The 134,106-nt window shown below is 41.8% G+C and overlaps 5 protein-coding genes and 2 long non-coding RNA genes across 7 annotated transcripts; 2 read left to right on the top strand and 5 right to left on the bottom strand.

The window, feature by feature from the left end:
- Window positions 1-8,789: 8,789 nt before the first annotated feature.
- LOC148159557 (uncharacterized) lies at window positions 8,790-15,404 on the bottom strand. Its single transcript, XM_088006690.1, has 4 exons — window positions 15,255-15,404; window positions 14,267-14,611; window positions 13,867-14,182; window positions 8,790-9,144 (listed from the first exon to the last, which is right to left on the bottom strand). The coding sequence occupies exons 1-4, from the start codon at window positions 15,402-15,404 to the stop codon at window positions 8,945-8,947; spliced, it is 1,011 nt and encodes a 336-aa protein (XP_087862816.1). The 3' UTR covers window positions 8,790-8,944.
- A 3,912-nt stretch (window positions 15,405-19,316) lies between these two features.
- Window positions 19,317-20,018, bottom strand: LOC148159558 (uncharacterized). The gene is made up of 3 exons (XR_015763127.1): window positions 19,860-20,018; window positions 19,532-19,741; window positions 19,317-19,415 (listed from the first exon to the last, which is right to left on the bottom strand). It is a non-coding gene; the product is annotated as an uncharacterized LOC148159558 (long non-coding RNA).
- A 5,309-nt stretch (window positions 20,019-25,327) lies between these two features.
- LOC148159559 (uncharacterized) lies at window positions 25,328-31,455 on the bottom strand. Its single transcript, XM_088006691.1, has 3 exons — window positions 30,877-31,455; window positions 30,479-30,792; window positions 25,328-25,717 (listed from the first exon to the last, which is right to left on the bottom strand). Exons 1-3 carry the CDS (start codon window positions 31,288-31,290, stop codon window positions 25,483-25,485), a joined length of 963 nt encoding a protein of 320 aa, XP_087862817.1. The 5' UTR covers window positions 31,291-31,455; the 3' UTR covers window positions 25,328-25,482.
- On the bottom strand, window positions 27,658-28,359 carry LOC148159560 (uncharacterized). The gene is made up of 3 exons (XR_015763128.1): window positions 28,201-28,359; window positions 27,873-28,082; window positions 27,658-27,756 (listed from the first exon to the last, which is right to left on the bottom strand). It is a non-coding gene; the product is annotated as an uncharacterized LOC148159560 (long non-coding RNA).
- An 11,574-nt stretch (window positions 31,456-43,029) lies between the features above and the next one.
- Window positions 43,030-45,606, top strand: iqub (IQ motif and ubiquitin domain containing). The gene is made up of 5 exons (XM_014978184.2): window positions 43,030-43,254; window positions 43,338-43,514; window positions 44,357-44,605; window positions 45,015-45,200; window positions 45,327-45,606. Exons 1-5 carry the CDS (start codon window positions 43,030-43,032, stop codon window positions 45,426-45,428), a joined length of 939 nt encoding a protein of 312 aa, XP_014833670.2. The 3' UTR covers window positions 45,429-45,606.
- A 15,537-nt stretch (window positions 45,607-61,143) lies between these two features.
- On the top strand, window positions 61,144-120,969 carry slc13a1 (solute carrier family 13 member 1). The gene is made up of 16 exons (XM_088006692.1): window positions 61,144-61,463; window positions 62,282-62,424; window positions 66,915-67,043; window positions 73,061-73,197; window positions 73,807-73,973; window positions 77,406-77,445; window positions 77,597-77,717; window positions 77,968-78,125; window positions 78,322-78,441; window positions 81,981-82,079; window positions 82,205-82,306; window positions 103,140-103,231; window positions 110,462-110,556; window positions 119,636-119,797; window positions 120,300-120,437; window positions 120,545-120,969. The coding sequence occupies exons 1-16, from the start codon at window positions 61,421-61,423 to the stop codon at window positions 120,686-120,688; spliced, it is 1,890 nt and encodes a 629-aa protein (XP_087862818.1). The 5' UTR covers window positions 61,144-61,420; the 3' UTR covers window positions 120,689-120,969.
- On the bottom strand, window positions 82,773-84,385 carry LOC148159561 (uncharacterized). Its single transcript, XM_088006693.1, has one exon. The coding sequence runs from the start codon at window positions 84,051-84,053 to the stop codon at window positions 83,418-83,420; it is 636 nt and encodes a 211-aa protein (XP_087862819.1). The 5' UTR covers window positions 84,054-84,385; the 3' UTR covers window positions 82,773-83,417.
- Window positions 120,970-134,106: the final 13,137 nt, after the last annotated feature.

Raw genomic sequence — 134,106 nt, forward strand, 5'->3', positions numbered from 1 at the left:
TTATGATTGTTTAATTTAATAATTGTCTGTGATTTCAACATTCATGTTGACAACCCCCAAGGCCGAGGGGCAAAAAAGCTGTTTAATATATTAGAGTTTTGGTTTAACACAACATGTCAAACAAGCAACACACACTCATGGACACACACTGGACCTGGTTATCAGTGAGGGTGTGAATATTTCCAATGTCTCTGTAACTGATGTCGCCTGTCGGATCACTTTGCTGTTATCTTTGACAGTTTTTTATCCGTTAACAAACTTGTACAAAAAGCTACTATCACAAAACGTACTTTCACAGAAAACACAGCAGAAACATTTAATCAAATCTACTCTTCTTCCTCGCCTATAAGCTATAATGATGTAGATAAGTTGGTAGATGATTTCCAGTGCAAACTTTCAGATATCATTGATCACATTGCCCCCATTAAAGTGAAGGTTGTGTCTGGTAGGAAGAAATCTCCATGGAGAAATGCACAAGCAGTTCAATCTGCAAGACAACTCTACCGTAGGGCCGAACGGAAATGGCGTAAAACTCAACTTCACGTTTATTATGACATCTACAAAGAAAGACTATGTAACTATCACACACTTTATGATATTGGAACACTAAAACATGCAAGAGAGGCTTTCTTTGCGGATGTCATAAACAAAACCATTAACAATGGTCGAGCTTTATTTTTACTGTTGACAGTCTCACAGACCCTCCTATGACGTTACCACCTGAATTTCAATCTAATGCCGCCTGCAACAAGTTCTCCAGTTTCTTCTCAGAGAAAATTCAAAAGATCAGAGGATTAATCTGCACATTCACTCCAAAGCCAGTACCAATGTTGTGCCCAAACAAAACAAATGCAGGAAAAATGACTCAATTTCAACTACTTAATTATAAAACCCTAGAAGAAATTATAAGTCAATTAAGCTCCAGTTCCTGCTGTCTGGATGTCCTACCCACACATTTCTTTAAGAAAGTCCTGCCTGTCGTTGCTAATGATCTGATCCAAATAGTAACTCATCGCTCTCTTCAGGTGTTTTCCCCCAGGCTTTGAAAACAGCAGTTATCAAACCACTGATAAAAAAGAAAACAATCTGGACAAATCACTACTGCAGAATTACAGGCCGATCTCCAACCTCCCATTCATCAGCAAAGTTATTGAAAAAGCAGTTATTAAACAATTAAATAGCTTCCTAACAATAATGAATCGCTTTGACTCTTTCCAGTCTGGTTTTCGTGCTCACCACAGCACGGAGACTGGCCTAGTCAAAGTGTTCAATGACATCCATATAAATACAGACTGTGGAAGAACCACAGTGCTGGTTCTGTTGGACCTCAGTGCAGCTTTCGACACTGTTGACCATGACATTTTACTGAATCGACTGGAGAGTTGGGTCGGACTCTCTGGTCCAGTGCTCAACTGGTTTGAATCTTACATAAAGAACAGGGATTTCATTGTTTCAATCGGAAACTTCTCATCAGAGAGGTCAAAGGTCACATGTGGGGTACCCCAAGGTTCAATCCTAGGACCCCTTCTTTTCAACATTTATATGCTCCCACTGGCTCAGGTTATAGCAGGAAATAAGATCAACTATCATAACTACGCGGATGATACACAGCTCTACATCACGATGTCACCAGGTGACTCTGAACCCATCCAATCACTGAATAGATGCTTAGAACAGATAAATGTGTGGATGTGCCAAAACTTTCTCCAGCTGAACAGAAATAAAACTGAAGTTATTATCTTTGGACCTAAAGAGGAGCGATCTAGAATCAATGCTCAGCTTCAGTTATTACAGCTGAAAACCAGCGATCAGCCCGAAACCTGGGAGTAGTGATAGACTCTGACCTGAACCTTCAGAGCCACATTAAGACAGTCACAAAGTCGGCCTTCTATCACCTGAAGAACATCTCCAGGATTAGAGGACTGATGTCTCAGCAGGATCTAGAGAAACTCATCCATGCGTTTATCTTTAGCCGCATTGATTACTGCAACAGCGTCTTCACAGGTCTGACTAATAAATCAAACAGCTGCAGCTGATCCAGATGCTGCTGCTCGCATTCTCACTAAAACCAGGAAGATAGAGCACATAACACCAGTTTTAAAGTCCTGTTGAGAAAATAAATTTGAAATAAGCTAGTTTTAAAACTTAACATGTCTTGATTCAAATGGCCTAATTGTGGTTTTGAAATTAGTAATGTATTCTGGCCTATTGACCTTTATTTTACCTGTAGTTCCAGCAGATGGTTTGCTAGGATCGTTTGAACTGCCTTTTGTCTGTGGGGAAACAATACAGTGGAAGTTGTAGCTTTTCACACTCATCTGTGAAAGGCCGTAAACACGGCAGGGGTTTCTAGCTTCAGATAGAGGGTCAGAGATAGCTCCTGGTTGGATGAGCAAAGATACGCCTTATTTGAATAAATTAAATACAAGAGGATAAAACTTTCTACACAGAAGTAACAAATCAGATTTGCCCTTGCAATTCTCCAAAGATGTCTTTGCACGTCTTTGCTTTTCTTTCTTTCCTTCTTTACATTTATGTCAGGTAAATGAATGTATGTCGCCGTTGTTCTGCAGTTTCTGGTGTAAGTTTGTGCATTGTCTTACTTCTAAGTTTATGCATTGTCTTATATTGGATTAAACTCTGTAATTCTGTGACGTCAACACGCATTGTTGTTTTCCTTGTGGCTACACGTGGCCCGCTGAGAGGACCTGGGATCCAGAGGAAGAGTTAGTTCCAAAGTTAACCAATTTAGAATTTTTCTTCCTTAACAGTCCCCACACTGGCTCCCTGTAGCTCAAAGAATAGACTTTAAAATACTGTTGTTAAGGTTATAAATCACAGAACGGTTTAGCACCACAATACATTAAAATCTGTTATTGCTGTACCAACCATCTAGACCCCTCAGATCTACTGTTTCTGGTCTGCTCTGCATCCCCAGAACCAGAACCAAACGAGGAGAAGCAGCATTCAGTTTCTATGCACCACAAATTTGGAATAAACTTCCAGAAAACTGTAAAACAGCTGAAACACTGGGTGCCTTTAAATCTCAACTTAAAACCCACCTGTTTAGAGTTGCGTATGGCTAAATTAGGATTAGAGTGTGGGTTTTGATGTCTTCAATGTTTTGATGTTTTTAATGTTTTTATCAGATGTTAAAGTTTTTATCTTTTCTTTTTATCTATTTATTAATTTCTTTTTATTTCTCTTTCTCACTGTTTCTGAAAGGTTAGAGTCCTTGTCAAACGGCGTTTTGACTAAAGTCCAAAAGGTTAGAGTCCTTGTCAAACGGCGTTTTGACTAAAGTCCGAGAGGTTAGAGTCCTTGTCAAACGGAGTTTTGACTAAAGTCCGAGAGGTTAGAGTCCTTGTCAAACGGCGTTTTGACTAAAGTCCGAGAGGTTAGAGTCCTTGTCAAACGGCGTTTTGACTAAAGTCCGAGAGGTTAGAGTCCTTCTCAAACGCCGTTTTGACTAAAGTTCAAAGGGTTGGAGTCCCAGTTGACGGCGTCTCAACTAAAGTTATACAGCTCTTTATTTCTCTTTCTCACTGTTTACGTTTTAATGATGTTTTTTTTAAAATTCCTTTCTCATATGCTATTTTTATTTTAATTATGTAAAGCACTTTGAAATGCCTTGCTGCTGAAATGTGCTATACAAATAAAATTTGATTTGATTTTGATTTTTGACCACCAGGTGGTATTCATGTTCTTTGGGCGCTGGCGGAAATTTTTACAAAAGGGGGGCGCTGGGATTCCTATGGGGGCGTTTGCTTGAAAGTAAAATTTACACCTTATATGCACAACAAACAGTACCAGTTTAGACTTTTAGCTACTTGCTAAAACTGTATTGTGTAACATTAAATCCTACTTGGCTACGACGGTATCGATGGCAGCTCTTCTTCTCTTCAGTGTTTCTGTTAGCTTCTTGGCTCCGCTCCGCTCCTGCTACTAGTAGCTTCACCGCATCAGTTCAGCGTTTCACCGGCTGATGACGTTGCTGTGATTCACTTTGTCTGGTGTCTCATTTTCAAATATTTTATGTTTTATTTAGGATATATATTTTGTCAGTTCTGTGATCATGTCAAAAAAGCAACTTATATTAAAAAGTGTTATTTCCATCTGGATGATGCCCGCTTCCATGGAAGGACAACGGAATATTGCTCTTACACAGTACATGTGATTACTAAAATCACGATACCCTCACTTTGTATCCCTCAGAAAAATGAACCCATTTAAATAACAAAAAATCCCTCCATGGGTGATACCACGATATACAGCGTTCTTTTATTGATGCTGTGATCCTGTATGAGACGGCAGCACCACAACACTTTTGAATTTCAATCATCAGAATACCGGGATTTTTTCTGTTGTTTAAAAAGCTTATGTCAGTCTGCTTTTCTCCATCGATACGCTTCCCGAGCGCTACGCACCGTAAGGGGAAAAAAAACAACAAAAAAAAACAAGCGTATTTCTCACAAGACCGGGACGTAAAACGGAGCGACAAATTAGATCAATGAGTGGCGAATGACGTGAAACACGTGATGATAGCGCAGCAGGTAAATAGCATGATGAGTGAAGATTACTGGTGGTGAGCGTCAATAAATCATGAAAGAAACTAAAGAGGACATAAACCAAGAAAGGATAATACTGATCAAAGAAAACTAAATGGAAATGAATGAAGAACAAAATGCACTTTCCCTACAATTTCTTTGGTGGGGGGCGGTAAGGCTGATGGCGTTGCTGCAACTTTAGTATAAGTTGCAGCAACGTCATCAGCCGGTGAAACGCTGAACTGATGCGGTGAAGCTACTAGTAGCAGGAGCGGAGCGGAGCCAAGAAGCTAACAGAAACACTGAAGAGAAGAAGAGCTGCCATCGATACCGTCGTAGCCAAGTATGTTGTAATGTTACACAGTACAGTTTTAGCAAGTAGCTAAAAGTCTTAACTGGTGCTGTTGTGCATATAAGGTGTAAATTTTACCTTCGACCAAACGCCCCTCAAAGGAATCCCAGCGCGCCCCTTTTGTAAAAATTTCCACCAGCGCCCCCTACCGTCCTCTGAACGCCCCCCGGGGGGCGGTACCGCCCCGTTAACATTGAACTTTTGATCTTGAATATGTTTTTGTCTCTGTCTTCCAGATGAAGGGGTGTTTAAGGAGGTGGTAGTGGAGATAGAGCGTTCCCACCAGAAGAAGCCCTTCCTTGGGGGCTACAGACACCGGCTGACGGGGGCGGAGTACCACAACGCCGCTGTCCAGACCCTTCCTAAAAAGAGGCCTGACAGAGGTGTGCTGGTCCACAGTCTGGGCACACAGGTAACATCCAGCTCTCCAAAATTTTTAAAAATGTCACACATTAGAAAATATTTTAATTAGCTTCTAGTCAATATGATGATAAAAATGTGGAACCACAAAAAGACCAGGAGGTTAGCTCCAGAGGTGTGTTCAACTGCAACTCCAGACTGTTTCTTTTTCAAAATGATACACTCTCTATCAAGCTTTATTTCAGCTTCATATAACTATATAGAATTTTATATATAAAAAAAAAAAATTCCCCTCTCACCCTCCGTGGGTGGTCTCTTTCATCCTCTGAGCCCCGAGGGCCCCGATGACCACAGGCACCACTGTGGTCTTCACCTTCCAGGCCTTCTCCAGTTCCTCTCTGAGGCCCTGGTATTTCTCCAGTTTCTCATGCTCCTTTTTCCTGATGTTGTGGTCACTTGGTATTGCTACATCCACCACAACGGCTTTCCTCTGTTCTTTATCCACCACCACAATGTCCGGTTGGTTCGCCATTACCATCTTGTCTGTCTGGATCTGGAAGTCCCACAGGATCTTAGCTCGGTCATTCTCCACCAGCTTTGGGGGTGTCCCCCATTTTGACCTCGGGGCTTCCAGTCCATATTCTGCACAGATGTTCCTGTACACTATGCCCGCCACTTGGTTATGTCGTTCCATGTACGCTTTCCCTGCCAGCATCTTGCACCCTGCTGTTATGTGCTGGACTGTCTCAGAGGCCTCCTTGCACAACCTACACCTTGGGTCTTGTCTGGTGTGGTAGATCTGAGCTTCTATTGCTCTGGTGTTTAGGGCCTGTTCCTGGGCAGCCAGGATGAGGGCCTCCGTGCTGTCCTTGAGTCCAGCTTTCTCCAGCCATTGGTAGGATTTCCTGATATCAGCCACTTCAGTTATTTGTCGGTGGTACATCCCATGCAGGGGCTTGTTTTCCCATGATGGTTCCTCCAGCACCTCGTCCTCTGTTCCCCATTGCCTGAGACATTCGCTGAGCACATCGTCCTTTGAGGCTTTGTCCTTGATGTATTTATGGATCTTGGATGTTTCATCCTGGACAGTGGCTCTCACACTCACTAGTCCTCTGCCTCCTTCCTTACGGCTCGTGTACAGTCTCAGGGTTCTGGATTTGGGATTTGGGGTGGAACCCTCCATGCATGGTTAGTAGCTTCCGAGTCTTAACATCCGTGGCCTTCATCTCTTCCATTGGCCAGCTAATTATTCCGGCAGGGTATCTGATTACTGGTAAGGCATAGCTGTTTATTGCACGGATCTTGTTCTTGCCATTGAGCTGGCTTCTCAGGACTTGCCTTATTCGTTGGAGGTATTTGGCTGTGTGGCCTCATCGAGGTTGCCATTTGCTTGTGGTATTCCCAGGTACTTGTAGCTGTGCTCTATGTCTGCTATCGTTCCCTCTGGGAGTGAGACCCCTTCTGTGCGGACGCCCTTCCCTCTCTTTGTAACCATCCGGCCACACTTCTCTAGTCCGAATGACATCCCAATGTCAGTGCTGTAGATCCTGGTGGTGTGGATCAGTGAGTCGATGTCTCGCTCGCTCTTGGCGTACAGCTTGATGTCATCCATGTAGAGGAGGTGACTGATTGTGGCCCCATTCAGGCCTATGCAGAACAGCAGTGGGGACAGAGCATCTCCTTGGTATATGCCACATTTGATGGACACTTGTGCTCTTAGAGTCCTATTGATGTTGTACATCTCTAAGCATTCAATGATCCAGGTGTGTGGCATTGAGTCATAGGCTTTCTTGTAATCAATCCAAGCGGTGCACAGGATTGTGCGCCCTTCAGTTAGAAGAGTGCTTCAGGTATGGGCATCTGGCTGTACTTCTTGGGTACTGATCTTTTCATTGCACCCCTTAGGAGCTCTGACAGCTGGCTCACTTCCCTCCTTGTTATCTTGATCTTAGCCTCTAACCGTCTTTTCCATGATGGATATTGGGTCTCATGGTTGCTCTTATAGCCGAGCATTTCAAGGATCACTGATGCTGAGTTGTATATCAGCTCATTGGTTTCTGTTATGGTGTTGGTAGGGATTGTTCTCAATGCTGCATTCACATCTTCAATGAGACTTTCTGATGGTACTTCACTCAGCCGTTGTAATTGGCGTCGGGGTTGCCTGGTGTTCATTCGGGCCACGATTCTCTCTCTCAGGTCAGTTGCTGTCTCGTTCAGCTTTGATAGTTCGTTCATTACTGGGGCTGCATACCCAGTCTCGGGGTGGGGAGTAGTTAACTCCCCCCTGACCTTACCTTTGGGCTCCTCCCTTATGCCGTAGCATTTGTGTTGTACCTCGTCAATCTCAAGTTGTGATAGCAGTTGCCGTTTGCGGATGTTGGAACACTGAGCTACTAGTTGTTTGGCAGTCATTGTAGACTGTGGGTGTCGAAGTAACCATTCCACCCTCAGTCTTTGCATGTAGCCCCTCTGACTAGGGTTACTTGAGTAGTAGCATTCCAACAGATCCATGTTTTCGTCTCTCGCCCATTTCCGTCTTGTTCCAGTAGCCCATTTTTCATCAAGGTGCTCTGGTTCCCCAGCACCTGACGCAGACCTTGTTTGGCCGGGCGACGTCTGAGCCGGCATGTCGTGCTTATCAATGTCTCTCATGGTATGAGGTAGGCTATATAGCTCTAAGGGTCTTGCCTAAGGACCCACACTGCATAGCTCAATTGCACTGTTGTAACTTGCACCAGCCTGGATTCGAACCCCGGTCTCCCGGGTGGTAGACTGGTGTCTTACCCACTGCGCCAAAGCTGGGGAACAATAGTCTGCTTGGGGGGGGAAGAAAGGAAGGAAGGGGGAAGAAAGGGGGGGGAGAAGAAAGGGGAAGAGTGAGGCCGATCCCAGAGTCGCGAGTTCGATCCTACCAGTCGCCATACTATGTTTTAGTGAAAAGATTTCCCACAATTAATGTTTAAGTGTTATGAAGTAACGGCTGTTTTTTTGTATCTTGAAAACATTTTAAATGCTTTTTTGTACAGATAGTGTAGTACTGTAAACTAAAACCCAACACTTGTCATAAAAGGCTTTCTTTTTAAAACTTTGAATTGCTTAATTAATTTTGCTTTTTTATTCTGATATATTCAAATTAATGTGTGAAATTATACTGTATACTATATACTTGATGTATATTTTAATGTCCTTAATCATACCCAGTGCTTATTTTCATTTTTCACAGCAAAACAGTGACTGAAACTAAAATTGCAAGTGTCTTTCCTAAAGTACTTTGAGTGAAGTGAATGATATCTTTTTTCTAGTGTATGCTTAAATTACCAATAATTCAGAATTTGAAGCAGCTAATATTTACTCACAAAAGACCATAGACCTTATCGGTTTAAAAGAACCAAATATTTATTCAACAATTAAGACAGTGAATTAAACATTTTTAGTTAGTCCCAAAACATTGTAGCATTTGGATGCAACACATTTCCATTGAAGTCTCCCATTTCTTTTTCTTAACCAAGAAATTTGTGGTTTGCTGAAGGACTTAAATCCTTTTACTGTATGGTTTGTTGAATTACTTTGTGTACACAATGACAATAAGAATAAATATCTGTATCATTAACCCAAAACAAAATAAACACACTATGAACTAAATAAAACTTATATACAGTGAAGTTATTTAAAATAAAGAAAATGTTTATTTTTTCTTTTTAATTTGTTCCAGCCACTGCTCTTTAGTGAGACTTTCATTAGAGGGACAGTAAATTTGCCCTCTATATTGGCTGTGTCCTGTTTCAGCTATTCTAAACTGCCCGCATTTTTTGCATGTGTTGTGCAAAACTTTGCGAGTCAATTTTCGAGGTTCTCTACCAGGTTGAGCAGGGGCTGCTCTGGGAGCCAGAGCAGGGGCCAGAGCAGGGGCCAGAGCAGGGGCCAGAGCAGGGGCCAGAGCAGGGGCCAGAGCAGGGGCCACAGGATAAGCATGTGGAGGAGGGGTGGAGAGGTTCCACAAACTCTGTTGCTGTTGGGTAGTGAGGATAACAGATCCCTGTGGTGCCATTGGAGTAATTGCCACTAGCTGAGGCCTTTTGGGTGGGGCAGGGAGAAGCTGCCGCTGTCCTGATGGATTTGTCCCATCAGTGAATTGTAGCTTTCTTTTTAATTTTGACTGCCCCACAGTGTTGGATGGTAGCCTATATGTATGCAGTGGCCCTGAATGTGGTACGCCGTAATGCGGGCGTATATTTGCAGGCAGAAGCGGGTCAGCAGCTACAGAAAACTGGCTGGGAAGGTTTAGCCCTTGAAGTACCACAGCGGTCTCTTGCCTTTTGACCCTTCTGTTATGCCACTGAACCAGGGTGGTGTAGCTAACATCCACTAGCTGCAAATGTGTCTGCCCCATCACAGCTCCATTCGCCAGAACGAGCTGCCTGATCTTTCTATAGTCTTGTAGGATCAAATCCCACCTGGAGACTGTGCCTGCTCCTCTTTTCTTTGGACTACGATGGATATTGCACAGTCGGACAAAGATGGTCTCCACCAAGCGGCAGCAGTCTGGCCATTGGGCAGATGGGGCTGGAGTGGTTAGAGCATGCCTCTTTACACTCTCAACCCCAGGAGTAAATTCTTGCCTCTTCTTGGGGGACCGAAACCTCCCAGTGTTCAATCTTTCTTGATGTCTTGCAGCAAATATCGTTCTCTGTTTATCAAACTCCAGCAGGTTCTGCCACAGAGCAACAATGCAGCTCACCTAAACAGGAAAATAAAACAATTTTACATTAGGACAACAATATGCAAGTGAGGTGAAAGGCGTGTGCATGTCTGCAGCAAGCAACAATGCATGTTACTGACCTCCTGGTTGGTCAGCACCAGTGAGGTTTTGCTCCTTAGCTCCACCAGATACTCAGCCAAGCTGTCAACTTTGTCCAGGCCTGGTACACCGGCCTCATCTAAACCCTGAGAAAACATAAATAATGTTGAAGTTATTTGAAGTTTTATTAAATTTTTCTTCAATTCTACAGCTTACTATGAATGCCCACCTCTGACATAGGCTCAGCAATGTTAGGCTGGGTGGAGGCAGCAGACAGGGTGGAGGCAGCACGCTGGGTGGAGGCAGCACGCTGGGTGGAGGCAGCACGCTGGGTGGAGGCAGCTGACTGAGTGGAGGCAGCAGGCTGGGTGGAGGCAGCAGGCTGGGTGGAGGCAGCAGACAGGGTGGAGGCAGCACGCTGGGTGGAGGCAGCACGCTGGGTGGAGGCAGCACGCTGGGTGGAGGCAGCACGCTGGGTGGAGGCAGCTGACTGAGTGGAGGCAGCAGGCTGGGTGGAGGCAGCAGGCTGGGTGGAGGCAGCAGGCTGGGTGGAGGCAGCAGACTGAGTGGAGGCAGCAGACTGGGTGGAGGCAGCAGGCTGGGTGGAGGCAGCAGACTGAGTGGAGGCAGCAGGCTGGGTGGAGGCAGCAGGCTGGGTGGAGGCAGCAGACTGAGTGGAGGCAGCAGGCTGGGTGGAGGCAGCAGACTGAGAGGAGGCAGCAGGCTGGGTGGAGGCAGCAGGCTGGGTGGAGGCAGCAGGCTGGGTGGAGGCAGCAGGCTGAGTGGAGGCAGCAGACTGGGTGGAGGCAGCAGGCTGAGTGGAGGCAGCAGGCTGGGTGGAGGCAGCAGGCTGGGTGGAGGGAGCAGGCTGGGTGGAGGATTCGAGCTGTGATGTAGCTGAGAAAAGGGTCTCATCGTCTAGCTCTGATACTAGAAAGTCCAAAGCTTCTTCGTCCACAAAGCCTTCATCTTCCTCTGCTACATTAGCCTCCACATCTTCCAGCAGAACATCTGTCTCTTCTGAGTCAGGCTGGGGTTTCAGTGGCTTTCCTGTTTGACTTAGAAGGTAGTCAACACCCAGTAGCTCACCTATGGAAAATCAAACATATTGATAGTAAAACATTCCAAAACATGTTACATATTATTGATTTTTTTATACTATAGTTTATCTTAAACTGTTTATCCTTCACATATTTCATTTGTACCTGTGTACTTTGAAGGGGGCATAAATTGTGGGACGTACTCTCGTCCCAGCACCTTCAAGCTGTTCTGATTTATGGACTGAGTCATGTCTCCAGCATATGTCAGAAGAGACGATGGTTTGTTGGTCACTGCTGCAGAACCCCGATCCTGATTCCATCTATTCAGGCCTTCCAGGAGGTAGAGCTGGAAATTCAGTAAGTTTGCACTGGTTCCTGTAAAAAAAGGAAAAAAACAACACATCATATTAATGTCTTTGAAACAATACTGGTTGATCCAGTTTTGCAAAAAATATACAGTAAAGTATTGTAGTCATGTTAGAAAGCGACTTACCTGGAATAAACCTGTTTAAATGACAATGAAATGACTCCAGGGATGTAGAGCCTCGTGAACAGCGATAACGTGTCAACTTGATTCCGCTCTTGTTGACACTGCCCACCTCAGTGTACAACTGAATCCCTGCAACATCCTGAATGCATTTCACATGCCGTTTTTGGACACCCCAGATGTGTTTTATCCTGACTTCATCCAGTAAGGGAACCCCCATCAAATCTCTCCCTTTTGGACCAGTCAGCTCCTCCAGCAGTCGTTCAATAAGGACAGTAGTGATGTCCTCTCCCCGTGTCCTCCTACGACAGAAATTACTCAACTCCTTCTTGGTTATCTGCCTGTCCACCATGGTGTTGGTTATACCTGGCCTCTGTTCCTGCTGGAGCTGCCTTTCTTTCGCTCGTCGAAGAAGGTCAAGGTCCCCTGCATCCCACTCAAAAATGCAGGAGGACAGTGCCCGCATGAAAGCAGGATACAGAGGGTGGGCATCCGTGGTACAACCAACAGCCAGCCTCCGCATAAAGTGCCAAATGTCCAGGCGAATGTAAATATCTGGCCACCCTCCAAACCTGGCCTGCAGCTTGCTGAGGCCTTCACTAACACAGCAGCCACAGTCCACATACAGCACCTTTGGAGGTGCAGCCCCAGCCTGGCGGTACCGCTCCATCAGTCCTGCAGCCATTTTGTCCAGTCCTGGACCCTCCTGGACAGTCAGGACACTATTCAATATTTGGCCCAGCTCATTGCTGACTGACGACACCCACAGAGCCGTTCCTTTGCTGTGGCCAGCCAGCTTTTTGGTGATCTACAATAGAAAGTGTGGAATTAAATCTTGCCGTTTCTCATGTCTACAGAAACCACTGTCGGCTGTGTATTTCATAACATTTTCAATGTACTTAGAACAATAAACTTTTCACAAGTTTAATTGTTTGTGAAACAGAAAAAAAGTTATCCCAAACATTTTTAAAATTATTAGCGTTTTAAATTTAGTAGTGTACAACTTTTTTTCCAAGTAGGATATAATAATCAATATTATTATTGTCAAGTTTTTTGCTCTCTTTAAACCACCTCAGCTTCTGCCCAAACTTGAAAAAGCTTGCTTCCCTCAAAGAAATGCAGGAACCACTCATTTCAGCGACATCTTTTATTCATCTTTTCTTTTTGTCTTTAGATTAGTTCAATTAACAGTGTAAGACCACCATGATTTTGCAGAAGTAGTCACAGAGAGTCACAGAGCAGGTTGAAAACCTACAAACAAATGAAACAAAATCAATTACAGATCACAATGAACTAATGAACTAGTTTTCCAGGTAATGTTAATCTACTTTTAAGTGAACAGTGAATGAACAAACAAACTACATTCCACACACATAAATCCCATTTCATCACCAAGGCTAATTTGGTCTTCTGAATGCAGATTAAATGATATAAACTGTGCATAATGTCCAGTTCCTACCAGTGGTGTCTTTGTGGAAGCTTGAAGCTGAGGCTCTTTGTCTGAAGAGATCATTGTGAGCACAGGTGTGCCAAGTTACCTTATAGACTTCAGATAGGCCTGATTGAAAGGGAGGGGTGCGCTTGATTCTCTGTGATGTGTGTGCCAGTTGGGTGGAGATAGTAAATGCACTCACAAATGTACCATTTGCTGTTTTAACTTGACGATTATCATTACATGGTTACTAACCTTTTTGGTGGAGTCCAGCTTCAGAACTGTCCCCAAGGTGGAGGTGATGCTGGCTTTTATGTGTTCTATGCGTGACAGAATATCTCTGCCATACACTGACAACAACCAGCGATCAGTGGGGATGTCAGCTGGTTCTGGGGGCTCCTGGCACACCACAGGGAAAAGGCTGGGTCTATTTACAAAGTTAGCGCACTCCTCCAGATAGTGCCCCAACCTGTTCAGCCACTCCTCCCCGTGGTTTTCTTTCAGCTGCTTCAGCAGCCGTGCTGAACTGTTGCCCTGTGTCCTGTCTCTCATCAGCCTGATCACTCGTATGTCACAAGCATACCTGGAAGGCAGATTAACAAAGTATTTATTTTGCAGTTACATTTGCATGTAATGTAATATCTTCATTCCTTCAGTTAGCATTTTACTAAATGTTTTACTCACTTTTGGGTGAGGATGAGCCGAAATAGTTTCTGGTGCGGCAAGTCCAGCTGGTCTCGGATGCTCTGGGATGTTGATAGATACGTGAGATTACACCCGCTGCACCTGAGTGTCTCCGTCACAAGGAGGTAATACCTATCAATATCCAGGACTTTCCGAGCCCTCTTGTGGATGCCAGCACCTGTAAGATGATTCCCACAAGTTTTGCAGAACACCCTGACCTTCCACTGATGGTAGGGCATCCATACGAGGAGCCGATGTGAAAAAAACCTCTCAGGTGTTGGCACCTGATGGTAAATGAGGGCCGGCGCAGGAGGCTCGTACCACAGCTTTAAATCTGGGCGCAGTTTGCCAGATTTAAAGAGGGTATTTGAGATCCATCTTTGATCCTGCACAGGGATGGTTTTCCTCATCTCACTCGGCAACCAGAAAGAAGCTGCATTATCACCTGCAGCTGGTTGTAACAGAGACGTTGAAGGCTGTTCCTAAAAACAACAGAACATAAATATGTTTGAAAACAGATATCTTAGAACTGCTTCACTTTAATGAATATACAATGCTGTACTCACAGATGCAACTGTCTTGCCGGAGTGTGTCTGGGAGGATGGAGCAACACTAGGGCTCCTCACAGAGGGTGGAGAAGGACTTGGGCTCCTCACGGAGGATGGAAAGGGACTTGGGCTCCTCACGGAGGATGGAGAGGGACTTGGGCTCCTCACAGAGAATGGAGAAGGACTTGGGCTCCTCACGGAGGATGGAAAGGGACTTGGGCTCCTCACGGAGGATGGAGAGGGACTTGGGCTCCTCACAGAGGATGGAGAGGGACTTGGGCTCCTCACAGAGGATGGAGAGGGACTTGGGCTCCTCACAGAGGATGGAGAGGGACTCGGTGTCTTCCGGGCCACCAAGTTTGGCTTCACTGAATCCGAAAGAGAACCCCCAAAATAGGACTTAGTGAACTGAAACGAGAAATGTACAATCATGTGAAGTATATACTTTATAAATCACTACATCAAAATAAGCACAAGAAAATGTTTTGTTCAAAAACTATTATAGTTTGTTGCCAAGACAGAATCAATAATATAAAGTATTGAGCAAACAAACAAGAACATTTACCCTTGACAAAGATGGAGGGGACCTCAGGAAACAGCGGGTGGCTGTTGCTGTATCTCCAGAATTAGATTGTGAACCCACAGACTGTGGGGTCAAAGAAGGAGGTGCAGAAGGAGGCTGCAGTGCAGGCTACCAAAACAAAGATATTTTAAGTATAAAAGTCACCATTCACCAGAATTGCAAGAGACAAGACATAGCTTCAAATTTGACTAAGAAGTGATTGTTATTAGATATTATTTTAAACCAGCTTACTTTAACAGTGTGAAAGCCACAGTCACAAGTGACAGACGCTCCAAAAAGGGTGGTCTGTCCCCGAACTTGCATGGGGCATTTTTCTATCTGAAACAGTGTAACATAATCTTATTAATGACAGCTACTCAAGTCTGTCCTTTTTTATAAACATATCTACACACACAAGTGAATGAAACAGTGACTTCACTTTACCTTCTGATAGATATCATGCCATTTCTTCTGCCTTGGGGCTGGTCTATTCCCTGCATTGGAAGGCCAAACCCCAGTGCTGGCAAATGCCTTAAGCCTTGCCATCCACTCCCCATCCCCCATACCTTTGTGGCTCTTTGGCTTGGTGCTCATCTGAAGATAACATTGGGAATTAGCAGAATCAAATTCCATAAACTAATGATGCACTTTGTGCACAACTAACAATGGGTATGACATAAAAGCATTTAAAAGTAAAATCAAAGCCATAGTTTTCTGTGCTAATTATGATGAGGTAAAAAAAAAAAAAACTATAAACCTCGATCGATCGATCGATCGATCGAGGTTGGTCTATATATAGGTTGATATCTATGTATGCATTTACATTTTAACTTAAAATGTTACTACTATATTATAAAATAAAATGTGTCCTTACTCTTGCACTCAGAACATGACATCATTATGTCGCCCTTTTATTTAACCCACAATATATTATTTTAGCTGATGTACAATTATAAATACGAAATCTGTTTGAACGACAACAGACAATAAACAATATTAATGGGTACTCACAGCAAGATCGTTTAGGTCGAGAGATCAATGATGTGATGACGAATCCTTCTTCAACGAAGCTAGGCTACTGACATCTGACTTTCAGAATCTTCCAACGGTTTTTATTTTTAAAAATAAAATTCGAAATTTGTTTTGTTTGTGGGGGGCGTGAGGGCGTCTGAGGGAGGGAGGGGCCACGGTGATTGGCAATGTTCCATTGTGAGCGCGGACATTGATAGGTTCGCATGTCGCCACGGTGATTGGCCGATTTCCATTGTGAGCGCGGACATTGATAGGTTCGCATGTCGCCACGGTGATTGGCCGATTTCCATTGTGAGCGCGGACATTGATAGGTTCGCATGTCGCCACGGTGATTGGCCGATTTCCATTGTGAGCGCGGACATTGATAGGCTCGGTCCATTATGAGGCGGTACGACATTGGCTAAACCGTTCAATGTGAGAATGGAGAGGGGCAAGCGCCATTGGAGGAGAAACACCGACTAATGTGAGCGAAGTAGAGCTAAAGCTGGGGAACAATAGTCTGCTTGGGGGGGGAAGAAAGGAAGGAAGGGGGAAGAAAGGGGGGGGAGAAGAAAGGGGAAGAGTGAGGCCGATCCCAGAGTCGCGAGTTCGATCCTACCAGTCGCCATACTATGTTTTAGTGAAAAGATTTCCCACAATTAATGTTTAAGTGTTATGAAGTAACGGCTGTTTTTTTGTATCTTGAAAACATTTTAAATGCTTTTTTGTACAGATAGTGTAGTACTGTAAACTAAAACCCAACACTTGTCATAAAAGGCTTTCTTTTTAAAACTTTGAATTGCTTAATTAATTTTGCTTTTTTATTCTGATATATTCAAATTAATGTGTGAAATTATACTGTATACTATATACTTGATGTATATTTTAATGTCCTTAATCATACCCAGTGCTTATTTTCATTTTTCACAGCAAAACAGTGACTGAAACTAAAATTGCAAGTGTCTTTCCTAAAGTACTTTGAGTGAAGTGAATGATATCTTTTTTCTAGTGTATGCTTAAATTACCAATAATTCAGAATTTGAAGCAGCTAATATTTACTCACAAAAGACCATAGACCTTATCGGTTTAAAAGAACCAAATATTTATTCAACAATTAAGACAGTGAATTAAACATTTTTAGTTAGTCCCAAAACATTGTAGCATTTGGATGCAACACATTTCCATTGAAGTCTCCCATTTCTTTTTCTTAACCAAGAAATTTGTGGTTTGCTGAAGGACTTAAATCCTTTTACTGTATGGTTTGTTGAATTACTTTGTGTACACAATGACAATAAGAATAAATATCTGTATCATTAACCCAAAACAAAATAAACACACTATGAACTAAATAAAACTTATATACAGTGAAGTTATTTAAAATAAAGAAAATGTTTATTTTTTCTTTTTAATTTGTTCCAGCCACTGCTCTTTAGTGAGACTTTCATTAGAGGGACAGTAAATTTGCCCTCTATATTGGCTGTGTCCTGTTTCAGCTATTCTAAACTGCCCGCATTTTTTGCATGTGTTGTGCAAAACTTTGCGAGTCAATTTTCGAGGTTCTCTACCAGGTTGAGCAGGGGCTGCTCTGGGAGCCAGAGCAGGGGCCAGAGCAGGGGCCAGAGCAGGGGCCAGAGCAGGGGCCAGAGCAGGGGCCAGAGCAGGGGCCACAGGATAAGCATGTGGAGGAGGGGTGGAGAGGTTCCACAAACTCTGTTGCTGTTGGGTAGTGAGGATAACAGATCCCTGTGGTGCCATTGGAGTAATTGCCACTAGCTGAGGCCTTTTGGGTGGGGCAGGGAGAAGCTGCCGCTGTCCTGATGGATTTGTCCCATCAGTGAATTGTAGCTTTCTTTTTAATTTTGACTGCCCCACAGTGTTGGATGGTAGCCTATATGTATGCAGTGGCCCTGAATGTGGTACGCCGTAATGCGGGCGTATATTTGCAGGCAGAAGCGGGTCAGCAGCTACAGAAAACTGGCTGGGAAGGTTTAGCCCTTGAAGTACCACAGCGGTCTCTTGCCTTTTGACCCTTCTGTTATGCCACTGAACCAGGGTGGTGTAGCTAACATCCACTAGCTGCAAATGTGTCTGCCCCATCACAGCTCCATTCGCCAGAACGAGCTGCCTGATCTTTCTATAGTCTTGTAGGATCAAATCCCACCTGGAGACTGTGCCTGCTCCTCTTTTCTTTGGACTACGATGGATATTGCACAGTCGGACAAAGATGGTCTCCACCAAGCGGCAGCAGTCTGGCCATTGGGCAGATGGGGCTGGAGTGGTTAGAGCATGCCTCTTTACACTCTCAACCCCAGGAGTAAATTCTTGCCTCTTCTTGGGGGACCGAAACCTCCCAGTGTTCAATCTTTCTTGATGTCTTGCAGCAAATATCGTTCTCTGTTTATCAAACTCCAGCAGGTTCTGCCACAGAGCAACAATGCAGCTCACCTAAACAGGAAAATAAAACAATTTTACATTAGGACAACAATATGCAAGTGAGGTGAAAGGCGTGTGCATGTCTGCAGCAAGCAACAATGCATGTTACTGACCTCCTGGTTGGTCAGCACCAGTGAGGTTTTGCTCCTTAGCTCCACCAGATACTCAGCCAAGCTGTCAACTTTGTCCAGGCCTGGTACACCGGCCTCATCTAAACCCTGAGAAAACATAAATAATGTTGAAGTTATTTGAAGTTTTATTAAATTTTTCTTCAATTCTACAGCTTACTATGAATGCCCACCTCTGACATAGGCTCAGCAATGTTAGGCTGGGTGGAGGCAGCAGACAGGGTGGAGGCAGCACGCTGGGTGGAGGCAGCACGCTGGGTGGAGGCAGCACGCTGGGTGGAGGCAGCTGACTGAGTGGAGGCAGCAGGCTGGGTGGAGGCAGCAGGCTGGGTGGAGGCAGCAGACAGGGTGGAGGCAGCACGCTGGGTGGAGGCAGCACGCTGGGTGGAGGCAGCACGCTGGGTGGAGGCAGCACGCTGGGTGGAGGCAGCTGACTGAGTGGAGGCAGCAGGCTGGGTGGAGGCAGCAGGCTGGGTGGAGGCAGCAGGCTGGGTGGAGGCAGCAGACTGAGTGGAGGCAGCAGACTGGGTGGAGGCAGCAGGCTGGGTGGAGGCAGCAGACTGAGTGGAGGCAGCAGGCTGGGTGGAGGCAGCAGGCTGGGTGGAGGCAGCAGACTGAGTGGAGGCAGCAGGCTGGGTGGAGGCAGCAGACTGAGAGGAGGCAGCAGGCTGGGTGGAGGCAGCAGGCTGGGTGGAGGCAGCAGGCTGGGTGGAGGCAGCAGGCTGAGTGGAGGCAGCAGACTGGGTGGAGGCAGCAGGCTGAGTGGAGGCAGCAGGCTGGGTGGAGGCAGCAGGCTGGGTGGAGGGAGCAGGCTGGGTGGAGGATTCGAGCTGTGATGTAGCTGAGAAAAGGGTCTCATCGTCTAGCTCTGATACTAGAAAGTCCAAAGCTTCTTCGTCCACAAAGCCTTCATCTTCCTCTGCTACATTAGCCTCCACATCTTCCAGCAGAACATCTGTCTCTTCTGAGTCAGGCTGGGGTTTCAGTGGCTTTCCTGTTTGACTTAGAAGGTAGTCAACACCCAGTAGCTCACCTATGGAAAATCAAACATATTGATAGTAAAACATTCCAAAACATGTTACATATTATTGATTTTTTTATACTATAGTTTATCTTAAACTGTTTATCCTTCACATATTTCATTTGTACCTGTGTACTTTGAAGGGGGCATAAATTGTGGGACGTACTCTCGTCCCAGCACCTTCAAGCTGTTCTGATTTATGGACTGAGTCATGTCTCCAGCATATGTCAGAAGAGACGATGGTTTGTTGGTCACTGCTGCAGAACCCCGATCCTGATTCCATCTATTCAGGCCTTCCAGGAGGTAGAGCTGGAAATTCAGTAAGTTTGCACTGGTTCCTGTAAAAAAAGGAAAAAAACAACACATCATATTAATGTCTTTGAAACAATACTGGTTGATCCAGTTTTGCAAAAAATATACAGTAAAGTATTGTAGTCATGTTAGAAAGCGACTTACCTGGAATAAACCTGTTTAAATGACAATGAAATGACTCCAGGGATGTAGAGCCTCGTGAACAGCGATAACGTGTCAACTTGATTCCGCTCTTGTTGACACTGCCCACCTCAGTGTACAACTGAATCCCTGCAACATCCTGAATGCATTTCACATGCCGTTTTTGGACACCCCAGATGTGTTTTATCCTGACTTCATCCAGTAAGGGAACCCCCATCAAATCTCTCCCTTTTGGACCAGTCAGCTCCTCCAGCAGTCGTTCAATAAGGACAGTAGTGATGTCCTCTCCCCGTGTCCTCCTACGACAGAAATTACTCAACTCCTTCTTGGTTATCTGCCTGTCCACCATGGTGTTGGTTATACCTGGCCTCTGTTCCTGCTGGAGCTGCCTTTCTTTCGCTCGTCGAAGAAGGTCAAGGTCCCCTGCATCCCACTCAAAAATGCAGGAGGACAGTGCCCGCATGAAAGCAGGATACAGAGGGTGGGCATCCGTGGTACAACCAACAGCCAGCCTCCGCATAAAGTGCCAAATGTCCAGGCGAATGTAAATATCTGGCCACCCTCCAAACCTGGCCTGCAGCTTGCTGAGGCCTTCACTAACACAGCAGCCACAGTCCACATACAGCACCTTTGGAGGTGCAGCCCCAGCCTGGCGGTACCGCTCCATCAGTCCTGCAGCCATTTTGTCCAGTCCTGGACCCTCCTGGACAGTCAGGACACTATTCAATATTTGGCCCAGCTCATTGCTGACTGACGACACCCACAGAGCCGTTCCTTTGCTGTGGCCAGCCAGCTTTTTGGTGATCTACAATAGAAAGTGTGGAATTAAATCTTGCCGTTTCTCATGTCTACAGAAACCACTGTCGGCTGTGTATTTCATAACATTTTCAATGTACTTAGAACAATAAACTTTTCACAAGTTTAATTGTTTGTGAAACAGAAAAAAAGTTATCCCAAACATTTTTAAAATTATTAGCGTTTTAAATTTAGTAGTGTACAACTTTTTTTCCAAGTAGGATATAATAATCAATATTATTATTGTCAAGTTTTTTGCTCTCTTTAAACCACCTCAGCTTCTGCCCAAACTTGAAAAAGCTTGCTTCCCTCAAAGAAATGCAGGAACCACTCATTTCAGCGACATCTTTTATTCATCTTTTCTTTTTGTCTTTAGATTAGTTCAATTAACAGTGTAAGACCACCATGATTTTGCAGAAGTAGTCACAGAGAGTCACAGAGCAGGTTGAAAACCTACAAACAAATGAAACAAAATCAATTACAGATCACAATGAACTAATGAACTAGTTTTCCAGGTAATGTTAATCTACTTTTAAGTGAACAGTGAATGAACAAACAAACTACATTCCACACACATAAATCCCATTTCATCACCAAGGCTAATTTGGTCTTCTGAATGCAGATTAAATGATATAAACTGTGCATAATGTCCAGTTCCTACCAGTGGTGTCTTTGTGGAAGCTTGAAGCTGAGGCTCTTTGTCTGAAGAGATCATTGTGAGCACAGGTGTGCCAAGTTACCTTATAGACTTCAGATAGGCCTGATTGAAAGGGAGGGGTGCGCTTGATTCTCTGTGATGTGTGTGCCAGTTGGGTGGAGATAGTAAATGCACTCACAAATGTACCATTTGCTGTTTTAACTTGACGATTATCATTACATGGTTACTAACCTTTTTGGTGGAGTCCAGCTTCAGAACTGTCCCCAAGGTGGAGGTGATGCTGGCTTTTATGTGTTCTATGCGTGACAGAATATCTCTGCCATACACTGACAACAACCAGCGATCAGTGGGGATGTCAGCTGGTTCTGGGGGCTCCTGGCACACCACAGGGAAAAGGCTGGGTCTATTTACAAAGTTAGCGCACTCCTCCAGATAGTGCCCCAACCTGTTCAGCCACTCCTCCCCGTGGTTTTCTTTCAGCTGCTTCAGCAGCCGTGCTGAACTGTTGCCCTGTGTCCTGTCTCTCATCAGCCTGATCACTCGTATGTCACAAGCATACCTGGAAGGCAGATTAACAAAGTATTTATTTTGCAGTTACATTTGCATGTAATGTAATATCTTCATTCCTTCAGTTAGCATTTTACTAAATGTTTTACTCACTTTTGGGTGAGGATGAGCCGAAATAGTTTCTGGTGCGGCAAGTCCAGCTGGTCTCGGATGCTCTGGGATGTTGATAGATACGTGAGATTACACCCGCTGCACCTGAGTGTCTCCGTCACAAGGAGGTAATACCTATCAATATCCAGGACTTTCCGAGCCCTCTTGTGGATGCCAGCACCTGTAAGATGATTCCCACAAGTTTTGCAGAACACCCTGACCTTCCACTGATGGTAGGGCATCCATACGAGGAGCCGATGTGAAAAAAACCTCTCAGGTGTTGGCACCTGATGGTAAATGAGGGCCGGCGCAGGAGGCTCGTACCACAGCTTTAAATCTGGGCGCAGTTTGCCAGATTTAAAGAGGGTATTTGAGATCCATCTTTGATCCTGCACAGGGATGGTTTTCCTCATCTCACTCGGCAACCAGAAAGAAGCTGCATTATCACCTGCAGCTGGTTGTAACAGAGACGTTGAAGGCTGTTCCTAAAAACAACAGAACATAAATATGTTTGAAAACAGATATCTTAGAACTGCTTCACTTTAATGAATATACAATGCTGTACTCACAGATGCAACTGTCTTGCCGGAGTGTGTCTGGGAGGATGGAGCAACACTAGGGCTCCTCACAGAGGGTGGAGAAGGACTTGGGCTCCTCACGGAGGATGGAAAGGGACTTGGGCTCCTCACGGAGGATGGAGAGGGACTTGGGCTCCTCACAGAGAATGGAGAAGGACTTGGGCTCCTCACGGAGGATGGAAAGGGACTTGGGCTCCTCACGGAGGATGGAGAGGGACTTGGGCTCCTCACAGAGGATGGAGAGGGACTTGGGCTCCTCACAGAGGATGGAGAGGGACTTGGGCTCCTCACAGAGGATGGAGAGGGACTCGGTGTCTTCCGGGCCACCAAGTTTGGCTTCACTGAATCCGAAAGAGAACCCCCAAAATAGGACTTAGTGAACTGAAACGAGAAATGTACAATCATGTGAAGTATATACTTTATAAATCACTACATCAAAATAAGCACAAGAAAATGTTTTGTTCAAAAACTATTATAGTTTGTTGCCAAGACAGAATCAATAATATAAAGTATTGAGCAAACAAACAAGAACATTTACCCTTGACAAAGATGGAGGGGACCTCAGGAAACAGCGGGTGGCTGTTGCTGTATCTCCAGAATTAGATTGTGAACCCACAGACTGTGGGGTCAAAGAAGGAGGTGCAGAAGGAGGCTGCAGTGCAGGCTACCAAAACAAAGATATTTTAAGTATAAAAGTCACCATTCACCAGAATTGCAAGAGACAAGACATAGCTTCAAATTTGACTAAGAAGTGATTGTTATTAGATATTATTTTAAACCAGCTTACTTTAACAGTGTGAAAGCCACAGTCACAAGTGACAGACGCTCCAAAAAGGGTGGTCTGTCCCCGAACTTGCATGGGGCATTTTTCTATCTGAAACAGTGTAACATAATCTTATTAATGACAGCTACTCAAGTCTGTCCTTTTTTATAAACATATCTACACACACAAGTGAATGAAACAGTGACTTCACTTTACCTTCTGATAGATATCATGCCATTTCTTCTGCCTTGGGGCTGGTCTATTCCCTGCATTGGAAGGCCAAACCCCAGTGCTGGCAAATGCCTTAAGCCTTGCCATCCACTCCCCATCCCCCATACCTTTGTGGCTCTTTGGCTTGGTGCTCATCTGAAGATAACATTGGGAATTAGCAGAATCAAATTCCATAAACTAATGATGCACTTTGTGCACAACTAACAATGGGTATGACATAAAAGCATTTAAAAGTAAAATCAAAGCCATAGTTTTCTGTGCTAATTATGATGAGGTAAAAAAAAAAAAAACTATAAACCTCGATCGATCGATCGATCGATCGAGGTTGGTCTATATATAGGTTGATATCTATGTATGCATTTACATTTTAACTTAAAATGTTACTACTATATTATAAAATAAAATGTGTCCTTACTCTTGCACTCAGAACATGACATCATTATGTCGCCCTTTTATTTAACCCACAATATATTATTTTAGCTGATGTACAATTATAAATACGAAATCTGTTTGAACGACAACAGACAATAAACAATATTAATGGGTACTCACAGCAAGATCGTTTAGGTCGAGAGATCAATGATGTGATGACGAATCCTTCTTCAACGAAGCTAGGCTACTGACATCTGACTTTCAGAATCTTCCAACGGTTTTTATTTTTAAAAATAAAATTCGAAATTTGTTTTGTTTGTGGGGGGCGTGAGGGCGTCTGAGGGAGGGAGGGGCCACGGTGATTGGCAATGTTCCATTGTGAGCGCGGACATTGATAGGTTCGCATGTCGCCACGGTGATTGGCCGATTTCCATTGTGAGCGCGGACATTGATAGGTTCGCATGTCGCCACGGTGATTGGCCGATTTCCATTGTGAGCGCGGACATTGATAGGTTCGCATGTCGCCACGGTGATTGGCCGATTTCCATTGTGAGCGCGGACATTGATAGGCTCGGTCCATTATGAGGCGGTACGACATTGGCTAAACCGTTCAATGTGAGAATGGAGAGGGGCAAGCGCCATTGGAGGAGAAACACCGACTAATGTGAGCGAAGTAGAGCTAAAGCTGGGGAACAATAGTCTGCTTGGGGGGGGAAGAAAGGAAGGAAGGGGGAAGAAAGGGGGGGGAGAAGAAAGGGGAAGAGTGAGGCCGATCCCAGAGTCGCGAGTTCGATCCTACCAGTCGCCATACTATGTTTTAGTGAAAAGATTTCCCACAATTAATGTTTAAGTGTTATGAAGTAACGGCTGTTTTTTTGTATCTTGAAAACATTTTAAATGCTTTTTTGTACAGATAGTGTAGTACTGTAAACTAAAACCCAACACTTGTCATAAAAGGCTTTCTTTTTAAAACTTTGAATTGCTTAATTAATTTTGCTTTTTTATTCTGATATATTCAAATTAATGTGTGAAATTATACTGTATACTATATACTTGATGTATATTTTAATGTCCTTAATCATACCCAGTGCTTATTTTCATTTTTCACAGCAAAACAGTGACTGAAACTAAAATTGCAAGTGTCTTTCCTAAAGTACTTTGAGTGAAGTGAATGATATCTTTTTTCTAGTGTATGCTTAAATTACCAATAATTCAGAATTTGAAGCAGCTAATATTTACTCACAAAAGACCATAGACCTTATCGGTTTAAAAGAACCAAATATTTATTCAACAATTAAGACAGTGAATTAAACATTTTTAGTTAGTCCCAAAACATTGTAGCATTTGGATGCAACACATTTCCATTGAAGTCTCCCATTTCTTTTTCTTAACCAAGAAATTTGTGGTTTGCTGAAGGACTTAAATCCTTTTACTGTATGGTTTGTTGAATTACTTTGTGTACACAATGACAATAAGAATAAATATCTGTATCATTAACCCAAAACAAAATAAACACACTATGAACTAAATAAAACTTATATACAGTGAAGTTATTTAAAATAAAGAAAATGTTTATTTTTTCTTTTTAATTTGTTCCAGCCACTGCTCTTTAGTGAGACTTTCATTAGAGGGACAGTAAATTTGCCCTCTATATTGGCTGTGTCCTGTTTCAGCTATTCTAAACTGCCCGCATTTTTTGCATGTGTTGTGCAAAACTTTGCGAGTCAATTTTCGAGGTTCTCTACCAGGTTGAGCAGGGGCTGCTCTGGGAGCCAGAGCAGGGGCCAGAGCAGGGGCCAGAGCAGGGGCCAGAGCAGGGGCCAGAGCAGGGGCCAGAGCAGGGGCCACAGGATAAGCATGTGGAGGAGGGGTGGAGAGGTTCCACAAACTCTGTTGCTGTTGGGTAGTGAGGATAACAGATCCCTGTGGTGCCATTGGAGTAATTGCCACTAGCTGAGGCCTTTTGGGTGGGGCAGGGAGAAGCTGCCGCTGTCCTGATGGATTTGTCCCATCAGTGAATTGTAGCTTTCTTTTTAATTTTGACTGCCCCACAGTGTTGGATGGTAGCCTATATGTATGCAGTGGCCCTGAATGTGGTACGCCGTAATGCGGGCGTATATTTGCAGGCAGAAGCGGGTCAGCAGCTACAGAAAACTGGCTGGGAAGGTTTAGCCCTTGAAGTACCACAGCGGTCTCTTGCCTTTTGACCCTTCTGTTATGCCACTGAACCAGGGTGGTGTAGCTAACATCCACTAGCTGCAAATGTGTCTGCCCCATCACAGCTCCATTCGCCAGAACGAGCTGCCTGATCTTTCTATAGTCTTGTAGGATCAAATCCCACCTGGAGACTGTGCCTGCTCCTCTTTTCTTTGGACTACGATGGATATTGCACAGTCGGACAAAGATGGTCTCCACCAAGCGGCAGCAGTCTGGCCATTGGGCAGATGGGGCTGGAGTGGTTAGAGCATGCCTCTTTACACTCTCAACCCCAGGAGTAAATTCTTGCCTCTTCTTGGGGGACCGAAACCTCCCAGTGTTCAATCTTTCTTGATGTCTTGCAGCAAATATCGTTCTCTGTTTATCAAACTCCAGCAGGTTCTGCCACAGAGCAACAATGCAGCTCACCTAAACAGGAAAATAAAACAATTTTACATTAGGACAACAATATGCAAGTGAGGTGAAAGGCGTGTGCATGTCTGCAGCAAGCAACAATGCATGTTACTGACCTCCTGGTTGGTCAGCACCAGTGAGGTTTTGCTCCTTAGCTCCACCAGATACTCAGCCAAGCTGTCAACTTTGTCCAGGCCTGGTACACCGGCCTCATCTAAACCCTGAGAAAACATAAATAATGTTGAAGTTATTTGAAGTTTTATTAAATTTTTCTTCAATTCTACAGCTTACTATGAATGCCCACCTCTGACATAGGCTCAGCAATGTTAGGCTGGGTGGAGGCAGCAGACAGGGTGGAGGCAGCACGCTGGGTGGAGGCAGCACGCTGGGTGGAGGCAGCACGCTGGGTGGAGGCAGCTGACTGAGTGGAGGCAGCAGGCTGGGTGGAGGCAGCAGGCTGGGTGGAGGCAGCAGACAGGGTGGAGGCAGCACGCTGGGTGGAGGCAGCACGCTGGGTGGAGGCAGCACGCTGGGTGGAGGCAGCACGCTGGGTGGAGGCAGCTGACTGAGTGGAGGCAGCAGGCTGGGTGGAGGCAGCAGGCTGGGTGGAGGCAGCAGGCTGGGTGGAGGCAGCAGACTGAGTGGAGGCAGCAGACTGGGTGGAGGCAGCAGGCTGGGTGGAGGCAGCAGACTGAGTGGAGGCAGCAGGCTGGGTGGAGGCAGCAGGCTGGGTGGAGGCAGCAGACTGAGTGGAGGCAGCAGGCTGGGTGGAGGCAGCAGGCTGGGTGGAGGCAGCAGACTGAGTGGAGGCAGCAGGCTGGGTGGAGGCAGCAGGCTGGGTGGAGGCAGCAGACTGAGAGGAGGCAGCAGGCTGGGTGGAGGCAGCAGGCTGGGTGGAGGCAGCAGGCTGGGTGGAGGCAGCAGGCTGAGTGGAGGCAGCAGACTGGGTGGAGGCAGCAGGCTGAGTGGAGGCAGCAGGCTGGGTGGAGGCAGCAGGCTGGGTGGAGGGAGCAGGCTGGGTGGAGGATTCGAGCTGTGATGTAGCTGAGAAAAGGGTCTCATCGTCTAGCTCTGATACTAGAAAGTCCAAAGCTTCTTCGTCCACAAAGCCTTCATCTTCCTCTGCTACATTAGCCTCCACATCTTCCAGCAGAACATCTGTCTCTTCTGAGTCAGGCTGGGGTTTCAGTGGCTTTCCTGTTTGACTTAGAAGGTAGTCAACACCCAGTAGCTCACCTATGGAAAATCAAACATATTGATAGTAAAACATTCCAAAACATGTTACATATTATTGATTTTTTTATACTATAGTTTATCTTAAACTGTTTATCCTTCACATATTTCATTTGTACCTGTGTACTTTGAAGGGGGCATAAATTGTGGGACGTACTCTCGTCCCAGCACCTTCAAGCTGTTCTGATTTATGGACTGAGTCATGTCTCCAGCATATGTCAGAAGAGACGATGGTTTGTTGGTCACTGCTGCAGAACCCCGATCCTGATTCCATCTATTCAGGCCTTCCAGGAGGTAGAGCTGGAAATTCAGTAAGTTTGCACTGGTTCCTGTAAAAAAAGGAAAAAAACAACACATCATATTAATGTCTTTGAAACAATACTGGTTGATCCAGTTTTGCAAAAAATATACAGTAAAGTATTGTAGTCATGTTAGAAAGCGACTTACCTGGAATAAACCTGTTTAAATGACAATGAAATGACTCCAGGGATGTAGAGCCTCGTGAACAGCGATAACGTGTCAACTTGATTCCGCTCTTGTTGACACTGCCCACCTCAGTGTACAACTGAATCCCTGCAACATCCTGAATGCATTTCACATGCCGTTTTTGGACACCCCAGATGTGTTTTATCCTGACTTCATCCAGTAAGGGAACCCCCATCAAATCTCTCCCTTTTGGACCAGTCAGCTCCTCCAGCAGTCGTTCAATAAGGACAGTAGTGATGTCCTCTCCCCGTGTCCTCCTACGACAGAAATTACTCAACTCCTTCTTGGTTATCTGCCTGTCCACCATGGTGTTGGTTATACCTGGCCTCTGTTCCTGCTGGAGCTGCCTTTCTTTCGCTCGTCGAAGAAGGTCAAGGTCCCCTGCATCCCACTCAAAAATGCAGGAGGACAGTGCCCGCATGAAAGCAGGATACAGAGGGTGGGCATCCGTGGTACAACCAACAGCCAGCCTCCGCATAAAGTGCCAAATGTCCAGGCGAATGTAAATATCTGGCCACCCTCCAAACCTGGCCTGCAGCTTGCTGAGGCCTTCACTAACACAGCAGCCACAGTCCACATACAGCACCTTTGGAGGTGCAGCCCCAGCCTGGCGGTACCGCTCCATCAGTCCTGCAGCCATTTTGTCCAGTCCTGGACCCTCCTGGACAGTCAGGACACTATTCAATATTTGGCCCAGCTCATTGCTGACTGACGACACCCACAGAGCCGTTCCTTTGCTGTGGCCAGCCAGCTTTTTGGTGATCTACAATAGAAAGTGTGGAATTAAATCTTGCCGTTTCTCATGTCTACAGAAACCACTGTCGGCTGTGTATTTCATAACATTTTCAATGTACTTAGAACAATAAACTTTTCACAAGTTTAATTGTTTGTGAAACAGAAAAAAAGTTATCCCAAACATTTTTAAAATTATTAGCGTTTTAAATTTAGTAGTGTACAACTTTTTTTCCAAGTAGGATATAATAATCAATATTATTATTGTCAAGTTTTTTGCTCTCTTTAAACCACCTCAGCTTCTGCCCAAACTTGAAAAAGCTTGCTTCCCTCAAAGAAATGCAGGAACCACTCATTTCAGCGACATCTTTTATTCATCTTTTCTTTTTGTCTTTAGATTAGTTCAATTAACAGTGTAAGACCACCATGATTTTGCAGAAGTAGTCACAGAGAGTCACAGAGCAGGTTGAAAACCTACAAACAAATGAAACAAAATCAATTACAGATCACAATGAACTAATGAACTAGTTTTCCAGGTAATGTTAATCTACTTTTAAGTGAACAGTGAATGAACAAACAAACTACATTCCACACACATAAATCCCATTTCATCACCAAGGCTAATTTGGTCTTCTGAATGCAGATTAAATGATATAAACTGTGCATAATGTCCAGTTCCTACCAGTGGTGTCTTTGTGGAAGCTTGAAGCTGAGGCTCTTTGTCTGAAGAGATCATTGTGAGCACAGGTGTGCCAAGTTACCTTATAGACTTCAGATAGGCCTGATTGAAAGGGAGGGGTGCGCTTGATTCTCTGTGATGTGTGTGCCAGTTGGGTGGAGATAGTAAATGCACTCACAAATGTACCATTTGCTGTTTTAACTTGACGATTATCATTACATGGTTACTAACCTTTTTGGTGGAGTCCAGCTTCAGAACTGTCCCCAAGGTGGAGGTGATGCTGGCTTTTATGTGTTCTATGCGTGACAGAATATCTCTGCCATACACTGACAACAACCAGCGATCAGTGGGGATGTCAGCTGGTTCTGGGGGCTCCTGGCACACCACAGGGAAAAGGCTGGGTCTATTTACAAAGTTAGCGCACTCCTCCAGATAGTGCCCCAACCTGTTCAGCCACTCCTCCCCGTGGTTTTCTTTCAGCTGCTTCAGCAGCCGTGCTGAACTGTTGCCCTGTGTCCTGTCTCTCATCAGCCTGATCACTCGTATGTCACAAGCATACCTGGAAGGCAGATTAACAAAGTATTTATTTTGCAGTTACATTTGCATGTAATGTAATATCTTCATTCCTTCAGTTAGCATTTTACTAAATGTTTTACTCACTTTTGGGTGAGGATGAGCCGAAATAGTTTCTGGTGCGGCAAGTCCAGCTGGTCTCGGATGCTCTGGGATGTTGATAGATACGTGAGATTACACCCGCTGCACCTGAGTGTCTCCGTCACAAGGAGGTAATACCTATCAATATCCAGGACTTTCCGAGCCCTCTTGTGGATGCCAGCACCTGTAAGATGATTCCCACAAGTTTTGCAGAACACCCTGACCTTCCACTGATGGTAGGGCATCCATACGAGGAGCCGATGTGAAAAAAACCTCTCAGGTGTTGGCACCTGATGGTAAATGAGGGCCGGCGCAGGAGGCTCGTACCACAGCTTTAAATCTGGGCGCAGTTTGCCAGATTTAAAGAGGGTATTTGAGATCCATCTTTGATCCTGCACAGGGATGGTTTTCCTCATCTCACTCGGCAACCAGAAAGAAGCTGCATTATCACCTGCAGCTGGTTGTAACAGAGACGTTGAAGGCTGTTCCTAAAAACAACAGAACATAAATATGTTTGAAAACAGATATCTTAGAACTGCTTCACTTTAATGAATATACAATGCTGTACTCACAGATGCAACTGTCTTGCCGGAGTGTGTCTGGGAGGATGGAGCAACACTAGGGCTCCTCACAGAGGGTGGAGAAGGACTTGGGCTCCTCACGGAGGATGGAAAGGGACTTGGGCTCCTCACGGAGGATGGAGAGGGACTTGGGCTCCTCACAGAGAATGGAGAAGGACTTGGGCTCCTCACGGAGGATGGAAAGGGACTTGGGCTCCTCACGGAGGATGGAGAGGGACTTGGGCTCCTCACAGAGGATGGAGAGGGACTTGGGCTCCTCACAGAGGATGGAGAGGGACTTGGGCTCCTCACAGAGGATGGAGAGGGACTCGGTGTCTTCCGGGCCACCAAGTTTGGCTTCACTGAATCCGAAAGAGAACCCCCAAAATAGGACTTAGTGAACTGAAACGAGAAATGTACAATCATGTGAAGTATATACTTTATAAATCACTACATCAAAATAAGCACAAGAAAATGTTTTGTTCAAAAACTATTATAGTTTGTTGCCAAGACAGAATCAATAATATAAAGTATTGAGCAAACAAACAAGAACATTTACCCTTGACAAAGATGGAGGGGACCTCAGGAAACAGCGGGTGGCTGTTGCTGTATCTCCAGAATTAGATTGTGAACCCACAGACTGTGGGGTCAAAGAAGGAGGTGCAGAAGGAGGCTGCAGTGCAGGCTACCAAAACAAAGATATTTTAAGTATAAAAGTCACCATTCACCAGAATTGCAAGAGACAAGACATAGCTTCAAATTTGACTAAGAAGTGATTGTTATTAGATATTATTTTAAACCAGCTTACTTTAACAGTGTGAAAGCCACAGTCACAAGTGACAGACGCTCCAAAAAGGGTGGTCTGTCCCCGAACTTGCATGGGGCATTTTTCTATCTGAAACAGTGTAACATAATCTTATTAATGACAGCTACTCAAGTCTGTCCTTTTTTATAAACATATCTACACACACAAGTGAATGAAACAGTGACTTCACTTTACCTTCTGATAGATATCATGCCATTTCTTCTGCCTTGGGGCTGGTCTATTCCCTGCATTGGAAGGCCAAACCCCAGTGCTGGCAAATGCCTTAAGCCTTGCCATCCACTCCCCATCCCCCATACCTTTGTGGCTCTTTGGCTTGGTGCTCATCTGAAGATAACATTGGGAATTAGCAGAATCAAATTCCATAAACTAATGATGCACTTTGTGCACAACTAACAATGGGTATGACATAAAAGCATTTAAAAGTAAAATCAAAGCCATAGTTTTCTGTGCTAATTATGATGAGGTAAAAAAAAAAAAAACTATAAACCTCGATCGATCGATCGATCGATCGAGGTTGGTCTATATATAGGTTGATATCTATGTATGCATTTACATTTTAACTTAAAATGTTACTACTATATTATAAAATAAAATGTGTCCTTACTCTTGCACTCAGAACATGACATCATTATGTCGCCCTTTTATTTAACCCACAATATATTATTTTAGCTGATGTACAATTATAAATACGAAATCTGTTTGAACGACAACAGACAATAAACAATATTAATGGGTACTCACAGCAAGATCGTTTAGGTCGAGAGATCAATGATGTGATGACGAATCCTTCTTCAACGAAGCTAGGCTACTGACATCTGACTTTCAGAATCTTCCAACGGTTTTTATTTTTAAAAATAAAATTCGAAATTTGTTTTGTTTGTGGGGGGCGTGAGGGCGTCTGAGGGAGGGAGGGGCCACGGTGATTGGCAATGTTCCATTGTGAGCGCGGACATTGATAGGTTCGCATGTCGCCACGGTGATTGGCCGATTTCCATTGTGAGCGCGGACATTGATAGGTTCGCATGTCGCCACGGTGATTGGCCGATTTCCATTGTGAGCGCGGACATTGATAGGTTCGCATGTCGCCACGGTGATTGGCCGATTTCCATTGTGAGCGCGGACATTGATAGGCTCGGTCCATTATGAGGCGGTACGACATTGGCTAAACCGTTCAATGTGAGAATGGAGAGGGGCAAGCGCCATTGGAGGAGAAACACCGACTAATGTGAGCGAAGTAGAGCTATACAGTCAGCTATACAGTCAGCTATATATATATATATATATATATATATATATATATATATATATATATATATATATATATATATATATATACATATATATATATATATATATATATATATGACAAATGTGTGTGCAAAAAATAATAGAGAAATAAAGGAAAAAGGAAGATAATGTAAAAATCATTGATTAAATAATATAACGCATTGTACTACATATTTCTATCCACTGTTTAGTTGTCCTATTGGAGTCTTCAATGTAATATGAAACCAAAGAAATGAGGAAATGGATCCCAAACCTTCAATCATTACTAGATTTTACTTTGCTAGCTTTGTTCTATGAAGATTATGTTGAGTTCAAGTTATTTTGAGCCCCAAGCAAACAATCCATTTTAGTGTCTGTGGGATATTTGAACATGAGATTTGATTAAATTAGAACTACACAGATTAGAAGGAACATAGCTTTATTCTGCTTCATTAGAACCTGATCACATGAACCATAATCAAACATATTTAATTACTTCAAATCAGTAATATACAGATTGTTCTTGCATGTCAATAAGACAGATTTTATTTTAAATGTATGTGCCATCACTGTTTTTGGCACATAATTTCCATGCTGAAAGGTGCAGCTCTCTGGACATCCTGAAGTTGTGAACCCACTGGGAGTCTGTGAAGCTGGACAGAGACGGAGGCCACAAAATGGTCTGATGTGCCAGTTTACCAACATCTGAAAACATACACAATATGAATATTAATTCATGTGCAATGTGTACATACTGTAACAAAAACAAAAAAACAATACTGTGGCTGAAATTAGTGCCTATGTTTGGTGTATTACAAGTACAGTCATAGTTAATAAATTAGAATGAGTTCCTAAGAGAACCTTTGAAAATAATGTTAAGCATGTATTTAAACTTTTTTCTCTGCTGGTATATTCTAATCTTACATGCTTTGTTGTCATTAGCTGTAACTAATGACTATAATTTTGTGTATAATTATAACTTATAATAAGTCATAATTATAAATAAAAACTTTGAAACATCCCTCTGTGTAATTAATCTGTAGCTGGTTTGTGAACTTAGTTACTGAAACACATTAACTTTTCATTAATATTACAACTGATTAAATATGAGTGTAGTGGTAAAACAAACATCAACGTTAGCTTACCATCCAACGTCCAGGCAACCGGAGGACTCCCTACCCTTCAATCAGAAGCCAACTTCAGCGGCCACTTCGTCCACACTATGAAAACCCTGATGGTGAACCTCTGAGTCCATGAGAGCTGCAAACTGAAACATACGTTTTGCAGGAGAGTTTCACGAGAAAAATAAAAAATTCAGGAGCTATAACACTATTATAAAGTTTCTGACACAAAACACAATATATATTTATGCTTTTATTTTTTATTATGTCAGTTTTGGTCCTTCATACATCCATTTTATTATGTTTTATATAACACGTGAAGGTATTTGTTCTCAACCTTTGGTTCTTTGTATTTCTCAATTTATTCAGTGTTGCAAAATTAATAAAAATCATATGTACATATCATTTTATTTACATTTTTACATTTCCATAAATATGTAAGATGGGGTGTTTTCATTTTTTTAATGAAAAATTTGGTATTATTGTTAGAATAGCCTACACTGCTTAGAGCAGAGCTGTCTAAGTCCAGGCCTCTCTAGAGCTACTTCCCTGGAAACATTTAGATGTGTCTTTGCAACACACCTGAATCAAAGTAATGGCACATTGTCAGCCTCTGTAGAACTGAATGAGCTGCTGATGAGGGAATGTGGTTCAGAGACATTGGAGAAGGGATGAGACTGATTGGACCCAACCTTCTTTCTTAGAGAGTAAGAGTTTGTTTGTTTTTTTTACACTGAATTTCATTTGTGTTTCGTTTTCTCCTAAACAGACAGCTGAGCTGAAGTCTAAGCTGCAGCAGTGTTCTGTGAACATGTCCACTCAGATGACTGGCATTGGCTGCTACGTGTCCTGTGTCAATGACAAGTTGGTAACTCCTGTGAAATATGTGACTGCTGATGAGTATCATGGCAGGAGGCTAGATGCTGTGAGTGAAAATTAATTTCCTTGTTGAGGGACACTGTTTTGTTGTTTTGTTTTTTTACATCATGAACACATTTTGGTATGATAAGTTACCATGGGCCTCAACAGGCTGTGACTGTGAAGGAGCTGCAGAGATCCACAGATCCACAGATCACTGCTGTGAGTGCAGGTCTGGGAGAATGGCAACAAGCCGTAAATAGTCCAGCTGTGACAGGGACAGCAAACACACTCCTACTATTGTTGACCCACAGGCAAAAAGTGAAAAACTGCATATTGCTCTGACGCATTCCTACCACAAAGCATGACTGTGGTAGCATCATGCTCTGGGGGAGGACATTTTTCAGCAGGGACAGAGAAGCAGGTCAGATAGAATGATAGGAGGATGGCTGGAGCTACAGGAGAATCCTGGGAGGAAACCAGTTAGAAACTGGAGGAAGTTGACCTTCCAGCAGGAGAACCAGCAGAACATCCAGTCAGAAATATCAAAACACAGTGTATGAACCCGTATGAGAACGGACCAGTCAAAGTAACAAATGAAATCCAATACCAGCTGTGTTTCCATTGACCTCATAATTGTGCAAATTGTAATTACAAAAGAATTTGTTTAATGAAAACACGCCAATTTCCTGAAAACACTTTTTTTCCCAATCAAGTCTTTGTACTAGGATGAGGTGGTTTTTGGTTGGTTCGACTTTAGTGAATTTCACAAGACCACTATGGAATTAAATTCTTTTGCATCAACATGAGTCATGTGATCAACAACCAGAAAGGATGAAGAAGATGACATTAAGTTGTAGGAGGATCATGTCATGGCATGTTTTTTAATTACTTTTGCATGGACAAGAGTATTCACATGTAATTTGAATTGTGTTTCTTCTTTAATAAAATCTCTGCAATTGTAAAATTGTGGGTGGGGGAGGGGGGTTTCCAACATTATCGACATATCAACATAGAAGCTAAATTTTCATTACGAAACTGAGAATGTGTGGCGAGACCTGGGAACTGATGTTCAAAGACGCTTTTCAGCCAGTCTGACTTATTATGTTAGTCAACCATATCCCAAACCACCTGTAGGTGGACCTGCAGCAAAATGTGTGTCTATATGTGCAGAGTCCTCACTCCTTACTCTGACCCCTGTGAGGTCCACAGGACTTGAATGAGTGAGTTTGGTGTGGAAGAAGTGCTGTGCAAAACCCTGACCTTAAGCTTAAAGACTTAAGGTCTGGGATGGAGTCAGACTGCTGCTCCCAACACCAGTGTCTGACCCTAAAAAGCACCCCTGGAAATATACTCAAATATTCCCATGAACACTTTGAACCCTGACAGAAAGACTTAAAGCTGCCACCCCCTCCTAAATGCATTCTATTGAAATGGGATCTTGTTAAATTTTAGAAAAGTCTAAAGGTGTGTGAATGTATATATATTCTTTATTTCCCAGGTTATCTGCCTGCAGTCCTATGTTCGGCGATGGCTAGCCCAGGAGGAAGTGGAGCAGCTGAGGAGAGAGCGAGCTCGCCGCCTCGCCTGGTTTGACCTTCAGGAAAGAAAGTGCAAAGAGGAGAAAGAGGCGCAGCTGAGAGAGCGCCGCAGGCGCTGGATGAACCCACAGACCAGAGAGGACTTCAATTTGCTCTACCATGCCCTGGAGAGTAGGCCTGAGACCCAGGGCTGAGGGTGTAAGAAACATCTATGTCTGGATGTCTGGATATGTATAATCTCTTCCTGTCTGCTTTTTGCTTGTCAGAGTGGAGGAATGAGGAGGAGGAGCAGATAAACTGCAGCCTGCGTGGTGCTGAGAGGAAAGCAGCTCTGTGCGCGTTGCTGGAGCAGGAGATGGAGTTCATCGCTGCCATTGGCCGCCATCAAATCAACGTAGAAGCTATCAATCAAGATAAAATCATCAGGAACTTCCTCAATAAGGTCAGAGGTCACTTTTTTGCTCAAAAGGCTCACTGAAAACCTGGTACTTTAAAACACCTTTAACGTCAAGATTGACATTGCTAGACACACCAGCTAAAGGCTAACATTCACCTATTCACACTCACAAACACACACATTTAACACCAATATGCATATTGGCAGGTAACCTTTGGGTTGAATGCCTTGCCCAGTGGCACATCAACATATGGCAGAAGGAAACTAGATTAACTTTAATGAACTTTAAACTATTCAGATCTATTTGTGCAGCTTCAGTGGAAACAGCTCATGAGACCTTCCAGACAAATAAGTTTCCTTGGTGACTATAACTAACCTGCTTCAGCCTTGTAGCCAACCTGAAGATCTAAATATTTAAAGGTCTGTTTTGGATTTTATGTTAACAAGCAGGCATAGCAAGGTAAATGAGGTAAAGGAGCGCATCTTTAATCACCCACAGACTCAATCCAGGTGTGTGGCAGAAGGGAAACACCTAAAACATGGCAGGAGGGCGTGAGGACACTGCTTTAAACAGACTTGAGTCCTTACGTGCAGATTCATAAGAATTCCATAATTGTTAAGTTCATTAACTCCTTCAGACCCCTCGTCCACCAGAATCGACATGCTATTTTTCTGGGATTAAACCAAGAAAAGAAAATTAAGGAATTTGTTATTTGCATGATGGATCTTACAGATTGGTTTCCTATTAAACAAAAACAATAAAGTTTAGACTCTTAACTTGATACTAGTGAGTTTCAGGCATCAGACAAGATGAGCATGGGTATGAAACAAGACGGGGAGTCAGAGGCGCGGTAAAGGAGGGGAAACTGATGACAATTCTAGGGGCCCATGACCAACAGGGGCCCTCTACAATTTATTTATTTTTTGTTCATAGAAATAAAAAAAGGGGGCCCTGTCAATTACAAAATTAATCATATTATATTTTCAAAGATTGTTTTTAGCAGTAAAAATTTAATGTTCTCACTCCGAGATCATAAAACACACGTCTATATTTGCCCGGAGAGTGGAAGACACGAACGATTGTGGGAGTTACTATGCTGCTAAGAAAAGTTATAAAATCAGGTTTTCAAAAAAGAGAGAGAGAGAGAGAGAGAAAAAGAAAAAGGCAAGAGTGTTAATTTATAACCCAGTTTTTCTCTGAGAGGTGGATAGACTGTGCGAGATTATCAACCATATAGCATAATTAGCTTAGCTACAAACTACTGTTTGCCTCCTTTTCACTAGCATTTAATGAATTAAGGAAAAAAATTACCAACATATTCATATATTTAACTTGTCCCTTGTACCTTTTACCACTTAACAGATGAGTCAGTCAGCAGCAGTTATAACACACGTCCCTCCTGACCCGTCCTCTCCTGAGTGAAATTAAAGCTGCAGTATGTAACTTATATAAATATTTTTTCCACATATTTGTTAAAACTGTCATTATGTTGTAACATTATGGTATGAGAGGTAATCTGTGAAAAATCTATTTCCTCTGCCTTCTCTCAGTGCTAGAAACAACCAGTCAGTGGCAGGAGAGTTTTAATGCTGTCAATCACAATCTCATGTGGCTCATCCTTCCTCCCCCTCAATTTGTGCCGTGCTACAGCTAGCATAGCACAGAGCTGTGCAGATTCAAACTGTGAATGCTCAGTTTAGTTAGCATGGCTACCAATGACGGCAGATAAACGGTTTCTTGTAATGATAAGTTGTTTCTCCACCATTAGCACGTTTAGCAGTGAGTGAATGAGGCTAATTGACAGTGCAAAGAGCGTCCTACTAGTTCTGATTGGTTGTTTTGGTCAGAACGGTGCATTACTTTAACCAGTAATAGTAATTCAGGAAGGAGATGGAGGAGATTGATTGTTTTCACAGATTATCTGTCTCATAACAAACTGCTACATTATGACAGCTTTAACAAATATGGAGAAAACACATTTTTATTAGTTATGTACTGCAGATGAATAAAATGCAACTACATAGCATTTTGAGAAGTCTGGATTGCTTCATGTGTATTTTGCACGTTGCTTTTGACTGATGCTCATGGAGAGACATTTCATTAATCTAATAGAAAAGAATGTAAGCAACCTACTTGCATACTGGATGTGGACTGTTGGATGTTAAATTCATGAGCAGTAAATATTGTGCTAGTATCAGTATTGGACCACAGAAAGCAAGGCAGATGCAAGCCTTTAAAATTGTGACGCTTTTTATGGGTCAAATAGACTCAAAAAAAATTGTAGCAGCAGCTGCGCAGGGGGGCCCAAACAAATTTTTTGTCAGGGGGCCCAAGATTCCTGTCGGCACCCCTGCGGGGATGAGTAAGCATCTGTTTTACATCAAAAATATAATTGTTCATAGCAGCCTAAAAATTACTCAGTATAATTTTAAGCATTTCCAGTCATAGTATTTGAAGGTATTTTGACATTTTTATTTCTGTCATGAAGTAGTAGGATTTTTTAAAAGTTGAATGTCCATCCCAATGGACATCAGGAGTTTGTGTATGTTGTACAACACTTAATTATTCAGTGTTACCATACAAAGAAAGAAGCATTTATGAGCATATTATAGCCATTTTGTGGTTTTTTAATTATTTTGTTGTTTTATTTTTTCAATGATGGTGTATAAACTCCCAGACTTTCTTGAACTGATTGTACATCGAGAGATATCTGATCTTGAATGCTTGGATATATGAAATAAGCCATGTGAGAACGGGAATTAGATGGTAAATTGAAAAATAAAGCAGTCCTAGTTTTTCAGTGTCTCATCCAGAGGTGTTCAATGGGTGGTGTTGTCTTGCTAGATGAAATTGTCAGTCTGTACCACTCAAAAATCTGTGAAAAAAAGTCAGTGTCCACCAGATGCAAAAGCCATATAGTACACAGGAAAAACACACTCCTACTATTCACATGTAAAATCCAGCTGTGCTTTGTGCCACACTGAAACTGGTTCAAGGGTGTTCGTCAAAAATGAGAGATTACATGAAAATACCCAGCAAGCTGATGCTTTGTCAACGGTTTGGTAACTGTGTAATCCAGAGGTTCCCAAACTGTGGGGTGCGCCCCCTAGGGGGGTCGCCGTGCCATTGCAGGGGCGGGGCGTGGGAAGCCATCTGGATGAAAAAAACCCCAAAACAAAACATGAACGCTGTATGCGTTGGGTTTTTACCTTAGAATGGCCAACTCTCTGTTATTCCTCTGTCAATTTGATATAGTAGGGGCTTCCACACTTCCCATATCTGTGTCCTCTGTCACTTTTATCAGCAGTTTAAACTGTTTAATCCGTTGTTAACGTGTCGTAACCTGTTTTTCCGAGTCGCCTTTAAACGCAACATGAGCACTACGACACTCGCGCTGGGTTTCCACCTGTGGGCAGTGAAGGAGACCTGCTGCTGGGAGGAGCTACAGGTGTGTTAGAATCACGGCAGCAAACCAGCAAAACACAAAGAACTTTTCAATTTTTCCCCCAAACTAACAGACTGATGAGTAAAGCTGTCTGTGTTCAGCTACGATTTATTTTGTCCCCCAAAAAGTTGATTCCCCCCCCTTGTTCGTCTGGAGCCGGGGCTGAGTATAACAGGGAGTCTCTAAGAATCCACCTCCCACCCACTTCGCTCACACACATTGTTCAACCAGACAGCTATTTGTAAGCCTTAGGGGGGCCCAGAAATAGTTTGGAAACCACTGTATTAAAGGAATAAAAATCAGCTGAGTAAAATTTTTTTGGTCCACTAGAAAATACTAAAGGGAAACCGGTCGTGATGCGTCTTCTGTGTCGAGGTTTCGGAGCATGTGTCGAGTAATCCAGGAGAATTTTTGTGAAGCGCATATTGAGGCTTGTGGTAATGGAGCAGGTTGTGGCATTTAAAGCCTCACAAGCGGGGTGTACTTTGTGACTGATTCAGGAACTGGTTTGTCAGTTTGCTTGCAGATCGAAATAAATGCCAGAACGTTGCTGTTTCACCCATCACATTTTCTTTGTTTTAGGATTTTATTGCATGTTCGTTCGCAGTTCATTGGAGCATCTTTTTTTTCTGATTGACCCAATTTTCCCTTGTCTGGCAGTGTTATATCTCCAAATAGTTTCACACAGTAATAAACCTTCGCCTATGTCAAAAAACCAACGCAGTGAGTCCTGTGTGTCATGAAATGCTTGTTGGTGGTGGTGAGAATGAGACCTGGTGGAACCAGGTTGTAGTGAAATTGATGGTTTTAATGAAGATAAACACAAAATCCAGGCACCACAGGTGAGCAGTGAGGGTAGGAGCTCAGACACTGAGGCAGGTTAGACTAGACACACCTTACAAAACAAGGATCCGACAGGGAGCAGGGGACACAGGTGAAATTAAATCCACAAGGAGATAATCAGGGGGAAAAAAGGAACAGCTGGAGACAGTCAAAGGGAAGACACAACAACACAGACTCAATAATCTAGAAACACACAAAAACCAAATCCTTATAGTGCCCTCTAATTTCTAGTGTTTTAAAAGGATAAGTATCCAAATGAATTTTAATAATTCATTATTGTTGAGCTCTGTAGAAAGGCAGAGCTCAATAATCATTTAAGGAGGAATCACCAGGTTTTCCAGTGGAATCAGGTCAGCTGAGCTCAGCCAAGTCATTTTAGGATGCAAAGATGATACAGCACACATCCTGTGGAAAATTGGGAGATGACAAAATATTTGATCCCAACTTTTATAAACCTGCTGATGCGTTTCTTGCTTAATCTGCTTTTCTGTAGCAGACAGAATCATTTCAAAACAGAAAACTACCTAAACCCAAGCACACTTAAAGATTTTATTTTTAAGTAATAAATAATGTAATTTTGTTCTATAATGATATAGCTTGATTAATCATAACTCTCTCCCCCATTTGTTTCCAGTTTTCTTTTTGAACCAGCCATTGTTTCATATAAACCGATTAAGATTATAAGAATTTATGTATCAGAATCACAAATCATTGACTTGTTTATTCAATATTCAACAACAATGTATCATGTTGTTTTGACGTTGCCTGTTTTGTATTGTCCACTTGATGTCACAGTAGAGCAAATGAAGCATCAGCTCATGAGTCAAACATTTGGATGGGATGCCTCGATACTTCATGAAGTTTCATCTCGCCAGCTTGCAGCAAACCACATAGACACAAAAACTTCAGCTAAATCCCTCAGTGAAACACAATTACTGATAAAAACAGAGCATCCAGACAGTATTTCACTTTTTCCACAATTTGTTTTATTCCAGCCTTTTTCCAAATATTTCCTCAAAATTCTACACAAAAATACCCAATGTTGAGTATGTTTTTTTTAGTTCTTTGCAAATTAAATAAAAACAGAAAACCCAGAAATCACATTTACACAAGTATTAACTGCCTTAGCTCAAAGTGGACATATACTTTTAAATCCTTAATTTTCACATGTAAATAATCCTCTTATGGTCTATATAAATCTGAGAGTCCTTAAGGTGCATTTGGGTTAACTCCAGATTGGTGTGTGACCTTTGACCTGCTTTGTCAACTGTGGGACCAAAAGTGCTTGCCTTTCCAAATCAAGTTGAATTGACCACAGCTGGAGAAACAGGATCGTCAGTGGAAGCAGCTCAGTGTAGAGCTTCATTAACAACATATTAAGCAAAGACTGTAAATACTTTTGTAAATGTGATTTTGAATTTTTCTATTTGTAATAAAGTAGCAAAACATAAAAAAAATCCACATTGTCATAATTAAGGTATGTGTGTATAGAATTTTGAGGAAAGATTAATTTGATACATTTTTGAATAAGGCTGTAAAGTAACAAATTAAAAAAGTGAATACTTTCTGGATGAACTGAGATAAACATATCCTGGTCCTCAGATGCCATCCCCATGCTCAGCTCTGTTCCTCAAGACAATAAGTGAACTTCCTTACAAAGGAATGGCATCATTTAAGGAGGAATCACCAGGCTTTCCAGTGGAATAAGAACAATTGCCAAGAAACATTAGTACAGCAAAGCCATAATAAAACATACATTTTCTCCCTTTTTGTGGCAAGTTTCAGGTTTAGTACACCAGATTTCAGAAATGAGGAATGGGTAGACATGCCATAAAAAAGCAAGTGGAACCTTCAACCTTGTGGCAGTATGTATAGTTTTGCCATCAGCAGAAATCCTAACAGCTTTGTGTACCCGGTCCAGGCAGCTGCTGCCCATCAGTGGCGATCAGCCACAGGTCGTCTGTTTGAGATGGACTCTGTGCCTGACGTCAGAGCCAGGGCGCTGAAGGAGATCTATGACGACATCAGCAAGTTCCCTGTGGACCAGCAGGAGAGACGGCACTTCCTAGAGAAGCTGAGAAACACTGTTATGGTAATATTCTTGAGATCACTGCAGGTGTCTGCTGTCTGTGCTTCACAGAGATGCTGACACCACTGAGTTTCCTTATTGGACAGGAGCACGAGTGTCAGCTGGTGTGGGACATCATTGATCTGATTGACAGGGAAATGGACTTGATGGGTCGAGATGTTAAGGAGCATAATCTGGAGGGCCTGAGGAAGAGGATCTGCACTCTTTTCCTTCAGTACATCAGAACACCAGCGTTTAACCCCAAAGTGATCAAACTGCTGAAGGTAAAACCATATGATGTTCATGGTGCTCTTTATGTAAAGCCAGAGGGTTTACTGTGATGGCATGTTCAGTCATAGATCAAAGCTGTCTGTCTTCAAGATCTCTAGATCAGTGTTTTATCCTTCTTAATCCTTTCTAAGACCTTTCAGCCTACTTCATGTTGTCAAGTGATTTCTTGATGACATTATGTACACATATACAGGTCCTTCTCAAAAAATTAGCATATTGTGATAACGTTCATTATTTTCCATAATGTAATGATAAAAATTAAACTCATATATTTTAGATTCATGAGCTGTTTGCCAAAATCATCAGTATTAAAACAATAAAAGACCTGAAATATTTCAGTTAGTGTGCAATGAATCTAAAATATATGACAGTTTAATTTTTATCATTACATTATGGAAAATAATGAACTTTATCACAATATGCTAATTTTTTGAGAAGGACCTGTGTATATATATATATATATATATATATATATATATTAATTGAAAAATGTTCTCCGTATTTACTCCACTTTTGATACTGTAAGTATTAGTCTTTATATTGATATTGAAAAGACTTTGAAAGCAAAGCACATTTGATTTTTATTTAACTTTATGAAGCTGGGTGTTTATTTTTTATAGCCATGCAGAAGTAAAAATTTGGCACCACTGGATGGAATCATTGAAAATGGAAACAAATGATTAAAAACAGCAATTTATGCAAAGTAAATCTATTCTTAATACATGAACTACATTAATAACCATCTGAAGTTAACTTACATCAAAATGTCCTTGGACATGTTGACTTTAGAGATGTGTGTGAACAGGATCTCAGCGTAACATAGAGTCTGTTCTAGGTTCACAAGAAACCATCTGAGCTGCAGCACGACATGTTCTTCTGCCACGGGTGCCAGCGCTACCTTTGGTCTGCCGACTTTGGTTCAAGTACCACTGGCTGCCGGAGTCGTCGCTGCCGAAACTGTACCAGCCTAGACAATGTCGCAAGACCTCGAGATGACAACTCTGTGTACCAAAACATCCTGAGGAGGTTGAGAACTGATGAGCACCGCCTCAATCCAGAAACTTCCATCCCCTTCTTGCTGCAGGTAAATGCTACTCTCTCTGCATGTGAGCAACTCTCGTTTATGTGAAACCCTGTCAAACTCAGTGACATACATTAAGATTTCTTTAAGAGAACACATGCACCTCATGTTTTACAGGTGTCTGGAGGTATGGATTTATCTGAAGACATTTAAAAGGCGAAACAAACATAACTTTCTCATTGGTTTAGTTGAAAAAGGAGTGCATGTTTACAAACAACATGTTATTTACTGATGTTTTCTTAATTTGAAAGAAATTATTTTTTACAAGTAATCAAAACAACTAAAAGAGATTTATCTAAACACACAAATACCGAAATTCAATCTTGAAATTACAGGGAAACCACCAAAATAAATCTAAATTAGACCTCAAACAGGCCAACATACCTACATGCTGACCTTTGCTTTTGTCCAGGTGGACGACATTCGCTACCTGATAGAGAAGGTTTGGTCTTCCTGCTCAGCTCTGAATGGCAGCAGAGACATCTACAACCTGGTGTTTGCTCGCTGGGATGTCCAGGAGGACTGGAGCCCCTGGAACTGTATACTGTTGTCCAAAGAGGAGATTTCAGCTCACACACAAGTGGAACACATCCATAAGGTTTGGTCAAGTGGCTGGCTGTGACTGAGGTTCAGCAAAGTGGGAACACAGGTTTTACTGAATGTATTTTCCCTGGGCTGGCTACATCCAGTTGTCTGACTGAATCTTTCTAATCTGTGTTTCCAGGCATATGAAACTACATTCATCCAATGGGTTGAACAGAAACACTCAATGGCACGTCAACACTTCAGCAAGAACCCAGTTATAGCAAAGAACCTGGGCCTTTAGTCAGGTGCTGCTGCACAACCAGTTTGTCTTCTTGGCCTGTTGGTCACTAATGAGAATCCTGACCACAGCTCAGTAACCCCAGGACATTAACAAATCCTGTGTCCTTTTATTATACTACTCTCACTGCTTCTTTCAGACATGTTTGCCTTATGGGTGAAATAAACAAAACACTTCATGATTTTTATTGTGTTTCTGATTCAACTGACTTCTAAATCAGACTCAATGTGAAGAGATGAGACTGATAACAGGAGCTGAAGCTAAGCTATAAGACTTCTGGGGTTTGTTTTAGCTGCACTGAAGTGACAGCAGTACTTCACAACAGGGCACAGATATGGAAAATGTGGGGGCCCCTGTTGCATCATATCGAGATGGGAATAATAGAAAGTTGGGCACTTTGAGGTAAATAAAGTGTTCAAAAGACCCTTATATATATAGTTTAAGTTTGGTATTGAGTATTACTCTTTGTATTATGTGTTTTCTGTTCAGCGTTACTTTTGTCCCTTAAGGCATACCGTAGTTAGGGCAGTGATGACGTCAACACCTTGCCGTAGCCAACGTTGCTGGTGTCTGGTGGGGAAGTTTGGGGAACCGAGCCGCTGTGCTAACACGTGGGAAAGACCACAAGATATGTGTTCTCCTTAAGAGTGTGCGTCATTGATGAGTAAGTTGCAATATTTGAGTGTTTACTGCAGCTAAATGAGTGATTTGAAGTTTATTTGTTTACTATTATTTCACCGGTTGCTAAGTCCGAGCTATATGCTACGTGTGTATTGTAGAGCATTGTGTTGAACATACATATCTATTCTCAGTGGAGCAGAGACATGGTTATTAGTTAACTGTGGAGTTAACTTGTACGGAAGCGCATTGCTATCACGCAGGAAAAAAAAAATTTCGAGCGCTATCACGTTATAACGTGATACGTATCTCGTTAAAACGTGATAGTATCTCGTTAAAACGTGATAGTATCTCGTTAAAACGTGATACGTATGTCGTTAAAACGTGATACGTATGTCGTTAAAACGTGATAGTTATCTCGTTAAAACGTGATACGTATGTCGTTAAAACGTGATAGTTATCTCGTTAAAACGTGATACGTATCTCGTTAAAACGTGATACGTATCTCGTTAAAACATGATAATTTTAGGTCCAGGAAGTGGCGGTATTATGCTAGGCTAGTACAGTGGCTAACATGAATTGGTCAGGTTTCCTTTCATGTTTGGTCTACAACATGTAGAGATATGGATGCTGCTTTGCACTGTGGTTAAAACCATTAATAGCATGCGTACTCTGAGCAGGATCCTAAACAGAACGGGACTGCACAGAAGGAAACGTCAGTCCGGTCCTCTAGCTGTAGCGGCGTTCCTGACTGGATCGAAGCTCAAGTTGGCTTCCGATTGTAGCTTCTGATTTGGGAAATGGCTAAAGGGAGATTATAACGGAGGCTCAGACGTATTTGCTGAACAGTTTCTGTTCAGATTTGTTTTAACAGTACACTTGCTGAACTACGGCTGTTCGTAACCAAGCAACCGAAATCAACAGAAGGCTCGATAGTGGCAAAAGACAAAACTAGATCCTGTTAAGCATTCTTCAAAATAAAAGACTTCCTCTCTCCAAAATAAATCATAAATCAGCAAAAGCTGAATGGCCTCCTTTAAGCGTCCTGAGAAACAATCACCTAATGATCCTGATTCATAAATCTCTACTCGGCTTGGCTCCAGCATACTTAAACTTTCTTTTACATAGATCTGTTAATTCCCATTCTTTACGTTTTAACAATATTTTTCTTTTGCATGTTCCACGTTTCCGAACTGAAAAAGGGAAGCAAGCTTTTAGTGTGATGGCTCCTACAGCCTGGAATCAGCTCCACTGTGAAATAAAGATGTCAAAGCTGGTTTCACTGGACTTATTTCGAGCGATTCTTAAAAACAGACGAGATTCTATTAAACAGTGTCACTGTTTTTAAATTCTTTTCTACTGTTTTACACTTCTGCATATGCATTAATTAATTTTATTTTGTAACCAGGTTGCTGTGTGTTGCAGACTTCTACCCAGGTCCCTCTTGAAAATAAGATAAGATGTGTATCTCAACGGGGTTTACCTGATAAAATAAAAAAATAAAATAATAATATTTGTCAAATATTTGTCAACAATTTTTAATATTTGTCGACAAACAAGGAGCAAAGAAGAGACACATCTCCTTTACCATATAGGTGACTTAAAATAATGTTTTCTAATGGAGACAAAGAGGGTAGATAAAGATTATTGTGTTGCTTTGATAAAATAAAACTCTGAACTTGAAGATAGTTATAGAAATATTTTGTAGGAATATCATGTTTGTTTTTAATTTCTTCAAGTTACATAAATACCTTCCCTGAAAAAAGATCAGACACTTTAGTTATATTCTTAGCAGTTTAAATCCTGCTCTACATGGATGAACATTACATCGGATAGTTGTTGCATTTCTCCCAAATAATCAAGTGTTTTTTGCCAGATCATCATTGTATTTTTCAGAAATGGGTATTTTGTTTGCTTAATTAATGCCTGATGAGTTCATGTACTCAATAGAGATCCAGTGGGACACAATAGTAACCCATGCTGGGGGCTGTTTGGCAGTAAAGTAAAACATTGCTGCCCTGATCTGGGTTGAAATAATATAATAGGTTTGATAATTGTTAACACCCTCTGTCATATGGCTGATATAAGACAGACAGTTTCATTATCGGGCGTTTACCATTTAAGTGAAGTTGGAAAAAGTTATATTTAGTTCCTTAAAGAAGAAGGGGAGTTAGGAAATTGAAACTGATTGGAAAACATATAAGAATTTTGGCAATATTGTAATTTTTATAATATTGATGTGACCAATTAAGGAGATGAGTAGCATCTTTAACTATTAAACTTTTAAAGCTAACATACTTAGACACTTCCGACCTGGAATAGATTATTCATCTCTGATGCTACGTTGCATCACTATAAATCGGAATCTGAAAAGTTGTGGGCATTATTATCCCAGCTGATGGATCCTTGTAAGCCACACAAAAAGGCAGGTGCTCTAGGACAAAAAAGTGAAAGAAAACAGAAGGTTAAAATAATAACAAATATTGTAAATGTGATAGGAGTTCATTTCTAATGCATTCCAGATGCAAACATATTTTTAAATCTCTCATTGCTGAGGTTTCAATTCAGATAAAGATTTCACAAATCACAAACTAGATTTGAAATATTCTGCCATTAGCGTAGATTAGAATAATCTACTCCAGATTTGAAGTGTCGATGTATGTTCGTTTTTAAAGCAGAACAAATGATTTCTTAACATTTATATGTTAAATATAATTTCCATGATTAGTTACTTATTTACAGTCATATGTCAAGTCATATGTTAAGTATAATTTACATGATTATTATTATTCACCGAATTTAACTTGATTGTACACAATTCCAAAAGGTGACGTGAAAAATAATTAAATTCAAAGCTTTATGTATGATTTATTTTGGAGAGAGGAAGTCTTTTATTTTGAAGAATGCTTAACAGGATCTAGTTTTGTCTTTTGCCACTATCGAGCCTTCTGTTGATTTCGGTTGCTTGGTTACGAACAGCCGTAGTTCAGCAAGTGTACTGTTAAAACAAATCTGAACAGAAACTGTTCAGCAAATACGTCTGAGCCTCCGTTATAATCTCCCTTTAGCCATTTCCCAAATCAGAAGCTACAATCGGAAGCCAACTTGAGCTTCGATCCAGTCAGGAACGCCGCTACAGCTAGAGGACCGGACTGACGTTTCCTTCTGTGCAGTCCCGTTCTGTTTAGGATCCTGCTCAGAGTACGCATGCTATTAATGGTTTTAACCACAGTGCAAAGCAGCATCCGTATCTCTACATGTTGTAGACCAAACATGAAAGGAAACCTGACCAATTCATGTTAGCCACTGTACTAGCCTAGCATAATACCGCCACTTCCTGGACCTAAAATTATCATGTTTTAACGAGATACGTATCACGTTTTAACGAGATACGTATCACGTTTTAACGAGATAACTATCACGTTTTAACGACATACGTATCACGTTTTAACGAGATACTATCACGTTTTAACGAGATACGTATCACGTTTTAACGAGATACGTATCACGTTTTAACGAGATACTATCACGTTTTAACGAGATACGTATCACGTTTTAACGAGATACGTATCACGTTTTAACGAGATAACTATCACGTTTTAACGACATACGTATCACGTTTTAACGAGATAACTATCACGTTTTAACGACATACGTATCACGTTTTAACGACATACGTATCACGTTTTAACGAGATAGTATCACGTTTTAACGAGATACGTATCACGTTTTAACGAGATACTATCACGTTTTAACGAGATACGTATCACTTTATAACGTGATAGCGCTCGAAATTTTTTTTTTCCTGCGTGATAGCAATGCGCTTCCGTAAACTTGCCTTAGTTTGCTTAGTAATATTGATTTAGAGGTTTCCTTCTTAGTTTATCTAAGGTATAATAGTGTGGTGTAATGTGTAATGATAGGACACCTTGAACTTATTTTCTGTATTTTTGTTTATTCTAGGAAACCACACACACCTTCATGTAGAAACATTTATGCCCATCCATGTTCATTGGATTATCTGTGATACAGTTTGGAATACAGAACAGTTAAAGGATCCTGCCTCGTGTCTTCATTAAACTCCTGGTGCACCTCATCCAAACATCTGGTCCTGAGCTGAATTCTGGCCTAAGTGGTGTTCTGGCCGACACTCCAGGTTGAGAGCGGTGACAAACCTGAACAGCGCCTAACAGTCCTTCAACTTTAGAACAAACTCACTTACATAAAGAAAAAAAAATTGCTTCCAGACCAGGGGGTCCCAGGTGGGCAATTTCCCCTATTGGTCCCAATGCCCACCCATGACACTGGGCCTGGACCAGTTCTGTCGGCATCAGTTGCAGGACTGGAACCTGCAGCCAACAGCCCCCTCTGGTGGTGGCGACCCTGGTCACAGCTGTTCAGTAGATTGTTGCTGGGCTGAACCTCAACTGAAACTTTCAACAGATTGCTTGATTTGAGGATTTGATGCAGTTTGCAGCAACAATGTTCATTGCAACTTTTGGAAGAAGGGAAGGTTTGTAGACAGTGAGAATTTCTGTATTGAGTGGGGTTTTCACTAGAGGCTTAAGCAAGGCAGTTTTCACAGGGGACAGACTGGTGGGACTCTGGTCATAGATATGATCTGTGTTTCAATCTGAGATGAACATTGGGGAAAAGTTGCTTAGAATTGGCTGCACTGCTTTGAATAATGTTTAAAAAAAATCCAATGACCATAGACCAGAGCTCCCCTAGTGAAAAAAAAAAAACACTTTAGACCAGGGGTCCCCAAACTTTTTCCTGTGAGGGCCACATAACTTTTCCCTTTTCTGCTGGGGGGCCGGAGTCAGTTTGTAACAGAAAAAGTGTGACGATTTCAGGAGTGCCTAAATGCAAAAATGTATTGTTTTCCAGACACCACAATCAAATAACCCTCTATGGCACAGGTGTCAAACTCCAGTCCTCAAGGGCTGCTGTCCTCCAGTTTTTAGATGTGCCAGAGGTTCAAAATGCTGGAATGAAATGGTTTAATTACCTCCTCCTTGTGTAGATCGGTTCTCCAGAGCCTTAATGACCTGATTATTCTATTCAGGTGTGGTGCAGCAGAGGCTCAATCTAAAAGTTGCAGGACACCGGCCCTTGAGGACTGGAGTTTGACACTCCTGCTCTATGGGGTTCTTCACAGAAAAAATCCAGGAAATAACACTATTTATGAAATAAATACCATATTTTACGGACTATCAGCTGCACCAGACTATAAGTCGCAACCCCAAAGTTTTTTTTTAAAAAACCCAGTAAACATAACATGTTTGTAACATTTTATTTTTTTTTTTTTTTTTTTTTACAAAAAATAAGCCTCAGATATCTCTGCCACTCCAGGTTTTCCATAACGATGCAGCAGCAACAGAGGTGGGCGGACACCCAAAATTTGAGTCATAACAGGTCAATTGAATATCACATTTATTATGGTTGAAAAATAAAAAGTTGCCAAGTTTAGATTTAACTGAACTGATTACGGTAGTTTCCAAACGGTAACTGTAACAGTAAAAGTGCTGATCCTTCGTGTCTGCTACTAGCATATGCTAAATGAAAATGGGCGCCTTCTTCTTTAGATTTCAACGGCAGCTTGCATCCATTATTGTTGCACTACTGCCATCTATTGGATCCTAATATCTATACCTCAAATTCTCATAATGATCCCAGTATTATTTAAAAAAACGAAAAATCTTTTTTTTTCCCTCAATGCTATTTAACTGATCAACAACATTTTCAAATTTCAATTCCCTATTAAAACCTAATTCCGTTTTAATGGGTGCTTTCTTCTTTTATGTCCAATTTTGACTTCCAACGATTCACTTCCTGCTAAAGAGCCCCCTGGGGGTTGAAGAAAAATACACATATAAGCCTCACCGGGCTATAAGCCACATGGTTCAAAGCTTAGGAAAAAAGTAGCGGCTTATAGTCCAGAAAATACGGTATATGAAAAAAAAATCTAAATGCTCTCTGGAATAGACATAATATAAGGATAGACCCTCATGGACCGCTCTCGCCTATTGTCGCTGACGAGATTTAGGGCGGCCATCTTGGAGCGGTACTCCACTCCACTCAGCGTTATGTGTTTAGCAGCACAATGACGTATCAGCGCATTTAATCGATCATAACACACTTTTTTGTTACTGTAAACCATATTCAAACATCTATCAAAGTTACATTTATAAACAATTGTATTTTTTAAGTATGTTTTTAATACATAGTTCATCATATTTAAATATGCTTAGTGGCTATAACAATAGAATAGGAATGGAATATTCTGATATCGATGAATGAAGAGCATATTACAAAGCACACAGCCGTTCATAATTTATTTAATAAATTATTTAGTAATATCAATATAAATTTATATAACTATGCAAACACTAATAAATAAAGATTAATAATGGCACAAATAAATAAATAATGATTAATAGTGAATTATATATATATATATATATATATATATATATATATATATATATATATATATATATATATATATATATATATATATGTTTATGTTTTTCAGCCGACGAGTCCAAAATCCGATGTGAGATCCATCGGTGCTGCAGTGAATCCGTCTCTCTTTATAGATTTCTCCCTCTTCTTCCTCACATCGTGTCTTTAGGAAACTTTCAAAACAAAAACGGAAGATTTAGGATGCATCTTACTTTATTTATATTCTTTCAGAGTGAAAGAATGTAAATAATAGTCTTTACCACCTGTGTAAACTTTGCTGGTGAATGTTATAACACATAATATAAGTTTTATAATATGTTATATTGTTTCATTACTAATGTAGGCTTTTGTGTGAGATAATCTAAGTCAATGTTAGAGAATAATTAATTATTTTAGATTTACAGAATCTCAGTTAGCCTTCATAACGGGGCTGAACCCGTATTACACCAAGCACTGTAGCTAATATTAGCTGGTATCTCGCCGGTGGACATAAATACAGTAAAGTTATATTCTAATCACAATATATACACAATAATATGTCCATCTTACTTGTGAAATGTTGTCTGTGGAGCCCTCACATCAATAATCCATCGATCCGAACAACAATATCCCTCAGTGCTGAGGCATCTTCTGCTGTTTTGATTGAGCAAAGTAGGAGGGTATACCGCTCCAAGATGGCCGCCCTATTTCCTGCGCCGGAGCGGCCAATGCGGGGTCTACTCTTATGTCTATGGTCACGACCACTAAAGCTCTCTGATTCTGGTCACTATGGTAACGTTTACACATCCCTTCAAAATAAGATACAGATGTGCCACAAAAACGAATATTTTACTTTCATGAAAATTTTAACTCACAATAACGACAAATTAACGGGAGCCCTGAGCTTGTTTCTCTGCAACTCCCATTTGGGAGACAATGACACCCGAAGTGTTGCTCATGGTCTCCACGTGGCGAAGCAGTTTGAAGCTTCATTGCCTCATTAGTGAGCCGGTTGCCGGCTAGCCCTAACCGAGAAAATCCGGTTAAGTGATTATCAAAATAAAAGATCCTCCAAACTCAGATAGTAGCCTATATAAAACGGAAATATTTAATTATTTCTTGTGCGGCCCGGTACCAATTGGTCCATGGACTGGTACCGGTCCGCGGCCCGGGGCTGGGTACAACTGATTTAATGGTTGCAACAGTCAGAAAAGAAAAAAATAACTTTTGTAATTTTTGCATGTTTTGTGTGTTCCATTATTGTCAGGAAAATGCTAAATAGCATTTTAGTGTTGTTCAACCGTTCAGTGATTTATAAACTAACAACAGTATTTTAAAGTCTATTCTTTGAGCTACAGGGAGCCAGTGTAGGGACTTTAAAACTGGTGTTATGTGCTCTATCTTCCTGGTTTTAGTGAGAACGCGAGCAGCAGCTTCTGGATCAGCTGCAGCTGGAGGATTGATTTATTAGTCAGACCTGTGAAGACGCTGTTGCAGTAATCAATGCGGCTAAAGATAAACGCATGGATGAGTTTCTCTAGATCCTGCTGAGACATCAGTCCTCTAATCCTGGAGATGTTCTTCAGGTGATAGAAGGCCGACTTTGTGACTGTCTTAATGTGGCTCTGAAGGTTCAGGTCAGAGTCCATCACTACTCCCAGGTTTCGGGCTGATCGCTGGTTTTCAGTTGTAATAACTGAAGCTGAGCATTGATTCTAGTTCGCTCCTCTTTAGGTCCAAAGATAATAACTTCAGTTTTATTTCTGTTCAGCTGGAGAAAGTTTTGGCACATCCACACATTTATCTGTTCTAAGCATCTATTCAGTGATTGGATGGGTTCAGAGTCACCTGGTGACATCGTGATGTAGAGCTGTGTATCATCCACATAGTTATGGTAGCTGATCTTATTTCCTGCTATAACCTGAGCCAGTGGGAGCATATAAATGTTGAAAAGAAGGGGTCCTATGATTGAACCTTGGGGTACCCCACATGTGACCTTTGACCTCTCTGATGAGAAGTTTCCTATTGAAACAAAGAAATCCCTGTTCTTTATGTAAGATTCAAACCAGTTGAGCACTGGACCAGAGAGTCCGACCCAACTCTCCAGTCGATTCAGTAAAATGTCATGGTCAACAGTGTCGAAAGCTGCACTGAGGTCCAACAGAACCAGCACTGTGGTTCTCCCACAGTCTGTATTTATATGGATGTCATTGAATACTTCGACTAGGCCAGTCTCCGTGCTGTGGTGAGCACGAAAAGCAGACTGGAAGGAGTCAAAGCGATTCATTATTGTTAGAAAGTTATTTAATTGTTTAAAAACTGCTTTTTCAATAACTTTGCTGATGAATGGGAGGTTGGAGATCGGCCTGTAATTCTGCAGTAGTAATTTGTCCAGATTGTTTTTTTTTTATCAGTGGTTTGATAACTGCTGTTTTCAAAGTCTGGGGGAAAACACCTGAAGAGAGCGATGAGTTACTATTTGGATCAGATCATTAGCAACGACAGGCAGGACTTTCTTAAAGAAATGTGTGGGTAGGACATCCAGACAGCAGGAACTGGAGCTTAATTGACTTATAATTTCTTCTAGGGTTTTATAATTAAGTAGTTGAAATTGAGTCATTTTTCCTGCATTTGTTTTGTTTGGGCACAGCATTGGTACTGGCTTTGGAGTGAATGTGCAGATTAATCCTCTGATCTTTTGAATTTTCTCTGAAAAGAAACTGGAGAACTTGTTGCAGGCGGCATTAGATTGAAGTTCAGGTGGTAACGTCATAGGAGGGTCTGTGAGCCTATCAACAGTAGCAAATAAAGCTCGAGCATTGTTAATGGTTTTGTTTATGACATCTGCAAAGAAAGCCTCTCTTGCATGTTTTAGTGTTCCAATATCATAAAGTGTGTGATAGTTACATAGTCTTTCTTTGTAGATGTCATAATAAACGTGAAGTTGAGTTTTACGCCATTTCCGTTCGGCCCTACGGTAGAGTTGTCTTGCAGATGGAACTGCTTGCGTATTTTTCCATGGAGATTTCTTCCTACCAGACACAACCTTCACTTTAATGGGGGCAATGTAATCAATGATATCTGAAAGTTTGCACTGGAAATCATCTACCAACTTATCTACGTTATTATAGCTTAAAGGCGAGGAAGAAGAGTAGATTTGATTAAATGTTTCTGCTGTGTTTTCTGTGAAAGTACGTTTTGTGATAGTAGCTTTTTGTACAAGTTTGTTAACGGATAAAAAACTGTCAAAGATAACAGCAAAGTGATCCGACAGGCGACATCAGTTACAGAGACATTGGAAATATTCACACCCTCACTGATAACCAGGTCCAGTGTGTGTCCATGAGTGTGTGTTGCTTGTTTGACATGTTGTGTTAAACCAAAACTCTCTAATATATTAAACAGCTTTGTTGCCCCTCGGTCTTCAGGTTGTCAACATGAATATTGAAATCACAGACAATTATTAAACAATCATAATCAATGCATATGAGAGACAGAAGCTCATTGAAGTCCATAAAGACATTTTTCACATATGTTGGAGTTTTGTATAAAGTTAGTGTCAAAGTTCGTTTGTGGCCTTTTACCTCAATTCCAAGATACTCAAAAGACGTGAAATTACCCAAAGAGATTTTACTACAGTTTATGATATTCTTAAATATTGAAGCCACGCCTCCTCCTTTTATATGTTTTCTATTCTCACTTAAAAAAAATGTACGTAAGAGGCGCTGATTCAATTAGTACGATTGCTTCATTATTGTCATTCAACCATGTTTCTGTCAGAAATAAAACATCAATATGCTCAGTGATGAAATCATTAATTGATGGAGCTTTAGCACACAGAGATCTGGTGTTTAAAAGAGCCAGTTTAAGTGACTTGGAGGCTGAAAGTTCTTCAGTCTGAGGTTTGAATTAAGACCTCTGTTTTTTGTATTTCTGTTTTTTGTAACTTTTCTTGTAGTGATCAAGTAATGTCCTGCTATGCGCAGTGCCGGGGGGCCAGACACATTCTGGAGGAAGACGGGTGTAAAGATAAGGGGTCGGACAGGGGTATTTTTCCCTAGTTCAAGTTGGAGATGAAGAAAAGTAAGGTAAAAATAAAATTAAAAGTGAGAAAATCTCCCAGTCCTTAGGTTTGAAGTAATCCAGTTATGATGTTGATAATGTAAATATAATTATAAAAATTGTGACTTTAAAAGTAATTCACAGGCAAAGTTATCAGTAAGGACAAGAGAGAGCAGGATAAGCTGTTCCTCCTTCAGCTGCCAGAGCAGTACTCCATAGATGTAGGCATCCTGCTTATTCATATGGTACTCCTGAAATGCCGAGGCAGGACACAAATATAGATAAGAATAGTTACTTTAATGTTTAGATTTCGCTTTAATCAAATCCTTTTGTGTATCTTAGAGCTCTGGTCATTTCTGTATTCAGGACTTTATCCCATTGCCCTGCATTAGTCTAACCTGGATTAGTCAGTCCCTTATCTCCTTGACTGTTATTCAGAACCACAATAAGATCCAAAATGTCAGAAATCATGGAACAGGTCTGAGCTTTGCTACTAAAACTGCTACTGCCTAGTCCAAAAGCTCATCCAAGACTCATTCTGTCATGAAGTGTGGTTGTTTGATGGTGAGGATGATCTGCGGAGGGCAGCCAGGAGGTTGCACTGACCCACAAAGAGGCTGTGGAGGGCGGCCCGGACGGTGGCGGCACCCACAAAGAGGCTTCAGAGGTTGACCGGAAGGCCACACAGACCCACAAAGAGGCTACGGAGTGCGGCAGGACCCATGAAGAGGCCGCCTGGAGGCACAAGGAAGTCCAGGAGTGCTGGCAGACCCCACAAGTATGTGTTCTGGCTCTCGGAGGCTAGCTGGTGCCTCAGGGAGGCTACCTTCGGGCTGAGCACTGGAAAGCTCGGACAGAGCATTGGGGGAAGCCAGAGGCTCACTTACTGGGGCTGCAGCTTTGGCTGGTGCTGAAGACGGAGGGGAGATTGGAGCTGTGGAGGAGGACGAAGAATATAAAGCCGATAGCCCCGGCTTCGATGGTAGTGGCTCCCCAGCCATTATGGCCAGAGCTACCTGCCGTTCCCACCTTGCCTCCAACAACTCTACCAAGTCCAGAAAAGTACCAAGTTTTCTTGGTACTACCAAGAAAACTTGGTACTTTTCTGGACTACCAAGTCCAGAAAACCCTAACCCTAAGGCAATTCTCTATTAGCCTTAGAGGATTGGAAGAGGTGTCCAATCCTCTAAGGCTAATAACACACATGTGGTTGTTAATCCGAGGCATCTGCAAGCAGAGTATGGTTTGGGAGTAGTGTTTATATAGTCCTTGACTGTAGATTTTAAATATTTATACCCTTTCTCAAAAAGCAAATCTGCTGGGTCCATGTTGTAAATGTTTGTCCTTTCCGTGACCTCACCGTTACTTTAGTTGGGTCTTTCTGTCATGAAGTGTGGTTGTTTGATGGTGAAGTTGGATGTGGTGAACCCAGGTAGTAGTGGAAAAATTATGGTTTTAATGAAGTCCAAAAAGAGTACAAAGTCCATGCAGAACAGGTGAGTAAAAGGCAAGTAGCTCTGACACTGGTAGCAACTAGAAAACTCGTACAACTAGACAGCAATGACCCGACGGAGAAACACAGACACAGGTGGGACTAAATACAAAGGTTCGGAAACAAGGGACAGCTGGAAACAATAAGGGGTTAGACGCAATAACACAAGGACTAATTAACATCCAGAAAACCAAATCCTTACATCCAAGGGTTCACAGAAAAACCCAATACACCTAAAACATAGTAGACTTCACTGCTTCATTTAAGGTCAGAGTTCATTATTCAATGTTTAGACACTCCTGTGGCCTTACTCCTTGTCTAAACAGCCCAGGGCCCTCCGTGAACTTAGTTTCCTTCCATGCTGTTTGCATTGTGATGGTGGGACCTGGTGGGAGGGGTTGGTCTGGACAGGAGACCCATATGTCCAGCATAAGAAACAATTATCTGATATCTGTGTTACCCAGTCTATCTCTTTCTGTCTTTCATGTCTTTCAGCTATATGAATACATGTTCATACAGCTGGTTTTTAGTTTATGTCTACTTTGGGTTTGCAGTACCTTCTGTTTTAGAATAGTAAGTATCACTCTTTAACTCTTGTGTCCTGTATTTTGAACCTGCTCCCAACTGCAACCCTTTCCATTCCATAACCCTTTCTGAGATGTGATAAGATCCTCCTTTCATACCATTGACCAATATTTTTTTCTCATTCACTGCTTAGTTTTGGTGATTACTGGTATTAGCTATGAGTCAAAGGTCATGTATTAAAGTTGGCAACTGTTTAACCATTTCTTCATGACTTCAAGATAAAAAGTTAAAGGATACCTGATGTCCTGGAACTCCAAGAATGAAAACATTTTCCTTTTTTCACTGAAGATAAATATGCTTATTTATTCTGTTTTCTCTGAGTTTATATTTTAAGCAGAGAACTAAAAGTAGAAGTGGGTGCTCTCACACTCACACAGATCCCTGGGTGTCAAGTAGGCAGTAAGGTAAGGTAATAAAGCCTCTCATTATTCTACGATAGTACCCAAACTTGGCTGACATTTCATCAACACCACATAGTTATCAAGACTTGCTCATGCATGCACAAATGCTCTAAAAACAAAGACAATGTGTTACTTAATGGAACTGATTTTATTTTTAAAAAAGCAGATTAAATCATTTTAGTCTTAGTTTTAACTTGCTGTTTTATTCAAGCAGTTGAAAGATTTCAGTTTTGTGCCTGGGGAGAACAGAGCAGATGGAGTGAGTTTACAAACCAAAATGTTTTAGTGGTAGTGAACTTTTAATTGAATGGTAAAAAAAAAGTTCTACCTTTTTTTGTAGAAATATTAAATCTAGATTAAATAGCTGATGCCAATCCTTCTCTCTACCGATGTACATTTCTTGATTGGATTTTTACCTTTCTGATTTTGAACTTTTCTAATTTTATGGAGTTATTTCTGTTTATTGATGTGCAATTAACAGTTCCACATTCTTCATCACTTTTGAGAGTGAAATTTTGTCTTCTAACTTTGCTAATGATTGTGATTGCTGGTCATCTTCAAAGATGACGACCAGCTGACATGATACGGTTCACTGCTGTGTCAAGGCTGTGTTTCATCCTCTCACAGTACAGTTATCAAAGGACACACCAACATACACACTCACAATTAAGGCCAATGTAGAAGAACCAGTTAACTAACAGTCCTGTCCTGTGTTTGGACTGTGGGAGGAAGCCAGAGTACCCAGAGAGAACCCATGCATGCGGTACTACCATATTGTAGTCTGTTGAACCAATTCATGTCTATTAATTTAGGAGAGTACTATTAAGCAGTCACCTCTGTACTTTGATCTGCACCATTTACCTTATGTAGAATTCAGGTCTTCAAATTTTTTTTTCTGAAGGACAAACTAACAACCTCTGACGTTCTGCTGGACCTGGTCTCATGTGCTCTTCTTTTAGTTTTATTAGCTTTAGCTAACACTGCAGTGGTGTTCTGAATATATTACAATGTTCCAGTAATGTTTGACGAGGTTAAAACAATATTTGGTCATAAACTTGTCCTGTGTCATTTGGGCAAAGGGTGTAAAATCTGTAATCTCTTAAAATCTGTAAGAGCAATGAGCTCTTCACATCACATCATAGCTTATACATTACAGAGTTACTTTGAAGAGAAATGGCTATTCCAGGAAATAACACAGCACTTCACCAGCCCACCTGGGTGTAGTCTGGGGCAGCTGTGTGTGGATGCTCTCTTACTGGCGACAGAGTGTATGCCAGTAAACTGGGGGAGAGAGATCAGAACTCGGTAAGAAACGCAACTGGTTATTTGCAGTGGGAAAAAGTTTTCTGTTGATCTTTTGCATGCCCAGTCAATAGGCCCATGCAGCTGTTGGTATCCATTACGCAGAGAAGAAAATGCAACAATGACTAAAAAACAGAATAGAGAAGAAACACTGACAGCATGTTGCACCAGTGAAAGCAAAAGTTAGCTGACATGAAATAATAACGAGGCATCAAAGGTAAGATGAGATGTGTTTTTGTGTGTAATATTCTGAGCCTTTGGTGCTGCAATGGAAGTGACTGGAATCATTGTAATGAATTGGCTTAACTTTACACATAAAACACAGATTCTTTTTTGTTTTGGTTTTGCTGTCTCCTGATTGGTTGTAACTCACAGAAAAACAAGAAAAGTTCCAGATTTATTATCCCATGCTTTTTATTCTGCTGGTTCTAGAACTGGTGGAAGGTTCAGGGATGCAGATTTTAAGACATTAGCTGATTTTATTAATGGTAGAAACCTTGTATCAAACACATCAAAACAAAATCCAGATTCTCAGCCAGATGATCAAGATTATCAAGATGTAACTTTCAGCCACAGACACGACTCTGGTAACTGATACACTTTTTGTCACAGACCAGAGGAGACTTTCCTCTTCAGATTTATTCTATAAAAACTGGCTACGTTTTAAATTTAAACCTTTTTGTATGTCAGATCTGTAAAAAATAAATAAATAAAAAGGATCAATACAAATATTAATATTTATCTATATTTAAATAGATAAATATAATGTTTAAACTTTATATTTATCTATTTATTGTTCCCAACTGTGCACATCACCAGTTGAAACCTGAATACAGTAATTGAAGTACTATTCCAATATAGAGATAGTCAACGTGTATCTGTTGGCAACACTGTCCAGTTTTTTTTTTCAGCAGTTTTTATGATGGTGCCTTTGAACGCTGAGTGAAACGCTTATGTCTGAAGCAATGTGTTAATGATTACTAAGACAAGCTGACAATAGCTGTTAAAAAGTACTTCAAAGAAAGAAGTGGATCGTAGATTATTTCTGAAAAGGAGGGCTGCTCATTACATTTCCACCAAGTTCTCTGATGAGCAGGGGGCAGGATTGTCTCATAGTGAGGACGGCACAAGGTGAGAATAAACCTAATTATGAAATCTGAAATGGTTGTGATTGCACATACCTGTTCTATTTCTTTATGTTCCTCTGTCTTTCATGTTTATTAGATTAACCCTGGTGCGTGCAAGGACTGTGGCAAATGATACAAGTTTTATGTGTGTGGGGTCGGTTGGACCCCATTTCTAAACCCGAGGGTTAATTCATTATTGAGTTTGAAAGAATAGGAATCAAACTTTTCAGGCTTCAACATGAATATGTCTGAACGGCATGTTAATCAAAAACATAGTGAATGTCAGTTACACTGAAGCATTTCACACCTAGATTTTTTTTTACTAAACATATCAATAATTGATAACGGTTCAACAAATGAAGATGAAAGATGTAAATAATGTATGAAATGAGCCACCACTGCTGATGGTTGAAAATCTCACAGTTCTCTCTGACCAAAATAAAAATAAAAAAAACTTATAAGAACTGGTTGTGTTTCATTTTAGGTAAACTATGATGACTAATACTCTGTATGTGGTACATAAGAAAGGAACCCTAACCCTATAAACCCCATTATAGGTTTATAGGTAACATGGGTTACCAAAAAAGGTACCCCATGTTACCTTTTTTGTGACATTTCCAAATGTTTTCAGTCCAAATGTTTTAAACCCAACACAAATTTTGGGTTTAAAATTTGTGTTGCTATCAAGATAATCACCAATTACTGAGGTTTGATGGTATTACACAAGAAAAACTAGATATGGCCACAGAACTTGCATCATGTTCTTGTCATATGTTCAGATCAACCTGACTGTGTGTTAACCACCCTACATGCTTTTTAAAGTTTCACAGAAGAACTACACAGAAAAAAGAGAAGAGAGAATGCTGAGGAGTGTGGGCAGAGGGCTGTGGAACTATCACAGCGTTATCTTCGTCATCCTCATTCCCCTGCTGCTGCTTCCTCTTCCACTGGTCATCAGGACAAAGGTCAGTCTCCATGAGTCCAGCATCTGATCTTCAGCCTTTTGATTAGATTGTAATTTGACAAATTTAATAACAAATGTGGTCTTATTCCTTATATATATATATATATATACACACACACACACACACACACACTGTTCAGTTCAAAATTATTCTATCCCTGGGAAATTTGGGTTTAAAATTATTTTAGTTTCATCATTAATGTTTGTTTCTAATAGAAAATGAGAAAACAATATCAAAAGAGAATAAAAGCAGTGTTGATTTTGAAAGCAATGTTTGTTTTATTTTTTTAAATACCATGTCAAAAATTATTTATATCATTGTCAATAATAAATTACAAAAATCTTTATTAGCATTAGAACTACTAAGTAAATTTTATTTACATAGCACCTTTTACAGGTCAGAAGCCACAACATGCTTTACAAAATAGAAGATATAAAAACACAGAAGATAAAACAGTAGGAGAGATAAAATAGCAAACAGTGTAGAACTATAAAAACCAGTCTGAACAAATGTGTCTTTAGCTGCTTTTAAAAGTATTATGAGAATCAAGGCAGTGAAAAGTTAGAAACAATGCATTCCCTGTCTGATCTTAAAATGAGTCCTTGGGATCATTAACAGCCTTTAACTGGATGATCTGAGGCTGTGAGAAGCAGGTCAGAGATAAAAACTAGGACTTTAAAAGTAAGGAATACAGTTTTTAAAAAAGCTCTAGACCAGTGTTTCTCAACCTTTTTCGGGCCAGCGCCCCCCAGCCTTTATCCAGGTCCCTCACCGCCCCCACCAAAAAATTTGCAGGCTACTTTGCACTGACTATTATTTTATCATTAATATTACTGTCACTATTGTAGATGTTTTGATTTTTATGCTCGTTTCTGTATTTATCATCAAAAATAATTTCCCAGAGAACAAAAAGCCATGGGAATAGAAATTATTTTCACAGGTCTCTACGAAAAATGCAATGAACATTCAAGTTAAAATCTGTAGGCCTAACAGCAGCCAATCAGAGTGGACAAATATTCTTATTTTGTGCCATTTTCTAGTTGTTAAATATTCCACAAAATGATCAGATAAGATGAACAACATGCCAGTTTAAACTTTGATCTATTTGCAAAACGAGCTCTGCAGCATTAAAACATGGATAGAACTGTAACTACATTAATCATAGCTCTTCTTCTCTTCAGTGTTTGTCAGTTTCTGGTGGTACAGCTCTGTGCTGCCTTCAGGCGAATGGGACATCAGAGTATCATCTATAAAACTTCACCCACATGGCATTTACTATGCAAACCAGAGCTTTCAGTGGAAAAACAAAAGTTCCTTTTAATGCCACACAAATATGAGACAGAAACATGGATTATATCTTCATATAGACCTGTCTATTGATTATAGATTAATAGTTTTACTGGACAGAAATTACAAAGAACAAATCTGGTTCTTAATCAAATCCTAATGAGTCAAACTGAAAGTGTCATGGAGTCATCAGCCTCATGACAATAACACTGAGATGAAAAATAATATTGAAGAAATAAATATATCAAATCTAATTAAAAACATAAATAAGTGATAAGTTACTGTTATGGTCTGTAAGATATATTTATTCTCAGTATTAGATGTGGTCTCAACACACCCATGGCATTTCAATAATATTATTTTACCTTTTATCTGGAAATAGTGTCTGTTTATTCTTGCCATACAGTCCTCTGTATTAATTATTGCTCGAAAGGTCTTGCCATACCAGTTTATTCCTCTGTATTTACTTTAGTTTCTTAGTTTATTCTTGCATTTTGTTCTTCATTCATTTCCATTTAGTTTCCTTTGATTAGTATTATCCTGTCTTGGTTTATTGCTATGTCCACATTAGTTTCTTTCCTGTTGCTAATTAATTTTATCATTTATTGACGCTCACCACCAGTAATCTTCACTCATCACCTGCTGCGCCGCCTAATCGTCATGTGTTGATTTTTCACTGTTCAGCGTCGGATTCTCTGTTTTTATGCCATAATTCACATCTAGTTCGTCGCTCCGTTTTATGTCCCGCTTCTCCTGTTTCAGTTTTTTTGTTGTTTTTTTAACCCCTAAGGTGCAGGGCGGTCTGGAAACGTATCGATGGGGAAAAGGCAGACTGACATAAACCTTTTAAAACAACGGAAACAATTTCGGTATTCTGATTATTGAAATTGAAAAGTGCTGTGGTTCCGTTGTTCTATCACCCCCGTTTCATACCGGACCACTTACAGCTCCGGTGTTAACGCTATGAAATGAACGCTCTCTGTCGTGGTATCACCATGGAGGGATTTCTTTATTTAAATGGGTTCATTTTTCAGAGGGACACACAGTGAGGGTATCGTGATTTTAGTAATTACATGTTTATAAGAGCGATTTTCCATTGTCCTTCCATGGAAGTGGGCAGCATCCAGATGGAAATAACACTTTTTAATGTAAGTTGCTGCTTTGACATGATCACAGAACTGCCAAAACATATGTACAAAAATACCAGACAAAGTGAATCACAGCACCGTCATCAGCCGGTGAAATGCTGAACTGATGCGGTGAAGCTACTAGTAGCAGGAGCGGAGCTACAAGCTACAAACACTGAAGAGAAGAAGAAGGAGAAGAAGAAGAGCTGCCATCGATACAGTTGCAGCCAAGCATGATTTAATGTTACACAATACAGTTTTACCAAGTTGCTCAAAGTCTAAACTGGCATTGTTGTGCATTTAAGGTGTAAAGTTTACCTTCGACCAAACGCCCCCCAAAGGAATTCCAGCGCCCTCCTTTTGTAAAAATGTCCGCCAGCGCCCCCTGCCGTCCTCTGAACGCCCCCCGGGGGGCGGTACCGCCCACGTTGAGAACCGCTACTCTAGACTATAAGCTACCAACATAAAGAAATTAAAACTGAAGCTATGTGCTCTACTTTTATGTATTGCAGCAGCATTCTGAACTGTCTGCAGACCAGCAAGCTCTGCAGACATTTCAGAATGCTTTATTAGCATGTGGTTTATTAGTGCTTTACTAATAAAGCACATGAAAAGACTTACAATAATCCAGACTGAATAAAATAAAAGTATGGATAACCATCTTTCATCTTGGCCATTGACACCATAGACTTAAACCTAGAAATATTTCTTCATTTAAAAAAAAAAGGTTTCTGATTGATGTGCAAGAATAGCACTGCAGTGACATGGCAGAATCAAAACTAATACCTAAGTTTCTGAGGTTTGGTTTATCAGAAGATGTCAATATACCAAGGATAGGTTTAGAGTTGATTTATTTCTGTTATTTGAGCAGTAATTAAGGTTTCAGTTTTATCACAATTAATTTGCAAGAAATTATCACAGATCCACTCTTTGATATTGCCAACACAATTTATTAAGGAGGACAACTCTGTGATATTCGGAAGGTTTGAAGGAATAATATAATTGAATATCATCAGCATAGAAATAACACATGTGAAAACTGGTTTATTATTTGGCCTCTGGGAAAATATACAAAAAAGAAAATAAGTTCTAATACTGAGGTGCACCACACAGCAGGCTCTTGGATTCTTGCAGAAACACTAAATATTTTTCCAGAAAGATGGGAGACAAATCCACATAGACCGACTAGCCTGTTAATCAAAATACTGTGTTCAACAGTTCCAAAGGCAGACATTATATCTAGGGCCATCCCCATGAATTCTCCAGTCAGCTGACATCAAAATACCACTTTATTTAATGCAGTCTCCATGAGTCTCTGATGAGACTCAATGTCCAACATTAATTTTGTCTCTGGAGAGGAGCTTTTGATCAAAGACCTCATATTTTCCATGTAAGAAATCAATTGCTCTGCTACTACTTTATCAAGAAGCTTTGACAAAAACAGGATCTTGAAGAATGATCTGTAGCTGTGTAAAATCCAAGTTAGCCTTTTTTAATAATGGCTCAAAACAGCATGCTTAGTATGCTCCACAGCAGGGAAGTTGTCATTCCTTTACAGTTAGATGACCATTTTTGTCAGGAGCAGAATGGTACCATGACAACCAGTAGACATCAGTGCAGCTTTACAATGACCTTTCTCTACTATTTCCCACCAAGTAGCATCTCCATTACTGCCAATAGGTCTTAATATTAAAAGAACACATTGACCTAGGAGGAGAAGTATGTGGACATTTTCATCTCTCCAGGAAGTGCTGGAGGTAAAAGCAGGGTGAAGGCCCTCATTGGGAAGGCAAGGTCTGAGTTCTACCTGCTAAAGACTGCCTTGAACCACAGGGATGTGTCTCTGTGAACAGCAGTTCATGTTGCAACCAAAAGAAGAAGAGGACACAGACTGGCGATCACTCCTCAGTGGTCTTGGGCTCAAAGGGAGATAGGCACTGATGATGATGTGTTTGGGTATGGGAGAGAACATGTGAACTCCACAGAGAAACACTCAAAATTCAGACTAGCAGCTGTCCTGTTGCAATAAAGGTGGTTCAATAAAGTAAAACATTTTTTTGTCTTTTTACCATTTAGGTAGCAGAATGTGCCTTTGTGTTGCTACTCATGGCTGTGTTCTGGGTGACAGAGGTGATTCCCTTGTCTATGACTGCCATGCTCCCTGCCCTCCTCTTCCCCATGTTCGGCATTATGAAGTCATCCAATGTGAGTCAATTTTAAAAAGAAGAGGATTTCATTATGTCTGTGAAGTTAGTTGGTTTTATGCTACAGAGTCCACACTTTATTTATTTATTTAATAATAATAAATATAATAATAATAAAATAATAATAATAATAATAATAATAATAATTATTATTATTATTATTATTATTATTTTATTATTATTATATAAATATTTATTTCATCATTTTATTTTCTGAGTAACTTCAATCAAATTTTCTCCGCACTCAGTTTATTTTTAGATGAACATATTTGCATCTGCATCCTTGGCCATCAATAAATTACATTCTATTATGTTTATCACCTTGTCTCTCAGTGTTTAGGAGTAATTTAAAGCCACTTCTCTGTCCAAAATTGATTTATTTAATTGGAGTTTGAAAACCTTATCTGTCAAATTGCCTCACATGTGACCCCAGAACCTCAGGTTTAACTCAGAGACTGAAATATTAACTTGTTTTGTTGTTGCAAACAAGCCCAAACCATCAACCCTTCACCACCACGCTCCAAAGTCGCACAAAAGTGTTTCTTCTAAAATGCTGTTTTTTTTTTCCTAGTATTTTTACTCTGCTCTCATTGGTCCCAAGAACAATACACAATTTGTATTTTTGTAAGGACAAAAACACAAATTGTCCTTAAAATTTTTTGTTGTTGCACAAATTAGTAACCCTAATTATACTTAAATTAGTTAAATTAGTCTAATTAGTATTAGACTAATTTAACTAATACTCATATGAGCATTAGTTAAATTAGTCCCTGTGTTGTCTTGTAAGGCCCCTGATTGATCCCACCTCTTTCTTGTTGCCCTGATTATTTCCCCTGTGTATTTAACCTTACCTGTCTCCTCTGTTCCCTGCTGGATCCTTCTCATAGTCGTCATTGTTGCCGTCATAATTGTCTTGGCACATTGTGTGCCAACCTGAGTTCCTGTTCTTGTCTCGTCACTCACCTGTGGTTCTTGGCTTTAGCATTAAACACATTTCTCCACTTCATCCTGGGTCTTACACAGTGAATCTTAATCATCACAAAACCACAATTCATGACAGATTTGTGTAAATGCAACTTTTGTAGCCCTATATCATGCTAACATGTTGTATTTCAAGGGGGGAGGGGAAGGGAGTGGCCTTGAGCCCCTGCCCCTTTTATCCTTGATGCCCCTACTGCCCTTTTGAGGTTTTTGGGGGGTTTTAACTTTTTTTTTTTATCTGTGTGAGGAGGAGGGGGGTGGATCTGGGCCCTCTAACTATCAAATTATGGGCAAGGGTATTTATTTTTCGACATACATTGTTTGTGAATAAAAACGTAGGTCTGTTTTTTAAGTTAGTAGTTAAAGTTTTTCGTAATTGTCCTCGTAATAGCGGAAAGCCTCTCCTCTCCCCTAAACACAGAAATGGTTCAGCTGCAGAGAAAACTTCCCCAGTGCTGGACTAAATGCCCGGTTCGCTACTGACAGCCTGAATTGGTCCCACTGTGTGGGCCGGAACCAGATATCCTGATATAGAGAAATGGTACCGCGACTGTCACCGCAACGCACCTCAGAGCCTCAGTACCACCTGCTCCTGCTCACTGTTCGCTCTCTGCTTCACCTTAACCTAATGCTACTACCAGGCCGTTCTCACCACTGCTGACGGGATCTGGGCTGGATGTGAGCAACTGTGAATAGAAGTTACTGCAGAAGCTCATCTGCTAAACAAAGATTCAGCTCATAGCATTTGGATTCACAAAATATCACATAAACATCAGCAAAAATACTTTACCAACTATTTGGACCACAGCAACAAACATGCCACAATTAAATAAATCAAGATGTCCCAAAAGCAGGGCAGACTGGCATAGGGGCTATCGGGGGATTACAGGTAGATTCCAGAGATGCGCAGCGGCTCGCTGTTCATGCAGGACCAGGCCAAAGTAATATGGGGCCTTAGACAGAATCATGATTTAGGGCTGACAGACAGTCCCTGCCATCAGGTCATTTCCCCATGCAAGTGTAACCCACGTGACCGCCATGACCCACCCACCTTCCCTTTAAGCCGTCCCTTTAACCTCTGGGACCCTCATGTGTATTTCCGGGTTTTCCACTGTGCTGCTGCTCACTGTTGGTTGTTAATAAAACAATCTGAAATCTCCAAATGGACTCATCACTGAACAATTTAAATCCCTAAAACTCGAGGATCCGGGGTTGGGCTTTGTTGACGCCTGGTATACCATTCTACGGTGGCCCTGAGGTGCAAAACACTACAACATTAACGAAGCACAATTACAAATACAAAAACACTTCAACATTATGGAAAACACAACACATTAAGAAAAACACAACACATTAAGAAAACGGAAAAGGTAGGTCCCAGTGGGAGACATATGAGTTCGCTGATTGGACTACGGCTCGTTTTACTTTTGAACCGGAAGTTATTCTGGCGTGCTCAGTTTGAGTGAGAAGCAAAGCGGGAATACCGTATTCCCGCTTTGCTTCTCCATATTCCGTATACCGTATTTCCTAAATGTTGTTGTGTTTTCCGTAATGTTGAAGTGTTTTTGTATTTGTAATTGTGCTTCGTTAATGTAGTGTTTTGCACCTCAGGGCCACCGTACCATTCTTATGAGAACAAGTTAACATTGCATCCACCTTCTCAGACAATCCGTTACTCGACAGTCAGTTTTTTTTTCTCCCCCTTCATCGACTTGCTTGATGACGGAGGATGGTGAGCTACCCACACACCACCTGGTGGTAGGAAAACGAAAGACACTCTCCACACAGGAAACAAACTAAACTCTAAGTGAGCATCTAAAGGAAAATAACTATTCTCCCCTTACTCTTGGACTTCTTTTGAACTCTATTTGGTTTTGAAGTATCACTGATTATTATTATCATGACTTCTTTGTTGGTTTGTTTGTTTCCCCCCCTCCTTGTTTCTTTTGAGCAATTTATTTTTGTTTAGTTGTTGCAGTTATTATTATTATTATTATTATTATTATTATTATTATTATTATTATTATTATTATTTACACTGCAATAAATAGCAATATAAACAAAGTTCTTTGCATCAATTATCCACCCAGTCATGATTCCATGCTGTACCTACTTCTGATTCTACAAAGTGGTTAACACTAAACCTTGCAGTCAGACCTGCGCATTTAAAAAAAAAAAAGAGCGTTACACAAGGTTTACAACAATCACCCAATGGTTGCCAACTTAGTCACTTTTTTCACTACATTTTGCACACCCCCCCCCCCCACACACACACACACAATAAATTCTGAAAATCAAGTTTGTTAAAACTTCATGATCGACAAAATGATAGCAAAAAGACTGGAAAGGTATGTACCCTTACTTGTCAACCCAGATCAAATAGGGTTTATTTTAAATGGATTTTCCACTAATAATTTGAGGCATTTGTTTAACATAAACATTTGCTAACAAGAAAAAGATACCAAGTGTAGCCATCTCACTTGATGCTGAAAAGGCTTCCAATATTGTTGAATGGCAATGTCTCTTTTCTGTCCTTAAGAAATTTTGTGTTGAGTTTGTCAATTTGATACAATCTCTTTACAGATCCCCTCAAGCTAGAGTTATTACCAATGGGACCACCTCTGATCCATTTCGGCTGGGTTTGGGTTAGGGTTAGGGTTAGGGGTTAGGGTTAGTCCAGTTAGTCCAGTTAGTCCAGTTAGTCCTGCCCTCTTTGCGCTTGGCATCGAGCCCTTGGCAGAAGCCATCAGAAAACAATCCCAATATTAGTGATTTCGAGATTGGCTCTGACATACACAAGATTTCACTTTTTTCTGACAACATAATTTTATTTTTTAACTAATCCAGAATACTCTCGGTCACCTTCAGGAACTACTGAGTAAATACAGTTCATTTTCCTGATACAAAGTTTACCTGAAAAAGAGTGAGGTTTGGTCAATGTCTGTATTTGACTACAGTAAAGTTAAAAACATGTCCAGTTTCAAATGGTCCCCTGAGGGTTTAAAATATTTATGGGTGTTTGTTGATAGTAACCTTAAAAATCTCTTTAAACTGAACTTTGTGATGTTGTTCCTAAAAAAATAAAAAATAAAGTATAAAAAAAAAGATTGGTTATCAATTTCTATTGGTTTAATTTTTAGGTTAAAATTGCAATTGGTGCACCACTGCTTTTTTTTAAAAATAGCGATATTTCATTAGAGCGGTTGATTACTGTAACCAATGTAATGACCATTACTGCAAACAAAATATATTTAGTAGTTATTAAAGAAATACTTGAACGTCTTAAATATGTCGACATATTCCACAGAAGATTCCTAATGAAAGAAACACTTGACAATGTTCTCTATCCATCCTCTATGTACTGTTTTTTATCCTTCTTCATTTCTATCTTTATCTGTCTCCTTTTCTCTTTCATTTTTTATCAACTGTATCTTTCTCTGTAATTATCAGGTTTATTTCCTTACCAAGCTCAGACTGACAGGGTGAGTATTTCCCCTCTCACAGCCAAACTTGGTCAAACTTTTATTTGATGATGTCTGCATTCAGTTGCGTGTCAGGGCAGGGCATGACACACTTTAACTATTTTGTACACTTGGCCCTTTGCCATATATATGAATAGGAGATGTCCTCCAGCTATTTGCGTTTTTTTAAGTTTGCCGTTGAGCAGTCGCATTACTTTATTGCGACTTCCGCTCTTTTCTTGCTCTTTTAAATGTTCTATTGCATGTTTTGAGCCATGGAAATCCATTTCAAAGCATCACTGACTTTTAGCATCGTTAGAAATACAAAACACAGCTGCAGTGGATAGATACATCAGCCACTGGGTTTGCACTTGTAGCTTGCAAGCTGGCTTTCAAAGCGCGATCTGGAAAAGAGTAATTTCTGATGTTTGTAAACCCATTCCGATGCTTTTAAATTAACATCCATATTTTGACAGCTCCCTCTTCTTGCTCAGCCCAGTAAGCCCACACAAACTCATCAGTTTTTACCCAAAGCGCAGGATCAGTACTGTACAGCTTATCCATGAAGAAGACTGCGCTTCCACCGACTCTGCAGGTGCTAGGTCAGATACAGCTCCAAGTTCTGGCAGGACAATAAAGCCACTGTTAGCATAGCTAACATTTTGAGAAGCAGAGAGGGACGATAGATCTGTTCCATGTCCAATATGAGGTTTAAAAAAGGTTGGATATTTTCTTTATTACTTCCTTGTTACGCTCTTTTCTTTCTTGCCTTTGCTCTGCTGTCATACTGGAGCCCCAGTAAGCTCATGCTAAAATCTGGGCTTGCCAAGGAGACACCCAAGACATGCAGGACAGGGGGCTTGATGACCAGGGCTGGGAAACACTTCTTGTGGTGGAGACTAGTAGTACCATTTCTAATAAATGATTATTGATTTTATTGACATACCAAATGCTTTTTGTTTCAGTTCTTTATTTCAGTTACACTGTGACATTTAGTTAAACATTCTTTCAGGCAGAGGGACTGGCCATCCTTCCTGTACAGAAACAATGTGGGGGAAATGTCAGTTTGTTTCTGATAATTTTTATTGGTTTAATTTTAGGTTAATTACTTACCTTTTTGGGTTGGAATAGCAAAGGGAGACAAATGCTCCAGGTGCTGCTGAAAAGCTCCTGGAGCATACCATTTTCAGTCAGGAGGGGTAAGGCTCTGAGGAGTTACATTAAGTTAAATTTATTATTTGATTTATCTTATTTTAGTTCTAATGATTTGCATGCATGTAAATATTTGTTGGTAGCATTTATTGTTTTTATGTTAGGTCTATGTATGCATTGTTAGTTGTTTGTTTTTTATCACCCCTTTACTTGGTATGAGTGGTGAAATTGCCTCAGGTATAAAAGCCAGCTTCTCGGTCTCAATGTGAAATGGGTGTCAATAGAAATGTAACCTGCAGCTGTGAATAAATCCACCTCAACTGCATTTTGTTGTTTTCAACAGTTGCAGTTGCAGTTCTGGTTTTATGATTTGGTTTATCAAATTATTACTGATTTTTATTAAAACTATCCATGTTGCTTTAAGGTGGCAAAAGCGTACTTCAAAGATTTCCACTTCTTGTTAATGGGGGTCATCTGCCTGGCTACATCCATTGAGAAGTGGGGTCTTCACCGAAGAATAGCCTTGAGACTTGTCTCCATGGTGGGAGTCAACCCTGCATGGTGAGCACATCTCTAATAGACTGCTGGATTCTAGTACCTTTATTATTCAGCGGCTTCGTGCACAAAAAATTTGCGGCGCCATATTACACGCACAAGTTGGCCTGCATAAAAATTAACGTGTCATGAAAGTTATACATATGAATTATATATATGTAAAACCCGTACGAACATCTTCATGCTCATACAAAGGCGGCTCGGTAAAACATGTTTCACTATGTTAACAATGGATTGAGCAGTTGTAGCAGCTGTAAAAAGTGCAGGAAACAACAGAGGACAAAGATACAGTGCAGGAACCTTTATTGTAACAAATCAAGATAGGAATAATGGAAAGGTGGCCACTCCATGGTGAAAAAACAAACAAGCAAACAAAATAGGACACCAAATAAAAATAAACAACTTCCAGTCTAATGCAGGTGTGGATGGGCAATGCCCCTTCATCCCATCCATCCAAGAAAAATTAAGTAGACAAAAATAAAAACCTTTGTAGTCCTCAAATGGCCACCAGAGGGCAATTCCTATGTAACTTACAACATGTGAAACCAAACCTAGTTTAAGTGTGAACTTGTGATTGCTTTGTTCCTGTTTCTGATAACATGTTGTTGCCTCCAGGCTGATGTTGGGCTTCATGTCTGGCTGTGCCTTCATTTCCATGTGGGTTCAAAACACCTCGGCAGTTACCATGGTGATGCCCATTGTAGAAGCTGTGCTCCAGCAGATCCTGAAGGCCAAGGAGTTGGGATGTAATGGCAACGTCAACCCTAACCTGCAGCTATATGGTAACTGGATTTGCTTTAGTAAAACACAACTTAATAGGCTTTTGAAGAGTGAATCTGTCTTTGATTCACTTTCAACAATGGACACAGATCTGTCAGATCTCAGTCTTATTGGAAAAACGGCCTTTAGATTCAAAGACAAACATTCACATAATACCATTCATGCTTTAAGTCAATCACAACAAAAGTTTCCTCAGAAAGAAGCTTCTGTCAAATACAATGGTCAAAAACACCACTTCACTCCTTCCCAAACATCTTCATACCTCTACAGGACTGTTATCTGGACCAACTGCTCTTCTGCCCCCCATCCTCTTCCATATTTCCCTAAGCTCATTATTACAGCTGTCCTTTACTTTTTGATTCACTATTTCTGCTCCATCTTATCCTCCTCTCCATCTCATTTTTCTCATTCTTCTGCTTCTCAAAATTCTCCTTCCATCTCTCACCACTGTCTGTTCAGTCATCAACACATTCCCTTTTCAAGCTTTTGTCAACCAGACCTCCTCTACACCAATTCCAGTTCGATCTCTCTGTTCTGCTAATCTGTACAGAGCTTTTCCTTACTATCAAGCCTCTCAAGTTGCTATGAATCTACCCTAATAGTAGTCCTGTTTGACTTCCTTTATCTCTCTAATTATTCCACCTTCTACCTCCAACTTATCTCATCTTCTCTCCTCTGGGCTGAAGTTACACCACACACATTCCTACCAGTTTGTCTGTGATGGTGATGGTGTTTCAAAGGTGATGTATTACAGTGTAATGTTCCCTAATAAACTTCTGAGGCCTGCAGGACAGCAAACATGTCACAATAATTGTTCATTGATCTTTATAACGCTTTTAAATACAGTTTCACTTGTGTTTTAATGTTGTCTTAAATGTTCTGTCCTGAACATTTTCAGCCAGACTGAAAATCTCAATAACTGACCGTGGGTGTAAGAACAACTATAGTCAGCGTTATGTTCTGGGAGGTCAGGCTTCATGCGCTTTTTCAAACAATAAACCCTCAGAACTCTACTTTCACTGTACCAGAAGACAAGATGTGGTGCATTATAAAGTCAACGAAAAAAGGTCGATATGTTGCTAACATATTGCAAACTCACTATTGTGTGTGAATTAGTTGACAATCTGTGCATAGCTTTGATATTTTCTCCTTTCATCACTTCAGCCTGTCACACAGGAAACCTCAGAAAAAAAAACACAAGAGAAGCTTTTTGCAGAAGGAAAAATGGGCCTTACCTACATGTTTCAACTTTAAATGTGACCAAAAAATAATTAAAGATACAGCCATAATGATCATGTTTGTCGTGAATTGAGTTTTCCTGTGTTGTTATTTTAGGTTTCTGTGTCTAGTGAGTCTCTGTGTTGTCCTGTCATTTTGGTTCAGTCGTTTCCAGTTGCTACCAGCTCTGAGCTTTGTTTAGTCAGTTCATCTGTGCTGTCTGGATTTTTGGATTACTTCATCATTAAACAACCACCATTCACTACAACCTGGGTGTAGTGACTTACAGTAGCAAGTCATGACTTGCTACCGCACAAGTCATGACAGAAGGACCCAACCAAGCGTAACTAAGGTGAGGAATGCGAAAAGGAACATCAACATGGACCCAGCAAGTTGGGATGAATTCATTTCAACAATAAAAAACTATGTGGAGATTGTGGTGGAACCGTACTTCGCCCTCAGGCACATTGGGGTCGCCATCCGACTCCTCTTGGTGCAGGAGGGCTGGTCTGCCCATCTCTCGTACCTGGGGTTGGTGGAGCTGCAACTGGAGGCAGAGTGGGAACACCAGACAGCTTTAGTTTTCTTCCGCTCCACCACCCTAGCTCCAGCCACAGCTCTGCTCTCGTCTCCTGCGCCCGCCACACCTCCAGTTGCAGCCGCTGCAGACTCTGCTCCCCTCGCTCCCGGTGCTACAGACACTTTGCCTCTCACCGCCGGAGCTGTGGATACTACTCCTCTCGCCGGTGTGGTCTCAGCTCTCTCCGCCGAAGCGAACGCAGCGCCTCTTGCCGCCTCATTGGACTTGGCACCTTTCGCTGCCGCTGTGGATTCTTTGCCCCACGCTGCCAGCCTGCATCCAGCCACCGCTGTCTCCTCTTCTCCATCCACAGTCCCCATGGTCATGGGGTTCCAGGCGGCCAGGTTTTCACCTGGCTGACAGGCAGCAGGGCTGATGGCGTGACCTGCCCCTCTTAGTGGGTTATCTGCTCCTCCCTGTGGTCCTCCTGAGCTCCTGAACAAATCAGAATATATAAAATGCATCTCTGCCAAACTGAGCAGTAAATGCTGCAGGCAGAAAGAAAAAAATATATAAAAATTGTTTGTCTGATAATCAAAGTTTGCATACTGTTCTCCAGGATCTCCAGGATTAGAGGACTGATGTCTCAGCAGGATCTAGAGAAACTCATCCATGCGTTTATCTTTAGCCGTATTGATTACTGCAACAGCGTCTTCACAGGTCTGACTAACAAATCAATCCTCCAGCTGCAGCTGATCCAGAAGCTGCTGCTCGCGTTCTCACTAAAACCAGGAAGATAGAGCACATAACACCAGTTTTAAAGTCCCCACACTGGCTCCCTGTAGCTCAGAGGATTTATAATACTGTTAGTTTATAAATCACTGAACGGTTTAGCACCACAATACATTAAAGATCTGTTATTGCTGTACCAACCGTCTAGACCCCCAAGATCTTCTGGTTCTGGTTCTGCTCTGTATCCCCAGAACCAAACAAGGAGAAGCAGCATTCAGTTTCTATGCACCACAGATTTGGAACAAACTTCCAGAAAACTGTAAAACAGCTGAAACACTGGGTGCCTTTAAATCTCAACTTAAAACCCACCTGTTTAGAGTTGCTTATGGCTAAATTAGGATTAGAGTGTGGGTTTTGATGTCTTTGATGTTTTTACTGTTTTTATCTTTAGTTTTTATCTATTTATTAATTTCTTTCTCACTATTTACGTTTTAATGATGTAAAGCCCCCCTGAAAATGTCCCAGTTAAAAGACGTTTAAAGTCCTATGGGGTTTAGAGTCCCAGTTGACGGCGTTTCAACTTAAACCTAGAGGTTGGAGTCCTTGTCAAATGGCGTTTTTGACTAAAGTCCCAGAGGGTTAGAGCCCCAGTTAAGCGACAGTTAAATGATATTTAACTGAAGTCCTAAAAGGGGTTAGGGTTTTAATGTTTTTATCTTTTTTAATCTTTTTCAAAATGTCTTTCTCTTTCTCACTGTTTATTCAATGTCACATGCTGTTTTTATTTTAATTATGTGAAGCACTTTGAAATGCCTTGCTGCTGAAATGTGCTATACAAATAAAATTTGATTGATTGATATCAAAAGGGTTTCCCATCCTTGATGATGAACAGTTTGGGACATCACCTCCAAACATAAGAACATAATGGATCTGAATGGAAAGTTAAACTCTGTTCTTTTTGCAGAAACTGACATGAAAACCGAATCAATGAAGAAAACAATAAGGTATGAGGAGCTTTGGGAATATCAGAATGTCATCTGAGTCTGAAGTGGTTCTTTCTACCCTCAAATTCCTTCCTGCTGTATTCTGTGCTCCTGTGTTTTATTTTTGTTTCATTAAGTTAAACTCTAAAACCACATTGTTTTGGTTCCCAAGCAATGAGAAGAAACCTGATGCTCCAGCAGAAAACTTCACATGTGTTGAGATTCAAACACCGCCCCAGTCTGACCAGTCTGACCCAGCTCAACCCCAGTCTGACCAGTCTGACCCAGCTCAGGTATGAATTTACCATCAAAAATATTATTTGTATAACGTCTATGGTTATTGTTGCTGCATACATTTAAAGTATTTATGCATTACTTTATTTTCCCCTCTATTCTGTTCTGTCTGGTATTAAAGTTGGTTTGATCTGAAATATTTAAGTGTAAGAAAATATAAAAGCAATAGAAAAACTTTTTCAAAGCATCGTATTTTCCTTCTCGTTGCTTCTGATTCTCTGTCTCACTTTCCTTCTTGCTGTCTGGAAGGCTGCAGCATGCGCCCCTGCTGTTGTCAGCAGGAGTCAGCAGGACCTAATGATGTGCAAAGCAATGTGCATTGGTATTGCCTACTCATCCAACATTGGTGGCATCACCACACTGCCAGGAACCTCTCCAAATCTCATCTTCTCTGAGTATCTCAATCAGTGGGTGACCTACTTCATTATGTACATTACTCTTGGTTTGGGTATGAAAAAAGGAGAAACATAACAGGGTAAACCAGCAGTGTATGAATAAAAGTGTTAGTGAGACATTTAGGAAAGTATTAACATCACTATGAATTTTCATCCAAGTAGTGTTTGCATTCAAATGATCCACTCTTAATACTGTCTTCACCTTAAGGATTTACCCAGAATGCAACTGCATCAACTTTGGGAACTGGCTCCTGATGTGCCTTCCCATCAGTGTCATCATGCTCCTGCTCACATGGATCTGGCTGTACTGGTTGTTCCTTGGCTCAGAGTGAGTTTCAACACATCATTATGATCTTAACTCACATGTGGTTTTAAATCATGTAATCTAGCTCTGCTTTGTAATAATTAATAACTATTGACCCCTTTGCATGGTTTAATAAGATTTACTGTAATATCATTAGACATTTATATTCATCATTCTATGCTTCCATTTTCTAAAACGCTTATCCCTAGTGGGGTCACTCTCCACAGGTCGATGGGTGAGGCAGGGTCACCATGGGCAGGTTGCCAGTCCATTACAGGGCAGACATTTATATATTAAAAAAAAATAAAAACCCCAGTGTGATGTAATGCATTTTGAGTTGCTCTTGTGGAATTTTAGCTGTTCAAAATAATGTTCATTTGTTACTGTGTGGTCTGACCTGAGTTTTTACACAACTAATTGTGGTTAACCTCAGGCTGACCACTGTAATGTATGTACTTATTACTTTGACAGGTCATGTGGTTGTTAACCCATTTTATACTGAACAGTTAAGAAAAACAGCAACAAAAATAAATAGCAAAAAAAAAGCACAAACTCAGTAAAAAACATTTATTTGCTTAGTTCGGATTATGAAAATAAAAATAATCAGTCAATCAACTAAGTTTATTTGTACAGCACATTTCAGCAACAAGACAGTTCAAAGTGCTTTGCATGATAATGAAAACACAAAAACAGAAAGACGTAAAACACAAAGTCAACAATTGCTGGGTTTCAGACACTGACCCGGATGATGCGCGAAATTCAGATGGAGGGCCGGAAGGGGATTTCTCTGGTTCAAAACAAAGCAAAATTGATCACAACGATTATGCTAATGCCTTAAACAGGCTGGAACAGATGAGGCATCTCGAAAAAATATGCATATTTTTAGGATATGATCCGTATTATCTTGGTTAAAAAAAACACTTCCCTTATAATCTTGAGGATTTACCCGGTGTGGAGGCGATCCACATAACTATCTGGAGCTGCAGACCTCATATTATACCACAAGCCAGAAGAAAGCTTTCAAAAGCCTGGAGAATACAATCATTTACTTTCAAGTTGGGTCAATCATTTAGGATCAAAGGAAGCATTAAATGGCTGTCAACTTGTTTCTGTCGGGTGAGTAGTGAGTTGTGCTATTTTAAGTAATTAGTCATGATAAAGATGCTATCCTAACAACAAACTAACCCATGTTATTTCTGAGCTTGGATGTCCTGATAAATAATTTATTTAGCTTCTGTAAATCTAAATTCTTGCTGGAGTTGTATGTTAATGTTGAGTTATTGTACGACGCTGAATTCAGATCCAATGTAGATCAACTATTCGCACCAATCTACGGAAACCCCATGTTCGTGTCTGGCCAGTATAGTTCGTGGCCAGACACGAAGCATGTTGGGGAATAGTCACAACTCACAGTGACTGAATGGCAGGGTAGGTTACATTTAATTTATTTAGCTTTTTATTGTTTGTTTGTTTTATCATTAAAGTCCCACTGAATAAATATTAGATTTTATGTCCGGGACTCAGCACTGAGCTAGCTGCTAACAACGTTAGCACTCTGAGGACAACCACGCTAGGCATAAAAATAATATGTTGTGGAAGTCAGCAGAAAAAGACGAAAAAGTAATTTGAGTCTTGTTTTATTCTCAGTGTGTTCCAACAAAAACCAAAAATGGAATAAATAACAACCGTTGGTGTCTTCACGCCTCACCTTCTCCCCTTCACAATAAAAGCATACATTCTGATGTGAAATACATTGTATCCGCCACAATATCTTTCCTTACATATGAAAGCTCGTCTTTCAAAGTAACTGTCCAGTAAAATATCTGAAAATACAATTTAAATTAAAGCTCCAAGCAGCCTCGAACGGCCCTCACAGCTCAGCGCCGCTCTGGCCAATAGGCCAGAGTGATCACTATAATTACACAATTATAGTGATCTCGTTAAAACGAACAACAAATGACATAGAAATGTAATAAAACACAAAGATGCATAACATTTTACATGTTGATAATCAACAACTATTATGACTTGTCATAATGAAGACATTTTTGCCTAGGTTAATGTCAAGTATTCATAGCAAAGAAATTTTGAATAATGTCAACTTTGCATTAAACTGTCAATGACAACAGTCATAAATAGTCATGAAGACTTATTCATGTTCATGACAGGTGTTATGTCATGTTTATGACAGAGTCATGTCAATCTTATGCACACCCCTTCAAATAAAGTGTTACTGAAAAGTCACTGTTTGGAACACATGTCAAACTCAAGGCCTGTGAGCTAAATCTGGCCCACCATAGCTTTTTATGTGGCCCTCTAGATTCTAGACTTAACACTAAGTGTGCTTAAATATTATGTTATCAATCAAATCAATGTAGTTTTTATCTGTTTACTTCCAGATTATATCCATCAGTCCCTCCAATTTCTTGAGAATTATTGTAGAAATTCATGCAAAATCAACAAATCCTCACACTTTTTTGCACTAATGCATAGTTGGTACCAAACAGCTACCTCAACCTTAATATGATCTATACAGCAGGTAATAAAATATTTCCAATATTTTGCCAATATTTCCAAATTAGTACCACAAATGCTCTGATTTTAATTGTTTAAAAAATTACAAAAAGAATCCTGAGGGACTGAAAATATGTTCAATAATATTATTTAATTTCTGTCATGTTCCGTGTTTCTGTGTGTTTATTTTTGAGATTTTCTGTGTTTAGTCACGTTTTCCTGTGAGTCTCTGTCCTGTCCTCCTCGTTGATTGATCCCAGCTGTGTCTCGTTCCTGTGATTACCCTCCCAGTGTATTTAGTCTCACCTGTTGTCTGTGTTCCTTGTCGGATCCTCATCTTTGTTTGTGATTTGCTGCCACGCCTGTTTCTCCTGCCACACTCTCCAGTGGAACTGCCTAGTCCTGGATTGTGTTAGCTCGCATGTTAGTCCGTTTATCTGTTGCTACCGGTATTAGCTGTTGCTAACTCTGCCGTGCTGCCAGTTCTGGACTGTCGAGTCGTCTTTATTAAAACCATTATTTCACCTACATCCTGGGTCTCAGCATCTTCTCCTCACCTTACCACCACCCAACCTGACAATTTCAAATATTCATTGATGTTTTAACAGGTTCTCAACAAGGTTTTATCACTACATTCTGTCACAAACTGCCCTCTAAGAGGATTCATGATCTTGATTTGGCCCAAAATGAAAATGAGTTTGACACCCCTGGTTTAGAATGTAATAATAGATATTTCATTGGAAACAACGATATGTTGCCAGATGAAATAAGATCTGACTGTGATATACAAGCAATACACAGTTGCAAATATTAATAGCCTTCTGTGTAATTGCATCAATTATTTTGGGAAAGACTTCTAGTTTCTCTTTAATTTTTGTGAACAGCAAGAATTTGCAGGGCATTTATGACACAATAAAGATAACACTGAATAAGAAAAACTTTGTTTTTTTCTAAGCCTGGAAATTAAAGTACATTTTAGGGATTCAACTAGCACTCTTATTTCTTACATTTTGTAATTCCTAGTAGACATTTACACACTGTCTCCATAGCTTCACGTTCCTGTGGCAGTGTGATGGAGTGCAGTCTGGGAAAGAGAAAGCAGCAAGAAAAGTTATAGAGGAAGAATACAAGTCATTGGGAGCAATCAGGTGATTATTTGGTCACTCATTCAGTATACATTTTTTTGTATTACTAAGGCATGCTACATAAAGAATCCTTGCAGTTAATTACACGTTATTTCATCTATCTGTTATAATTGATTCTATCTATCCAGGCCTCAGGAGATCTTCACTGGCATGGTTTTCCTGCTGATGGTGTTGTTGTGGTTAACCAGATCTCCAGGTTTCATGCCTGGTTGGGCTTCTCTCTTCCCTCAGTGAGTGACATTTATTTGCATACCTTAATTCATATGTTCTATATATTTTTACACATGTATATTAAATCAAAAGTTCAGTCATACCTTGACTTGGTAAGTAGAAGGCAGCTACTTGTTTCTTGATCACATCTCACCTCTCAACCAAGCAGCATCTTCATTTGTGAACATTGTTGGAAGTAAAGCTGAGAAAATGCTGCAATTTCAGTCACTGTGTTCAGCTTCAGCTCCAACTGTCCAGCACCAGTGCAAGGTTTGATAATTCACAGCTCACAAATCATGGATGTGACTTGACTGCTCACACTGCACCTGTGTATGCATCCCATCTGACTCTTGAATTCATCCCACCAGGTGTTAATGGCAACAAAGCATCAAAGAAACAGTATGACACCATTACCTCACTGCAGATAAAGCACCCGGAAGCATTTTACATGGTTGAGGGAGAATTTAATCACAAAACTGATGGACACTGCTCGGTTTTTACCAACATTCTGGTCTGTGTGTACACTAACATTCACAGTGCATACAGAGCTCTTCCTTGCCACCATCTTGGCCTTTCCAACCACCCACATTTCTATCCTGGTGGTACCAGCATATCGTCTGCTGGTGAGATAGATAAAGCCAACGAAGAAGACAGTCACTGTGTGGCCCAGGGATGCAGCCTCTGTACTCCAGGACTGTTTTCAGTGCACAGACTGGCAGCTTTTCAGAGAGGCGGCTTCTTATGAGGGAGAGATGGACCTGGAGTGTCATAAGGGGTGGTTGTGGTGAGGATATGGACGCAGGCGGACCCAGGAGGTAAGTGAAAATTATGACTTTAATGATGGTCAAAGGCACGGAACAACAGAGAACTGTACGGGGAAAACAGGCATCACACGACACGGGGAAGCAGTCCAGAAATCAACGAAAAACAACCCATCAGGGTGGGCGGAGGGAAAGAGTCCACGAGGAACAAAAACAGAATTACTCAGTCCAAAAAAAAAAAAACACAACAGCAAAACAAAGACACGGTCAGGGCGGGACCTGCCGTGGACAGTCCGGCGGGCGACTCCGGTGCAGGAAGCGCAGTCCCGGAGGCGGGTCTGGCGGTCTCCGCCGCCGCAGCAGGAGGCGCTCAGGCCTGGGGCCGGCTGGAGGCCCTGGAAGGCCGGCAGAGGGGCCGGCCGGCAGGGAGCTCGGACGAAGCAGGCTCTGGAGGCGAGAGCTCTGACGGAGCGCTGGCTGCTGCAGGCTCTGGAGACGGAGGCTCGGGAGGCGGTGACGCCGCACCGGCGGCAGGTTCTGGTGGAGTCTCGCGGGGCTGCACACTGGCAGCAGACGGAGCAGACTCTGGGGGCTCGGACGGAGCAGACTCTGGAGGGCCGGCAGGACGGCCGGCGGGGAGCTCCTGGGGCTGCGCTCCGGCAGTGGACTCGGGGGGGGGGGGGCTCGGGCTCGTCCGCAAATTGAGGGGGCGGAGCCACAGGAAAATCTGGAAGCCCAGAGAACTCTGAGGGCTGCCCTCCAGCAGCGGGCACGGCGAACACTGGTGGTGGCGACAGCAGCCACCTGGGCGTGGGGATCGGCGGCAACGGGGCACCGGAAGCGGCGGGGACAGACGCCGCCTCGGCGCGGGCACCGGAGGCAGCTGCAGGTGAGGCCCAGGGTCCGGGACCTCCGACGGCACAGGGCGGCAATGTCGGCGGGGTCCGACCCCTGGTGGGCACAGCACCAACCGTGTTCCCCACCAAGGGTTAGATCTGGCGTCCATAATGATGGTTGCTTCTCTCACCGTAGTTGTGGTCGGATCCTTCTGTCATAAGCGGTGGTTGTGGTGAGGATATGGACGCAGGCGGACCCAGGAGGTAAGTGAAAATGATGACTTTAATGATGGTCAAAGGCACTGAACAACAGAGAACTGTACGGGGAAAACAGGCATCACATGACACGGGGAAGCAGGCAATACATGACAAGGATCCGACGAGAGACAAAGACAACAGGTGGGTTTAAATACACACGGGGTAATCAAGGGAATGAGACACCTGGGAAACAATCAACGGGGAAGACACAGAGACAGACTCACAGGGAACAGGACTACACAGAAAAAAACCTCAAAAATAAACACACAGAAACACGGATCACGACATGGAGTACACCTCTTTGGTTCTGGGGTTCATCTCCAAGTATACTGATGAAGTTGCCACCACCAAAAAAGTAACCTTTTACCAGATCTCACTGTGGTATACAGGTCACCACAGTCAGATGATTTGTTGTCACAGTCAAATGCAGGGGTGAGAGATGAAGTGAGAGCTCTTTTGAAAAGCTGTGGATCCTGCGATAAGGACAGGTGAGGCATCAGCACTCTGAGAGGCAAGGAAAGAACTGACTGCTGGCATCGTGAGGACCAAAGTCTCCACTGGGGAACTGGATTCTGGACTTCCTGACCAACAAACCTCAGACTGTAAGGATCCTCAACACCGTCTCCTCCTCCATCATCCTCAGGACAGGCTTGCTGCAAGGCTGCATGCTGAAAGCCCTCCTCTTCACTCTGCTGACGTGTGACTGCTCGGCAAGACACCCCAATTGGCATATAATTGCATTTGCTGACAACACAGTAATAGTGGATGCATCACGAACAGTGATGAGTCTAATTACAGAGAGGAGGTGGGACACCTGGTGCAGAGACAATAACCTCTGCATCAATGTGAAGAAGACCAAGGAGATGGAGGTGGATTTCAGAAGGGACAAGGATCCTCCTTCATCCCCTGTACATCAGAGGAGCAGCTGTGGAGGTGGTCTCCAGCTACAGGTACCTGTGTGTGCATATATCCAGTGACCTCGTCACCTGGAGTACTAATATCTCCCATCTCGTTGGGAAGGCCCACCAGCGTCTCTACTTCCTCAGGAAGCTGCAGAGAGCTGGACTTTGAACTGAGGAGCTTCTGTTGCTGTATGATGGAGAGTGTTCTCTGCACCTGCATCACCGCAGAGTCTTCCAGTGAGAGGAGTGCTCTGCAGAGAGTGGCTAAGGCTGCACAGAGGACTGGGGGGAGCAGCCTTCCATCTACCATGGTTCTCTACATATCACAATGCAGGAGGATGGCGTGCAACATCATGAAAGATTCCACCTATTGTTCGTTATGCTGCAATAGCCAGCCACACCCTATCCTCACCACTGACTGACTATTGACCAGTTCTCTATCTAACAGGTCCGGAAAATCCCTCAAAACCTGGGTCTTACCCTCTCATAGGTCCCCTGGGGATGTTCTGTTTAAACTGGCGGCGGAGAAAACTCGTCTAGCTCTAACTACCTTCAGATCCAGAAGTTACGGCCCTCTTCAGTTGAGAAACAGTCGCCAGAGTAGCCCTCACTGACGCTTAGTTTCAACAACCACTCCTGTTAACGGTAGCTTTTCTCCTTAAAATAACGGGCACTTGTTATCGGCTAGAATGGATTTAGTGACTTAGACATAAGTCCCAGGGCCATTATTTATTACTCACCAAAGGAAAGTACGAAGCCACCAAATTTCTAGAATCATGCATGTAGATTTTACTTAAAACCAGGAGAACTCTCAAGAATTAATGACTCAATTAATTTCAATGTCCACAACTTCTATTGCTATTTTATTATATATTTTATTAAGCAAGCTTTAGCAGGGGTATATGACAAGCAACTCAGTTAAGAAGAAATTATAAGATTTTAACTGGTAACAATCACAAATCATAATTTTAATCATACCCTATCTTCTTTCTTATCCCTAACCTATGTCACTACTCTCACTGAGCGAGGCTTTTAGGGGCAGGGCAACTCACACCCGTTGTTGGTTGATCTTGGCAGCCGATACTTTTAGTCGTCCTTGGTCAGAGTCTCTGTCCCGGTAGGGCAAAGTCCTCCTTCGGAGAAGCAGCAAAGCCGATCTGTCCAATTTCTTTTAGACGAACAGAATCTTCATCACTTAGTGACCTTTGTCTTTTCCCCAAGTCGGCTGCAGTTGAATAGAAATTGTAGGGTGGAGGCAGAGGAAACGGTCGGATTTCAGGGGCCAGGGCTGGGGCTGACGGATCTTGTCCTTCTTTGCGGCGAGAAGTCTCAACTTTTCCCTCGGTCCCAGGGTGTGGTCCTCTGCTGATCTTTCGCCTGCGTCTTCTTGTTGACTCTCCTTCAGCGCCGCGGACTAAGAACGGTTTCCTCCCCAGCTCGCTGGCTTTTAAACCCTCTTGGCCCACAGTTGTGTATGGGAGAGGTCTTATGACTAACCCTTCCCGATTATCTCATCGGAAAGCACTCGTCCTGCCCAAACCTTGCTCCACCCTAGATCTGGTAATGCACAAACCTCCCTCTTTTGCATCTGGCTGTTGCAACCTCTTTGCAACACTTCTCTTTTTTCTGTTGGTCATCTGGCAGTCATTACCTTTTTTGGCTATTTGTTCTGAGGCCTCCGCCCAGCCAGCTCCATGCTCGTGACATGACTCACTCTTCTATTTTCCTGTGCTCAACTCTACAATCTTCTTATAATGTACCATGAAACACAATTAACTCAAAACATAATCAATTTGTTTTACCATTATCTGAAATCGTGTATAACAACTAAGTTGTTACTGTTACCGCAGATCGTGAATACAGATTATGCATTTCAGTCATACATTACAGACATTGTGATTACAATACATCAATCATTTCAAACATTGTGATTACAATACATTAATCATTTCAACTATTACACAACTATGTCTTTTGTATTTCATTCCTTTAATCATTCCTAAATCAATACAAGATTACTGTTACTGCCCAGGCCTTTACCCTGCTTTCTGCGTGTACCTAGAGAGATCTCACAAGTCCATGCCAGTTTTCTTGACACCCCCTCCTTGAGATCGAACGGTGCGTCGCAGAAGACGAAAAGTCCGATCAAAATAATTCCAACACATCCCCACTGTGGATAGTCAGAATGTCTCTTTCGTAGCAGGTGACGGGCGAAGATGACGGTGTCCACGTGTCAACAACCTCGTACTCCGTCAGATTCGATGGCGGGGAGATCCAGGTTTCTGCATCTAGCACTTCATTCACTGTGGAGCTACACGGCTCAGATAAGTCGCATTGCTCCAACAGTGGTGGTGGAGGTGGAGTGGATTCGCCCACCTCCAAATCTGGCTGTGTGGCAGCTGGGAAACCACAGCATGCCTCCAACTCCTCAAGCAGATCCTGAAAATCCTTAGCAAACGAAGGAGACTGCATCTCACAAATGCAGGTGGTGGTGGAGTCTGTCTGACTCCCTTGTTCCGCGTGTGAGGCGAGAGGTATATCCTCAGTCTGGCATGCTTGGTGAGATGAACTGAGAAACTCAGCTTGGGTACCCTGGTCGTGAGTTGCAATGCTGGTCTGACATCCGACGTCCACGTACGTATCTGGAGATGCCGGGCAAACTGGTGGAATTGGATCACCCACCGCCACCACTTTGCCGTCCATAAGGTGCAGAGTGAAAAGGCACTGACGGGTGATCTGATTCTCCCAAAGCTTTTGAACAATGGGTAACACTCGGCCACTCTCCAAAGGCGACGTCTGAAGTGCGTCATCGGTCTGGCCCAACGCAGAGGTCCACACGACCTTATGGTCCCGTTCCAGGGATCTAGACGTAGAAGCCGCAATGTAAGGCAGGTCCTCCCGTCCATGGAGGCAGAGGATTGCCGTTACATTTTCAAGGTGTACGCAGTCGTGACACCAACGGGTAGACGATGCAACCCATATGAATCCAGAGGATTCTGCGGTCGTTCCACATCCCACGCAGCAGATCGGTGCCTGAAGAGAAACAGCAACCCAGGTAACTTTATAATTAGTAGTTATCGATTAGCTTTTACTCATAATGGGGAAAAGGGGTGAAAAAGCAATAGCAAGAGCATATAAAGGGAGCTGATCTAAACTCGTGTGCCTCTTTGAGCTGCTAGCCATGGGGAACGTATCACAGGGGGAACACTCTCTGACACTTGTGAGTCCTGATTCTGCCCAGAAGATGTGTCATGAAATATCGCCGCATGGGTCATAAACCACACAACGATGGGCAGAGTGGACGTCTTCTTCATCCAGTAGAGAATCACTAAAACTCCCCACCCTGTCGCCCAAATGGTCAAGATCGCCCATCTTCGGAGCCAACGGCGTTTGCCTTGACCTTTGATGGAGAAAGCCTGGTACGCCAGGTAGATGAGGATGGATGTCGCCAGAAGACCCTCGACGATGGCGGTGAGAATTTTCAGTGGTGCCGCACGGTTAGCATGGGTTCCTCCACAGACCAGCTCCATTATTAAGGCCGTCGTGTCAATGGTAAGCCAAAGACACGCCACAGCTCCTCTGCGCCAGTTGATGCGGGTTCGCCCCATCAGATAACAGACAAAAAGGGAAGGGGCATGCTCCCATCTTCGCATGAGGATGGGTCGTAGAAGGAGCTTCGCATATCCTTGGAGCACGACGAGCACTCTTAAGGGTTGCCCAATGGTCCAAGACCCGGTATGGCAGTAGACCACCCAGGAGAGGATGAACCCGACTTGTTCAAGGGTACTCACTTGGATTGGCTCAAAGGTTGGAGTGGTAGCAGAGGAGTTGGTCGTAGAGTTGGATGACATGATGTTCCCCTGGTAAGTTCTTGGTTTGAATCCGGTCTTGACAGCAGCTCTGACGAACGATGACTGGCTCGTCGGCACACAGCAGCGTCCCCTTATACCGATTCAGGCTCCTCCTTTAGGGGGAGGGGCTTGTGATCCCTCCCCTTGCAACGACAAAGTGCTTTTAGCCACACCTCTAGGACAACCTTGCCTACAATTAAGGCTACGGCTATGCCCAGGAGGCCCAACAAATATGGCCACAACATGCTCAAAGCGTTGAGCAACCAGTGCTCAACAATGGCAAGGCCCCCACCTACCACACTAGCGACTTCCTCCACTACAGTTGTTACGGTGGTTGTCAAGGTGGAGCCCAGGGTTTCATACCATCGACAGTCATGTTGTTGTAGGCCCGTCCCACACTTTTGCCAGATCTCCTTAGAGATATTACATGTAAGGTTGGAATAAAGGAGGTTAGGTCCCACCCAGTCAAATCCATGATCCACCACCCCATCACACAGACTCTGTCGGAACGCATGTCCTTCGGCTAGGGCGATGAGAGTGTCAGGGATAAAAGGAACTGGGAGGCCTAGGATGCTTTTGCGCTTCTGGAGGTGATATCCCAGAATTGCGTCCGTGCAGGTTCTTCCACTCACGAGTGCTCTCCTCCATTTGCCTTGAATTTTCCTCCATGTAACTTCTGATGCATGGGTTGCATACTCATCTGCATAGTGTTCCTTGCAGTGTTCACCCCAACCTCGAAGCTGGTGACAGGATTCCCTGGCCAGTCCAATAATACACTGCGTGTTATTACGCGTGCACGTCATGCGCCAAGGCCGTGGGACGACATAATTGTCAGGTCTCCAAAAAATCCCCGGCCAAATCACCCGGTCCTTGGAATAAACGGTGGCAATATACTGGTACTTGATCCAATAGTTGTCGGACTCCGTAAGGCAAGGTAAAACCCAGGCTTGTAGTTCCTCCTGTTGGAGTCCCCACCATTCCCAATCCCACGCTCGGTAGTAGTCCTCCCACCAAGCTCGGAGAACCAACTTGGCTGTAGGGAAGGTATTAGGATTGGGGCAATGATATTTCCAGGTGGAGTAAAAGGTGTTACTGGTTTGCCAAAGGTCGCATCGCGGAGAGGACAAAGTCTTCACCCAATCAGTGTCGTTAAGGCTATCAAAAATTCGTTTGGCTACACACTTGTCAATTTTTGCAAAGTGATCTTTCGGAGCATTCAGCAGATCATCTGGAGTTGGGAGAAGCTGTACACGCATGTCGGCCACATGTGGTCCTTTCAACCCGGCAGGGGAACGGACAGCCCCTTCTGGGAAATCTCCCTTGAAGTATACTTGTTTATTGATTACATAAGTCCATGGGAACGAGTCATTCAGCCAAGTTTCGATCTCCGTGCGCACTGCACTCAGACGAACCCATGAAAGTGTCCAATACTCTTTCAGCGCCAAAGCAATGTAATTTTGGCCGTTGCACATGTAATATTTGTTCCACAGGCATGGATTCAACAGATTAAACTTAGTTCTATAACACTCTTGCTCATCGAGCTGATACATGAACCGTTTAGGTCCTTGTCTAATTAAGAAGGCTGTAATATTTGTCCAGACCAGCCCAGGCAGCACTGTCGGTTGCGTTCGAGTGACGTTGCTGGCGTTCCTGTTCTTGAACAGCGTCGAGGTGTCCACTACCTCCTCTTCACAATTTAAATGATAATCTCCCCAGAACTCCCCTTTTGGGAGCCAAGCTTTGCAGCCTGAGGATCTATGCGGGGCCGAGTAAATTACCTCATTGTCCCAGTATCCTTGAAGCGGCAACGACTTTAGGGGTCGACAGGCCATGTTGCAGTGCCATTCGGGCATGCCTCGGTCCGGATGGATCCAGTTGCACCTGACGGTCCGACGTTCTTTCCGTTGCAGAATTCTTATCCAGCAGATTACTCCATCGTTGAGAAATTCATGGTTGTAGATTTCCCAGGTGCGGTTCAGTAGATTATCGATGGTGGAATCATTCAAACCATAAGCTCGGCTTTCCACATATTTTTTCCCATTGTCCTTGGCAAATTTCTGAGTCTGGTTCTGAATAGATGACCCGTTGTCCCATGGTACAAAGATGGAGATGGTACTCGTGTTCCAGCAATTGAAGGTAGCATATCTGGAACGAGCATAAGTGACTCTTGAATGCGTGAGATGCCAGGGCCCAACTCCGACGAAGTATAAGATTGTGATAAGGATAGATGCGGCAAACAGTAAAGCAAGTAGCGTAAGCAAAGTTTTTATGTACAGTGGGGCATCCGTTCTCGTGGTCTTTTTCCGTAGCAGGGGTCCGTCAGGGTTTTCCGAGTTATCATCGTCGTTAAAGTTAGCGCTATCTTCCGAATCCAGAGCATCTTCTAACAAATTCGTTCTGGTATACATACGTCTCAGACGTGTTTCTTCCATCCTGGTCTTCTTGTCATGAGGAGAGGATTAGCAACTCTCTGGGGTCCTTCGTATTGGGCTTGGTGCAGATCTTCTTCAAGGCTCTGGTGCGATGTTGAGCAGTGGTTCTCGTAGCCGCTCGTCTGGTGGCTCTCCCTTGCAGGAGGGAGTTATACACAGGAGAAGGGTAGGGTAGATTAGGTTCCAACCCCCTCCACACCCATTTCCAAAGGAACACCCTCCAGAAGTCAGGTTGAGGAAATGGGCCTTGGGCGGTGCCACCCCGTAGCTGGTCATCTTTCCAGGCCTCGTGTTTGTATCCTACTGATGTTGTTACTGAAACATATGTACATAATGATTGCCCATGCAATGTCAATCTTGTACGATACCCCCAAGACGTCGGAGTGAAGATCCTCTGATGAGGCGGATTGGGGTAAACTCTGTCTAATTCCAACCTCAGTGGGAGCCTGGTGTTGTTAAAGACATAATAGTCTGGGTTTGTTTCCATCTTCAGGACGACCTTCGCCATACCTGGAGAGGTAGTCCAGAGGATCATGCCATTTACCGAGAGTTCACAGTACTGCCCTTGTAATGGTTCCAAGTAATGGGGACCCCACCGAACCCGCGCTTCCTTCCCCTTAATCATCAGATAGACTGTATTGAAAATCCATGGAAGGTGTTGTGAACAGTCCGGTGAAATTCCATCATAGCTAGTCGCCTCGGGTGACATTTTTCCTTGCCAAATCGGGATTACTGAGGGGACAAAGTAATATGGTTTCTGCCATGGACGTGGCGATGCCTCCTCATTCTCCTCGACTTCTTTCACCTCACGGAGATCGGGGGGTCGAAGATAGGTAAGGTGCTTGAGGTAGTAAGCTTCTGTAAGCGGATAGGAGACAGTGAAATCTTCTCGTGGCATGTCCAATAAGATGGAACCATTTGGCAGTTTTAAGAAGGGCCCTTTTTTAGAGAACCCAGACCAGACTTCTGGGCCTACTTTGAATAATTTGCTTACAAAATATTTCTTCCCCTTTCGTTTTTTATCTTTTCTCTGACTTTTAGACTTGGTAACTCGGTCCCCTTCTTCCAGAGTGTCCTTTAATTCTGACTTTTCTTCCTCCATGCTGATGTGAGCGACTGCCAGGCGCTAGTCTTAAACTTCTTCTTGGGAGGTTCTAGTTCGACGGTGGCGTAAACCTTTTCCTCGTGCACCACCTTAACTGTTGCTCCTACTGAGTACACTCCTTTGTAAGGGATGGTGAGCATCTGCACTGACAGTTGAACTTTACGGGTGGTGCTAGGATCAGTGGGCGTTCTCACTCTGTGGGCCACGCCTCCTGGGACTTGGAATATTCCGTCGCGGAAATTGAGCTCCGCTGTTACTGTGTACAGGGCCGACTTTTCTTTGGGTCTTGCTGCATTGCTGCCCCACCCATCTATCTCTGTGGTGTAGTAATACAGGTCTGACGTGCGTACTCCCCTCTCCCTTGGTACGTCCGGTAGATCCGTCACCGGGATGGTGCAGTCGTTAATAACCTCTAAAATTAAGTGAGCCCAGGTGGTCAGCTCCCAGGGGCCCGTCCAGCCCCCATTAACAGCCTGTACTTTAGTCTCATCGGGGAGTAAGCTTAGCTCCTCAGCCATGGGGCGGTTGGTTTGAGGCCGATATACCCGGAAGACCACAGGGGAGTGCGTTGTACTCACTGGTGGGAACTGCAGCTGTGTTCGCCCGGGATCATAAGGCCAGGCAGAATGGACAGAGTCCCACAGGTAATCGTGTGGTCCCTCTTCCTTCCGCCAGATCCACTGTTCCCTCGCTGAGGAGTCCTCTGGGGTGTTGGGCGGAGCAGAAGGTCCTGAAAACCATTGAACCGATGGTATGGGGCTTCCATAAGTACACTGGACCCCTCCGTATGTTTGGAAGTACCGCAGCGAGCTGTAAAACCTCCTCACTTGCCAGCCTTCAGCTTCCCCCGACAGAGTCACCTCTCCTCCCTGGATCTGCTCGTTGCAGACAGAACAGCTGCTCAATTCTTCTCCGTCCCATAGACAGGTACATCTTCTTGGTTCCTCCTCCCGCCATCCCCACTGACTCACTAATACCAGCCGAGGCAGGTAACCCATCCGACAGCTTCCACATATCTGGACATTCATGACAGAGACCGGGGAGACGGGAAGGTGTTGCAGTCTACTGGCTATCGCTTCTTGTCGCCTGGGCTTGTCGCGACCTGGTCCCTCCCAAGTGATGGGGAGTTGGCTAATTGATAAACACACAGGGCAGCGGTTCTTCGCTTTGCTCCACACCAGCATTTCAGGATCTGCCGACAGGACTCCATTTTTGGCCCAATCCAATTTCTTCAGGGCTCGTCCTGCCCAAATCCCTGAAGTTGTTCTCCTGATCACAACCACCCCTTTCACGGTGGCCAGTCCGAGATAGGGTGGAACAAAACATGATTCACTGGCCATTTCACCGGCTTCTGCTTCTCTTTAGTCAGGAACTGGTTTGAGCTGTTCAACTCCTTGGATCCCTTTCTTCTCCAGCAGTACTGTGTTCCTATCCAGTACCTGCTTAACAGTGTCTCTTGTCTCAAACTTAGGCTTTACTGCTGCACTCACAGGTTGCTCTCTTGCTTTGACCCACACTTGTTGTCCCACTCTGAATGGTATCGTGGGCGTTGTCTCTTCCTTTTTGTCGCTGGAGCCCCGCCCCACTTCCTTCGTAGTGAACGGTCGTTGGTTGAGCTCCATTGAGGGGGCGGGCCTTTCTGCTCTGGTTCTGTCGTTTAGGGCCTGCCCTATTTCGACCGCCATGGTGCTCCAGTTTTTGTCGTTAGCATTCTTAGCTATCCAGCTCTTCACTAACCCAATGGCGCGCTCCACTACTCCATTGGCCTGGGGTGTATAGGGTGGCGAATACACCCTCATCACCCCATATTTTTGACACCATTGGTCAACCTGTGCATTACGGAAATGTGTTCCATTATCCGTCCGCAGCTCTTTCGGGATTCCCAGGGCACTGCACACTTGTTCCAGCATGCTGACAACACTGCTGCCATTCGCTTTTCTGGCTGCTTTTACGATCACGAATCCCGACATTGAGTCCACCAACACTAAAAGGTACTTCTCCCCCCTTTTTCCTGTTGTTCCCATGGGGCCTGCAACATCCATGCAGACTGAACCCCAGGGGATCATGCTCTTGATGGTTAAGCCCTCCAACCGTTGCCCTCGGCGACCTGCGTTGTATTTTCCACACACTTCACAGTCCCTCAGCACGCGTTGGACTTGTTTCACTGGGATCCAAAGTTCATGCTCCTCCAGCTCCTTACGGGTAGGTCGTACGCCTGCATGACCAAGGGCTTCATGCACACTCCGCACGACCTCATCCACGTACTCCTCTGGGACCTCCCTTCCTCTGGGAGTGCTGTCCCACTTCTCGATTCCGACAAAGACAATCTTCCTTTGTTGGACATAACAGTCCACCTCATCATTCCCACGCCAATGAGCTCCCTCATGCGTGTGCGCTCGTTGGTGCTCTACTTCGAGCTCCAGTTGCATTTTCAACTCCGCAATCTTTTTCCATAAATCTTTATGCGCCACCGGTTTACCTTTAGCTGTCTCAAAGCCATTTTCTTCCCAAATGGCTAAGTCTTCTTGAAGGGCTTGGGCACAGTAGTGACTGTCCGTCACTAACCTGGCTCTCTTGATCTTTCTTTTCCCTAGCTCCAGCAGTCCTTCCAGTATTGCTGTCACTTCCCCGGCTTGAGCACTACCGGGGGCCTTTCCTTTCTGTCGACATCTCTCTTTGCCGTCTTGTTTCAAAATGAAACCCCAGTAGGCCACTTGGTCGGACCCTTTCTTTGATCCATCGGTGTAGAGTGTCCATTCCGGTTGTCCTGGCTTCTCAGGTGTCTCCTGTTGCCGTTTCCTGTTGGTAGGTTGTGCTGGCCCGATTTCAAGCTCTGGGTCTAGCAGGATGTCTTCCCATCTCCCCCACCGTGCATTCGTTGCTTTGGTGCTTTCGACGGTACCTTTCCTCAGGTACTTGTGGACCTGGCTCTGTGTGATGACTTTAACTGGTTGTCCTTGTGCCAGATCCTTCAGTACACTCCAGTACCGAGCTAGCACTGCCAGTTCCTTCTCTTCTTGTGGGTACTTTTTCTCAACGGAGGTCAGGGTATAACTCCATAGTGTTACCAGTCCTCCGTTCTCATTACTCACTTTAATCATGGCATCGTCTTCTTCGCAGCTGATCTCCGCCACCAATCTATCTGACAAATTTCTCGGTTCAAGTCTCACTGCGGCCTGAATTGCCTTCTTCAGGTCCTCCAAATCTCGTTGGTTTGCCGCTGTCCAAACCCAGGGTTTCTTTCCTCCTTCTTCATTCTCCACACTTTTTTTCAGGCAGTTGTACAAAGGTCTGGCGTACTTCTGGTAGTTGGGTACATGATCTCTGACGTAGTTGCATAACCCTAATATCTTCTGAAGTTCGTTTTCTGACTGAGGGGGCTGAATGTTCATCATTTTCTCCCTATACCCATCTGAAAGTCCCAAGTCTGACGTGACCTGGAAACCCAGGTAATTCACTTGGAACTGTCCAAATTGGCACTTCTTCAGGTTCAGCTTCAGGCCCGCTTTTGTAAGGTTCTCAATCACCCTCTGCAGCCTCTCCAGATGTTCTTCCTCGGTGTCATCAGCGATAAAAACATCGTCTATGTATACAGTTGCTCCCACGTCCCCCAGTACCTCCATCACGGCTGACTGAAAAACGTTTGGCGAGTTCTTATATCCCTGGGGCAACCTTTGCCAAACGTAACTTTTGCCTTTATGAGTGAATGCTGTCTTACCCTGGGATTGTCTTGCGAGGCGGAGGGAGAAAAATCCATTAGCCAGGTCGATGCAGGACTTGAACTTCTTTACGCGCAGTGTCTTTAGTGTGCCTTGGGGATTGATCAAGCTGGCCCGATTCGCTATCGTTCTTCGGTTCAAGGCCTTAAAGTTGATGACTGGCCTCCAACCCCCTCCTGCCGATTCGGGTTTCTTCACCGCTTGGATGGGGCTGTTCGTGATCGGGTTGAGCTCCTCTCTGATGATTCCTAGGGAACCCAGTTCCTTTACTATCTTGTCCATTTCTTCCACTGCTCCTGGATTTAGCGGGTACTGTCGAACCGGCGGGTGCACTCCACCTTCAATATGGTGCACGAATCTTGGGCCCAAATCTCCGCAATCGTTCTTGAATCTGGCTACTTTTGCCGAGGCGATAATTTCACGTAGCTTCTTCTTCCCGGCCGGGGAGAAGTCACTCTCTTCGATCTTCTGCTTTGTCACCGCCGGTATATCTACCGGTTTGTACCAGTCCTGAGTGTCCGATCCTGTCTGTGTCGGACCAACCTTCACTAACCTTGCTTTTAGGTTTGTCAGCCGTCTTTGGAGGGTCCGATAATTGCGCTTCTTTTTACTTAACTCCTCCAAATCTTTAACTGTAAGAAGATTATACGGTCCTTTAATCCACACTACTCCTCTCCATGTCCCATATGGCATCTTCTCTATTTTTCCATTGGCAAATTGCACTTTCAGGTGTCCTGCTGTTTCTAGGTCTTTGCGGGTCATCGACACCTCGGCTCCCGTGTCCACTAGGTAGGGTACTCCTTCCACTTTAGCGTAGATCTCGTCCCCCTCCCAGTAGGCATTCTCTAATATGACCCGCGACCTGGACTCCATTACTTCGATGGCCCTCCGGTCCCGGTCCTACGGGACTCGTGGAGGGCCGTTCTCTGTTCAGGGCTCAATTTTCTGTATTCCTCTTCCGTCAGGTAGGGGCCTCCTTTCGGCTGGTTCGATGATGCCGATTGGTTTATCGGTTTCCCTTGCGGCCCTGGTGCTCTTGGTTGAAACGTTCTGTTCTGGAAGTTGGGCGGCGATCTGTTCTGGTAACCGGTTGATGGTCGGCTCTGGAAGTTGGTTGACGATCTGCTTTGGAGGTTGGGTGGCGGTCTCACGTTGGCCTTGTTAGGTGGTCTTACTTGCTGGATCGATTCTTTCTTCCGTTTCTCTTCGTAGTACTGCTGTTCCAGATCGAAACTTTTTACAGCTACGTCCATCTGAGTGATAGTAGTGCCCTTCGCCGGCATTTTCACAAATGTCATCTCCCCTCTTCGGCCCCTTGTCACCTCACGCAGCACTTTCACATACCTTGCGGGGGGGATGGTCTGCTTTAGAGTGTGCCACAGAGGTTCCAACCTGCTTCCCTTGTCGAGCCGTCCCTTGGCCCTCTTAATCTGGGAGTCTTCATCATCCATGTCTTCTAACACCAACCGCTCATAGTTATCTTGCGCTGATTCTGATCCAATCATCGGATCCGCTGTCACACTGGTTAGCCACAGCTTCTTGGCTCCATCGTGGTTTGTGGTAGACAGCACGGTTGGCCAAACGTCTTTCAGATACTCTTCATTACTTTCGTCCGCATTTTTACTCCTGACCACCAACCTGAGGTTTTTGAGCTCGGCGTAAGCGTCTTGGCCGGCGCTGGGGGCAGTTGGTGGTGCCGGCCCGCTCCGTGAGGCCACAGGGCTACGCTGGTTTGCCTTCGATGATGTTTGTGGCGGCTCTTCCTCGTCAGCTGACACTTCATCTAGTTTTTGCTGGGCTTCCCGGGAGTACTTGAAAGCGGCCTTCTTCAGTCGTCGCAACATTACGTCGTGCATGATCCCAATGTATGCAGATCTAAAGTTGGAGGTCAAGAGCTGGTATGCCACCAGTGTGGAGCGAGACGGGGTCATCAGGATGTTGGCCCACTCACCGATGGTCGCCTCGACCCCAAGGGTAACTCGGTCATTCAGTCGGCCAGCCCACTCCTCTGGTATCTGGTAGTTGGTCTGACCGGCTTCTGGGACATATGCACGCCGTCCATCTTTGGCTTGTACTGGACCCCAGGTTACATCTCTTGCCATTCTTTCGGAGGCCTTTTCGATGTCGAAGGTCTCTGCTTCCTTCTTCTTCCCTCGATGTTGACCTGTGCGAAGGGGCTTGTAATTACCTAGGGGGTTCCTTGGGCCGGAGAAGGCGCTCTCTTGATCACTCTCATCTCTTTCCTCTTCTCCATCTTCATCCCCCTGTTGCTCTGGTTCCCCCTCTGACTCGCTGATGTCGCTGCATTGTGGCTGTTGTACGGGCTCATCTTCGAGGGAGTTCAGTGGCTGCATTTTGACCGGCCTCATATGTCCATCGCCTGCCTCCACTTGGGGTTCTTTCTTCTGCTGGACCTCATCACGCTTCCTCTGTTCGTAGTTGTCCGACTCAATGGCGAGCCTTCTAACGTACTCTGGTGCTCGGCTCTCCGGCTCAATTGATGACTTCTTCAATTTAATTTTCATTGGCTCGACCATCTTGGTCCGGCCAGTTTGACTGCTGTCTGGGGGTTCGCTCCGCTGGATTCTCGGGGGGTTTTTGCTGGTTTCAGGGGGTGAACGTTCGGCGTGGTACTGTTCCTCTATTTCAGCTGCTGCCCTTACACCTTGTTCGGTCTGGAGTTGATGTAAACGGGGGTCTACTACGAGCACCACCTCCCTTAGCCCCAGGAGGTGACTGTTAGTCTTGGCTATCGACACCACCCCTTTCTCCGCGACCGATTGAGCGGTGCTCCCTCTCAGATCCGGGGATCTCAGTCCTTGCACGCTCACTACTACTCTTCTCAGGCCTTCATTACTCGCAGCCGTGAGTCCTCGGTACAGTCCGTGCCAAATCTTTTTCCGGTAATCCTCGAGGTTGTCTTTTTTCTTGTAAGCGTCGATTGGGACCAAGATCACCACACCGTAAGTCAGGTTGTAGCCGTTTATCGTGACTATTTCTCCTTTGGTTGCGGCGCTGCCTGTTGTTCTCAGAAGGCGTTGATCCCGTTGGTAGTCTTCTCCCGCTCGATGTTTGAGGTCCGTTCTAAACTGTCGGTTATGGATTTTGTACTTATCGTTGGTGAACGCGATCAGTCCGTCACCTTCGATGTCCCACGGCTCTCCGATGTAGCGATGCACTTGAAGCCCCGTCTGCAGCCTGACGCTGATGATTTCCTTGGGCAATGGGGCCAGTTCTCGGGGCATCTTCCGGGCGTTTGATTTCTGAAGCTTCTTCCTGGGGCCGTCGGTTGTTCCTCTCTCTTCGTCTGTGTCGCCCCTTTCGTCATTGGAACTGCTTTCAGATTGCTGTCGTAGGGGGGCCGCTGGCTTCCTCTCCGTGCTATATGCTTGTGGCTGGAACTCGCCCCTCCAGTCCCGTCGCGGAGACCACTCTTTCACTGCCTCTGCCCATTGTCCTTCATCGAGGTCGAAGGCAAACGTCCTACCCTCAGCCCTCTGCCCCGACAGCTTGGAAGGACCTGGTCGGTCCTCTGAAGGGCCCAGTTGTTCTTGATCTTCTTCGTCTTCATCTCTCGTCAGGTCTATTAGTTCCCCTGATGCTGGCTTTCTTAGCGGCGACTGGTCACGGCTGGCCCTCTGAGTAGGAGGTTCAGACATGTCCGACTCTTCCAGGTCCAGCACCCGTTTTCTCTCTTGATCTATTTTGTAGTCTGCAAGTCTCTGCAGGACTTCAGCACACTCGGAATAACGGGGTGTTCCGCGGACCTCTGAGTTTACCAGAACCCCGTCTATTCCGGCGGCCAGGGTCGCCGTCTTCACTATACTGTCGTATTTTTCAGAAGGGCTATAGATGATTCGTAGTTTGCCATCTGTCCATCCTTCCAGTAGGCTGGCAAACCACTCCAGCCACTCTTTGACTTCCGTCTTTTTGGTAACCTTCTCCGGGCATTTGACGACCCCCAGGCGGTGACCGTCTTGAAGTTGAGTACAGTAGTAGACTTTCTGATGCCTTATTAATGCTTCTAACATCCTTCTCCCGAGCTGCGGGTCATCTGAATAATGACCTCTTTCGAAGCTCCGCCGATTGGCCGCGGTCCAGGTTTCTATTCCATCACCGAGCAATATCAACATCACTGGAAGCTGTTGCAAGACAATCTGGGAGCGTAGGAGCTGTGCTTCTCCTTTTGGTCCGGTGACGCTTGTCTCCCGCTCCGTTGCTGATGCTTGCGGGAGTTCCGATCCTTTCTCTTCTTCTTCTTTTCCGTCTTCCATGATTGTCTTTGTCTTCGAGTCGCCTTTCCCCCAAAGCCTCTCTTAAGCTATCGAGCAGGGATGGGTCCAGGCTATGGCTACTGGCTTCTCATCCGGATACTCGCGTCTATCCTCAGCAGAAGCTCTCCCTCACCTGCATGCCATACAGTTACTGCGAGGGTTGTGACTGACAGCCGGATCAGTCACCACTAACTCTATTCCTTAAGAGCTAGCCTCCAAGTGAGCTATTCAGATATTCGCCTCTGTTTTTACTGACTTGGTTAAAAAGGGGTCCTCCTACTCCTTTGGGAGGAGCCCACCCAGGGACGCCATGTTCGTTATGCTGCAATAGCCAGCCACACCCTATCCTCACCACTGACTGACTATTGACCAGTTCTCTATCTAACAGGTCCGGAAAATCCCTCAAAACCTGGGTCTTACCCTCTCATAGGTCCCCTGGGGATGTTCTGTTTAAACTGGCGGCGGAGAAAACTCGTCTAGCTCTAACTACCTTCAGATCCAGAAGTTACGGCCCTCTTCAGTTGAGAAACAGTCGCCAGAGTAGCCCTCACTGACGCTTAGTTTCAACAACCACTCCTGTTAACGGTAGCTTTTCTCCTTAAAATAACGGGCACTTGTTATCGGCTAGAATGGATTTAGTGACTTAGACATAAGTCCCAGGGCCATTATTTATTACTCACCAAAGGAAAGTACGAAGCCACCAAATTTCTAGAATCATGCATGTAGATTTTACTTAAAACCAGGAGAACTCTCAAGAATTAATGACTCAATTAATTTCAATGTCCACAACTTCTATTGCTATTTTATTATATATTTTATTAAGCAAGCTTTAGCAGGGGTATATGACAAGCAACTCAGTTAAGAAGAAATTATAAGATTTTAATTGGTAACAATCACAAATCATAATTTTAATCATACCCTATCTTCTTTCTTATCCCTAACCTATGTCACTACTCTCACTGAGCGAGGCTTTTAGGGGCAGGGCAACTCACACCCGTTGTTGGTTGATCTTGGCAGCCGATACTTTTAGTCGTCCTTGGTCAGAGTCTCTGTCCCGGTAGGGCAAAGTCCTCCTTCGGAGAAGCAGCAAAGCCGATCTGTCCAATTTCTTTTAGACGAACAGAATCTTCATCACTTAGTGACCTTTGTCTTTTCCCCAAGTCGGCTGCAGTTGAATAGAAATTGTAGGGTGGAGGCAGAGGAAACGGTCGGATTTCAGGGGCCAGGGCTGGGGCTGACGGATCTTGTCCTTCTTTGCGGCGAGAAGTCTCAACTTTTCCCTCGGTCCCAGGGTGTGGTCCTCTGCTGATCTTTCGCCTGCGTCTTCTTGTTGACTCTCCTTCAGCGCCGCGGACTAAGAACGGTTTCCTCCCCAGCTCGCTGGCTTTTAAACCCTCTTGGCCCACAGTTGTGTATGGGAGAGGTCTTATGACTAACCCTTCCCGATTATCTCATCGGAAAGCACTCGTCCTGCCCAAACCTTGCTCCACCCTAGATCTGGTAATGCACAAACCTCCCTCTTTTGCATCTGGCTGTTGCAACCTCTTTGCAACACTTCTCTTTTTTCTGTTGGTCATCTGGCAGTCATTACCTTTTTTGGCTATTTGTTCTGAGGCCTCCGCCCAGCCAGCTCCATGCTCGTGACATGACTCACTCTTCTATTTTCCTGTGCTCAACTCTACAATCTTCTTATAATGTACCATGAAACACAATTAACTCAAAACATAATCAATTTGTTTTACCATTATCTGAAATCGTGTATAACAACTAAGTTGTTACTGTTACCGCAGATCGTGAATACAGATTATGCATTTCAGTCATACATTACAGACATTGTGATTACAATACATCAATCATTTCAAACATTGTGATTACAATACATTAATCATTTCAACTATTACACAACTATGTCTTTTGTATTTCATTCCTTTAATCATTCCTAAATCAATACAAGATTACTGTTACTGCCCAGGCCTTTACCCTGCTTTCTGCGTGTACCTAGAGAGATCTCACAAGTCCATGCCAGTTTTCTTGACACTATCCTGCACACAGACTGTTCATGCCGCTCCCTTCAGGCAGGACACTGAGGAGCATCCAGAGCAAGACCACAAAAAACAGTTTCTAACCTTCAGCCATCAGACCGCTGAAATAATTGCGAAATAGTATGACAATAAAAATCTTTTAATCCTTGATTCCTTGAATATGGAACTGCAAAGAAGACGAAGGTAAACCTGGGAAAATTAGAGAAAAACAAAGGTGCTTCATTGGCAATCCTTGTGATTCTGTTTTGAAAATTGTGTAATTAAAAAAAAATGCTTTTATGCTTCCACTTTCATATTGGTGCATGTGAAGTGTGAGATGTTAGGAAAAATTTGGCTGGTGGTGCTATAACAGTGTGATACCCTCATAAAGGGCAACCAGAATTTGAAACGGATTTAATTTTCGTGGGACTGATTAGAGTTGATCAAGAGATCTTGACCACTTCTCGTTACCCCTTATATATTACATGACTTTAAAGACCCTCTCAGTGTGGCTGTTCTGATTGCAACTTTTTAATCTGTTTGTTCAACCATGCTCAGAATTTAAGAGGTAACAGGTGAATGTGTTCTAGAAACAAAAATAAGTTTAGTGGTCTGAAACACTTATAATGTTATTATATCCTGGATGAATGAGAATTTACATCAAAATTAATTTATTTCTTCTTCACTTTGACAGTCACTCAGGCTATATCACGGATGCTACTGTGGCCTTGCTGCTGGGTTTCTTGTTTTTTATCATCCCTGCCCATGGACCTGACAAGAAATATGGTAATAGCATATATTGTTGAAAATTTAATGAAGAGACTGTACAAATATAATAATCTTTTTGGAACATATTTAAATAAATAGCTGCTGACTTAGTCATGGTTGGGAATTCTACTTAAATGATCTTCCAAAAGAAAAGTCAAGCTGCTTCTGTGAAGTGCAAGCTGATGTACCTCTGTTAAAATCTACCAAGGATAAAATAAAAAGTAACCAAAATTAACATAGAGCATAAGCGTTAATTAATCTCAAACTAGTTGTGCTGACTTAAATACAAAACTTTACAATCCATATTCTGACTTTCCTGCATGCCAGAATATTGTTTAAACGAGACAAATATGATTCACTTCTATGACAAACTGTTAGATTGTAGCTAATAGATACACTAGATTGCCAAAAGTATTCGCTCACCTGCCTTGACTCACATAAAAGCTTAAGTGACATCCCATTCCTAACCCATGGGGTTCAATATGATGTTGATCCACTCTTTGCAGCTAGAACAGCTTCAACCCTTCTGGGAAGGCCGTCTACAACATTTAGGAGTGCATTTATGGGGATTTTTGACCATTCTTCCAGAAGCACACTTGTGAGGTCACATACTGAAGTTGAATGAGAAGGCCAAGTTCTCAGTCTCCACTCTAATTCATGCCAAAGGTGTTCTATTGGGTTGAGGTCAGGATTTTGTACAGACCAGTCAAGTTCATCCACACCAGGCTCTGCTATCCATGTCTTTATGGACCTTGCTTTGTGCTCTGGGCACAGTCATGTTGGAAGAGGAAAGGGACAGCTCCAAACTGTTCTCACAAGTTTGGGAGCATGGAATTGTCCAAAATGTCTTGGTATGTTGAAGCATTCAGAGTTCCTTTCACTGGAATTAAGGGGCCAAGTCCAGCTCCTGAAAAACGACCCCACACCATAATCCCCCCTCCAAAAAACTTTACAATTGGCGTAATGGAAAGACAAGTGCCATTCTGGGTTTGGCAATTTTGCCAAACCCAGACTTGTCCATCAGATTGCCAGATGGAGAAGCAAAATTTATCACCACAGAGAGCATGCCTCCACTGCTCTGGAGTCCAGGGGCGGCAGGCTGTGTAGAAACCTTTGGAGGGGCAGGGGCTAAAAGTTAAAAAGGGGCACATTGAACAAAATCTTAAAACACCGTTCAACACGGGTGCCCAAACTTTTTGAGACCAAGATATACTTTTTCTCTCACCAGCTGGCTGAGATCTACTTCATGACATGAAGATATAAAAACTGAAAATGAAACTCTAGTGACTTATTTTATATGCAAATATCCGTCAGTTATAGTAGACATATTAATGTGATAAAAAACCCAAAAATCTCCTCAGTGAGATTCTGACACGAGGAGGAGCTTATTGGTTTCTCATAGTCAGAAACTAGTTGCAAACCTGAGGTCGGCAGGTATCAATCAGTTATGATAGATCTGAACTTTGGTTTGATGACCTCAATATGAGAATTTTCAGACTGATAGGAGCAGTCTGACGTTGGACCACTTTTTTCAGTAATGAGTAATCTAACGCGTTTCTATTTCAAATCCAGTAGTCAGGCTACAGTTACTTATCAAAATCACTTTGCGTTACTATTTTCTTTTGTAATTTAATTTTATTTCCTCTACACGTCTTGGGGAGTGACCACTGTTTCTGCGACACTTATCAGCAGCGACAGAAACAGAAACAATAGAGGGAAGAGGGAGATGCGCATTTTGTTGGAACTATTTCTGTCGCCAAGTCCGATTATTATAAGCAGCTTTGAGCTTGTTTTTTTTTTTTTTCTAAAGTCGCTTGCAGAAATGAGTCGCGGTTTTTGGGCTTGGAAATAAGCAGGCATAAACCCCAGAATTTGTCTGACATCCAGTTAGGTTTAGTGGTAACACTTTATTTGAAGGGGGTGAATAAGACTGTCATGACACTGTCATAAACATGACATAACACCTGTCATGAACATCAATAAGCCTTCATGAATATTTATGACTGTTGTCATAAAGTGTCATTGGGTAAATTATGACACTTTTAATACGAAGTTGACATTATTCAAAATGTCTTTGTTATGACAATTTGACATTAACTAAGAAATCATTACTGATTAAACTTTACCTTTAATAACATAAAGTTACCTAATTTTTAAAGTACAATCAGTAATACTTTTATAACAAATTTATATCAGTAATGATTTCTTGGTTACTGTCAAGTTGTCATAAAGACATTTTGAATAATGTCAACTTCGTATTAAAAGTGTCATAATTTACCGAATGACGCTTTATGACAACAGTCATAAATATTCATGAAGGCTTATTGATGTTCATGACAGGTGTTATGTCATGTTTATGACAGTGTCATGACAGTCTTATTCACACCCCTTCAAATAAAGTGTTACCAGTTTAGTCAGACTCTAATTGTCCATCATTTCCCGGATGATCCGTCCCACTGTGTCTTTGTTAATGTCAAGTTAATATATAACCTCTGAATGACGTCGAGCTTCACGTTGCGCTCCAGAAAACTGCAAACATTGAGACTAATATGAACAGCACAATAAACGTTTAAACAGCCATGAATGAATGAGTCCGTAGAGTTGCATAACTAAACATCATTATAATTATTAATATTAAGATAAGTGTCACAAATCTGTGCAGAAGGACATCAGAGTTGTGGAGCTGCAGGAGGAGCTCTGTGCGCTGTGACACCAAACGCAGAGCCGTAAGACAGAACCTGGAGGCTGGGGCGGGGGGAAGAGAGGGGCCTAAAATCCTACAGACAATACTGGAACACACACAAATTACTGAAGTTTTTTTGTACTGTTGTAACCATTAAACAATCTCCCCTTCAGTTCAACCATATAAGTGGAGAAACATTGTTGATGTTACCATTATAAAATAACTCTCAATTAAGTTTTGGCAAAGATCAATGTCATTGTCACAGGTGGTGGAGCGTTGTTGTTAGCAGCTGCTGAAAGTAACTAAAAAAGTTACTTTTAATGTAACTTAGTTACTTTACCAATCAAGTAATCTAAGTTACTCTTTCAAGGAGTAATCAGTAATCCAATTAAAGTTACTTTTTCAAAGTAACTATGCCATGACTGGATAGGAGGAACCAAAGAGGATATTTTTCTTCAACAAGTTCCAGAGGAATCACCTCAAACCAGATGTTAGACTGGATTTTATGTCAATATCATTTGTGAATGTCAGCTCCTCATTTTCAACAGTGGAGATATAATGATTGAAAAAGATAGTAATTTTGGAGAAAGTATCAACATCGATATTTCCACTTAATAAGAGATGAAAATAAATAGCATGTTTGATAGAGGAAATGCCTTTCAGACTGTGCTCGAAACAAAATGCCAGAGAGCACGTTTTTGTTTTAAAAAATATTAGACAATTCATTTAATTTCACATAATTATTGTGATAGAAGTAATTTGTTTTTTAATGAATGAAATATATTTGTCCTATTTTTGTTGTGATTGACATATACTCACAGACGAATTAGGTAATTGGTCCAAGTTTGTCGTATATTGAATTTTCAGAAACTACAGCGGCTGTGATGAGCCACAGCAAAGGTAAATAAAGGTAAAATAACTCAAAACAGGTGATCAACTCAAAACCACTCGTACATTTTTACTCTCTTTCTCTGTGTCGTTTAAGCACATCTGTTGCTGTGGCAACCACCTGCCCTCCGCAAGCTGAACAGATATTACGTTAAAAACATAACATTCAGTTCATTACAATATTAGATTTTCAGGCTTGATATTTATTTTTTAATTATTAATAAGCACTCCCCTGAACACAGCAGTGGTTGATTAGCTAATTTAGTTAACTTAAATTCCCGTCAGTCAGTCGGTCTTTGAGTTGTTTTTTTTTATTTAGGTAATTGAACCGAAACGCACAGAATTGCTCAACACCTTGTTGAAAAAATAATTATTGAGATTATTAGTTTTGTTGGGTCATTAATTCGAACAAGTTTTGTTGAGTTTCTTTTCTTTAATAAATTTACAAACATTTTGGATCTTTGTGATCAGAGGACATGCTGGTCTCATCCTCCTGGCGGCTTTCAGTTTGTCATCTACTCCAGATGACAAACTGGAGTAGATGACTCTTTGGACTTCTTTGCTTTTGGTCCAAAGAAAACCAAAAGCAACCCAACAGAGTGGCACCGGACAGGGGGCCAGTTCAAACGGAGAACACAAGGAAATAAAACAAACAGTCCAAAACAAATCAGCATGGTCAGGGTGGGACCTGCCGTGGAAGGTCTGGTGGGCTGCAGTGGCTGGGGAAGGTCCGGTGGAGGATGACGGAGAGCGGAAGATGGAAATATCCATGTTTCGCAGATTGCAACAGCAAGAGCTGCTTGGCAGTGCCACTCCGCCTCCTCCATGAGCTCTGTTAAGTCCATCCAGGGGAGACGAGGAGACCAGTCCCACAGAGTGATGATACAGTTGGTGGCTATATCAAGTTGTATGTTGGTGGAGCAGGGTGAGCCACTGTATCAATTAATTCTTTGACAGTCCATCTGAGGTGTTCAAAGTCCGCTGGGTCCATATTGTTAGTTTCTTTTCTTTCCTTTTGCTGTCCAGTCCTTCACCTGAAGCCGTTAACATCACCTCTGTCAGGTCTGGTCCTTCTGTCATGAAATGGAGTTTTGTGGTGGTGAGGATAGACGTAGTGGACCAAGTTTGTTGATGAAAAATTATCATTTTAATGATGATTCTCAGTACGCAAAGTCCAGGCAGCACAGGTGAGCAGAGAGGCTAGGAGCTCAGTTACTGGTAGCAATTGGTGGTACACACAAATGGACATTGGACATTTGACACAGCATTCAACAAGGACCCAACAGCGAACTAGAGACACAGGTGGGTTTAAATACACAGGGAAGGTAATCAGGGGAAACAAGGGATGTAAGAGCGGAAATACTATTTAAGGAGTTGTTTGGCGGAAAAAAGACCTTGGCACCTCGGTTCTGTGGAAAGAGACTTTGGCTTCGCACTAGGTCAACCTGACCGACTTCCTTCCTTCCATTTGCGTGCAAAGCGCAAATGGAGCCAGAATTTACTGGAAAGGATGTCTGTTTGTACAAGATAAAATCAACAATTTGAGATAAGTTGTTCTATTCAGCAATTCTGAAATGGAGCAGAGTTGAGTTCGTGAGGTCCAAAATATTTTAAAGGTTGTCCAATACACACTCAGTATAAAGCGTGCCAGAATCTTTCTGCAAAACAACAGTAGCACGCCATTGGTTGAAACTTTCCAACACACACTGATGAAGATGAGAAGGTATAAAACAGGTCGACATTAAGACTTTGGAGAGATTTTTTTGTGACAAGACAATGATGATGAAGATTTTTGTATTGAACTGAAGAAACTGTAACGAGGTATCCGTGGTAGTGTAATAAATCTCCGGCTCGTCTATGGCCTAGCAGCAAGAACTACGTCTCTGTGCGTTACTTCTTTTACTTAGATATTTAAGAGTATAGCCACCTTTCATATCTTCAATAAGAACAAGTGGCGGCAATCAAGGGGAAGACACGACAACACAGGAACTAATTAACACTGAGATAACCAAATCCTTACAGGTATCAAGGCAAAGAAAACTCAGTAGCTGCTGGTAGGGCCCCTCCAGACATTCAGAGGCTGAATAAATGGTTGAATTGTAAAAGAAACCTTAGATATAAACCTGTGGCATTTTTTTATTAAGAATGTCAGTGTTATTAAATTTTATTTAATGCATTCAGCAGATAAAAAAAAATAAATAAATTGTACATTTAAGATTTAGTTAGGAAGTTTACTTTGTAAAAGTGCAAAGAATCATCTGGATAGTTTGTTGTGTTACCATGGCTACAATATGGTGTAATCTACGTGTAAGAGCTGAGTTTGTTACAGCAAATAATAACCAATAATCAGTTATTGATTTTAAACTCAGCCAGTTTATGGGTTTCTTGTCATGGATTTCACTAAATCTATATTTAAACACTGTTAGTGATGCTGAGGTTCTTAGTAGAAGGGGCTTGGGGAGCCTAAATCATGATTCTGTCTAAGGCCCCATATTACTTTGGCCTGGCCCTGCATGAACAGCGAGCCGCTGCGCATCTCTGGAATCTACCTGTAATCCCCCGATAGCCCCTATGCCAGTCTGCCCTGCTTTTGGGACATCTTGATTTATTTAATTGTGGCATGTTTGTTGCTGTGGTCCAAATAGTTGGTAAAGTATTTTTGCTGATGTTTATGTGATATTTTGTGAATCCAAATGCTATGAGCTGAATCTTTGTTTAGCAGATGAGCTTCTGCAGTAACTTCTATTCTCAGTTGCTCACCTCCAGCCCAGATCCCGTCAGCAGTGGTGAGAACCGCCTGGTAGTAGCATTAGGTTAAGGTGAAGCAGAGAGCGAACAGTGAGCAGGTGGTACTGAGGCTCTGAGGTGCGTTGCGGTGACAGTCGCGGTACCATTTCTCTATATCAGGATATCTGGTTCCGGCCCACACAGTGGGACCAATTCAGGCTGTCAGTAGCGAACAGTTTTTCTAACTTCAACATCTGACCTGTTTTTATTCACAAACAATGTATGTTGAAAATAAATATCCTTGTCCATAATTTGATAGTTAGAGGGCCCAGATCCATCCCCCTCCTCCTCACCATGTGCCCAGTGTCTTAACAACATGGAGGCAGAGGAACTGAGAATCCTCAGCATGAGACCAAGTCATTATTAGACTGAGACTATTAGACTGCCTACTAAATTATTATATTTACCTAAACATTATTGTTGAGGGACACAGGCAGGCTCCTGGCACACAGGAAAAAAAAAAACTCAAAGGGCATCAAGGACAAAAGGGGCAGGTTCTCAAGCCCACTCCACTGACAGTTGGTAAAGCTCAGTTTCACACACCAATTTCCACTCTTTTCCTGCCAGCAAAGGGACATTCTACCTCCCAATAATAACTTCTGGAATCAGCATGCACAAGCTGCCTTTGTCTGTGTACTCCACATGATCACAGGGATACGCAAAGCCTTCCACTATTTAAATGTGGTAATTATATAGATGGGACTTCCAAACACATGTTTAAAACACAGGTTGCAAAACAAAAATTAAATCAAACTCTGTGAAGAGTATTAATAAGCACATAAATTCCATTCCTGATGATAATATCTACTTGTTTCGGACCGTTAACCGTTTATGTAATATTTTGTGCATTTTACATAAAAATATAACAAAATTTTTCTCTGCTGATACAGAGGCCATGATCTCCTGGGAGGAATTTCAAGCCTTGATGCCATGGAAGGTTGCCCTGCTGGTTGGTGGAGGATTTGCACTTGCCGAAGGAGCAAAGGTTGTGTTTACCTTTTTGAGTGAAAAAAATGCCTCAAATTCATCACAATAAATGCCGATGATACCTCAGCATACTCAATTTACTAATACTCACCATAATTATAAATTAATCATTGACTTTAGTCAAAAAGGGTATAATGTTATTCAGTTTGTTTAGCTGAGCTCAGGAGTGCTCTGAGCAGGGGTAGCATTAACGGAATATTTTCCTTATTTGACCATTGTTTTTTTTTAAACGACAGAAAGATTTGCCCATCTGTCATTTCGACAGTATATAATTGTCACTTCTGCACCTTGACTGATGCATATGCGCAGACATTACAAGCTGAGCAGAGATTGTTAAAAACATAGCATTCAGTCCGTTACGATATTAGGTTTTCAGGCTTGATATTTATTTTGCGGTTATTAACAAGCGCTCCCCTGAACTCAGTGGTGGTTGATTAGTTCATTTAAACTCCTGCTCTGCTAGTCAGTCAGTCTTTGAGTCGCCTTTTTTTTTTAATAGATAATGGAACCGAAACGCACAGAATTGCGCAAAACATAGTTGAAACAATAATTAATGAACAACAAGAATGCAGTCTAACAAATCTTTCTAACTGATGGCTTTTTCTCTGTGTGCGTTTCTCCAGATTGAAATGCAAGCAATATCCTTCCAAATGAAAAAAACAAACACTTTATATTCAAAAGAACACTAAAAACTGGAACTGGTAAACAAAACAATAAAAAAAATAAAATGGACTCTCAGGCTCCATTAATAAAAAATGCACTTGAATAATAACTAAACAACATAAAGCCAAAGTGTAAATAAAAACTACATTCAACTAAAAGAGTGCAGATTATGAAGTCTGTATACTATATTGCCTTTGACTAATCAATAGATTTAGATAGAGAAGATGGGCATATCCGACTAACTTAAGCCCAGATCACACTACACAATTTCTTGCCCTGATTTTCTCCCTTACGACATGAACGTCCAACGATCAGAACCGATCATCCTGTAGTGTGTGGTGTGTTACGACTGATCGGGTCCAGTCAGTAGAACGTCGTAGCTGGTCCGATCTAAATCTGGCATATCAACATGTTGGATTGTCTTAGCCAGTTTATCACTGTGTTTAATTTAACCAGTTTGGTTAAATTAATTTAACCAAAGTTAAAATTCTACTGCAGTTTTAGGAAAAGTAAAAATTTTTACCTATATAACATTCATCAGCTGATTCTATATATCTTGTGATCAAGCGAAAATTTCGCGAATGTGCTGGATGAGAAAAGTCTACTCTTTTACGTGCCATCTGTAGCCGCACTGGGTGGGGCTTCAGGAGGGGCTGGGGGACGGCGGACCCCCGTCCCAGGCCTAGGTGGGGCCCAAATGGGAGTGACTTCAGGGATCCAAGCCTTCATCACATTTGATGACAACTGGAAAAGTTGGGTTCATGACTGTTGAGTACGGTGTATGGAAGATAATACGGAATGTTGCCCCAGTGGATTATATAGTAGGTTGACTTGGGCAACCTGCTAAAAACTTTACAAGACCAATTGATTTTATAGGTAGCAACTCTGACATTATTCACAATGTGTGAGTTCACTGTAGACTGTAAATTGTATCAGTCGAACCAGGGCCGTGCAGAGACCACTAAAGGGGCAGGTGCTCAAAAAAAGGGCCCATCTAACCGCATTCTAGGACAGAATATTAACAAAGCCACACAGCTTTCAGAGTTTAATAAACAATGATCAATTACAAAATTGTGAGATATACAATCAAAGTTAAGGAAAATCTCTATATAGAGCATACAACTATGCATATGTAAGATATTTTATTAGTAATTTCTTTCTGCAGGTCTATTTTGTTATAGGAAAGTATTGCCATATTCAAACCTGCAATTTAGCAAGATATGTAAATCAGAGCTAAACCACCAGACATATTTAGTCTTTACAGAATTACACTATTAAAAATATAAACAAGGGCACAATGCGACCTTTTAGTGACTGTAATCTATAAAAAGAGCTGCCTGTTTGCTGCAGTGGAGATGAAGATGGTCCATTCAGGAAAGCAGAGCTGCATCAAACTTTAACTGGAACTGCAGAAAGAAGAATAAATAAATAAATAAATAAAAAATTTAGTTGTTAATGCATATCACCATGAGAAAAGCCTACTGAGTTTTGCTTAAAAAAAACTTTTTTAAAAATTAAAATCAAACATTTGTGTCTCATGAAGTGAAAAAATTATTTGCAAAACAAACTTATTTGCGCATGTCATAAATATTTTCTTGCTATTCCAAGTTTTTTTTGTGACTCAAAGTTTTGCTTGTGATTCTCACATGACGTTGTGGGCGGGGCCTAAAATCACAACAAAAGATTTCTGATGTGTGCAAATAAAAGTTTATGTTTGGCAAATAACCTTTTAAGTTCACGAGACAAAAATGAGTTATTTAATTAAAAAAAGTTTTTTAAACAAAACATTCTTTTTAAAGACATCATTACAATTCCAAACGTTTTGATTACAATTTTATTTGACTTAACTGAGGTTAATTAATTAATTTATTTATTTTTTCAATGAATAATTGGGGGAAAAAATGAACTGCATACTCTGCAAACCAGACCCTAAACTTAAAGTCTGGATTGAGTTTTTTCTCCTTCATTAATGACACTTTTATTATATACATTATATATTGCCAGCAAAGCAATATATAATGAATTACCATTATATATCATGGTAATTCAGGGTGAGTTATTTTTAATTCTAAATTAATATCCTTGTTGGACTATTATTTAAGTGCTATTCTCCTTCAAGATACATTTACCTAACGCCAAAATAAATACAATGTACATTATGCAGCAAAGGAAATTAGACGATCTGACATTTTTCCATTATGGAGATGATCGGTTTTGGACGGGCAATGTGCCCCTATTGCACAAGTGATAATGAAGAATGACTGATATCATTAACGATACAGGGAAGAAGCTTTTCAGTTATCTAGCTTTGCTGGCAAAGTCGTTAGCTAGCAGCTAGCTAATAGCACAACAACAACAGCCTAATGTCTGTATGATAAAAACACTGAATCGATAGATAAGAACAGTTTCTCCTCACCTGGCTGTCTCCTCCCCTCAGTAGTTCTTCAGAGAAAGGAAGACGCAGAGGCCTGTCAGTGTCTGTTGTATTTCATTACCTCTCTGCTTAAACCGCTGAAGCAGAAACGATACGTTCAACGTTTTCCATCATCTGACAAGTAGCAGGTCTACTCCACTTTATTCAGCAAAAACGTTTTTTTTTTTAATTCACCAAAAACTGTTCTGTAATCTGGAACGTTCGCTACGTTGAGCTCCAGTTAGCCGCTGTTCTGTCAGATCAGCATACTTTGTCAGATAGTCATATGCTTAGCTCAGACATGTATATGCAGTCATTACCATATGATTTTATTTAATCAGCAACATAGAATCATGACGTAGATCATCATACACTTTGTTATTAACAGCTGTATGGCATCCTGACTTAGAGGTTAAGTAGGTTAATGAGTTTTACACGGACGTGTGTGGTAGTTGACTGCAGCTGCAGCCAGACCTGCTTTAAATACACTTTGAAACCACAACAATGCATGTATATTTATCTAGTTATCATATTATATCATATTATAAACAATGTAATGACTTATTTTCGTCATAACTTGTTGCGTATGCTGAACTGACAACTCCAATGACGGTCGGACTTCTTAATGTGCATGCGCGGGCATGCGTACTAACTGCATGTATGCTATCCTGACCATAGACATTAATATGTAGACCCCTCATGGGGCAGGTCGGCCCATTGCTGTGATACGTAACAGCGTCCGCCATATTGAATGTGGAATATGTGCCAGTAAGCTAATACAAGTAAAAGAACCGAACTTCACAAAGTGCCATTCTACAAAGTATTTTAAATTAATTCCTGTCATTGACACATTTTCTCTCACACATTAATATATTTGGCAATCAAAGAAATTACTAAAGAGAGTGTTTCTAACTTTTGATGTGATTATTTAATTGCTTTGGGGCATTTCTGAATAAAGAGCACAATGTTTTATTTGATAGAAATTATTCTAGCCATTTTTATAATGACACTGATGAACAGACACTTTTTCAGTGTTTAATTAAAGAACATATTTACATAATTCCATAATTTAATGTACATTTAACGTTTCAAGACAAGAAACAAATTATTTTCTTGGATTTATTTTTGATACATTATTGAGAAATGACTTTTGATTTATAAATCAGTCATTGTCAATCATTGAACTACATATTTTTCTTACTTTTTTCCAGAGAAAAAATATTTATTATACGTCAACTCTGCTATTGACAGCAAAGAGTGAAAATAATTCTAACAGAGTAAATTATTCTTATTTCATTACATAAGCTGTATTGATACACTAATACTTCAGGTTGAGATATTTAAAAATACACAAAAAGTGAAAGAATAAAACATTTATTTATTATACTGGGAACACTGGTCAAAGGCTTCAGTCTGCTGGTCACACTGGGAGAACTCAATGACTTCTGAGACGTCCTGGTTCACAGGCTAAAGCCAAGGATAAAAGAGAAATGATCCAAAAGTGAAATAGAAAATACATACAAGTTTCCTTCCTATTCATAAAAAGACATTTTCAGCATGTTGGGCTCTGACTCGTAGCATCTTTATAGCTAAATACCGACATGGAGAAGCTGAGCTGGAAACAGACTGAAGAACAGCAGCTCCAGCTCTGATCCTGACTGATCTTTCCTCACTAAATCCTCTGGTTTTTAATTAACTTCTCCTCCAACAGCGGTTTTTCATCACCTCTCTCTCATTAGAAAACAGTACGAAATCGTTAGCTGCTATGCTAACAATCAGCGGTTATTTCGGGCCAATTTAGCTACTTAGGAAATATTTCTCGGTTGCTTAGAAACGAATTTCTGGCTGCAAAGTAATTCTGATCTTTCATCCTTACCCTTGGAAGGTAATGCCAGTGAATCCAGTTAGTTTCGTAAAAGGATTGAAACAAGTCCACACAGCACAGGACTTGATGAGCTCCGATCCTCTGCTGCCACATAGAAGATGTGCTGTTACGTACGACTCAGCGCTCCATGAGGCGTCTACGTATTGATGTCTATGATCCTGACAGCATATGGCCATCTGATAGAACCATAGACATAATATAAGGATAGACCCTCATGGACCGCTCTCGCCTATTGTCGCTGACGAGATTTAGGGCGGCTATCTTGGAGCGGTACTCCACTCCACTCAGCGTTATTATAATAATATAATAATAATTTTAGTATGTTATGTGTCAGAAGAGGGCTTAGGAAATAATAATACCAAAAAAAAAAAAAAAGATCAAAAGGGCACATGGGGGCAAGGAGCAAAAGGGGCAGGTGCTCAAGCACCCCCAGCCCCCTCTGCACGTGCCTGAGTCGAACCGCCTAGCTTACGACCCCTTTTTTCCGCTCTCGACAATGGTGAAGTAGGGACCCAAGGCTGAGTTATAGTCACGCTTTTGACAGTTCGGGTTTAGCACACTAACCCTAACCTAACCCTGCGAGCCAAGACAGCGGTATGCCGTTTATGGTTAAGGTTTACATTGGATCCGCCTGGTAGAGCATTTTCCAGTTTGTGTGAACAAACATCCAGAGGTGCTGTGACACGCTCCATGTACGGCGCGGTCGGCGCATGCCACTGTCCGCTTCAACGCGCGCTGCTGCGTGCTCAGTTCAACGCGTCAACAATAAACATAGCTTCAGCAGTTGCTAGCTGCTGCAGGCTGAGTTGAAATTGATCGGGTCCTTGTCAAAATGATCCGATCGCTGTCCATGGTTCTGAATTGCTTTGAATTAGTGTTGTTTCATCATTAGTGACCAAGTAGCCTCATGTTTCTGTCTCTGTGTCAGCTACACTACACGTAGACTTGTTGCCATACAGTGATTCTTGAGAATAGGGACAAAACAGGTCCTATGGATAAAGCACAAAATTTGAATAAAATATACACAAAATATAATTCTTTCAAATATCTGACTAAACTAACCTGGGTCATGTGAGCACAACAATGTATATTTTCCTTGTGTTTGCAGAATATTTTTTTATTTTAAACATTGTAGTCGGTGGATGATTCCTGTAAAATCCCTTATCCAGGAGCAGAACTCAATACATTATAATATTTTAAAACAATTAAAGGAATACTTCTATATTATGACAATTAAGTACAAGTAGTCATATAAATAATTATAAAAGTATCAATAAATTGAATTAAAAATCATTTTTATATATTTTTCAACTCCAATGAAATTTGTCCCTAGTTTTTGTCAACACCTTCAGACATGAAAAGAATGTAAAAAAAATAAAATAAAATCAGGCATTATTGGGGGGCACCAGAAACTTCTAAGGACCCCATGACCACTTCCTTTCTCTTCCTTTGCTAGGAGAGCTAGTTAGCTCTGGTTAGCTTGTTATTCTTTAGTTTTTTCTTTTTTTTATTCCTAAGTTGCTTGTCACAACCATGATGTGTCAACACCATAACTGGTAATTTACAAAACTTTGATGAAATTTTGTGAAATAAAAGCTTAATTTTGGTATAATGTAAAGATTTCATGGACCTGATGAGCTACAATATGGCCTCCTTCAGAATAACATCATATAAATTGAGGTAGTTTGGCTTTTTGTCACCTCCGTCAGAGTTTTTGTGACTCTTTCAGTGAAATTGTTGTCATATCTCACTTAAATGTTCAATTAATTAATTTTAATGTATTTTACATAAATGGCATTACTTCACACGTGTCAAGTATTTATTTTTACTCACTAGTTTGTCACCACCTTCAGTTCTGTGTCAACTCCATCAGATGGACTTGTTGTTTTTTATTTTAAATATTTCTTTTGTTTCTTGAGAAGCATTTGTCTGTAGAAATTAGTAAAAATATCACAAATAGGGTATTTTAAAAAATATTTTATATTTATTTTGTCAGATGGTGATGACAAAGTTCTGGGTAAGGTCTATTAAAAATGTAATTTTTAAAAAAATGTTGCAACTGGGATCCTGTACCTTAGCATCTTTACATTTCCAAAACATTATTTGTCATATTTGCATACATAAGGTTGAGAAATAATAAAAATAAAAAAAATGGTGAAAATTAAAACTAATTTTGTCCCTATTCTCAAGAATCACTGTATAGCAACTGACAGCAGCGCCACTTTACCTATCTGGATTCCACACCATCAAATATGCAAATGCTTCCCTCTCAAAAAGCAGAACATTCAGTCTGTTTATGTTTTCAGAGCTGGTGTTTATTTTGTGGTTATTAATAAGTGATGATTGTCTGAACACAGCGGTGGTTGATTAGTGTCGAAGAAGATTTTAAGTTATAATATATTTTTGGGAAATATCTCTGACTCAATCTTCTTACAGATCCCAGGTTCTCCTGGAGGGCCGCGTGTAGCCACACAGAAAACAACAATGAGTGTAGACGTCACAGAATTTCATTTCAGAGTTTAATCCAATAGAAGACAACTTATGCAAATTACAACAGAAACTGCAGAACAACAGAGACATACATTAATTTACCTGACATAAATGGAAAGAAGAAGAAGGAAAGAAAGAAAAGCAAAGACGTCTTTTGAGAATTGCAAGAGCAAATCTAATTTGTTACTTCTGTGTAGAAAGTTTTATAGTGAAGGCGTATTCTTATCTTTAATTTATTCAAATAAGGCGTATCTTTGCTCATCCAATCCAGGAGCTATCTCTGACCCTCTCTCAAGCCAGGAACTCCTGCTGTTTTTTACGGCTTTTCACAGATGAGTGTGAAAAGCTGGAACTTCCACTGTATTGTTTCCCACACAGACAAAAAGGCAGTTCAAACGATCCTAGCAAACCATCTGCTGTAACCACAGGTAACATAAAGGTCAAAAAGCCAGAATACATTACTGATTTTAAAACCACAATTAGGCCATTTGAATCAAGACATGTTAAGTTTTAAAACTAGCTTATTTTAAATTTATTTTCTTAACAATATCAATTAGCAGGAGTATGAAAGGCATAAAAACTCATCGTATGTATTTTCCACTTTCAGAAATAATTAACTATACTACGTTAAGAAATTATATTTAATCCTCAGTGCTACAAAGTGAAGCTTATTTTGAAACAATAAAATATGCAAAATATTGCTAAAACATTTAAAACAAGTAAATTAAGTCACATAAATAAGCACTTAGCTAATGGGAGAGTCAAAAACATCACCAAATGCATTTGAATCACGTGTTCCCCAAGACAAAAATGTCAAAAACAATATTTTACAGAATTTTACTATTAATTTTACTGACTTTAGTTTTACAGTGTATGGTGGCAACACCATGAAAGTGAGCTTTTCAAGTCATTTAACATTTTATTGCTAGGTAACCAAAGAGTGGTTGATGTCACCAAATTTGGTGAATTTGGAGAATTTATGTCATAAATTTTCCATAAATTTATGTCAAATTTGGTGACATCAACTATATCACTTAGCTGGCTATGAGAGGTTAAGTCATTGGTGTCCAAAGTCGGTCCTCGAGGGCCATCATCCTGCATGTTTTAGTTCTCTCCCTGGTGATAGTAACAACCATTTCAGTATTCTTAGGCCTCTAATGAGTCATCATTTGACCCAGGTGCGTTAAACCAGGGAGAGAACTAAAACATGCAGGATGCCGGGCCTCCAGGACTGACTGGGCAACCCTGGGTTGAGTGGTTAAAGCATTCCCTCTGCCTACATCCCCAGAATACTTGATCAGACTTCAGTGAAATTATTGAATATTCTATCAGACCTGTTATCAGTAGATCACATCTGTATTGCAATACGTATTATATTTTTATTAATTTATTGTCCATTGTTAGGTGTCACATGCAGCTGATGTGTTTAATTTTTTAGGAACTTAACCCTAATGAAATTTGCTCTAAATCAAACATGGTTTTGTGATGCCTAATTGGTTTATGAAAGCTTGCGAATATGCAGGATCACAATCGCTTGATCTGTCGTTTATGAATGACAGAAAGCAGTTGTTTTCAGTTTTATGACTAATCTGTTTAGTAAAAAAAAGCTACTGTGTGTTTCTGCAGGAGTCAGGTATGTCCCTATGGGTGGCTGAACTGCTGATGCCTCTGGGTGATATGCCAGTCTTGGCCACTGTCACAGTTGCCTGCATCATTGTAACCACGCTGACAGAGTTGGCCAGCAATGCTGCGACCATCACCATCTTCCTCCCCATTCTCTCTCCTCTGGTAGGCCATCTTGTTCTGTGTTGTACATGCAGTCTGTGGACTGACCCACCTTGAAAGTACACAGTCTGTGTAATCTTATGAAGTATCAGTCAGATAAAAATATTTTTTTTTATTCTTACTAAAAGTTATTTTCATTGGAGAGATTAGCAAATTACTAATTCAGCAAAATATTTGCAAAATATTGTTTTAAAATCCAGTATATTTGTTTTTGTGGTCAGTGCCTATCAATTTAAACTCTAGTTCCTATTTTTTATTTTTCTTTCTTTTCCTACACAGTGTAGTGAAGACATACATTTATCAATAAGAACAAAAATGATACTAGTATATAAGCACACGCAAACAATCAAAAATTGTCTGAACTCATCTTTTATACTCAACAGTTTCACATTTATTTTGAGATGTTACAGTTTGATTGAAGAATCCAGACTGTTTGATGATTGATATAGACAAGATATAACATGAGTTCTCAAGTAGCCTGTGTTTGTGATTGGTCTTGTTTCAGGCAGAGGCCATCCACGTTAACCCATTATATGTCCTCATCCCTACCACACTGTGCACATCCTTTTCCTTTCTGCTGCCAGTGTCCAATCCACCCAATGCTGTTGTATTTGCCTATGGTCACATCACCATCATGGATATGGTGAGTCCAGAAGCATAAAAAGAAGCTCTAAAACATTTGAACCCTACACACAATAAGGGCTACAAATCAAAGAGATGACAGGAGTCCCTTGTCTTTCTCTGTTACAGGTGAAGGCAGGTCTTGGTGTCAATGTGATTGGACTTCTAGCAGTCCTGTTGGCAGTGGCAACATGGGGGGTTCCGCTCTTCTCTCTTGACACATACCCTGAATGGGCACCAGTTCTTCCAGGCTTTAACTCCACAATGCCTTAATAGGAGGTTCACAACAGTTTTTTTTGCAAGTTAAGCTGTTCCATGCAAACAGAAAGGAAGCAATAAAACTGTTTTTTCTATTTTAAGATTCTTCAGACCATTTCATGAAAAAGTGTTTCCTCTTGCCAATTTCTTCTAAATACAAAAAGCAGGTTTCAAATCATTATTATGAAGAAGTTATCTGAACAAACCTGGTTTTAGGTTAAAAAATACAGATAATAGTTTGTGTTGCTTTTTTATGTATAAATTTGCTCCTTTAAATAAAAACAGTTTGATGTCAATATGTTCTCATTTCCTTTGTGATGAGCAGAACTTTTGCTAATAAAAAAGGAACTAAAGTGAAATTGTAATAATGTACTTTTTACTTTTAATATTAGTAACTATTTGCATTTCAGTGCAATTTTTTTATAGAAATAACTTCAGCATCACTCTCTTTTCTTTTGAACAAATTAGTAATTATTTCCTGCACTTAGGCCTGTCGATAAACAATAAATCAATTAACCGCACGATAAATTAAACCTATCGACCTCATTTTAATTATCGGCTTTATCGTCTCTTCCTGCCTTTTTTTCTTTCTGTTGATGACACTGAATGAAAAAAGGCTCAACTCCGTTGCTCTCCACTGACCCTCCCTTCATGTCCTTAGTGTAATGTCCAGCTCACACGACACAAGTTGTCGGCCCATTTTCAAAACCTGAGAGACATATTAGCCAGCCAGCATGCCTAGGTGGGCCCCATGTGGGGGGAAAGGAGGGCTGATATATGGGTCCCATATGGGTTTGTCCGCGGGTTCCACGATGGCCCCACATGGGTTTGCCCATGTAGGGCCACAGCCCACATGGGCCCTACATGGGCCGTAAATGGACAAACCTATGTGGGGCCATCGTGGAACCCGCGGACAAACCCATATGGGACCCATATATCAGCCTTCCTTTCCCCCCACATGGGGCCCACCTAGGCATGCTGGCAGGGTAGCCGACAGAAATCCTCGGTATAATGGTTCGATCGGGTTTGTCGTGCTGTGTGGTTTCCAGCCAAATGGGCACAAAATAATGGCTATAAGTCCAGTTAACTAATTTTAAAATCAGGCATTAATCAATGCTTTACTGGAATCTACCTGTGATGCATGTGGCTAGAGTCAGCATAAAGTCCTGACTGAATGAAAATCATTATAACCTATTTATGTCACGTTAACGAAGAACAGCTGAAAACCTACCGGCTTCATCAACTGTGGTAGCAATTTGGCTCCAACTCCTCCCCTTTTCATTTCTATATTCTTTGCACTAAATGTTGAATAAATATTAATGTTGTTTCCACATATCATCTCCAATGTCCGCTGGACTTCGGGTTGCGCCGTGTCAGCTGTTTGGAATTCCCTTCATAATTTCCCCTCAAAAAGCACCGAGGAGAATCCGCGCTTTCTGATTGGCTACCTGTCACATTCAACAGGCAGCGTTAAGCTCCCAGTCAAGGAAACCTCCTGATTTAGATCGGAGCGGCCACGACGATCTACCGTAACACACCACACACTGCAGGATGATCGGTTACGACATCACCAGCGACAATCTTAGATCGGCCAACGATCTAAGATTATCATAAGGGGAAAATAGGGGCAAAAAATCGTGTAGTGTGAACTATTGCATCAGGTAGTCGGATGTGCCCATCTTCTTTATTTAAATCTAGTGATTACTGAAGGACAATCTAGTATACAGACTTCATAATCTGCACTCTTTTGGTTGAATGCAGTATTTATTTCCACTTTGGCTTTATGTTGTTTAGTTTTTATTCAAGTACGTTTTTTGTTCATGGAAACTGAGAATCCATTTCATTTTTGTTTTTGGTTGTTTATCAGTTCCAGTGTTATGTCTTCTTTTGAAAATAAAGTGTATCTATCTATGGCAGGAAATTGCATGCATTATTACGTAATTTCCATTAAATCAGTGTCAAAAGGTCTTGAAACATTATTATCGTTTATCGCAATGATTTTTTTGGACAATTAATCGCTCAACAAAATTTGTTATCGTGACAGGCCTACCTGCACTTTTATCAGGTTTTGATTTTGCTTAAATTACAAATTCACCATCCTGCAGTGTTTCCCAGTTTTTATTTTAAAGTTTAAAAATGATAAGTGATTTATTGTTCGTCCTATCCTAGTCCAAGTGAGATTTTTTATGTCTGTGGACCACTTTTGTAAAATGTCGTAGTCCATAAATCAAACACACCAATCTGATCAGCAAAAGGAAGATGCGAGTATTGTGTGCTATCGTTTAATACAAGTGAAATCTCTGGTCAAATTAATAAGCAGTTCTTTAAAGATTGTGCTGTTTTAATTGAGCAAAATAACATGAAACAACTAGATTATCCCCATTTGCTTTTAACTGGGACATTTTGTATTAAGCAGACAGACGTTAAAGTGGAGTGTTACTCAGCCACCGCCGGCAACCAGAGCCATGAGGGCTAGGCCGCGGTGAGCACAGAAGCCTGGGGCGCGAGCCCAGGTGGAGCCGCCGCGGGTGCAGATCTTGGTGGTAGTAGCAAATACTCAAAAGAGAGCTTTGAAGGCCGAAATGGAGAAGGGTTCCATGTGAACAGCAGTTTAACATGGGTCAGCCGGTCCTACGGGATGGGCGAACACCATTCAGAAGCGCTGGGCGATGGCCTCGGTCGCCCCCAGCCGATCGAAAGGGAGTTGGGTTCAGATCCCCAAACCTGTAGTGGCGGAGATAGGCGTCATGAGGTGCCCAGTGCAGTAACGCAAGCGAACCCGGAGAAGCTGGCGGGAGACCCGGGGAGAGTTTTCTTTTCTTTGTGAAGGGCAGGGCGCCCTGGAATGGGTTTGCTCCGAGAGAGGGGCCCGTGCCCTGGAAAGCGTCGCTCGACACCCTACCCAAGGAGAGCCCAGTCATGGTTGACCAAGCCATGCTGTGTGTCCGAGATAAAAATAAGAGTTAAATCGAGTTAAATTAAATTGAGACTTGAGTTTTTTATATTCGTGCAGGATCATGTGTCAAGTCTTAAACAGGATTATTGAGGAACCCCCTTTCATTCTCCAAAGATGAATCAGGAATTGAAATCAGATTAATGTAGAATAAATCAAACCTTTATTTTGAAGAGAACACCAAAATCTGGTTTTAAACTGTGTTAAATTGAGCTTTATTCTTCTATCCTTTGCTTTTTAGGTTTTTAGTGGTCCCAAAAGAAGGTTAAATGACTGAAAACGGAGAAGACTTACCCAGCATTAGCCACAGCAGTTCAGCTGTAGGCACATTCGTTCTCTGTGATCAAAATGGCAGCGTGCAGCTGTAGTACGTAATAAAGAAGGAGCCATAATGTACTCCGGGCAAGTCCAGCGGCCATATAGTCCAAGTCTGATAGTCTGTTCGGGTTCTTCACCGATCTCCAATTCTTTTCAAAGCTCGTTTTAACTCATCCAGTCCGAAAGAGGAGCTCATTCTTATTTCAACAGTATATAGTTTGTCAGGGTTTGTATCAAAGGCCAGTAAGCTAGAAGCTGATTTAGAGGCCCAACCTCAAAAGTATGCTGGGAAATACAGCGGGCATGTTTGTAGTTCAAGTCTGATTTTCTGTTCGGTTCTTCGCCCATCCCCAAATCATTTTAAAGCTCATTCTGACCCATATAGTTTAAAAGAGAAGTTCATGCTGAATCCCACGATATAAAGTTTAATAGGGTTTGCATCAAAACTGTCAAACTCAAAGCTAATTTAAAGTCCCGACCGCTAAGCATGATGGGTAAATGAAGCGGACATTTTTGTAGTCCAAATCTTATTGTGTAGTTCCAGCCCTCAGCAGAAGCTCAGAAGTGAAATTAAAAGCTGTATCAAGCTTCCTATCAGGAAAAGGAGTTTACAAACAAAGAATTAAAAGAGCTTGGTGAAAAAGCGGAGTTTTAAAGACATCATTCAGCCTTCGAGGAGCAATCAAGTAACTGCAGTGCATTCTGGGTAAAACTCGCAGACATGTTTGTAGTTCTGATCTCATTGAACCTTTCCAGTGCTTGGCAGGGCTCACAAGTGAGAATAAAGACTTTATCAAGCTTCATTTCAGAAAAACTGTTAGAAAATATAGAAATAAAAAAGGAAATAAAAGAACATGATGAAAAAAGGACTCCACAATCAAAATTCCAATCTTCAGAATAGGAAACAAGCAATAGTCCTGCATCCTGTGGAACAGGGGTCCCCAAACTACGGCCCGCGGGCCGCATCCGGCCCGCCTCCACATTTGTTCCGGCCCCCTGAACAATACCAGAGAGCATTCAGATTTTTTTCATTTATTGTATTTTCCAGTATTTTCCACCACACACTTCCTGCTTTAGCAGGAAGTGTGTGGTGTTTTGTATGGCGCATTGCTGCCATCTGTTGGACTTTTAGGGAACTGCTTGACTTTTATGCTATTTAATCAGTACGGTTGTTTGCTAGTGGTAGAGCAGATGAACACGTGTCTGTTATGAACACCGCATTCCAGGTTGAATTCTTCGAAGCGATGCCTGTAAGTAGCAGCTTATACTTCAAAACGAGCCTTTATGTTAACATATGAGAAATTAATATATTATAGTTACATTCCCTCAATGGAATATATACTAGTTAGTCCCAGTGACCGTTTCAGTCACGGTTTTTGCCCATGTGTTTCTGGGTAAAAAACAATCGAGAAACGCCCCCCCCCCCCCCACCCGTCAACAATTTCCGGCAGCGCAGGTGATAAACGTCAAACTTGTTCTGTTACAAACTGACTCCGGCCCCCCACCAGAGAAGGGAAAAGTTATGTGGCCCTCACAGGAAAAAGTTTGGGGACCCCTGCTGTGGAAGCTCAGAGCGGAAACCTAAAGCTGAGTATGATGTGCGCATTTGATCTCGGGGTAGCCATGTTTGTGTTTGGTGATGTGTTTAATGTATTTATCTCCTTTAACTCCACAGACAATGCAAAAGGTGGAGGCAAAGCTGTGAGTGAGACACAGACCTGGGAACTTTTCTCAAGTTTTTTAGGTAACCCTGACTGATGCGCCACCTCCTAAAAAGAAAGTGGAGGCCGGATTCCTCCCTGACAAGGAGCCTCTTTGATAAGTTGCAGTTGATTCAGTTTAAGACAAGGTGGGACCACCTGATTGAGTTTTTTTTTTCCTCCTCTTACTGACCCTACCTTACCAGGTTCTGATGCAGGGCATGTTATATTCAGCTCTAACCGCATGCATAGGTAGTTTCTGTCTCCTGGCCAAACGGAGCCATAGACGCCTATATTGGCCAAGGTGGAGAGCTTCATTGCAAAGTCCAACTGAACTGGGAACTGTAACACTGCAGAGGAGGTCCTGGAGATCTGCGCAGCGCTATCCACCGCACTCCAAAAGCCAGCCAGGACTTTATGTGCCACATCCAGGACCAGAGGTGAATGGGACTTGTCATTTTGGAGAGCAAGAAGACTGTCAGCAGAAGAGGTGGGTGGATATCAAGTCCCGGTTCCTGGATCTTGTTTTGGAAACTGACACTTCCGTAATTAAAATAATAATAAATTCATAAATAATATTTTTTTATCTTCCACATGACTCTTTGCGATCAGGACTTTCATCAAGAGGTCCATCACATGTGACTACCATGGAATATTCACTATTGCTGCCAAGGCTGGTGGCTTGCGGGGTCCCTGAAGGCAGGACAAGATGCATAGATTTACTTTTTCAAGTCTGGGGACCAAGGACTTCTGCATAAACTCTCAGGTCCACCTGTGTGACAGTCATCCGCAACTCGCCATGTTTGGCTGACCAGTGAACCTTTCTGGCAAAAACTTCTACACCAAATGTCTGTTAATGAAGTTCCCAGGCCTGGGAGACCCATTTCTCCTAATAAAAACAAGAGACATCAAGCTGGGAGAGGAGATCTACGTGGACCATGGGGTGAGGCAGCACTCGTTTAGGGTTGGAAGGCCAGGGGATGATCTTAGCTGGATCGGTGAGGTTGGCTCACCTCCCAAGAGAAATAATTTAGTCTTATGTTGACAATGTTCTATTCAATAATTTATCAGTTAAAATTGTTATTTTAATTTGACTGTGGTGTAAAAAGTTCAGTTTTTGAAGTTTTAGTGTTGTAATTGCTCTTTTCTGTGTACTCCAAAGTTCAGTATGACTTTAAATTGTGTTTTTGCAATTAAAGTTTTTGATTTTTCTTGTGCTGCTAATAATTCCCCCCCACCCCCATTTTTTCCCCTTCTGGTCCTGGAAACAAGATGGTTGACCAACCATGGTACAGAATGTTTTCCTTTTGCATTTGTTTTAAATTTTGGCTTTGAGCATGTGTAAATTGTTTGTTCAAAAGGCCAAAGCAGCTGACCTTCCTTGCAGTGGAGGACATTTTGTGTCAGTTCAACCCAAAAGAATTATTCTTTGGGCTTCTTACTGTTCCTGTTATCGTCCACTAGATTGAGGCATTGCCATGTCAGGTGGAATCTGGATCACTGTGACAGCTATTTTCAACTTTACCACTGCTTCCTGTTGCATAAAGATGGCCCAAATGAAACACACCGAGGTTTGTGGATTAGAGCTGAGAAAATGGAGCATATTAAGAGGTCAGATTCCTTTTGCAAGATACTGTAAATGTCATGTTGGGTTCCAGTTTCTTTACCCACATACAGAACACAACCAGGAGAACAGATAATCAGATAAATAAAGTTTATCTCAACAATGTGAGAATCTGAGTCTGGTCCTTGGGAGGGGCTACCAGGGTTGTTTGTTTTCTGAAGAGTAGTGAGAGGAAAATGGTGAGTTCGAGGTCGTTGGAAAAATGGAATCTTTGAACCAATCAGAAAGATCTTACTTGTTTAAATTCCACAGACTTTAACCAAAGAGGAGATACTGTGGGCTCCAGGGTTGGGTCTCTTTGTGGGTGTTCTTGAAGTTATTCAGGTTCCAGTGAGTTCTTGATAGAATGGATTCTTTGTTGGAGATGAGGAGGTCACATGTGGTGGAGGGCAGACAGGTAAGTACAGGCAAGGAGGAGCGAGCCGACTGGTTTCAATGTGTTGGCAGTCAGCTCCTCATATTCTCCAGGATGATTACCTGATAGATCACAGGTGCACTGGCTGAGTCAGCAGCCTCCAGTCGCCCTCTAGTGGATGAAGAGGGGAAGCAGCAGACAGACAGAATACCCCCCCCCCCACACACAAAGAAACAAAAAACCCTGGTTCCCAACATGCTGGAGTAGTTATTTTATTTAAAAGTTTAATAGGACAGAATCCAAGACTTTCATTTTTATCCAACCAAACTTTAAATTTTTCAAAATCTGTTTCTGCTCAACCTGTAAAAGCAACAAACATATAAAAAATAAATGCTCATTATTTCAGAAAAACATGTTAACTCCATATGTGATATTTTATAGGAACATCTTTTTTGATAACTTTAACTGGAAAGGGATTTACCAAATATATGATAACTAATAAAGAATAAAGAAGTCTCTTAAAATTATTCACAGAATTTACCCATCCAAAGTTTTTCTACAATGTTTTAACAATAACACGGATATTATGTGCCCTTTGTGAAGGAAACACAGAAGATGTTTTATTTATTTTGGCCTTTTCTCTGTTAAATTTTGGAAAAGTATTTTCATTGTGATTTCTGCTTCTATTGAACCATATGTCTCCATTTGTTTTGAACAGGTATTGTTTTGTTTCATTAACTATCCAACAGAGCCGGAGATAGGCACCAGCACATTTTTATATTATTAATCTTATTATATACTTAGCCAAATGGCACATGCATAAATGCCGTTATATTAATAAAAAAAACACTTCTTTCCATTTTTGGCAATGAGGTCAAACAATATATCAAAACTATTGGAAATACCACTGTTGAGAAAATAAATTTAAAATAAGCTAGTTTTAAAACTTAACATGTCTTGATTCAAATGGCCTAAATTGTGGTTTTAAATCAGTAACTTATTCTGGCTCTTTGACCTTTATTTTACCTGTAGTTCCAGCAGATGGTTTGCTAGGATCGTTTGAACTGCCTTTTGTCTGTGGGAAAACAATACAGTGGAAGTTCCAGCTTTTCACACTCATCTGTGAAAGGCCGTAAACACGGCAGGGGTTTCTAGCTTCAGATAGAGGGTCAGAGATAGCTCCTGGTTGGATGAGCAAAGATACGCCTTATTTGAATAAATTAAAGATAAGAATACGCCTTTTACTATAAAACTTTCTACACAGAAGTAACAAATCAGATTTGCTCTTGCAATTCTCCAAAGATGTCTTTGCACGTCTTTGCTTTTCTTTCTTTCCTTCTTTCCATTTATGTCAGGTAAATGAATGTATGTCGCCGTTGTTCTGCAGTTTCTGGTGTAAGTTTGTGCATTGTCTTATATTGGATTAAACTCTGTAATTCTGTGACGTCAACACGCATTGTTGTTTTCCTTGTGGCTACACGTGGCCCGCCGAGAGGACCTGGGATCCAGAGGAAGAGAGAGAGCCAAACTTTTTCCAAAGTTAACCTATTTAGAAATTTCTTCCTTAACACTATCTATCTATCACAGCATCTTCCTCCTCATGTCTTGATCGTAGCAGGAGTTTGACTTCTCAGGACGTGATGGAGTTGCGGGTGTTTTGCATAACTGTCAAGTTTTGGACTTGTTGCTGCAGGTAATGTCGCTACTTAGCAGGTGGTGTCAAACTGGTATCAATCAGCGAGGAATTTGTCCAGTTTAGATTATGTTGATGAAGAAAAACTGTTTGCAAATAGTGATATATCTGCACACACCGGAACTAAAGATACACTGTATTGAGTCAAAACGGATGTTGTCTGACGTCATGTGAAAAGGGTCTATAAAGGCTGAATCAAGCTTCATGTCAGAAAAACTGAGTTAGAAAATAGAGAAATTAAAAAGGAAATAAAAGAACGTAATGAAAAAGGACTCCACAATCAAAATTCCAATCTTCAGAATAGGAAAAAAGCAATATTCCTGCATCCTGTGGAAGCTCAGAGCGGAGACCTAAAGCTGAGCAAGGTGTGCACATTTCATCTCAGGGTCGCCATGTTTGTGTTTGGTGATGTGTTTAATGTATTAATCTCCTTTAGCTAGGGTAGGGTAACCCTAACCCATGTGCATGCTGGAGGAGAGAGAGTGCGGAGGGATGAATGAAAGGGTTTTAAGGCACTCCCCCTGCGTAGCATCATAAAACAATATGGAACGGTACACTTTGAAAATATATACAAATACATGAAAACAGAAATGAAAAATACTTCTACAAATAGATGGGCTGTGATTGGTCTTACAGTGTATTACAATAACATGATATCTTGTATACTTAATATCATGCACAGTGTTGTAATATAATAAAATTTGTAATTTGTTATAAAATAATTTTTTTAAAATTATTAATATTTGTCGGTCTGTTTAATTTGATCAGGTTTTGATCTGGGTTGGGCATGTTTGGAGAGTTCCATTTTCAATGACAGTCCTATGCTGCCATCTAGTGGAGGGTTAGGAATATAGGATGAAACTCACTTGCACATTAGAGCAGACAAAATAAACAAAAAAATGGTAGGGGGGACAATCTTGGGACAGAGAATATCTTGAAGGGACTTCACATACCCTCCATGTTTTGTTGGTGTGGCTCCTTCCCTTGACACAGCTGCCATTGACCTCCATTCATTTGAAGAATTGCTCACTCAAAACAACTCCAAAAAGTGCTCTTTTGTCCAAACTTGGTTATCTATGCCCCCTCCAACCCTCTGCAGGTGCCCCACCATGTTTGGTGGTCCAAGCTAAAGACTCCCATTAATTTTTCTCCCTAGTCAGTCTGGCTAGGAATGTCCTATAGAGCTGGGTTTTAACCCTAACCTCAGTGGCCTCTTACTTCAACTTAGCCAGATTTTATTCCATTTTTATTTTTTTTAGTGTATTTTTTTAAAATAAATCACACTTCACTTTTAAAATGCCATCTGTAACCCTCTGTTGGATGAAGGATTTGCTTCTCTAAAGACTGGATTTTGGTTTTAAGGGTCTACTCTTAACTATGTCTTATTTTATTTCATTTCTCTTCAAACTCAGTTTTTAAGACAGAAATCACAGCTCAGATTCAAATCTCATCTCTGAGCTTCTGCTTTGTGACAAAATGTGTGTAAAAGCCATTAGAAATGGCTTTTAAAATGTCTGTCAGCATTTCAGCATTTCCCAGAATGCATTGCATAGTGGGGCTTCAAATTCTAGCTTGTAGTTCAACTGTTTTTGCTGCAAACCTTAATAAACCATATACTGTTGTGATCAGAATGAGCTCAGCTATTGAACTGGATGACTTAGAATGAACTTGGAAACATGTAGAAAATCGGCACCATGACTCAGAACGGGGTGCATTTTCTTGAACTGCTGCCTGCTGATCATAGAGGACACATCCCATGGTGGCAGCTTTGGGTAAGTTAATGTGGTCATGTACCCTTTTTGGATCACATAATACTGATCATTCTAGAGGTCTTGCGGTGTATGATGGCACTAGAATGACTCTTTACTCATACTGGGGTGATGAATCCCAGCAGGTGCCTGGAGACCTGGAAGGCTGCAGCTTCCTGTAGCTGGTCCAGGTTCTCCTTCCTTCCTTGGGAGGATGGCTGGGTGGTGATACTTTCCTATGGTTGCTTTTGTTCATTCCTCTAGGTGGCACTGTGGCATGGGGAGGTGTAACAACATTGTGGAGATCTGCTGGTACACAGTTCATGTTTGCTAGCTTGGTAAAGGTGAATCAGTGCCCCACCAAGCAGACCATTGGCACTCAACCCAGACCAAAACAGAATCAACGGAGAACGCTTCTGCTTCTTGGGCATGCTAGTTCCACCTTGCGGTGTTAACGGATAGCGTGTTTTTGAAACCAGGGGTGCGGTACGTATCAGCCTTCCCAGGTTCCACCTATAGGAACAGCACGTGGGAAAGGTGACTCTAGGACTCAGGAGTCTTAAATGCAGTCCAGTCTTCTATGAGGAATAGCCTCACACACAACATGCACACCAACTGGTATTCTGTCTTCAATCTTACAGCTCCACTCCTAACTGCAAAAGGAATGATTAATTTCAGGAAATCTTCACCTTAAAGGTCTAAACAACCTTAACCTCCTAAGACCTGAAGTCTTGTATTATTAAATCCTTTGATTTTTGCAATCATTAGGTCCCAATCAGCCCAAATATAAAATTTGTTTTACATGATGTAGTTGAGAAAAATTATGTCCACATATGAGGACACTCAATTTAAATTGCAGACAACTTTCTCACAATTTATTAATTAAATCCAAAACCTTTAGTTTCTCTTCACATTAGTATCATTTCTGAGTCCAGAAACAAAATGATAAACAGTAGTGACTGTTTCAGCAATGTGTCCCATTCAAAGTACTACTGACAGATATGGGAAAACATAAGTCCCTAAAGTAAAATCCCTCAAAGTAAATTGCATTGCTGCTGTTCTAAACAGTTGATTTAAATTTTTGAATGTTATGATACTTGAAACATTTAATTCAGTCTTAATGTACTTCAAACTATTTTCCCCTTATGGGATCATTCTTACAGTAATCTGTAAACAGCTTTGTAACAATTGCAATCTGCCTGTAAGCAGAGCACCTTGCAAATAAAACTGCACTCAATTTGTTTTTTTGTGCTTTTTGTTGGATTTTATTTTTTTTATGTTGGGTTTATTTCTCTAGTGAGTCTCCATGTTGTCCTGTCCTCACCTTTATTGTTCCCAGGTGTGTCTCATTCCCTGATTATCCCCTCTTTATTTAAACCCACCTGTACTCTTTGTTGTCAGGTCCTTGTCTAAGTTGTAGTTCCAGTCAGTCCATGTTCCTTATTAGCCAGTGCTACCAGTGTGAGAACTTTACTGTCCGCTCATTTGTGCTGCCTGTGTTTTGGAACCATTATGGATAGCTTTTTCATTAAAATCAATTTTTTTCATCTATCAACCTGGTCCCACGACATCTTCCTCACCGCACCTCAATCCAATTCATGACACTTCTATTCTGCATTGCATTTTTCAAGTTTCCTGCCTTTGGCATATGGGCATTAGCCGTTCCATGGACTGAGGCATCCATTGGAGTAAAATGTCTAGGTCCAATTCCCACTCTTTTAAGTCAGTTATCATCAAGCTAAGTTGAGACAATTTTTCCTACTTCCCTGCAAAACTGCAAGACATGCTTCTTGGTGTGCCACACAGAGGTGTTTGCAGTACAATAGCCAGCTATTTGCCAAAGCCAAATCTGTAATTGGTACCCTCAAAGTCCATTTCTTGCCACTTGTGTGGTCGCAACTCATAAGATCAGTTACATCCATCTTGGAGTTTTATATATGGACAATAATTGGTTGTGAGATGGGGCACTTATTTCAGTTTGACATCTTTGTTAGGTGTCTTCTGGCTCTCTTGCATGAACAGTAGACATCATTGGTAGTGGCACATTACAATACCATTTCATCAAGTATATATATCAATACTTGCTGTAACTTGGGCTGTGGAAGCTCCCCCAACCCTTTAGTTGGTATCTTCATCAAACTGATTCTTACAGTAGTAACCTACATCAATTTTATGTTAATGCATTCCCCACGTTTGGTAGATGTAAATAAACCTTGGCTGCAGAGTCTGAGACAGATGACTCATCACCAAACCTTCCAAACCCAGATTCTAGATCTTCAACCTTTGAGAATCACCCTTATTTAATCCCAGTAACCCCATCTCTTTTCAGAGTAGTGCTCTGAAAAAATTCCCTGTAAAAATCTTTGTAGATTTATCTATGAAACATGCTATAGTTGTACAAGAGTAAACTACTAAAACCATCACACAATCTAATTTCATTCTCATTTTTTGACATTAATAATACCCTAACATTTTCTACTAAACTAATTCTCAGTTATCATAACTGGACATTATTGGAAATAGTTTAATTATGCTAGTTTTAATTCTAGCTTTAACTTTAGCACATTTTAAAATATTACACTGATCCTGATTCTAAAAAATAGACCTCAATTTAGGTTAGATTTACTCAGTTTAATCAATGTATAACTTAATCAGCAGAACACTTTTCTTATAATCCCAATTTCATTAAAATTAGTTTGATCATTAAGCTTTTAGTAGATCTCATTCTTGAGTGTACTTAAAATATTCATCTGAACATGTTTTACTTCATTAAAACCAAAGTATAAAACTAATCAGAAAATATTGTGTAACAGCTGTTTTGGTATTGAAACTGCTCATATAAGATTTAGAAAATATTGTATGAAACGTGCTATTTTTATAATCAAAATCTGCTTATAGATGCACTGGGTCATTTCAGCGTTCAGGAGAGCTCTGTGTGATTTGGGAACCAGTTTTGAGGCAATTTTAAATAAAAACATGGATAGTTGATAAACTGGTCCCATTTTCTTTAGTAAAATGTTTCTGTATGAAAATGAACACATC

The sequence above is a fragment of the Poecilia mexicana genome, unplaced genomic scaffold, assembly GCF_051168715.1.
Source record: "Poecilia mexicana isolate PSO_F unplaced genomic scaffold, ASM5116871v1 scaffold_6, whole genome shotgun sequence".
Lineage (NCBI taxonomy): Eukaryota > Metazoa > Chordata > Actinopteri > Cyprinodontiformes > Poeciliidae > Poecilia > Poecilia mexicana.

Bases quoted from the DNA above. Each gene is read 5' to 3' on its own strand.
- iqub (XM_014978184.2), top strand. From the start codon at position 43,030: ATGTATAGTTTTGCCATCAGCAGAAATCCTAACAGCTTTGTGTACCCG. The intron at 43,255-43,337 runs GTAATATTCTTG...CTTATTGGACAG, and splicing joins AGCTGAGAAACACTGTTATG to GAGCACGAGTGTCAGCTGGT. The intron at 45,201-45,326 runs GTTTGGTCAAGT...CTGTGTTTCCAG, and splicing joins AAGTGGAACACATCCATAAG to GCATATGAAACTACATTCAT.
- LOC148159559 (XM_088006691.1), bottom strand. From the start codon at position 31,290: ATGATTGTACATTTCTCGTTTCAGTTCACTAAGTCCTATTTTGGGGGT. The intron at 30,793-30,876 runs GTGAGTACAGCA...TGTTGTTTTTAG, and splicing joins CCGGCAAGACAGTTGCATCT to GAACAGCCTTCAACGTCTCT. The intron at 25,718-30,478 runs CCACAAGAGGGC...CCCTGCTCTGGC, and splicing joins CATCTTACAGGTGCTGGCAT to CCCTGCTCTGGCCCCTGCTC.
- slc13a1 (XM_088006692.1), top strand. From the start codon at position 61,421: ATGAGCAGGGGGCAGGATTGTCTCATAGTGAGGACGGCACAAG. The intron at 73,198-73,806 runs GTGAGCACATCT...TGTTGCCTCCAG, and splicing joins GTGGGAGTCAACCCTGCATG to GCTGATGTTGGGCTTCATGT. The intron at 82,307-103,139 runs GTGAGTGACATT...TCACTTTGACAG, and splicing joins TGGGCTTCTCTCTTCCCTCA to TCACTCAGGCTATATCACGG.
- LOC148159561 (XM_088006693.1), bottom strand. From the start codon at position 84,053: ATGGACGCCAGATCTAACCCTTGGTGGGGAACACGGTTGGTGCTGTGC.
- LOC148159557 (XM_088006690.1), bottom strand. From the start codon at position 15,404: ATGAGCACCAAGCCAAAGAGCCACAAAGGTATGGGGGATGGGGAGTGG. The intron at 14,612-15,254 runs GTAAAGTGAAGT...GATTCAGTGAAG, and splicing joins GGCATGATATCTATCAGAAG to CCAAACTTGGTGGCCCGGAA. The intron at 14,183-14,266 runs GTGAGTACAGCA...TGTTGTTTTTAG, and splicing joins CCGGCAAGACAGTTGCATCT to GAACAGCCTTCAACGTCTCT.